General features: G+C 43.1%; 1 protein-coding gene and 2 long non-coding RNA genes across 6 annotated transcripts; 1 reads left to right on the forward strand and 2 right to left on the reverse strand.

Moving 5' to 3' along the window:
* Positions 1–305: 305 nt before the first annotated feature.
* On the reverse strand, positions 306–30,105 carry EGFL7 (EGF like domain multiple 7). 4 transcript variants are annotated; one of them, XM_072632927.1, is made up of 10 exons: positions 25,094–25,347; positions 21,631–21,697; positions 14,409–14,564; positions 13,706–13,828; positions 12,127–12,236; positions 10,972–11,067; positions 9,519–9,701; positions 8,160–8,224; positions 3,306–3,471; positions 306–2,279 (listed from the first exon to the last, which is right to left on the reverse strand). In XM_072632927.1, exons 3-10 carry the CDS (start codon positions 14,486–14,488, stop codon positions 2,257–2,259), a joined length of 846 nt encoding a protein of 281 aa, XP_072489028.1. In that variant the 5' UTR covers positions 14,489–14,564; positions 21,631–21,697; positions 25,094–25,347; the 3' UTR covers positions 306–2,256. The 4 variants fall into 4 exon arrangements, 3 of the variants coding, with proteins under 3 accessions (XP_072489028.1, XP_072489030.1, XP_072489029.1); XM_072632928.1 differs by lacking the exon at positions 25,094–25,347 and adding an exon at positions 29,988–30,105 and having other exon boundaries at positions 1,021–2,279; XR_011972256.1 differs by having other exon boundaries at positions 1,776–2,279; positions 3,306–3,538.
* Positions 30,106–48,472: 18,367 nt separating this feature from the next.
* Positions 48,473–79,280, reverse strand: LOC140519659 (uncharacterized). The gene is made up of 3 exons (XR_011972257.1): positions 76,254–79,280; positions 51,342–51,392; positions 48,473–50,516 (listed from the first exon to the last, which is right to left on the reverse strand). It is a non-coding gene; the product is annotated as an uncharacterized lncRNA (long non-coding RNA).
* Positions 79,281–87,270: 7,990 nt separating this feature from the next.
* On the forward strand, positions 87,271–100,414 carry LOC140519660 (uncharacterized). Its single transcript, XR_011972258.1, has 2 exons — positions 87,271–87,484; positions 99,632–100,414. It is a non-coding gene; the product is annotated as an uncharacterized lncRNA (long non-coding RNA).
* Positions 100,415–144,179: the final 43,765 nt, after the last annotated feature.

A 144,179-nucleotide genomic window follows, 5' to 3' on the forward strand; every position in this document is an offset into this window, starting at 1 on the left:
TAGCTAGTGCAGCGGTGCATGGCATGGAGTGACTTTTCTCTGTCTTTCCAGAGTCCAGCAGAGTAGAAATGGTCATGCTCCAAGGAGCCTGGGCTTGCTCCCTCTTCCCCTAGCCACAAAGTGACCTTGGTCCTAAAATAGCAATGGATGAGGAAGGCCACCCCACCACACAGACACACAGACACAGACACAGACACACACACACACACACACACACACACACACACACACACACACATGCACACTGCCCTGTCACCCAGTTCCAGCTGCAGGCTCCCTGTCATATTTACACTCTTATCACAATCTGATAACAGTTTGGTTTTTATTTTTACAAAGGTTAGACTAGACACAGCTTTAAACAAATACCAGTTGCCTCTGGATGAACAGGTCCCAGGAGGCAATGAGATACTACTGTACTATTTTACCCACTGGGCACTGCTGCCCTCTTAACTTCCCTGAGTTGGGGGTGGGGTGGGGTTAGGGAATGGGCCTCCCCTCCTCCTTCCTATCCTGGAGCTAGAAGCCAGACACCAGAATGGTAGCAGAAGGTCAGTGGGGAAGAGATCTCGTACCTTCGCCCCGGATGCCGTGGACGGCTTGCTCTTGGCTAGGTCCTGGATGACGAATGGGTGAGTCATCCCCTTGCTGGTGGGCTGAGCTGCCCTCACACACAAGCTTAGAATAGACTTTGGCATTGGTTGTACCAGAGGTGGGGGCTGCTGTCCAAGTCAGGAGCAGCTTTAAGAGGAAGAGGGAGGGAAGGACATCACTGGAGTTGGGTCCAATCAAGATTCAAGATGGAGCTCCCTACCCTTGGCTCAGGTCACAGTACAAATGGGGACAAGGTTGTGAGCTTGATTCCTAGATCAGATTCATGTGGGAGAAAAAAAAAAAGGAAAGACCAACTCCTTAGACACAGACTGCATGTTTGACTTGATGTCACACAGTTTTTGGTGGGCTGTTTGATAACATCAGGGAATAGGAAATATTGCATGACTTGGGCCAGCCCCTCCCCACTATGGATGAAACAAATAAGCACATGCCCTCTTGCCCGCAGCTCAGGGTGTGCTCCATCTTGGGGAGCACTTGAACTGGGTGATCCCTAAGGAAACTTCCAACTCCAGGGTATTGTGGGCATACATGTAGAGAATGACTCCAATAGTTATCATTTAGATGGCATTCCAAGGTTTATAAAGTATGTACATAATCTGCTTTCATCCTCACAACCCTATGAAGGAGGTCAACTTCAGGTAGCATCCCTATTTTACAGAAGGGAAAACTGAGGATCTTAGAGATTCAGTGGCATACACGTTAGAGGCAGGATCTGAACCCAGGTCTCCCCTGACTCCAGCATTTGTTATGTTCTATTACCTCAGAATTTAGGATTCTTCTTTCTTCCTTTTTTTTTTTTTGGAGGGGAGAAGGCAAGGCAGTTAGGGTTAAGTAACCTGCCCAAGATCACACAGCTAGTAAGCGTGTCAAGAGTCTCAGGCTGGATTAGAACTCAGGTCCTCCTGACTCCAAGGCCAGTGCTCTACACTCTATGCCACTTAGCTGCCCCTTTTCTTACTTCTTGTAGAGCTGAAGGATCAAAGGCTATAGAACAGGAAGAGACACTGGGGATCACTTAACCTGTCTCCCTTTTTTATAAATGAGAAAACTGATTAAGTGTCAGCCAAGACTACACAGTAAATAGCTGAAGGAGGATTTAAATCCAGGCACCCTACTCCAAACCCCTTCTTATTGTTGTTGAGAGGGGGGTTCCCCCCACTGTCTTTTGGTTGCCTTTCCCAAATTCTAACTGTTGCTTCTCCCAGACTTGTCCCTGACAGACTGGCTTCTGATCTGGCCTATGCCCTCTGACATTCTTGGTGCCAATGACGCCTATCTTCCTCAAGCTAGGGGGCATATGTAAACCCCACTGAGAAGGGGGGAGTTTTTTGTCTTTTCCCCAGAAAGAGGATGTGGGGGGAGCCATACCATCACTGAGGAAAAAGGAGGAATGGGGATTTGGTGAGGTTGGGTCATGGAAGAAGGATAAAAGTGTCTGGGTCTCAATTCCTCCTAGTATCACAAGCTATCCTGCAGCCTGCTGCTTGATCTGCTTGTGGGAAGGATCAGTGGTCTGTGGCTTGAGATTTATACTCATTACAAACATCTTTCAAAGGAAAAGATGTGGCAGGTTGCCTGTGGTCACATTCTGGGCTTGGCTCTACCCCCTGCCAGGTGAAGCCTCTGGACATAGCTGGACGTCTCTCACTGCTTATTCTTGCAGGAACCTAAACACCAGGAAGAAGCAGAGGAGAGACGGGTGTCAGTGGGGGCAAAGGAACTCAGAGGCTACATGACCCCACCGTTAAAAAGGAAACGGAGCCCTCAGAGCTCTGGCTTCCTCTCCAGGAACAGGAAGGAAAAACATATGTGGGCTTCGTTCTCCATCTGGGACCACAGCCCTGTGATCTCCACTACCTCTGGTCTCCAGTGCCCAGCACTAACAGATGAACCTGAAGTATGTTGGGTACCATATTTATTTTAGGAAGCTGGGGTGATAGAGCAGTGTAATAGTCTCCAAGGCAAGACCTATCATAAGCCCCTAAGGTGAAGAAATGATGATTTTGCTTTTTTGCCCTCCCTCAGCAGCTGGCTTGGCCCTGGGCACCAGCAGTTGCTCCATACTCATGGGTTTGGCCATTGATCTGCCAGGCATCCGTTGGTCTCTCTGAGTTCTAGGCAACTCCCATATTATGCTAGGCCTCCTAGCTGGAAAACACCACCTGTGTTAGAGTGCCTTGGGCCAGGGTAGGACTAGACTGAAACCTTCCTGAGAACTATAACGCCAGGTACCATTTTTGCAAGTCTAAAATCTATTTCCAAGCCAACATACACCAGGGCTGTTTCTTTGACTCAGAATACCTCCCCTTTCCCTCTCCCTACCTCTTTTTCTCTCACAATCTACTCATGCTTTAGGGATTCCAGCTAAAGTTCCAGTTCCTCTGGGCATCCTTCCTGGATCAACCCTAGGAACTCACAGGGATTTCTCTCTCTAAAATTTCCTAGGGCAGACTTATACTTGATAGAAAAATAGAGAAGAACACAACCAACCGGTCCTTGCCTCTAGGAACCTCCCTGTAAGGTGGAGGAAAAGGACTCCCTACATAAAAAGATAATGAGCCAGCAAAACAGACGAAGGCAGACTCAGAGGTCTTTTCAGTCTAGAAAGGTTTTACTTAGGAGCCTTACCACTTGAGGACAGGGGGAAGGAAAGGACAAATAGGTAGGAAGAGGCAAAGTTGTCGTCCACTTACAGGTCTCTAGCCGTTCCTCCAGGAACAGGATTTGTTCACTCAAGGAGTCAATCCGGTCCAGCTGCTGGAAAGAGTGGGACAGAAGGCTGATGTGGTCAGCAGACAGCCCATCCTCTGAGGCCTGAGGTGCGAGGCTATGGAAGGGAGCCAGCACCAGCTGCAGCTTCTAGAGGAGAATTGGTAAATCCAGCTATCATTAAGCACCTGCTGTGTACCAAACTCTGTGCTAAGTGCTGCGGATACAAGTACAAAAAATAAAAATCCCTATTTTAAGGGATTATATTCACTCACAAGGAGCTTGTATCCTAATGGGGATGGGGGAGACAAGTGTATTTAAATTTATAGCATAAAGTTAATGAATACATATTTGTATACATATATGTAATTTATTACATATGTGTATACATTATATAATATACATGTACTTTGTGTGTGTGTGTGTGTGTGTATGTATACATACATACAAAAAATAGTTAAATACAAGGTTGTTTTGTCGAGGAAACACCAAGAAGTGATTTCAAGTTATTGTGGGGGATGGGGGAAGAGATGTCAGAAAGCTGTTTCAAGTTTCCTGGGAGAGGCCAGACACAAATTCTAACAAAGCCTCCAGGCTGACCCTGACCAGGGTGACCAGCTCAGGGTGCTATGGAACTGTGCCTGGCCATCTCCTATCCCAAGAGCTTTAGAGAGGAAGTTGCTCAGTGACCTGGCCCCCCTGGGCAAAGGATAGACCAGCTCTGGGTAGGGCCTCCTGTCTCTACCACTTATAAAATAGGCCTTTTAGGGAGCAAGTTTTACTTGGTTAGTCATTGTCCAATCTCCCCAACCTCCTTTGACCTCAGCAAATAGTCATAGGTTTTCAAAGCATCTAATGATAGCAGGCCTAAATTCCCAAAGTCTCCTAAAAGGAAACTTTGCTATCTCATCCCAGGAGTGGGGAACCTGCAGCCTTGAGGCCACATGCGGCCCTCTAGATCCTCAAGGGTAGTCCTTTGACTGAATCTAAATTTTACAGAACAAACTTTTATTAAGGGGATTTGCTCTGTGAAATTTGGATTCGGTCAAAGGGCCGCCCTTGAGGACTGCAGGTTCCTTACCCCCATACCTATCCCATACCCAACTGTCCAACTGTTAACACTAATAACACCCTCTTATTTTTCTAATAGTATTTCTCTGTTAATTATATGATCTCATTAGCTTCCGTGATCTTTAAAGCCTTTTCAAGGTCTAAAATCTGACAACTCTGTAAAGGAAGTAGATTAGGAATTATTTTTTCCACTCAAAACAGGAAACAGAGGCCCAGGGACTTGCCCGGGGTTTCAAACTAATCAGTAGCCATACTGGGTCTATTGTGTGTGTACCATGCTGGGCACATGGGTTTTGGGGGGTGTCAGTATGGGTGAGTGCTTTGTATTGGTTAGACCTGTGATTTCATGAATTGGGGAAACCCCAATATGGAAATTCCCTTCACTATTGTAGATCAATGACTCATTTGTAACAAAGTCTGTGAGTCTTTGGGAGCACTGAGGGGGTTCAGCGACTTCCCTGGGTCATACAACCAATATACATCAGAGGGAGGATTAGAACCCAGCTCTTTCAGACTCCGAAGATGTCCTCCTCTGGACACTACACCACACCACTCCTCTTGTACACAGCAGACAACAAATGTTGTGGTTTTCTCACTGGTTAGTGGCAGAGTGCAACAAGTTAAATCGTACTTTTAAAAGTATTCTTCTAAGGTCCCTTGAGGCCAGACTGCCAGATTGTTGTCAGGGTTTGTGTGTGTTGGTGGAACCCACTGGGATTATTGTAATCTGATTTTTCTCTTGCTTTGGGAGAGCTAAGGGTTATTTATTAGCTACAGGCTTTTGGATTCAGTGCTATGTTCCTAACCTGCCAATCTCTTTTTTTACAATCTTTTAAAAAAATTTATTCAGTATTTTATTTTCCTCTAATTACATTTAAAAACAATTTTTAACATTCGTTTTTAAAACTTTTGAGTTCCTAATTCTATCCTGCTGATTTTGATAGCAGGATAATTTGCCTCCCATTCCCACCATGCCCTATGTTTCCAAATCTTTGGACTTGACTGACTAAACTGACTCACACTCTGAAGAAGCCACCATACCTTCTTCATCCAAATGCTAGCATGAACTTTTAGCAAGCTGATACTTGTTCCAGTTCGGGCTGCACCAGGTTGCCCAGAATGTGGGGGGAGTGGGTGGCATCCATCACCTTTCCTGCAAGGATGGTCAGGTAGGGGAGTTTTACAGGAAGAATGAAAGGAAGGATGCTTCTCCCATCAGTTAGGCACACCCTCAACATTTTGGACCTACCAATTATCTAAAAGTTTCAAAGTCATTCATAAGTCATGCTGGGTCCTGCAGGTGGAAAGGAGAAGGGGGGGCCCTATAGGATCCTGTAGGTGATAGGGAAGGTGTTAGGGTCCTCATCCTACTTGGTGTCTCCATCATTCTCCTTAACCTCCATCCATATTTCCTCAAAGCTTAGTGTAATTGACACACAGCTGAGTCCTGAGTATGTTTGAGTTTGAAGCAATCTTGCCCTTTGTTTAGCGTGTTAACGAATCCAGGTTCAAAGATTTACTTGAGTGGACAGAGAACCAGTTAGCTTTTTCCCAAAGAAAAAAATTCAATAATTAATTCCAGTCACTACAGTACTATGTGTTATTAACTGGAAATGGGAAATAGGTGGGGGAAGATGGGCAGACAAAGGCACTGGATTTGGGTTCTAATCGTAGCTCTCCTAATTTACTCATTTTGGGGAGGGAAGGAAGGAAATCAGGGTAAAGTGACTTGCCCAGGGTCACACAGCTAGTAAGTGTCTGAGGTCAAATTTGAACTCAGATCCTCCTGACTCCAGGGCTGGTGCTCAATATATCCATTGTGCCACCTAGATGCCCCTAGTTTCCTTATTTATACTATGAGGAAGACTAGGTGAAACTCAAAAAGTCTTGAGATAGGGGTCTATGAACTTTTGAAATATATATGTATATATACATATATGTATATAGATAGATAAGTATTTCAATATAATTGATTTCTTTTGTAATCTTATGTATTTTATTTTATTCACATATTGTTCTGAGGAGTTGATCAGCTTCACCAGATTGCTAAGAGGGCCAGGACACACACCAAAGGGAAGAATGACTGGACTAGATAGTCTCTAGTCTTCCTTCAGCTTTCAGCTCTAAGATTTTAGGATTGGGGGAATCTAAGAGAGGATGGATGACTTAGTGCAGCCAGTCCTTATTAGAGTCTACAAAGAGCCTTGATTTGTACAATAGGCACACTCCTTCTGTAAAGCTGCATTTCACTAAAAAAACATTATCAACTGAACTCTGTTCTAAATTCCCCCTAGGGAGTTCACCACCATGGATGCCTATGACTACAAAAATCTCAACTTGGAGAAAATCATTTTTAGCAGCAAAATCTTCCATGTTCACAAGAAAACAACAAGGAGAGATTTTTCTAACCAGGCTAGAAAATTAGAGACCACTTTGCTGAGGGGGGAAGTTGGATCATTTTCCAGGGAAAATTCATCATACAGGAATTTGAGGGTTCTAAAAGCTTGCAACCACAAGGTAGGATTTGAAGAACAGGAGTTACTTTATAATGTATATGACATCCTGTCAGTGTTTAAATGTTTCTTTTAGCCATAGCAGTATATATTTTTTAAGTGATTCTTGCTACTTTGGGTATGTCAATAAATTGAGACTGTGTTTGGACAACTGGGATTTTTCCTCCTCCCTCTTTCAGTGGTAGAGTGTGCATTGAGTTAAGAAATACTTGAAAAAAAATGTTCTTCCAAGGTCACTTGAAATGGGTGTGTATTGGGTAGAAGTTTTAGACTTGCAGCAATTTGATTTCTGGGTAGTTGTTGGAAGGTCAAGGATCTTTGAATACTTTGTAGGCTCCAGGACTGCGTATCCTGGGTCTAACCTGCACCTTCTGATTACTGATTAGCACATAAAAATTTCCTGAGGCTTATTTCACTGCTCTGAGTCCAAACTGGGAGCTGAGTGGAATGAAACCAGAATTTTGTCAATTACCAGAGGGTCCAGAGTCCACGCTCTGCCAGGTTCAGAGATATTTCCCTCTCTTCCCTCTCAGTGTAACCTTATCTAACCTTAACACTTATCCTGGATTTCCCTTCTCAGTGACCCTCCCCACTCATCCATTCCATGGTTTGTTCTTGGTAGGGTTGCCAAATGGATAGTATTTGACTCACCTAGATAACACTGTAATTTACGTATTGTGCAATGATCAACTTTTCAAAATTGTTCTGCCCAGACAAGTGACTCTGAAAGGGGTTGGAAGTAGAGGAGTAAGGGGAGAAATTAAGTAGCTTTTGCCTTCTGCCAAGTGGTTTATTGTCAAATTATAACTTCAAATGATACTGTGGATAGAATGCTAGCCAGAGTCAGGAATCCCCAAATTCACAATCCTGCCTTTGATGCTGGAGCTAAGGTGTGTGACCCTAGGCAAGTCAGTTCACTCCCCAAGTCTCAGGATGTTCTGGAGTTAGATCACCTGATTTGTGGGTAGGATGGTCTGCTAAGAGATGTCACAGTGGGCCTTGGTAATGATAAATTAATGATACTCTTGAAGAAACCTGGTCAGGGCAGCATTATATGGAGTAGCCTTTAGAGTACTGGGGTTACTTTTAAGTGAAACAGATGTGGGAGAACCTAGGAAGGGAGGGATTGGGAGAATATAGTGATCACAGAATCCTAGGGAGGTGCTCTCTGTAGATTTTTTTCTGGACAGAAGAATTCTATCGATGCCTCTACCTACGTCTCAGATCTGTTTTGAGAAAACTGCAGAAGCTCACCTCCTCCAACACATCCACTCGCCTCCTTAGCTTTTGCATTTCTTCTTTCATTTCATCAGAAGCCTCTAGCAGAGAATGGGAGGAAGAGACTGAGTCACAGAAAGTTAAAAAGACAGACTCAAAACACTCCAAGTATTGTTCCCCTCCTCACTCCCACCTCCAGTTAGGAATAGAAAGTGAACTCTGGATTCCTACAACTCTATAGATCATCAACCCACTGGGCCCCCCAAAATGTCTGTGGTGTCCTAGATCTGCCCCACTTTGTCAGAATCCTCCCTCTCATTCTCTGCATCCTCTCTGGTCAGAGATCAAGCATGGATGAAAGTTCTTAGCAAAATCTAAGGCTCTATAGAGATGCTAGTTATTGTGGGGCAGAGAAAAAAGCAAAGAATCTGGTGTCAGGCCTTGGTTGATTTATTCAACAATTCATTTGATATTAAAAGTGCCTACTATTTGTAAGGCCATATGCCAAGTGCTAGAGGTACAAAAATGAAAGAATACATAGTCCCTGTCTTCAAGAAGCTTATAATCTACTGGAGAGAGTAGAACTTAAATAAATACAAATAAATGTAATTCAAGGTAGAATATGATAGGGGCAAAGGAGAGATTCAAACAAAGTTCTATTTCTGCCTTGGACTATTTCTGCCAAGTGACCTCTGGCAAGCCATGCTACTTGGAGCCTCAGTTTCTCCATTTGTAATATGAGGAATCTGGCTATGATGATCTCTAAGGTCCCTTCTAGCTATAAGGTTTTATGGTCTGTGTTCTCTGATGTTCTTGGTGTCTTATATGCATAGCTATACCCCCAGCCACTATCCTATTCTCTCCTCAAACCTGGGAGACAGGGAGCATACAATCCATTGCTGAGATCCACGTCGTCTTTGTTGCTGCCCAGGCTGCCAATGGCGCATTATTACTCACGGTACGAGTTTGATGTGTCACAGCGCGTACCAAAAGTAATAATGACCCATTGTCAGCGGCCCACATGGAGAGGAGCAGGAAGACAAGGTTGCAGGACTGCTGGATGAGGAGCTGTATTGGAGCAGATATCTAGGATAGGATTCCTTAAGGCTGGAGAAATTCACACCCAGGAGGAAAGAAGACAAGGGAAGGGGCCACCTCTTCCCTTTAACCCTATTTGAACATCTCCCTCATCTCTTCATGGGCTCTGTTGTAACCCAGTCTTGTTGTGGTCCATTTCTTCAACTTTCTTACAAACTTCCTGAGTACTGGGACCAGATTTCCTACCCTTTGGATCTCCCCACAGTAACTAATACCTGGGACTTTACTATTTGGTACTGCCAAACGGACTTAGTTTTTGCCAGATCCACGGATCTGATGAGGCAGGCAGCATGTTACCTGGCTGAGGCTGCCCAGTAGGACAAAGAGTTGAGGTCACTCCTGGGGAACCACTCTGGGGCTGGCATAGTCTCCCATCCGAAGATAGCTCATATCCCTCCTGGCACTGGCAGTGGTAACTCCCAGGAATGTTGATGCATTTCTGGGGGCAGCCATGACCAGGCTGACTACACTCATCCACATCTGAAATAGATGAAGGGGGAGGGAAGAGGATCAGGATGGGGCTCTGAGTTTCCCCTTCCCTGTTTTGCCTACCCTATCCCCAGTAATGATGAGTTTTGAAGCCCTGGGACCATCATGGGAGAAATGTTTCCTGGGAATTGCCAGTGCTATGGACACCATATCCCTGGCTCACAAGAAGCTTGCATATAACCTGGTTGTTAGTTTCCATATTAAAGCAACAATGGGCACTGAGTGAGGCAGGGGAGTAAGGAGGTGGAGCTGTAGGAGACTTCTCCAGGTCACAAGACATGAGTAGGGAGGGGACTGCCTGTGGGCATGGGGGAGGGTCACAGGATTTACGTCCTAAACCTGTTACCCTCTAATCCATGGGCTAGCCCCCTGTCCCAGCTAGTTCTGGAGAAGGCACCTTTTCAATAGGTACTTTGCTAAGAATATGTAGCCAAAAAGCTCACATTCCCAGGGTCCAGAAGATGGTATGGTCTAGCACAGGGATGAACCTGCAGCCTCAAGGTCCCATGTGACCTTCTAGGTCTTGGGTGCGGTCTTTTGACAGAGTCCAAGTTTTACAGAACAAATCCTTTTATTAAGGAGATTTGTTCTGTGAAGTTTGGATTCAGTCAGCACTTAAGAACCTAGAGGGCCACCTGGGCAGGTTCCCCACCCCTAGTCTAGCACAAAGGGTCTGGGGTTAGTTATTAGGAGACCTGGGAATCTCAACTCTACTACTAAGTAACTGTGTGCCCTGAGATAATGCACTTAATTTTTATGGGTTTCAGCTTCCCCATCTAAGAAAGGGGGTAATGAAGCTTCACAAGGTTGTAAAGATATAGGGAGTAAAAGTACATTAGAAATCACAGAATGTTGGATGTCTATAAAGGGATCACTAATACAGAAGTCAGGCCTGGGCCCATCTTAGAAAGCACATCCTTCTTTTGAGGCAAAACGCCTTCCACATCCAGAGAAAGAACTATGGAACTGGATCGCAGAATGAAGCAGACCATTTTCTTTTGTGTTATGTTTTGTTTTGTTTTATGGTTTCTCCCATTCATTTTAATTCTTCTATTCAACATGACTATGGTGAAATTAAATTTAAAGGAATGTATGTGTAGAACCTATATAAGATTGCTAGCCATCTCAGGGAGGGAGTGGGGAGGGAGGGGGGAAGTAGGGGGAAACAGGGGAAAAAATCTGGGATGTATGGAAGTGATTGTAGAACACTGAAAACAAATAAAATAATTATTTAAAAAAAAAAAAGAAAGCACATCCTTACCTATTTGGCAAGTGTCACCTTGCCACCCTGCAGGGCATCTGCATCTACCAGGCCTGGCACAGCTTCCTCCGTTCTGACAAGGTGATTGGCATATTGCTGTATGAGGAAAGAAACAGAGGCACTGATGGTAGAGGAAATTAAGTTGTGGGAAAGACAAGAAGAATGGGCATTTCCTCAGGAATGAAAGGAGAAAATGCCCCGTTCACCAAACAGGGCACTGTGTCACTAGATTAAATTCTGGGCATTAAGAATTTACTAAATTACTAGGGTGATTTTTGTTATTAATATCACATATTATGTCATCTGGGATACTTTGGTGACTCCCAAGATGTTCCTAGTATTGACACTTCCTCCATCAGTGTAGATTGCAGCCCCTTGACACCGTCTCTTCCTGCGTATTTCTTGTCCACATTCTTTGGTGACTCCTCAATGGATACTGCACCCAGTGTGCTAAAGGCCTTCTAATTCTCTTACTTTGACATGAAGTCTAGCACTGGGGGGTCATCTCGATGGTAATCCTTCGTTCTTGCTCCATGGCCAGCCCACCTCCTTTTCTGGTCTTATACTCTATGATGTCAGTTCTCAGATGCAAAGCATCATGGGCAATAGGTTATAGCCTGATGGTTTTCTGTTGTTTGTGATTTTAATTTATCCCAGATCATGGTGTTACGTAACTGACAATTACTCAGAGGATACTGGAGTTAATGCTTCACTAAATACTAGGTATCATTTTACAAATGAGGAAACTAAAGGCTAGAAGAGTAAAGGGAATCATGATGTTATACAGGTAATTAGTAGCTGACCCATCTCTAACGGGGTTAATCATTTACTAATACCTCAGCATAAGACACTCCCTATCTTTGGCCAGTGATAGCCCAACAAAGATTTAGAGTGGTAGTCAGGAAACTTGGGTTCAATCCTGGTTCTACTATTTACAACTGTAGGACCTTGTGCAAGTTCCTTTTCCCTTTCTGGATCTCAGTTTTTCCATCTGTAAAATGAGGAGATTAGGCTAGATGATCACAAAATACCTTCCAACTAACATCTTCCTATCTTCCAGAAACAATGTTCTTCTCCTGCCCCATCTACTATAATTCCCAAGGACCCTTTTTTTTTTTTTTTTTATGGCTTGCTCAGTCCTCTAAGAGGTCTTACCTGTGCCACAACCAGGGAGCCCATTAGTTCTTCTCCAGCCTGGGCAGCAAGTATATTGTGGTGGGGAGATAGTCTGAGAAGTGTATCGGTAAGCAGTCTTATAGATGGTCCTGTGGAAAGGCGTCAGAGGAGGGTTCAAATGTGGCCCAGGGAATCTCAGATGATTGCTCACTTCCAAATGTCCCTGAACATAGTAGCCTCAATTGTCACTATATGCCAGACAAGCCTTGATTCTGTATTTCAGCAAAATTGTGGCTTTTTTGTAGAAAACTGGATTTGGAGGACAGAATCCCCAGGACATAGGACAAAACTTCTTGAGAAAGGATGCCTAGCTTATTCCCAAATATGTGTAGTGGAAAGTCTACTGGATGGAGTCGAGACTTGGGTTTTATTTTTCACTTTTCTATTCATCAGTTGTAGGATACTAGGCAAATCATTTCTCTCTTTCTGAGCCTCAATTTCCCCATCCCTAAAAGAGAGTGAATTAGATCATCTTTAAAGTCCTTTTCAGCTCTAAAATTCTCTGTTTTTGGATCCTATCCACACTATGGAGGCTAAACTTACTAAGGTGTACTGGTTGCCATTCACCTCTCTAGGGTTTCTCTGGACTAGATGACCAAGTGATACATTGAATACACACTGTACTTAGAGTCAGAAAGATCTGAATTCAAAACTTCCCTCATACACTTACTAGCTACGTGAACATCTCTCAGCCTGTTTCCTCATGTATAAAATGAGCACCCACTTTCCAGGGCTGTTGTGAGAATAAAATGAGATAGATAGCTTATGTCCAGCATTTTTCAAACCTTCCTTAAAGCACTATAGGAATGCTAGTTGAGTTTAGTAGTTGTGGTTGGTGATGATATTACTGTTAATCCTCTTGACTAAGCTAGCTCTCCCTAGAAAGAGCTTGGGCTTGAGTTGGGCAGGACAGATGAAGAGTTTGGATCTGAGTTAGAATTCCCAAAGGGTAGTGGAAAACTGGCCCATGCTATGTCCCTTATTTATTTCATTCCTACCCGTTCTTCAAAGCCCAATTCTTGTCTTTACACCTTCATGAAGTAGTCCTTGGCTATGGTCACAATAATTAGAACAAAGAATGTTAGAGCTCAAATTGATCTTAGGAACCATCTGGTCTGGTTCCCCAGTTTTATAAATGGATAAACTGAGACCAAAAGGAGTAAAATGCTTTGTTTAGGGTCTCATAACTAATAAGCAGCAAAGTCAAAATTAGAACTCAGATCCCTTTCTACTATACCACCATTCCTTTCCTTCCCTTGGGTCCTTAATTATTTTGTGTGTTGAGTCTCATCTCCCTACCCAGAGTGTGAATTTCTCAAAGATAGGGACAGTGTTTTTTCTGGCTCTCCTTTCAGCATACCCTGGCACAAGGCTGGGCACATAGGAAGATTATAGTCAATTATTTATTACTGGTTGGTCGATGGATGTGCCCAGTGTGGCAACTTTAGCCTGAATAAATGCTAGGGGCACAGAGGAGCCATGGTGGTTGGGAGAGCTGTACCTCTTTGGTGGCCTCTCGGGTGTAATCCTTAGGCTTTGCTGGGGCTGGTCAACTTACCGATAAGTGCTGCAAGCTCTATTGTCTTCACAAGTGGTGATATAGGGCTGGTAGACTCTCTGGATATAGGACTCTGTGACAGGGACAGTTTCCTTGGTAGCTTCTTTGGAGCATATCCTACGGCTAAGCAGAAAAAGTTAAGGGTGAAGCAGAAACAGTCAATGGGAGCACTGTAGGCTCCCCTCGGGCCTAGTTCAATGAAATGAGTTGGAAATACTACTAAGTGGAAAAAAACCAAGGAAATGGGTTGGAAAAGGAGGTTCTCAAGTAGTGGCCTAAACCAGAACTCAGAAGGGAATGAATCTGAATTCTCATGATGGGACTTTGGGTCACTATATTTATAGTGTCCAAAGGGACTGAGCTTCTCGTGTGATTTTTTAACCCTCTCCCAGATCTCCCAAATTGAGCCAACAGCCCTGTAGGCCAAAGGTTCTTATCCTAGACCTATTCGGCAGGGGTCTAGGACCCCTAGGTCTTTCAAAGTGATGGGTTTAAATCATAAAAGAGGATTACGAAGAAAACCCACAATATTAAAATCCAATTATCAAAGTAGTAAATAAAACAAGTTCATGGATTCCAGATTAAGAACCCTTGCGAGCGTAGGTATTTCAAACTATAAAATAGTATCCAGGCTGTCAGAATAAATTTGAAATGCTCTGTCCCCATTCCTTCTTCCCACTCCTGCTCCTTGACCATGACTTACCCTGGTCGGTAGAAATACTCTGTGCTGCCCACTCCCAAGATGAAAATCCAGGTCACCAGGAGGGTCCCAAGACTACACATTTCCTGTATCCTCTGTATAATGCTGTTCTTATTTCAGCTTCTACCACATTTGCATGGTTCCTGGGATGGCCAGAAACTGGAAAACATGATCCAGAAAGTTAACTCCCTGATGATCTCCCTTGACTAGATTTGGCTCCTCTGTAAGGAAGCAAGAGTTCCTCACTAGTTACCCTCCAGATTCCCTGCCACAAAAGTATTCTTGACTTTTTAACTTTACTGAGACTTTTGGAACACCCTGTATAATGCTCGCTATTATTATCAAGGGACACACTCCTTGGTATGAGGCAGTGGGTTGTGAGAGGAGGGGGATTGGTGGGAAGGAAATGTCTTAGATGGATACAGTACTGTATCAGAGGAAGACAACAGTTCAAATCTGACTAGACTGCGTGACTGTGGGCAGTTCACTTAACATCTCTGAGGCTCAGTTTCCTCAGCTGTAGAAGTGGCACGTAATAATAGTAGTGCCTACCTCCCTGGGTTCAGATGAGATGATGTATATAAGACAATTTGAAAACCTTAAAGCCTAATATAACTGTGTTATTTTATTATTATCATCTGCCCATCTAGAATGGGAGGTCCCCAAAGGCAGGAACCATGTCTCTTTCTTTGAATATTCCCTCTCCACAGTGCCAATGTAAGAGCGTACAAACAGGTGGCACTCAATTGTGAATGTGGTACCATCCCATTCTTTACCACCAACAGGATGTCTCCAGAAATTGACCTCTCTCTTCTCCTTCTGAACAAATCATCACTATGAGCCTCCCCAAGCAATGAGACACTGTATATTCACCATGATGCATTCAAATGGGCAAACATTTGCTCATCCTTTCTTTTTTAAAAAAAAAAAAAAGCAAATAGTATGATCTACTTTCAACACATGTTCTGATGAACTGAAAAAGTTGGAGGAAAGAATACCACAGGTATATGTTTGGGCTACTCCAAGAGGCACATCTCTATTAAACTGAACACATTTTGCAATCTAAAGTGCCCTGAAATTTCTCATCAGCCAGATGTTAAATTAAAAAGGCAGGGAAGACAGCATCAAGAACAAAGCATCTTGGTCAGGCCTGGAAGCATTTAGAATAATGATTAGCTCAGAGAGCACTGACTAAAGGCAGGAGAATCCACTGAGACACAGAAAGTTGAAACCAGACGTTCAAACAAAACTGAATACAGACAGGCCTTCCTGACTCAAGGGCCTACTTTTAAGAATAAAGGCAAGGAGATGGATTCTAATAAGTATGCTAGTTTTATGGCAATGTGTGCTTGTAAAATGCTGGAAACAAGTTTTGTTTGCCTCAGTAGATTAAACATTCCCCCAGCAACGTTTCCATAGGGACAGCATTTCCCCAAAGGGGTTGGCTCAGAGAACCTGCCCACCAGATGCATGGGAAGCCAGGATGTATTCCACAAAGGAATCTCCTGGTGGTTGCATTATTTAGATAGTAAAGAAATTTCTTATATGCTGACCATGGGCAAGATCCCCAAGTGTTTCTCACTAGGAGATAGTAGAATAAGAAACCTGGGCCACAGGTCCCAGTTCTACCATTTGATTTCAAAGAGGATTTTCAACCCGGAAACCCCACGATACCAAACCCCCAAATCCCATCTTTTCCTGCTTCAGTACTAACTTTACTAGATTATTCTCTCTTCTGAACTTCAAAGTCTTGCATGAACTGACCTCCTTACATTTACCCATCAACCTCATCTCCTATGGCTCTCCAACACCCACTTTCTATTTCAGGTGAGCTTTTCTCTCCCTTGTTACCCAGCATAGATCATACTCACCTCTGTCCCTTTGCACACCTCCCACCCCAAACCTGGAATTGCCTAACTGGCTGCTTTCTACATATTAAATACAAAGCCCATCTCCTCCGTAAAGCCTTCCTAACAACTCCAGCCTAGTCACCTCTTCCTTCTCTAAAGACTACTCCACTGCTGGAATTACTTGGTGTTAGTGGAACATTGTTCAACACAGAACTCTTCCACCTATCTCAGCTCCATCACTACAACTAACCTGTGAGGTTCTTAAGGGCAGGGACCAAAACAACTTCTGCCTTCTCCACACCTAGTATAGGGCTGAACACACAATCAGACACAGGAGAGAAAGCATGGTGGGCCCTGAATTAGGTTTCGGGATACCTGGAACTCAATGTGTGGCCCTAAACCAGTCGCTTGTCACTACTTTCTAGAACTCGGTTTCCTCTTCTGTAATATAAGGGAATAAGAATGAATGATCTCTACATCCCTCTTAGCATCCCTCTAACATTCTATGTTCTGAGGTTCCCTCTACTAGTCCATATTTTTCTGTATTGTTGATTCACAAATCCCACTCTTCGGGAGATACCCTATTAGCCTGGCCCTAGGAAGTAGAGTTGTTCCCTGCCCTTCTTTTCCCCTGGTGCACACCAGAGAGAGCCAATTGAGAAAACGCCAGATCAGTACAAAATATCAGAATATAAAATAATATAGTCAAATGTTACATATTGGCTAGGGTATTAGGAAAGGCTTCCTGAAAGAGGTGGGCTTTGAAGGTGAGATATGGAGAAGGGTATTTCAGGCAAGTTGAATATTTCAGACAAGACAGCAAGTCAGGAAACACCAAGGCATCTTGGGAATGTGAGGGGACTGACCCAGAAGGAGTTTAAGGCTCTTAATGGGGAGGAGCAAGAAATAAATCTAGAGAAGGACAATGGGGACAGGGAGAAGGGTCTCACATGCTGGGATGAAGAATCTGAGCCTTTTGTAGGCACAGGAAGCCAGCGAAGATATTTGAGCAGGAAAGTGAGGTAATTGGAGTTGTTCATTAGAAAAATTAATTTGGAATGTGATACTGGATGAATTGGAAAGAGAAGACTAAAGACAGGGAGTTCAGTGAGGCTCTTACAATAGAAAGGCAGGCAATAAATGTACTCTTCAAAACCCTCACCATCTTTCTCCCACTCCTGAAGATGCCCCACCTCTCAAAAAAAAAAAAAAACCTGAGAGGAAGTGTCTACAGCAATATCCTTGAAATCCAGTGATCCATTTAGCAACTGGGGGCCCCAAGGAACAATGTCAGGAAGGATCACTTTTCGACTCCCTTAAATATGAAATCAATAGCTTTTCTACCCACTTGCCCACATATGCAGGAGCTGCTGAGGTAGTCTGTGCACCCACAGAAACAGAAAGAAAGGGGGCGTGGAACCATCTCATTAGCTGTAACTCTTCATAATCTTTCCCCCTCTCCAGACCAGACCCTTCAACAAGGGAGGGGAGATTTCCTCTCTCTACGCACCCGGTGATTGATCTTAAACAAAATCACTCTCTTGTACGCAAGTTTGGAGGATTTGGCCATTGGGGGAGGTGGACGAGGCAGTGGATAGTATGGAAATGTATCTCCCAGGTTTTCAGAGGATTAGAAGCAGGATTTAAGTAGAAACTTTTATTTGTGGGTGGGAGCTATGGCTTGTTTATTTAGAGCTAGAAGGTATCTCAGAAGCCAGTTAGTCCAACCCCCTTCCTCTTACAGATGAGGAAACAGAAGGGCAGAGAAATTAAGTAATTTGTCCAAAATCACAAGGGTAATGTCTGACAAGAGACTTGAACCCAGAAGCTCTGACCTTAGAGCCAGTGTTCTTTCCACCTTCCCACATCACCACCTGATAAATCATACGGAATCAGAAGTGTGATTCTGTCCCAAGTCCTATAAGGGTCAGTGGACAACCCTCTGTACCATTTGGCTTCCTCCCTCCAAACTGTGAATGCTGTCTCTTAAAACACCTAAAGGATGTAGGGATTCCTTGGGCAGTAGCTCAACCTAAGCTGAAATCTAAACCTTCCCAGGAGGTGAGGGCATACATAAGACCCGCTCTACATAGTATCTGTTTTGCTTCTACTTTCCCTCCTTCAATTCCCTTGACCCCTAAAGCTGAGGATTCTCCCCTAGTGACCACCAGGTGGAGTATTTTCCAAAGGCTCAAACAGCCTCTGTGAAGAGTACCCTTGTACACCTCTGAACTCAACCAACCACCCCAGGCACCCCTGTGCCCCTTTGATTAGGTGACAGACCAGCCCAAATACCCCAATTCTTCCCCTCTGAGCTGCTTCCTCTCCACTTGGCCTGCAAATAGAGCCTGGAGATCAAAGAGAAGGGGGAGGAAAGGGTGGTGGTGTCTGTGACTCCCAGAACTGAAGAGATCCCAGATCCGGGAGTTCTCTGTCCAACGCAGAGCGTATTCAGCGCCTTGAGCTCTTTGCTACTGCCCGTTTCCCTTTGTTGGTATTTTTATGTTTTCTTCTCTCTCTCTCTCCTTCTTCCCTGCCTTTTTCTCTGTCTCCTCTTGCTCTACTATCTTCCCCTATCACTACTGCTTCTTCTCTGTGTGTCTCCTTATTCTATCACTTCTATTCTACCCACTTGATCGTCCTCTCTCCAAGCTCAGCCTCTCTCATGCTCTCCATCCTCTCTCACTCAGTCCTGCTCCCCACCCCCATTCCGTCTCCCAGGATCTTCCTCTCTCCCAACTTAGCCCTTTTTTCCTCTTTCTTAGTTCTCTCTCTCTCTCTCTCTCTCTCTCTCTCTCTCTCTCTCTCTCTCTCTCTCTCTCTCTCTCTCCTCTCTCCCCCTCTCCTTTCTAATCCCTTTTCACTCTTCCCCTCTTCTCCATCCTGCCCCCATTTCCTTCTGTCCACCCTGCCCCTCTCTGCTCTATCCCTCTCCGCAGCACTTTCGCTCTGTCCCTCCTCTCTGTGCCCTCCGCTTCCCGCCCCCTCAGCCCTTCCGTTAAGCTCCTTCTCTCTTTCTGTCCACTGACTGCCCCCGCCGTTCTCCTTCTCCGCCCCTGCTCTCTCCGTCCCCCCTCTTTTTCTACTCCGCCCCCTTCCTCCCGCTGTGCGGTCCTCCCCCGGCCCCCGCCGCTCTGTGGCTAGTTCCTCCTCTCGGTCCCATCTCTGTCCACTCTCTCCTCTCTCCTCCTAATCTCCAACTCCTCCTAGCCTGACGGCTGAGCCCGAGGCCCTTCCAAACCCCAAATTCGGTCCAACTCATGAGGAGAAAATGTGGACTTTTTGTCCTCAGTCTCGGTCCGGTGTCCCAGTTGTGTCCCCTCTAGGGGAGAGTCCCCACTCGGGCCGATCTCACCCTCTTACACCCCCCGCGCCCCGCGCCAGTCTGCACTCACCACGAGTAGGTCCTGGCGCGGAGCGCACGCTGAGCTGTAGGGGTACCCAGCTGCGGGGGGCGCCGCGAGGCCCCACAGAGTGGCTGTCCCTGACCGCCGCTGCCCCGCCCCTCGTTGCTACAGCCCCCTCCCCCGGAGGCGGGAGGGCTTCTACCGGGATAGGGATCCGGGCCACCCAGCATAGAGGGTAGTTGCAGGGGAGGGCAAGAGCGGGAGCCGCAGGGTCCCCGCCCCTCCCCGGCCCATCCCACCTCCCTGCCACAGGATTAAACCGCTGGCCCTGCCCGGCTGTCCCACGAGAGAGCCCTCTTCCCTACCCCCACTGAGGGAGGGTGCAGGATCCCCAGTGGTTAGCTCTGGACCTTCTTATGGTCGGAAAGCTTGATTTCCAGCTTTCAGAGACCCTATTTCTTGAGTATATGGGGGCTGATGGCTAGGAGAAGGGAGGTACATTTGGAAACTGTCCAGAAAAGTTTTTATACTTTAACTTCAGACATTCCAGCCTTTCCCATTATTCCTTATAAGATCATGTCTCTCCTGGGAAGGGGGACACTGAAGCCCGAGCTTCAGAACTCCCAAGACGAGACAGGAGTGTAATATCGGAGACAGTATTCTTTTGGAGATTAGAAGAGCGCTGGCCGGTAGGCATAAGAGGAAGGCCCCCAAAGTTAACAGCAATAACATTAGCTAGCGTTTATGCAGTCCTTTACAAACATGATCTCATTTTATCTTGACAACAACCCTGGGAGGTAAGTGCTATAATATTTTCTTCTTTGGGTTCAACTAGATTGGGACAATCAAAATCTCTCTCTCCTCACGTAGACCAAAATCCTATTCTGAGGGAGGTGTCCTGTAGAGAAATTAGTCCTCTACTCTCTAAAAGTTGAATCTGGAGAGTGAAAAATTAAGAAAAAAAAATGAAACCAGCCATTGTGGGAATTCAGAGTTGCATCTACCACCACCACCCTGTAAGGACTGATGTTTCTTTCTTGAGATCATTTCTATATATGCCCATTTTATCTCGTAGGGACTCTTCTGGGTTAAAGGGTTTGGGATATGGTAAGGGGTCAAAAAGTACTTCTCCATCTTCCCTCCACCTCCTTGTAGGTATCTGGGTTTGTAGCTGCATAAACTAACCAGCTGAGCTAAGAATGATGAGCCCTCAAAAAAGAAGATTTTAGGTAAATAAAAGTTTTCTACCCATGCCTAAAAGATTTCATTTACCTTTGGGAGACAATGGGGTGAAATATTGTCGGGAGAAAAGCACTGGATTGAGCATCAGAAGATTTAGATTCAAATCCTAACTCAGTTCCTTGCTGCCCATGTGGTCTTAGGTAACTCTTTTCACTGTTACAAACTTTAAGGTTTTTTTATATTAATTTTTTCATGTATAAAGGTTGGAAGAGATGACCTCCTAGGTGAATTTCATCTCTAAATCCTTCAGCTTTTGTAAAACTGATACTGGGAAAGGTTATGGTTGTTCAGCTGTTTTTTTCAGTCATGTCCAACTCTTCATGACTTTTGGGGGTGGTTTGCCATTTCCTTCTCTAGCTCATTTTACAAATGAGGAAGCTGAGGTATACAGAATTAAGTGATTTGCCCAGGGTTACACAGCCAGTAAGTGTCTGAGGTCAGATTTGAACTCAGTCTTCACGACTCCAGACTTTTCATTCTAGCCACCTGACTCACAGTGCCACTCCCTGTCTGTGTTGACTGTTATTGTTCTAGTGGCTTGACTCCCAGCCTGAATGTCCGGTGCTTTGAGAAGCATCCTGGTTTTTCTGGAGGGACGGATAGTGACCAAGGGGGGTTGGGGGTGGTGGAATATAGGAGGGTCCAGGATGATGGATAGTCAAATGGCTAACTTAAAGACAGGAAATGAGAAAACCCCTCTCTCTGCTGCAGTCCTGGATGTGTCAGTGTGAAAATCTACTGTGGAGTGGCCAGCCATGTTGTGTGCTTTCCTTTGTGGTTACTCACCTGGTCTTTGGGGTTCAGTCATTTGTCTGGATTCTTGGGATTCCTTCTAATCATTGCCTCTGGTTTGCTATTGGAAGAAAGGGAACAGGAAGATATAGTGGGTCACAGTCTTGACCAAAGACTTTTTTGCTTAATTTCAAAGTAAAACCTAGATTGATTAGAGCAAGGTAGAAATGAAGGTCAACATCACAATTCTCCATGGTGTAGTTAGTTTCATCCTATTCTGAGAACACAGCCTGACCCCCACTGCCTCCAGTTAACAAATTCTTTAATTGGGGTCTTGTTTGGACTTCTCTCTTCAACCCTAATCCTTTATTTAGACTGAAGATTCAGGACTGATTGATCCTTAAGCTCAGCAATCACAGACAATATGTTTGAATTGTCCCAAGTAGGTGTGAAAGTCTTAAACTTGGGTTGGGGACCTGAGCTTAGTCAATATTTACTCCAATTACCAAGGCTTGCTGTCAATGAATAATGAGCCTTTATCCTGGAAGTCTGAAGCAAAGCTTAGTCAGTGAGTTTGCCCCTTTCTTCCTTTCTGTTGGCATTAGTTGTTTTATACACATCTATATTCAGTAAGTATTCCTGCAACCCAAGCCCTGTTGGCTTTAATTAAGGAGGCATCTTAAAGCGAGGTAGCCAGTGACTAAACTTGCAGTGATGTTTTCAGAGCTAGTCCCTTATTCAATCATGTTGGGCAGGTAGGAAGGGGTGTTGGCTCTAGACACACATCCTCACTTTGTGGTCTCTTTAGAGGAAAATTAAAGAGTGCTGACACTCAGGCCTTCAAACCCTCACAGCCATTGGCACATTTGATGGGACAGCCTACTTGAATTGTTGGGGATATGAGCACAGGGGTGGAGTGCTGGGGCTCACTGAACTGGAGTCAGAGAACCTGGGTTCAAATCATAGTTCTGCTGTATATTAGCCATGGGACTGACCTTGGGATTTGGAACTAATATCCACCCTGGGTTATACATAGAATTCAGAGCTGGTACAGACCTTAGTAATCACCTAATTCAAGTCCTCCATTTTACGGATAAGAAAACTGAGGCCCAGAGAAAGAGAATGCCTGATCCAAGGTCAGGAAAATGATAAAAGAACAGAGTAGTATTCAAATAAAGGTCTTCTGACTCTAAATTCACCAGCTCTGGTTTTGTATTCTTGAACTATACTTGGTAAAGGGAGCAGGGGTCTCTGCCTTCAACTCCACCCCCCTCCCCCAGCTCTCCCTCTAGCCCTCCCCCTAGAACATCAGGAAAACCTTTTGCTTTAGAGATCTGCAGACTTTCACCAGCTAATGACAACTTACAGATGATACATTCACCACTTTCCTGTTGTGCAAAACTCCCTGGAATACTTCTCTCATGGAACACTTTGTCATTAGATATGGTTGTACTTCTAGTCTTAACACTTTTCTCCCCTTTCTTCCTCTGCCTCATTCCCACATTTCTCCCTTTCCCTTCCTTCTGACTTCACTTATAACCTACTTTTATACCTTTCAAAGTACCCCCTATCAATTTTCATGTTTGGTGTTCAAATCACTCCTGTAAGTAGGGAGTTATATTATATTATTATTATATTATATAATATATTATTATATTATTCACCTTTGACAAATAAACTGAAGACTGAGGAAGCTAAGTGACTTACCCAAGATAATGTAATTAATTTCCTGCTTCCTAGTACAGAGCTGTTTCCACTGCAGTCTTACCCAGCCAGGGGTACTCAGACATTCATTAGTTCTAGTCTGTTGGACTCCTTCAGGATTAAAAAGTTAGGTGACTGCGCCTTGGAGACCATGATCCTGGATTCATCCTTAACTTAAAAGGATAGTGTTACCAGGAACGCATTCCCAAGGCTGCAGAAGTATATAAGCTACCCTGAACAGATGAATAGTCCTTAGGAAAGAGAAGCATTTAGGGTCCCAGGACTGCCTAGTAAGGGCAGTAAGTATCCAACCAGCAACAGTATCCCAAAGCCAGAAATCACAGGACTCCTCCCTCTTTCCTACTACTTATTTGCAAATCCATTTTATTATCCCTTCCCGAACCCAAACCCATTAACCAGCTCCTTGGAGAGGCTGGGGAAACAAAGCCTCTTTCCAGTCCTCAATTCTTCGGGACCCCTTATCTGTGGATTGATGTCATTTAACCCTTGACCTTACATTATCTGTTTTCTGAACTTTAATTCTCTGGCTCTTTCAACTGTGGTCAAGTGGAAAGAGTTCCAGGCAGGGAGACAAGAGGTCTGGAGCCTCGACCCAGCTCTGCCACGGACTCACTGGATGGCTTTGAATCATTAGTTTTTGCTTTTTCTTTGAGCCTCACTTAATCTCTCTCTAAAATGGGGACAATTCTTTCTGCCCTGCCTTCCTTCTGGGAAGGTTGGAAGCTTTAAATAAGAAACCAGATATGAAAGAGCTTGGGGGTGGGGGGTGGGGGGTGGGACCAGAAGCTTTGTATCCAAATTGAGGGATTATTGTTAATGGTGCAAAGAGTCTGGACACAGCAGACAAGTTTGCAGGGCCCATTCTAGGAGAGCAAAAAAAAAAATCTTGAAGATTAGGCTTGACAAAGATGCCTGGCTTTTCTCAGATGACTTCTCCCTCCTTGACTCAAAGCATGTGTCCGATTCAGAAACAGAAATTATGAAATGAGCCGTCAAATCCCATAGATGTGACCTCAGCACTTCTCATTTTAGTTTTGCTTTTTTAAAAAAGGAAACGCTATTTGTGTTCCTTAATAATCACCAGGAGACCTGAGTTCTAGCCTTGGCTCTGCTTCTAATTCCCCTTGTGACTTTTGGGCAAGTCACTTCCCCAGTCTAGAATGCATTGTTCCCATCTAGAAAATTCATTTGGATTAAATTATTTCTAAGATTCCTCTCAGCTCTACATTTTATATTCCAAATTCTAAATTTCTTTCCAGCTTGGACATTTTATGCTCCATGACCTGGATAATGATACATAGGCTCCATCACTATACCACCTCAGGATGCATCAACTAACAAGCATCTACCAAAGATCTACTGTGTGTAAAACATTGTGCTAGGTGCTAAAAAGGGAGAGAGATAGAAGGATATAAGACAATTCTTTACTCAATGCATTGTAAATCATACTCTAGGAGATGATTCAAACTTACAGCAAAATGACTAATACAGGAATATGTACTGATAACAGTTTGGACAGGTTGTCAAATTCTAGTCCTAGCCCTGAACTAATTAGCTACGTGACTTAGGGTAAGTCCTTTTGGTCTCTGAACCTCAGTATTCTCCCCTCTACATTAAGGGAATTTGAATATAAGAGCCAGAAGAGATCTCAGGGATCATCCAGTCCACAGTTCTCTGGTCCTATATAGAAGACATTCAACAATACTGAACTATTGGGTTAACAAGTTCCCATTTCTCTGCCTTTCTGGGGCCCCTCTCCCCTACATGGACTCCATACCACACCAAACCATACCTGCTTTTGTAGTTGTTCCAAGACCCATGGCTTCTTCGCCTCCATCTCAGCCCTCAGAACTGATCTCCCTCCCCAACCTCGACCCTATCAGGGTCACTAGACACCTCTTCATCACTCTGTCCAGGCTACCCCCACCTCCTCTGGGGAGGCTTGGAGGCTGCCCTCTTACTCCCATCCCTGTTGCCTCTTCTTTTCTCATCTGTCCCGGTCAGGTTGTAGTGGTCAACTTCATGCAGAGATGGGAGGTCCCTCTCTCAAGGCAAGGAAGGGTGGCTTTTTATGCTTCCCTTCTCCAGTAAATCAGGATTGGGATGGACAATTCCAGGCCGGACTTCCTGTGTGTGTTACTCGCTGATAAAGAGAATTCTGTCAGCAGAACAAACAAGAGGCTGAGGGGATGGGGGGCAGGGGGATAGCAGGAGGAAAGGAGGTGGGGAGGAGAATCTAAAAGGAGCAGTAGCCCACATCTCAGGTCCCTCCTAAGCTTCTGGAGAGTGGGCATCAATCTACCTGGTCCCTAAAAATGTTCCTAAGAATCTGTAGTGTGATGGAAATAACTTTGGACTCTAGGAGACAAGTGATCTGGGTTCTAGTCCTTACCCTGGATCTAATTCTCTTAGTGATCTTGAGCCAGTTACTTCAAGCAGAAAAAGTCTGGGCCTCAGTATTTGTATCAGGAACATATCTGTCTTACCTTCCTTAGAATGCAGGTGAAAAAAGGGTAGGGGAAGGAACACTGAACGTGGCCTCAGAAGATCTGAAACCTGACAATTCCTAGTTGTGTAACCCTAAGGTTCAGCAAATCATGTTCCCTCTTGAAGCCTCAGGTTATTCATCTATAAAATGGGAGAAATGATACCTGTACTGCTAATCTTGAAGGGTTGGTTATTATGAGGAAAGTACTTTATAAACATTCAAGTGTCAGATAGACGTAAGTGGTTACTATTAGAGTTCCTTTTACATAATGGGTACTTAGGAAATGTTGAACTCAATTCCTCCATTACATTTTTCAATAAACACAAAATTAGAACCATGGAAAGAGTGCTGGATTTGGTGTTGGAGAATCTGGATTCAAATCCTGGTTCTGCCACTTGCTACTTCTGGGACCTTGGGCAAATCATTTAATGTTTCTGGGCCTTAGTTCCCTCAACTGTAAAAATGAGGAGGTTCCTAAGGTCTCTTTCATCTCCAAATCTATGATTCCAGGGTCCTAGAAGTGCTTATCAAGAATCTATATGAGGCCTGTACTTAAGGGTAACAGTACCTGATGCCAAAGTGTAGGACTTTGCTGAGGGCTGGCCACAGGACCTTTTCCCACCCCTCAAGGTTGAAGGCCTGAAGCTTCACCAAAATGTCTTCCCCAAAGTACAGTCTCCTCAGTCTGCAGGATGGGGGAAATCCCTACTGGGAAGAGTAGCACTGTGATTAAGAGACAACTGTAATTTAATTCAGAGGGCCTAGGTACTTCAAACTATGTACCTTAGGCAAATCAGCTAGGAGTTTCTGGGCCCCTGTTTCTTCATCTGTAAAATGAAGGGGTTGAATTGAATGACCCCTCTCTCCCTTCCAGCTTTCAGTCATGTGATCCTACGAAACTCCCCCAACACAGAGGTCTTGGAAAGGGATTTGGTCGCCAGCTTTTTGTGTCAAACACCCTCTCCTCCCTGGAGACTTGGGTCTGAAAACTTAAGTGGAATTCTTGGGGGTGGGGAGTTGGGGAGAGGCAGTTGGTAGAGAGATGGGAGAAATTCCAGAATCTTTCCAATTCTGGATGTTGAAATCCATCAAGTTGGGGACAGAACACCAGCTGTTGCTGGGAGAGGAACTCAGCTTTGATTTATTCCCTTCTCAAATGGGAATGACTCAGACAAAGAGACACTAAGCCTATAGACTGCTCGTAAAAGCCCCTCAGGGAAGGCAATAAGAGAAATAGGTGTTTCTGAGCCAAAAGACAGGGAGATATCATATCCTGTAGCCTGGTACAAATTCTTTAGCTTTATTACCCCAGTGGATAAACCTCTTTACACTCAAGCCAGTCCCCCAGGTAATCTAGTCTGTAAACTCCATTGAATCTAAGTACTTCACTGGAGAAATAGGTCCTGGAGAAGCGAGCTGATTTGTCCAAGGTCAGTTGGTTAGGATAAGGGACATAGAATTGTAGATTTAGAGCTGCAGTTCTAGTTCAACCCTCTCTCTCATTTTGCAGATGAGGAAGCTGAATCCAAGAGAGGTTACATGATTTGTGGAAGGCCACACAGTTATCAAGTAGCAGAACCAGGATTTGAACCAGGTCCTTTGACCACAAATCCAGCCCTCATTCCACTCCTCCAGTCCCCCAGTTCAGAGCTTTTTTCCCTGGACTACCCACATTCATTTAACTCACTCTTGAGACCCTCTACTACAATCTTCCTCTTTCCTGTCTCGTCATAGCATGGTAAAGGTGAGCCTGGATTCTCCAAGATTATAGCAGGAAAGCCCAACTCCTGGTAGGTTCTAACAAGTTGAAAAGGTTTCAAGTGTGGTCTCTGTAACAGATATTAGGTTCTTGGGCCAGAGGGCTGGAGAACTTTCCCTATTACCTCTCTGAGCCACGTGGTGATAAATGTTATGATCACAGCAACTCCTAAAGACAGTTGGGAAGGTTCTTGATATATACTGGTAGAGGGAGGAGTACTCACATGGACAGTCATGGGTCCCTAAAATATTCAACTTCGGTACAATTGAGTCCTGACTACGTACAAAAGCTCAAGCCTGTTGCTACACAGAGTAGGAGGGGCAGGAAATGTTACCCGCTTTGTTCTAGGAAAGTCAGGCAGGCTTCACTCCAGGGGCCCCCTTCCTCTAATTCTGCCCTCCTTTGAGACTGCCCAGCCCCAACCCTCTTGACCCTAAATTCTTTCTAGGGCTTGTTCCACCCCAGAGGAGGTGGGATGTTCTGATCTGATTTTAAGGAGTCCCGTTTAGAGCCAGCCCTTGCAAACTTGCAAGCTCAGTTCTTTGTGGTCAACACTCTGGCCCTTCCAGCTGAGGTGCCCTGTGGGTATAGGGTGTTCCTGGTCTGGCTGGTGTGGCATTATGAGCCCCCTCCCCAAACTCTAGCTTTCTCCAATGGGAACCAACTTCTTTCTTATTCTATCCATTCAAGGTCATGTTTTCTGACATAAATTCAGATCTAATCAGTTACTAGTGTCTTCCCTCCTCTCAAGTCCTCCAATTACTTTATATATGTGAGTACTGGGGTCTCCCATGATGGGATATAAGCTTCTTGATGGCAAGTACTATTTCATTTTTGCCTTTGTATCCCTAGCAACTTGCACAGTCTAATAGGTATTTCATAAATGCTTGTTGACTGACTGATGGGTTGAATCACGTTGTGTTCATGTGAGAGAACTAGAGACCTAATTCTGGGGCCCCATCTATGGATTTTGCCAGGGTCCTTCTATAGACCTTAAACCTGCCTCTATCCTGTAGCCTTATTCCTACTGTTCTCCCATGCCTAATATTTTCCTATCTCTTCTGATTCGTTGACTTGACTCAAGTCCTTTCCGATGCTTTGGGTGCTCAATGCCTGCATCCCTCCCACCCCTCCATCTATTGATATCTGGTGTATCCCCACCCCTAATTCCCTCATCCATCAGTGAATCTTTTTGTGAACTTTATTTTTTTGTCTTGGCTTGTGATTTTATTGGTGTGAGACAGAGATGTCAAGCACCAGCCTGCAGCGCTCTTGAGTGTGAGCCAAACTGAATTAAAATATAATTGGGAAATACTTTTAAAAATAAATAAAATGCAACAGAATGTAAATGATCCTAATGTGTGGTTTTCTAAGTCAACTCTCAGCCTGCTGGGATCCTTATATATGGTTTAGTGACCCTTGTTTCTGTTTGAGCTTGATACCACTCATATAGGGAACTCTCAGGGAAGAAATTCCATCCACTAATGCAGACACAGACCTCTTCTGAACTTTATCATCTTAGTAGCAACTTGTAGGCTAAGTGACTTGCCTGTGATCCAATAGCCTATATGTATCAGAAGCAAGAATTAAACTCAGACCTTCTAACTCCAACGATAGCCCTCTATTCACTTTCCTGTGCTGGCTCACATGAACCCCTGCAGCAATGGATTATATTTATTCATGTCCATGTATATTATCCCTCTTAATAGGCTATAAGCTTTCTGAAGGTAGTATCTAATTTATTTGTTTCCATTTTGGGGCAAAGCACTGTGCTGGGCACACAGACAATGTTTATTAGAATGAACGAACATTAGATCTTTGAATGTTAGAGTTAGAAAGAACCTCGGAGGGTGGCTAGTTCACTCTTGTTATTTACTAGAACCTTAATACAACTCAAATGGGAGTAGATTTCTTTTTTTACTTTTTAGAAAGTACTTCCTCACCCAGGGTAGAAATCTTGTCTACAGTAGCCCCCGAAGTCACCTTTAATAAGGTTGCTTTAAAATTTGCCATCCAAATCCCCTTCCAATCTTAATCCAGATGTTCATATTCTCAGTAAAATGTGAAACACTTTCATTTTTCTGAACTCAGTCTAGCTTCCCAGACAATAACATAAATTCTTTCTAGGTTCACTCCTTAAGAGAAAATAGCTGGCACTATGGAGTGGTAGATGAACCTGGAGTTTTAGGAGAAGACTCAATATGGCAAAGTGAAAAGAGCAGTGGACTGGGAGCCAGGAGACCTGTTAGAGTTCTGGTTTTCCCAGAATAACTTCCCAGGACAACCTTGGGCAGGACATTCCTTCTTCAGGCCTCAGTTTAAAGTGTGGGAGCTAGTCTAGGTTAACTCACTTATCCAGCGCTAAGATTTTATGGTTCTAAGTTTCTCCTAAAGATGACTTGGCTCCAGCCCTTCCCCTCAAGAAAATAAGTGAGTTACCTTTTTCTAGTTCTGCAGGCCAGATGCACGGCAAATTGGCTGAGAAATGCAGAGCCCCTGTCCTTGCCTGAGATGTCTTGCTGCCATGTTTCCCCCAGCTCCAGCTCAGCAGGAAAGGTCAGAACCCTTGACTAAGGCTGTACTGCACATCCCAAACCACCATGTGACATATGGGCACTGGTGACATCTCCATTTGAGCCAGAAGAGGTGGGAAGAGAAGAATGAACCTGTCGAGAAGAGGAGAAAAAATGCCATTTCCTGTTTTTCACACCATTGGAATCAGTTTGGTTGAGGCAGCAGCTGGCCGAGGCAGGCAGGATAGGGAATGGTGTTTTAAATAACAGGGGCAGGGTCCAGATTGCCAAAGAGGCTGTTGAGTATTTGTAGTGGAGGAGGATTGTGACTCAAAGGGTGGATTGACTACTGTCTCCTCATTTGGGAATGTAGGGGTATGGACAGGAAGAGAAAAATACCCATCATCTATGCTTGTCTCTATTTTACAGGATAACTGTAGTGAAGTCATTTTAAAGAGATGAGAGGATCAAGTAGGAAGGAGGAAGTTACATTCTTTAGGGTTGATGGACAATTTCTGGAAAATCCACAGGCTGGTCCAGACTTGGGGTCCTTCAAGAATTTCCTATGTGACCCTCTTCAAGAGACCCCCAAATTCTTTCCTCAGATATGGCTTGCCCAGGTCAGTGGGTCACAATGATTTCAGTGTTGTAACAATCTTGGAAAATATTGCCCTCAAAATAGGGAAATTCACAACTAAGCCCAGCTCCACTGCTCTCTCAGGTGAACCCTCTACTCTAGCCAAATTGGTCTTGTCAGTACTGTTCAGCTTTCCTTTCTCTATATCTTTCCTTGACCCAGTGCCTTATTTGGAATGCTCTCTGTCTTCTTTCTAATTATTTTATTTCTACTTATCCTTCAAGGCCCAACTTGAGTCCCAAAACTCTTTAGAGTTTTCTTTGACCTGTCCAGCTGACACATCTCTCCTTCCCTTCAATTCCTTATAAGCATTTACCATTTGTACCATTTCTTGGGCACTTCTCACAAACTCCCTAATTACCCCCTACCCTTACTTTTTAACATTAGCCTTGTCTTCCCAGCAAGCCTATAAGTTCCTGAAGGACAGGGACTATATCTGGAGGACAAATACTATATCTGGAGGAGAGTGAGATAAAGTTGGAGGGGTAGGGATATGACCAGGCTATGGTGAGCCTTGACTACAAGGCTGAGGAGTATGAATTTCTTCCTGGGGGAATGAAGATCCATGGAAAGTTTTGGGAAAGAGAAAGAATCATGGTGATAAGGAAACAAGGTAGGGCTTCTCTGAATTACTGCAGGGGTCATCAGTGCTGAGGAAGATTGATCTAGGCATCCTAAGCTTGGCAAGACCCTGATGGCCCAGCTAATTGTCTTGGGCAACAGAGGGATCCACATGGACTCACCCAGATAACCTGTACAAATTCTGCTTCTTGGGTCTGAGTTAAACTGAGTTAAAACCAGTTTTAATCTTCCCCTTATCTGGATAGCTTTTTATAGCTTAGTGGAAAGAGTGCTAGATATGAGGTTAGAAGAGTTAGGTCCAAATCTCAGTACTGCCATTTCTTGTGTGACATGAGATATGTCACTTAATCTTTTCTGGGCCTCAGTTTCCCCTTCACTAATATGAAGGGGTTGAACTAAATAGTCACTTGAGATTCCTTTCCAGTTCTAAATCTGTAACTTATCTATGACTCTCAGCCTTCTTCGTGATGTGTTGATTCTTTGAGTGTCTTCATCTCCTTTTCTCTTTAAAACAAAACCTATAAGACGGGGGGACCAGACTTAGAAATGAAAGCCCTAAAACTGCTAAAAATTAGAGCCTTTTATCAGAGTCAATGGAGTGGGAGAGACAAAGCTCATATGGCAGTACAAGGTTCTCTCGTTAGGGAACTGTCTAAATTATGCTACAGCCATTTTTATTAGTGATAAGAACAGATGGGCTCCTTGGCTCTGATCTTGCAAATGCTAGGGATTCCAAGAGGGAAGGGGGGGGGGGCAGTTTGAAAATGTTGATAATATAGGGCATTCCAAACTTACTGCTGGGAAACTCTAGGGTGAAAGCTGCTGTTGTTAGTCAGTAGTCTTATATCTTCATTTTCTTCCCTTACTCTCTGACAATCTTCTCACTCACAACCTTGGTGTCCTGGTGCCTTTTCAGAAGCACTATCTCAGGAAGGTCCTAGCTATATTTCTCTTCACTCCCTACTCTCCAGTCACCTCCTCCTTGCTTTGGTCCTACCTTCCCACGCCTTTTCTTCCCTTTCCTTTCTTTGTAAGTCTAGAATCATGCATGATGATGAAATCAACTTTGTCAAGATCCATGGATGGGTAGTACCAATCTACTCTGCTACAGCTCCACTTACTATGCATCCCTGTAACTTTCAGAATGAAGTTGCCCGACCCTAGTCACTCTTCTCCTTTGGATGCTGTCTCCCTCATTAGAATGGCAATTCCTTAAGGACAGGGACTGACTGCACTTGTTTCTATATTTATATCCCCATAAAAAGTGCTTTTTCATTCATTCATCTACCTCTCTCTAGTTTTGTTTTGGGGATTAAGTTGCAATGACAAAACCATCATCTCAACTTCTTAGAATTCCCAGCTTTCTTCAAGGATCAGCTTATGAACCTTTTCCTTGGAAACCTGCTGATCCCTCAGGTTTTTAGTGCTCTCTCCTTTCTCAAATAATCAGACTTAGCTGGCTCTAATGTTATCACTGGTGACTGACTTTCTTGGCCCACTATCTCAGGAGGACCACAGTCATGCTTTGCTTCACTCTCTATTCCCCAGGCATCTTCTGTATAGCTCTGCCAACCACTTTGACAAAGTATGGACAATCTACTACCTTTCCCCCTTCCAGCTCCTGGAACCATGACCAAGTCAACTCTGCCGTTGTCCCTAGATGGAGTGCTTCAATCTACTCCCCACTCACCATTCCTGTAACTTTTGGGATCAAGGTACCCTTCCTGGACCATCTGACTTGAACCTATTAGAATACTAGTTGAAGGCAAGAACTGTCTTTGCTTTTAACATTTGTAACCCTAGTGCTTGGCACATCATAAGCACTTGATAAATGCTTTTTCAGTCAGTCGGCAGTATTTATTAAGTGTACTAAACACCGTGCTTAGTGCTAGAGATAAAAACAACCCTTGCTTTCAAGAAGCTAACATTTTAATGGAGAGATAATAAATGATTGACATATGTAAGGTATTTACAGAGTAGATGGAAGGTAACCTCAGAAGGAAGGGGGTTAAAGGGTGGAACTGGGAAGATGAGATTTGTGCTGAGTTCTAAATTCATTCATCTGTTTTCATGTTATATTTCCCCAGTATAATATAAGCTTCATGAGAATGTATTCTGTTTTCCATTCTGTCTTCGTATCCTCTGAATATATAATGTAACATCTTAAGCTAAATGTTGAATTGCATTGAGCTGGACTTACTTTTACCATTGCTGATAAGAATGACATGCTCTTCGTTCTGAGTGTCCTGGAGAGAAGATAGATTACAGTAATCAGGCCCAGGAAGAGGTGAATAAAATGAACCCTTGGGCCCTATGTTTAGTGAAGGGAGTCATTATTTGCATATCTTCAGCCATTCAAGGAGATTCTCATATATTCCACAGGGTGAGTTCTTTAACTTGTGAGGAGTTGGGTCTCATTTCCACTGACAACAATTGTTACAAGTCAAGGGGAGGCTAGGATCATGAAAGCAAAAAAACCAAAACCCCCTCCCCCAAAAAAGAAATTTCCATAATTCCAATCCATTCAATTCAATAAATAGTCACTGAATACTTACAACGAGCCCAGCGCTGAATTCTTTAATGCTTACAGGAAGCAAAGATGTATATATAAGATGCATCCCTGAGGCCAGAGTTGGAGTATCTAAATTGAGAATTCTTGGGTTCTATGAACTTGTTTTTAAAAAAAAAATTGATAATCATAGGTTAATATGATTGGTTTCCTTTGTAATCCTCTGTATTTTATTTCATGCATTTAAGACTTTTTTTTAGATTGGGTCTCCATCTCTCACCCAGCATGGAAATGCAACAGCCATTCCCAATCACTGTTGATTAGCATGGAACCTTTGACTTGCTCATTTTCTGACCTGGACTGATTCTTCCTTTCCTAGACACCTTGGTGGCCCTCTGCTCTCAGAGGCCCACCATATTTGTTCTGGACTTAGTACAGATAACCAACAAATTTTAGCCACACTAAAGCTCAGAATTCCCAAACTCAAGTAATCTATAGGCCTTGGTATCCCTAGTATCAAGAATTATAGGTGTGTGTCACCACACTCATCATATAGACATTATTCTAAGAAAGGGTTCATAGCCTTCACCAGAATGTCGAATGGGTTCATGACATAGAATAAAGCTAAGAACTCCTGGTCTAGACTTATAAGTATGAATGTTAATTAACACTGGCACCATCTGAGGAAAACTTGGTTGGTTGGCCCAGGCAGCTATAACTCAAATCACTACTATTCTTCTGGAATTGTGAGGTGAGGACCTATAGGGGTGGAGAAGCATATCAGAGAGGTTAGTCTAACAAAGGTGAGCCTTAAAGAACATGGAGAATGTTCCAACAACACAAAGAGGAACTAAATTATGTGGGATAGATAAAAGTTCTGGACGTTCTAAGGGGAAGAAAGAGAGGTCACTGTTGCTTGAAATTGTCAGTTAAGACGAGTTTTCCGAAAATCTTGAACTTGAGCTGGGCATTTAAGAATGGGTGGGATTCATCTAGGGGGTTGCTTTAGTTAGGGGCAAGTAACAAAGGTGCTAGCATTGTTTTGGCCCCAAAGAGATCCAGCCTTATCAACCTTAAACTTTCTCAGGCATAGTGCCAGGAAACCTGCTCAAGGTAACCCCTTGGACTCTACTTTCCAACAATCAGAGGCTGAAATCTAGTTTTAGTAACTAGGACTTGTCCAAATATCAGTCTGGGACCCCAGTGTTCAATCAGAGAGAAATTTGTTATTAAAAAAAAATCTCAGATATTTCCTGTTATTTCCTCACATGACGATAAGGACTGGAACATCCCAACATCTGTCTTAGGACTTCAGTGTTCTTCTGTAAGGCCAGTGTAGCCTCCCCTCCTGATTTCCTGTTTCATTAGCTGAGTCCCACCCAGCACTGGCTGTGAAGGACCTCGTCTTGGGTTCTTTACACATTGTCCTCCTTTACCTATGTCTCTCTCTGAAAAAGAACCAGTTCTTTCAATGTGTGGCACAAAAGAACCAGTCTTACCCAAAGGTTAAAAATAAAGTATAATAGGAGCAGCTAGGTGGTGCAGTGAGTAGATCACTGGCCCTGGAGTCAGAAGGACTTGAGTTCAAACTCAAGAATTCAGACTCTTGACACTGCTGACCTTGGACCGTTTGACCTTGGACAAGTCACTTAACCCCAATTGCCTTGCCTCCCCTCCCTTGCCTCTCCAAAAAAAAAAGTTTAAAAAAATTAAGGTATAATAGAAAGGCCACTGGGTTTCTGTTTATGGAGCATGGATCTTTAGATCTTGACCATGTTCAGGTTAGAAGACCTGAGTTCCAGTCTGTGTGACCTTGGTCAGGAAGGCAACATAGTATCATGGAAAGGATGTTGGCTTTGGAATCACAAGATCTGGGTTCAAAATCCACTCCTGATGATTAGTACCTGTGTGACCCTGGGCAAGTCATTTTACCTTCCTGGTCCTCGGTTTCCCCATCTGTAAAATGAGGAGTTTGAACTTGATAGCCTCTAGGATCACTTTCAGGTAACTCTAGAGTTATGATTCTATGATTCTAATTCACTTCTATATGAGTTTCAGTTTCTTCTTGTATAAAATGAGGGGATTGGAATAGATGATCTACAGGTTCCCTTCCCAGTGCATGGATTCATAGTTGGAAGGAACCATGAGATCTTTAAAGACAGGAATGTGTCTTTTTTTTTAAAAATTACATAGCATAATCAATAACAGTTCTGGGCACCCAAGACATGTCCAATTGAATTTAACTGAATGAGATTATGGAAATCAGACATATTATTTTCATGAGCAGTGTCCTTCCTTCTCCTCTTGCCCCTTTCAAAACAGTCACCCCCCCATCCACACAATAGTCCTTCTCCTGGCAGCATGATATGTTAGACAGAGTGTTGGAATTGGAGTCAAAAGACTCAAACTTGAATCTTATTTCTTATTATGGATTTATATAAACTCTTAAAGCTGCAAGTCCCTTTCCCTTTAACTCAGTTTCCTACTTGTTAAATGAGGGAATTGGGGTGGATAGCCTCTAAAGTCTCTTCCAATTCTAACATTCTGTGTCCTAAAGCCCCATCTGCTTCTCATATTATAAGTTTTAAGTTCCCTTCCTGCTCTGATAATCTATGTCCCAGGTCCCAGTTAGTTAAGTCTAAGATTCCTTTTAAAGTTTGTACATTTCATATTCTAAGATCTCTTTCAATCCTAATGTTCTAGAATCATAGGTTCTTAACCTGGGGTTCAAGAATTTGGTTCAAGAATTTGATAACTCTGTTTCAGTATAGTTGGTTTCTTTTGTAATTTTGTGTATTTCAAAGTATTGTTGATTATTATAGGTTGTCCTCTATTCAAAAAGCACTTAATAATAATCCACTGTGTTTCTTAGTTTCAGAACCAGACAAGGTCTTGGAAGATAGAATATAAAACATGAGAGTAGAAGCCCATACATAGGCTTTACCAAACTGTCAAACATGACATTGAAAAGAAACCCTAAGAAACCGAGTTCTGTCTATATTTCCTTTATGCTCACAGGGTTATTATGAGGTTCTAATGAAGTAGTATTTAGAAAGTGCTTAGGGCAATGCCTAGCACATAAAAGGTACTTTAAAATATTTTTTTCCTTTCCTTCCTTCCTTTTAAGGTTATTGGTGCCCTAATATTCTATGTTCTAAGACTTCTTCCATCTCTGGCAAGCTCTGAGAATGGTACCCTTTCCCTTTCCAACTGACTCTGTCCTATGTGAAACTTGGCAGTCTGGTAAGGGCAAGAAGAAAATAAGAAAGATGCCCCTGTTCTCCTGTCCCATAGGTGTCCAGAGGCCAGAGGAAAGTGAGACTTCCCTAGGACTAGGGTAAACAGTGAGAAAGTTTAACCCACCAGTGAGGACTTGTCAGCCCCCAAAAATGCTAAAAATAAAGGTCCTATGTTTTGAAAGGGAAGAGAATGGACAAAGAACTGTAGATATGTTGCAAGGTATAAGTGGAAACTTTCCAAAATGACACCACTCATTAACATGCTGTGAAAATCCAACAATGATCGTGATGATAATGATGAACTGGACCATCATCCTGGACCAAATTGTTGCCCACACTCACCCAGACATCACATTGGTCCATAAAAACAAAAGAATAATGTTTTTCGTAGATAGCACCATACCAACGATTCATTGTCCTCAAGCCAAATGAAATGCTGAATTTTCAAAAATGCAAAGACCTCACAGAAGATAACAAATTCATTTGGGCAAAAAATTCAGTGCCCATCTCTGTTGTCCTGTTTGTTTCTGAAGTTTTTCCAAGAATGCTTCCAGAGAGTCCATGGAAAATGAACTTAAATCCTGATCCTTCCATTCTACAATAAAAAGCAGTGATTTTGTCCACCTGTGCAATAGTCTGTGGAACATTAAATATAATGGAATAATAACCAGCTAGTGACTTGGCTCAGGGTTATTTTTTTTTTTATCAGAACTCTATTAGAAAGATGAGACCAAGAAAACAATGATAACTTTTTTCTAAGAGCAAAAGGAAATTCCCAAGAATGGGTGGATATTGAGCAACTTTAAAGGTTCTCCAGTTTGGCTTGGTGCAGTTTGAATTTAGCTTTTGTCATGTGCTCCTATGGATACTCTACCAAGCTGGAGGTTTGGTTGGAAAAAGCTGGGAGTGACACCGGATTCTTTCCTCCACTTCTCAATTTCCCCTCTCCTCCACTCCAGTCTTAGTGTGGGTTCTCAAGACCTTGGTTCCACTCCTTTTTCTATGGAGAGATCCTTCTCTCCCTAGAAGGGACTTGGATTTGAATCTAGCTCTACCACTTACTAGCAGGTATATGCTGGAATATGAATATGGCTTTTGAGTTCTTTGGGGATAAAAATCACCTCGCCTCTTTGCACCTCAGTTCCCTCATCTGTAAAATGAAGGAGTTGGACTAGATAACCCCTAAGATTCCTTCCAATTTCAAAATCTGTGATTTGGAGACCAGGAGTTAGTTGCCTCTCCTCTCTGAACCTCAACTTCCCTCTTATGTCAAATGAGGAGTTTTAGAGTAGACAGTCTCTAAGGGCTCTTCTAGTTGTAACATTCTGTGTTCTATATTGTAGGATTCTGTATGCTAAGGCACTCCAGCTTCTATGACTTTAGGATTCAAAGCATTGAGCTATTTTTTTTTCCATAGCCTTAAAAAGAAAAAAAAAAAGAAAGAGTCATCTGCTTAGCCCGTCTAGAAATCTGTGTTTCCTCTAAGCCAGGAAACAGGAAGTGAGTGTGAGGGGGAGATTGGGAGTCAGCTCCAAAGAACAATAAAAACTTCTCTCCAGAGGGGAAAGGGAACTGCGTCAAGAGGAATTAGACATTTTTCAGAGGGTGAGGGGAAAGGCAAGGGAGAATGACCTCTCATTTAAGAACCTGAAAGAATAAAGGTCTGAACGTTGGGTGTTGAAGACATAAATTTAGTTCAGAGACTTTTCCTGATGAGAATTCAAATTCTCATTTAGCTGTGCTGTTCAGAGTCAAGGTGGGGAGGAGAAGGGGGAGAGAGGGTCGACCACGAGGTTACAGACATGGCATCATAGAATATTAAAGATAGAAGAAATCTTAGAGACCATCTAGTTTTACACTTTCATTCTACAGATGGGGAAACTGAGGCCCAGAGTGGTTAGATAAGTGGCAAGTAACCATAGTTACTCACAATAGCATGTGACTTGCCTAAATTAAAAGCTATTTTCATATTCTAGCATTCCCATTGTAGTTTAAAGGGACCCCAGCTTGGCTGACACATAAATTCTGCCACAAAATATCTGCATCCCCCCAAGACTTTCCTGATGGTGTTGTATTATGCCTATGGGTTGTATCATTCTCACCAAGTTGTATGCTCACCAAAGGCAGGGACTAACTCTTTCTTCTCATTTATCCCCCACATTTCCTCCAATTAAGAGCTATTTTAGGTGACTAAAAGTGTGGAAAGGGGTGTTACATAGGAGTGAAAGGGGAAGAAAAGGGAGTCTAGGGGCACAGTGAACTTTGTTAATTTCCCAGAAGGATGATCCTGGAAATGACAAACTAAGTCCCAGTAGGATCAACCTAGTACAGAGCTAGCCACAAGGGAGGATGTATTGTAACAGTCTAACGTGATTTTTGTAAGTGTGGCTGGACACCACCCCTAAACATTGCAGCTTTCATCAGTGGATGTGTGACTCTCATCCGCTCCACAATTTCAGAGAGCTTCACAAAAACAGAGAGCTGAATTGAGATCTCTTCTAGATGCCAACATGCCATCTTCTTTATGTCAACTGAAGTACTTTCATATGTGCTAAGGTTCTCCTTCTACTCTGATGTGCTATATTCTGTATTCTAAGATCCCCTCTAATTCTGAAGCTAAGAAATGCAATGGACTTTATGTCTTCTTTGAATAGAGGACAGTCTATAATCAAGTCCTCAGCTGTATATATATATAAAGCATTAAAATGCTTTAATATTTAGGAGAAAGGAGAGATGAGTGGAAGCAAGGGTAATAGGGCTTGCTTTACAGAGGAGGTAGGCTAGGCCTTAAAGAATGAGTAGGATTTAAAGAAGCAAAGAGAAATCGAGTTTTGTTCCATGCTGAATTATTCGAACTGGATTAGGAAATGCCTTCTGATCTTAGCTATGTAGGGTTTCGCATTAGACCTTTGTGTTTCCTTCAAAGAAGACATTCCCAAATGGGCATTGGGCACTGGCCAGCTCCAGCTATCATCACTGCCCGTTCCCACACAGTCTCAGCCACCCAAGGAAAGCACTGGCCTTCATCAACAGCAGGAGCTAGAGTAATGTCAAGTGGATGCAGAGCATTCCTCAAGACTAACCTTCCTGCAGCTGGCTTTCCGAAACATGCAACTGCCCTTGATGGAAAGTCTATTCTAAGCTAAAGATCCATTGCATTTGCAGCCCAAATGTAATCTATTTATGTCCTAACAAGTACAGCCAGGCATTGCAGGACTTCTTGGCTGCTGGAAACATTCCCTCATTGTTCAAGGAGATTGTGAACATTCTATTTAAGAATGTTTTTTCACCTCTGTGGAATTTCCCATTGTTTCTCATCATTAACTTTGGGTGCTGGGTATATGTAGACTGGCTAAGTTTGTTGGGTCCTAGGTTTGGGCAGTTTTCAGACCTTCAATGTAGACAAAGTCTAAAACTGGTCTCTTATGAGTTAGACAACTAGATAACTAGTGAGTTATTTTGCAGGGTAATCCTTCAGTTGGCAATACTTTGAAGTTGATGAAGTCTGTCCCTGGTGCCCCCAGTCCCTGTTTCCTGTCCCTCTCACATTTGCATGGCAACACTTTTCTCACTTTGGGTTACCAGGTACTTTTCCCCCTCCCTGTCAGGAAAGACTCTGAGATGAGGCATGACATAATTCCCTTTTTTTCTTCATGCCCCACAAAGGGGTCCTGCCTCCACTACCCGGGGTAAGCCCAGTCTTACTTGACTCTTGTCTGTTGTCTCAACATTCTTTGGATCAACAGGAACATGGATTTGAAGCAGAATGAGATTTCAGACCATGTAGTCCATTTTACAAATGAGGAAACTGAGGCCCAGAAAAGTTAGATGATTTGGTCAATGTCATATGGGAAGCCAAGCCAGTATTCAAAACTTCTTCCTCTGACGTCAAACCTGGTATATTTTCCATCACATGGCACTGTCTTTATCGCGACTTTACTGTGCATATGTCCTTCATCTAAAGCAGGGGTTCATACCCCCAAAAGAAGTTCACAAATAGATTTCAAGAGGTTCGTAAATTTTTAAAATGTGTTAATAATTATGCTTCAATATACTTGCTTTCCTTTATAACCCTATGTATTTTATTTTATGTTTTATCCACTGCCCCACCAGCTGCCTCGTTTAAGAGCCCCTGGACCAAAATTTTAACAAGTCTTGAGACTGAATGGTCCATTTGTCCCATTGGTGTGAGGCTTAGCTTTTAGTGTCAGTCTCTGATGGGCTGTATTGTAAGAAGGCTGGTGGAGTGAGACCTCAGTCTGTGGCTTGGATTGGAAAACTCATCTGTGGCCAGGATTAGGGACTTGAGTTTAGCCATAGCTAGGGGTCTGGGGGAGGAGGCTAAGCTTGTGGTCAATTAGGGAACAATAGGTACAGATAATATAAGATAGAGGAAGATAAAATACTTGTAAATTATGTGGGTAGAACAGAGAGTAAGTGCTATGAGAATTCAGAAAAGTAGATTTGATGAGGACTGGCTGGAAGAGTCAAGGCTTCATGAGACTTGAGCTGAGCCCTAAATGATAGGTGGGATCTCAGTAAATGGAAGACAGACAAGGGAGGGTATTGTAGGTAGGAGAAAAAACACCTGAGCTGTGAGTGCCACTATCCATAAACAAAGTGGCAGTTCAATGGTCAACTAAAAGAAAGAAGGGGAGGGGGAGAAGGGGATGAGAGTAGAGGAAAATCAGTAGAGGGAGGTTAAAAAAAACTAGAAATAATTTATTAAGAAATTTTATTAATAATATTTAGAATTAATTAAGAATTTTTTTAAGGTATTATGAGTCCTTGAAGAAGATATCACTTTGGAGGAAGAGTTCATCCTATTTGGCTTAAGACAGACGTTGTTGTCTAGCCAACCAAAGAGTCCAGGGACATCAAAGAGAATATAGAGTGCTATGATTCTTTTCTAAAAGACACCTCTAGCAGCCAGTGGTCCTGACAAACATCTCTATTCTCAGAGATGCAAGAACAAGGGCCGTTGGGATATAATATGACATGACTTCCCAACTCTGGAAACAAAAACGTTAAAGGTTAAGCAGGAATATCCTTAGACCTCCTCAGCTCTGACTGTGGTTCTAAGGAGAGAATGTAAAGTCTTAGCACAGAAAAATGATCAAACCCTCCATCCCCTTCTACCCCCTTTCATGTGTTTTGCTGTGTGGCCTTCCCTTCAGACACTTTCTAGGATGGACCAAGTTTCTAAGGAGGTGCTGCTGATCCCCAGAAGGACAGAGAATTAGAAGCTGTGTCTGCCCTAGCTACATGAAGACTGGGATCTGTTTTATCTAAACATTTTATCTACTCTAGACCTAATACACAACTTAATGAATGCTTGTTGAATGAATGACCACCAGCCTGAGGATGTGGTTATGACTTAGCCTTGGTCATTCAGTAGTACAGATTAACAATTATCAGGCCCATTTTCAGGGAGTTGGAGGGGAAATGGGGGCAGAAGAGAAAGTGGGGTGGGGGAAGGAAGACAGGCAGTTAGGGTGAGGATAAATGAGGAGTGGGAGCTATTACCCACTTGACCCCTCTTTCTGGTCCTTCCTAACTTCTCCTAAGCACAATCACTGATTATGTGCTATATAGAGATGTCTACCTATCTCTACCCATCTCTGGGAACCATTTGTAGCTAAGCTCCCAGATCAGAGAAGGAAAAATACCCCAGGCCTCTGCTCTACCCCTCAATGGGAATAATGACCCTATTCACCAATAGGGAATTGTCTACCAGATCTACTCCCAGAAAAAGAGGCAGTGACTTTTTAAAAGAAATTGTTTCTAGCCTGAAAAGTTAGTGTTTTTCTCCATTCCCCAACCTCAAAAAAAATCAGGTTGTCCATGGTGGGAGGAGAAGGAAGGACAAACTATGGGGCAGGTTTTGATTTTCAACAAGGTTTCCAGGCCAAAGAGCCAAACAGGATGTCCAGCCTCCAGTCATCTTCCTGCCCTCAGTGCAGGCCCTCCCCATAACCACTCACTCAGCATTTCCAGCTCCCTCCCCACCAACTTTCCTGGATGAGAAGATTATCAATGTGTGGGAAGGTTCCCAGCAGGGCTGCATTAAGGGTGTGGCTGTGAGTTGAACTAAGGGGGCAGAAAGGTAGTAGTCCCAGAAATAAGGGGCTTTATGGCATTTGGTCTGGTGGGGCTACACACAGAGTATCTGAAATCAGTGTTAAGAATCCTGATGACAGCTTTGGAGCCGGATTCTCCCTCTCTCCTTCTCCCCTTCCCCTTCTTTTTCACAGTTGCTGCAGGAAACAGATGCATTTCAGTGTTGTTTAAAATCCCCTGTCTTCCCAGCCGCTTCTCTGAAAGTTTGTGGGTTTGCCATATTTCAACTTGCCTTTCCCCATCCAACCGGTTAAGTTATAGAGGCTTTTAAAAAAATCTTATATTAATTTATTCCATTTTGAGTTCCAAGTTGGCTCCCTCTCTTCCTTCCAACCCCAAATTAGAGAAGATCAATTTATTTAGAGAGATATATGTGGAATCACACAACAACACATAACTTCCCTATCAGTTCTTTTTCTGGAGGTGCATAACATTTTCCTTCATAAGCCCTTCATAGTTGATTTGAATGTTCATATTATTCAGAATCGTTTAGTCATTTATAGTTATGATTATGGGGGCTTTTCATAAATTCATGATTTGAGCTGAGAAAGGATCATTCCTAGGGATTCATCCCAAATGTCATAGCTTACTCTGGGAGTTTCCCGACTTAAAAAAAAACTAACTCATGGGAAAACAAAGAAACAAAAAAGCCCAGTCCTTTCTGCGCTCCTTTCTCTTCAACAACAGTGTACTAGTTGTAGGACAGGTAAAAGATCAAACGATATCACATATCAGAATAGTAAACTTAAAGAAATAACTCTCCTCAAAGGGGCTATAGATAGATTTAGATACTCTAAATGACAGCTCCTTAACAAGTTCTAAAGGGAAGTTCAAGGTGTTTGGCAAGGTCTCTCACCTGTAAGGGAATGGCAAGGAAATGCAACGCCCCTGCCAGAGATAGGATGCAGGGAGGTGGCACTGACCCCATGGGACTTTACAACGTTAAGGAGAAGATGAAAAGACCCTAGGGTCATAGAGCAAGAGCTAGGAGGGACCTCAGAGGCTACTTCATCCAACTCTTTCATTTTACAAATAATTAAACTGAGGCCCAGGGAAGTTAGGTCACTTGTCTAAGGTCACTCACCTATAACCCTATATACTGGTGTTTAGTAGTGGGCACTGGACTGGGTTTCCTCTCAAGTTTCTTTGCAAATGGAATCAACCACCCGTATTTCCGAGACAGGATGACCTGCTTTTCAGAGCTTTTAAGATCCAATCCTATGATAGCTGACCCATGGCTCAGGATTATGGCTCCTCACTCCTCAATATCCTAAATAGGGTCCCTAGAGTTTCTTCTGGAAAAGAGACACACCCTTGGAGCAGTACTGGCCAAGGACCTAATAGCATAGAAATTCCCCTTTCCCAGTCCCACTGTCCTCTTTGACTCTGGGTAGACCACTAGCAACCCAAGGTCAAGGATCAACTGTATCTTTCAAGGACTGGGAGAATATGGAAATTTTGCACTCCTTTCTACCTCAGGCTATAGCCCTATTCTTCTTTATTGGAAGCTCTTAAGATCCAGGAAAATTCTAGATTCCTTCTTTGTTGCTTCCCTATGCCCAATCTCAGAAGCCTATGTGGGATTTGTTCAACCTGATAAACCTCTCACAAATATAAACGGGAGAAGAGGAATGGTGGTATGTGAGTCAGGTTCATTCCAGCATCTCTCCAGAGGGCTGAGTCCTCGGCTTGAGTCCCATGGTGTCTTCCTAGCTCTGGTTGTACTCAGCAGGGACTTAGTCTGGGTGTATGGGGGCAGAGAGGGCCAGGGCCAGGTAGGGGACTTAGTTTTGTTTCTCTCCCCCACCCCCCATTCCTCTCCCCTAAGCCCCTCGAGCAGAGCAAACCACAGCTTGAAGGTTAAGTCAAGACAGGAAAGAGCTTAGCGGAGATGAGAGTTTCCGGTTTTGCCAGAGAGAGAGAGAGAAAGGCAGGCGGTGTCCTTCTGTAGGCCGAGTGCAGAGTTGAGATAAATACACACATGCTCAGCATCACGTCCGTCTTTTGTCCTGGCTTTTTTTTTCCTCTTCAGTCCTTTCCTGAGCAGGAGGTGCTTCTAGGGTGAGAGGAATGTCGTTTCAGTTGGACAAGTAGGAGGTTCTCTCCCCTCCTTCGGTTCCCTCTCTGCTCCCTATGGCTTCTTGTTCCTTCTGAGTTTGCCCTGAAATCCTTACTTGTTAGAGGCAGAACTCACCATTGCTTAATATAAGTACAGAGTCTGGGAGCCTAAGGATTGCTGAAATCTGGGAGCCCTGGGACCCTGGAGGCTAAGGGTGGGGAGCAGCTTCCTGAGTACGGGTCCAGTATTGGCAAGGATGATGGGCTCCAAAAATCTAGACTTAGAACGTCTAGGTTAGTCTGCAAATCTCTTTACAGTAAGTTATCTCCAGAAGTAAGCAGCAAAGGCCATGTCTATACCATGAGGCCCTTTCCCTCCTCTGCGGTCCCACAGCCCTCTTTATATTTCTCTTATGACCTTTACCACACTCTGCCTTATGCTGTCAGTCATATGTGCGTCCATTCCTTCTCTCCTTTACTAGAGGACAAATTTTTGAAGGTCAGAGAGTGTGCCTTCTACCTCTTTTATCTCCCCAAAGCAAATAAGCCAGTACTTTGTATTTTAGTAGGCACTTCTTAAATGTTTATTGGAAGAATGAATGAATGACATCCATTCTCAGATAACTGAGAGTTGATCAGATTGAATTATTTTAGAGAGAGGAAATACTCACTATTTAGTCTTGGCTAGTCTAGATCTCCTTCCCCCATTTTGCAGATGGGAAAACGAGGCTTATCCCATAAGGATTAATTGAGCCCCAGACTATCAGAGGCAGTAAAATCATATAGGCAGTGGATTTTGTCATCAGTGACTATATTTTCTTACTATCTGACTTTGGGCAAATGACTGTCTATCTCTGGGGATCAGTTGTGTAACAAGAGGACTTCTAACTTTAAATCTATAGTCCTATGATCACATGACTGTGGGTCAGAGAAGCCTTCATGTACTAAGACTTCATCTAAGCTCCCAAAGATGACTAGGCTTTGGATGAACAAAAAGAAGAGGACAAATAATTCCCACCCAAAAGATAAATGCTTTGTACAAAGGCACCAAGGCAAGGACAAGCCTAGCTCCGACTGAAAACAGGAAAAAAATATAACTTCTTTTGTGAAGTCTGCCTTAATGGGAAGTGATCTTGGGATCATAAGATCTAATGCTAGACAAAATTTTATATAACAACAATAGTATTTCTGTAGTTCCTGTGGTTTACAAAGCCCTTCATGTAGTTTATTATTTCATTTGATCTTCATGACAATCCTGTGATGTAGGCGCTATTATTATTTCCATTTTACAGATATGGAAATAATTTAATTTAGATGAGGAAATAATTTAAATAATAAATAAAATATTATAAATATTATTAAATATTCTAAAATACAACACAAAACATTAATATTAATAAAATAAATATAATAAATAGAAAATGAGTATAAATATAAAATATAATCTAAATACAAACTAAATAAAATTTAAATAATTTGCTCAGGGTAAAACTGCTAATATCTGGGGTGCTATTTGAACTCAGGGCTTCCAGAATCCATGTCCTGCACTCTATGCCCTAGGCCAACGGCCTCTGGAGATCATCCAATCCGATCTCCTCATTTTGGAGGCCCAGAAATCTTGTATGAATGCTTCAAGGTCATCCGTTAATAATGATAGTGAGACTAACAGTAACAGTGAGGGTGAGGATAGCACTTTTATTCGCAAAGTTCTTCACAACACGTTATTGTCAGAAGTAAGTTCAGTTGTCTGACTACACCCAGGACTCTTTTCATAGCCAGTTTCATGGTGTTCTTCCTCTTCTGTGTTCCCATAATCCTTTGTTTGTACTTCTGTTTGGGCCTTTAGCATACATACTCTGCCCTATGTTCTTGGTCATATGTGTGCCCACACCTTCTCCTCTTTGTTGTTGTATGGGGTATTCAGGGAAAACAAGAACCTCTGGTATGAGGGCTTGCTCAGGCTTTTTCAGGGATGCTGAAAGGTGTCCTCCTTTCACCCAGCTCTTATCTGTGGCTCCAGAAAATTGTAGCATGCAAAGCGACCACACCCAGACAGGCTAAACTAGGTTAAGGAGAACCAACAGACCTCACTCCCATAGGTGAGTTAGGGGGATGTCTCCTCCCAGCATGTGAAGACCTCCCCTGGCAGAATAGATGGATGAGAACAATTTGTTCCAAATGCCATGAAGGCAGCTGAAGTAGGCACTATGGGGAGCTTAAAACTTGATCAGATGCCAAGGTCATCCACTGAATCCCAGACCATTGCCTTTCATCTTGACTTACTTGATCTGATTCACGTGCAAGTCAAGACATTGCCCTGTGATGTCATTGGTCCTCTTCTACAGCAAAGGAAGGCACATCAGTTGTTTCAGTCACATCTAACTCTTCGAGACCCCATTTGGGGCTTTCTTGACAAAGATACTGGAGTGGTTTTCCATTTCTTTCTCCAGCTCATCTTACAGGAAACTGAGGCAAACAGGATTAAGTGACTTGCCCAGGGTTACAGAGCTAGTAACTGTTTGAGGCTGGATTTGAACTCAGGAAGATGAGTCTTCCTGACTCCAGGCCCAGTTCTCTATCTGCTGCGCCACCTAGCTGCCTCGAAAGTCTTTTAGGGATACCTTGGCCACCAGGCAGAAAGTCTCTTACCAAATGAAGACTTGTGTTCAACTCTATCTAAGAAGCCAGAGCTCAAACTCCAGGTTTTGAGGTAGAGTTGTAACAAGACTGAGGCAAATAAAACACTTTCCTCAGGTACACAAAGTTAAAGGGCACAGAAAAACATAGAAAGGTGTATCTACTATCCCAAGCACCCCAAGTCATTAGAATTGAGACAGGGGGAGAGACAGAGAAAGGGAGATTTAATATTCTTGCTTCTGTCAAAATAATCTAGAAATGGTGCTGTTCTGAGGTATGGGAAATGTCTCAGTGGAGCCCAATTCTTCCTGTTTAAAAACAAAGAAAGGTTTCTAAATAAGGTCTTCATCCCCAAGGAGGTTCCTTCCTGCCAACATTTCACCACAATAAGGTTTGTAAGGGCAATCCAGTGCCTACAGACAGTTCCTGCATTGAAGGAATACATGGTGTGTGTCAAAAGGGCAGCTATGGGTAGAATGCCAGGTGTGGATTCAGGGATGCTCCTTCCTCTCATTCTTATCAGATGTGTGGTCATGGGAAAGTCAGCTCTCTGACTCTTAATTTCTTCACCTGTAAAACTGAAATAATAATACTTGTAATACTTCGCATGGTTGATGTGAAGCTCAAATGAGATATCTGTAAAACTTTTGTAAACATTAAAATGCTCTATAAATCTTAGCTGGGTATGTTGGCAGAGGTGAGGGAAGCAGTATTAAATTGTCTCTCTAGAGACAATTAGAGAGGTGGAATGAGGTGGGTCTATATTGAACCATCCACGCTCCTGTCTAACACTTCTTGGAATTAATGATTAAGCATTGTAAGATGAATAGATGTGTGTTTAGGGACTCAAAACTGTGGTTGAGGGTTTTTTAATTAAATTTTATTTTCAATGAACAAAAATGTATTTTTTCTCTCCCTCCTACTTTTTGGGAGGGGGAAAAAACAACAACCCTACAACACACATGTCAAATAGTCAAGAAAAACAAATTCCTTCATTAGTCATATCCAAAATTGATGAACACTGAGTCCATCAGCTCTTTGTCAGGTTAGTAGAATGTCTCATCATCACTTCTCTAGAATCATTATTTGTCATATTGTTAAGAGTCCTTAAGTCTTCCAAAGTTTGTCTTTACAATGTTGTTACTGCATAAATTGTCTTTCTGCTTGCTTCTCTCTGTATCAGTTCACATAAGTCTTCCCAGGTTTCTCAGAAACCATCCCTTTTGTCATTTGCATAGTATTCTACTACATTCATAGGCCTTCATTTTTTTAACCATTCTCCTGTTTACAGGACCCCTTTGGTTTCTAGTTCTTGGTATAGCTGAGCTTAAAGGCTCATTCGGGTCAGTCTATGTTGGAAATTAGGGATCAGTTGGTGGTCAGAGTTGAGATATGAGATAGCTGGGAGACAGAGCAAAACTGACCAATCCACGTATAATCAGACTTTGTCATCATTCATGCTATCCTCTAACCACTTAGGTAGGCTATTATGCCTTGTATAGAGGTTTTCTCACTTTTCAGGGTTCAGAGTTGGAAATAATCGAAAGTAAAGGGAATGGCTTGTATCTTTTCCCCAGAATGACCAAGACCTTCAACCCAGCAGCCATCCCAGATGGGTACCCCTTCAGGCCTGTGGAGGCAGGCCCTTCACTCCATCCATTGATATGTAGTTGAGAAGAGAAAGAGGACCCCTCCCCCATAGGGTCAGGGGCTCAAAAGGAAGAGGAAATAGGAACTCAGATCCTTCAGCTTTCCATGAGCAGTTCATGGAGGGAAGCAGGATAGAAAATAAACTGTTTTTAGAAGCAGGCATTTTTCAGTGAGCTATCCTAACTAAAGAAACCAATTTTTATTCTATGAATAAATCACAAGATGCTCCCCTAAAGTGCTTCCTTTACTTCTCCATGCAACCTACCTTTTGGAGAAGAAACACTGTTGTGTGAGAAAAAAAAATTAGTATGTGAGAGCTTTGAGAGAATGAAGCGATTCTCAGAAGTATAAGTCTGGATGAGGAGAAAATGAAGATAAAAGTGACCCTGAACCCCAGGCAAACATATGAGATTCTCAGGCTGGCATGCTGGGCCCCATTTGACCTGGCATGACCCTACCTCTCCAGTCTTATTTCCCACTGCTCCCTTTTACACACCCTACACTCCAACCAAAATGAGTTGTTGACCATTCCCAGAACACCCACACCCACCCACAAACACACACACAAACACACTTGCACCTTCCCCTTCATTTTCCTACCTCTAAGTCTTTCCTCTCAAGGTACCCTTCTGGAATAACTTCATTTCCACCTGCCAAAGTCCTAATTGTCAGGTGAGAGGTTTGAACAACATGATATCTAAGGACTCTTTCAGATATGAAATTCTGTATTTAACAGGCCAACTCTGACGTTCTATGTTCTTAGGCCCCTCCCAGCTCTGATATTCAGGATTCTAAGATCCCTCCCAAGACCCTTCTTAGTTTGATATTGTGATTCTGTGAGGTTGCTGAGTTATCTCCGCGGGCAGCGAAAGCTGGGCTGGAGCTGAGAAAACACAGGACAGGTGGCAAGGGTAGAAGCATTCCCCAGGAGCTCTTCTGTGAGATTTTAGGGCTGCAGGGAAAACTTCAGAACAACTCAGCATGGACTAGGAGTCACAGGAGCATAGTAGCATAGATTTAGAGCTGGAAAAAAGAAATATTAGAAGTCATCTGGTCCAACCCTTTCTTTTTACAGATGAGGAAACTGAGGCCCACAGAGGTTAGGTGACCTATCCAAGGACACACAGATAGTAAGTAGCAGAACTAACTCAGATTCTATGACTGATTTTAATACTGCAAGACTTGAATTTGAATTCCATCCCAGATACTTACCAGTTGTGTAACCCTGGGTAAATTAACTTCTTATTTGTAAAAATGAGGATAATGGCACCTTCCTGACAGGATTGTTGTGAGGATCAAGTAAGATAAAGTGTTGCCAGTCTTAAAGCATGATATAAATGTCAGCTATTAGTACCAGTATTTAGTGTGATTGGCATTGTCCCTGTCCTTCCTGCCCTACCACACTTGGCACCTCTTCCAATGGAAAAAAACCCAAAATCTTAATGAAATGATTCCGTGGTGAGAAAGTAACTTTCAGGGGTTGATTCTCCCGAGGGAGGGAGTACAAGGACTTACTGTGGGGTCAGTGATAGCTAACATTCACAGCGGAAAGAACACTAGACCTGAAGTTAGAAAGATCTGAGTTCAAATTCAACCTGAGACCCTTACTAGCTCTGGGACCCTGAGCAAGTCACTTAACCTGTGTTTTCCTCAGTTTCCTCAACAATAAAATGGGAATGATAATAGCACCTACCTTCCCAGGTTGTTGCGAAGATTAAATGAGATAATATTTGTAAAGTGCTTAACACAGTGCCTGGCCCAAGGTATAGAGGCTTGTTTCCCAACCACCCCTAGCACTTTCCTGAGGAACAGTACCCAGGGTGTCTAGGTCTGGGCATTTTGAAATACCTTTGTGGCTGGCGGGAGTGGGATCCTGGAGTGAATGGAGGTGGCCATAAACTGTAAAGATAAAGAGTAGGAGGAAGAGGTCTGTAAGATGCTTTGAACTCCCCACTAAGAATGGATGCTGTCCTTGCCTTGCCCCTCTTCCACCTTCCTCCCACCCCCAGCCCCCACCTTCCTCAGACTGGCCCAGATAACAGCTGGAATGCCACCTCCCCTAACACCTCCACCACAGCTGGCAAAAACAGGATGGAAACATGAAACTGGGACTGTCCAGCCTCCCACTCTCTTTACTGGATAAACACAGGCAGGGGAGGGGGACCGTTGCTGCAGAGGCCCCAGGGGGACCGAGCTCACAGATGTTTGAGTCCAGATAACCTGTGGCTACATTTTCAGCTGTTTGTCTAAGCATGGAGTATCAGGAGAATGAAAGGGAAGAGGGAAGGGTGGTTGAGGTATTTCTTTGAAAGTTCCTCTTCATCTAAGAGACGAAACCTCAAAGAGACTAGTATAGGGCTGAGCAACTTACTTCTCCCCACAAAGTTTCTCCAAATGGTCTCAGTCATTATATTGCTACATGAAATTCTTTTTCAACCACTAACTAAGATCAATATTTTGGCTTTATAACAAGTAGAACAGAAAAACCCTGTCATGCAAAAAATACACTACAAATGGTATTAAAATTTATATCATTTTGTTAAATACAATTTTTATTCATGTGCCATAGCTGAGGAAGGCTACTGGTCCCGATTTATTGGGTAATTGTTATGTATTGTTTAATAAATCGATTCCCTCAGAAGTTTGAACCTTTGTTTCCCCAAGTCTTCATCTCTCACTTGCCACATTCACGTATAGCCAAAATGCAAGCTTTGTTGGGCACTTGGCATGCATTGCTTAATCAATATGCTTAAGTTCAAATACTTGTTTTATATACTAATAGAAAACAAATCTATTAACTATTCTCATTCATATAGAATAATACCAAATGGTTTTTTTTCCTGTTTACTAATGGTCAATAAGTTCCTTAGCAGTTCATATTTAGAAATACATGTCTTTAAAATAAAATGAAAATAAATGCAGAAGATTGATCAATTAATTAGCAAGTTTTTACTTCTATTTTATTTACAGAGCAGGTGTTTTTGTAATTCTGGATCAGAGTATAAAGTTGAGGACCTCGCACCGATTTATTTAAAAGATTTAACTTTTTTTAAATCCAACAAATACACAAATTGCAGGAGGAACTTTTTGGTATAAAATTAATTTGATCTATGTTCATTATTATGCCTTAAAGTTAGAGTTTCTGTTTTTAATTCAAATACCATTTGAAATATTTTGGCACAAGAAGAGTATATTTCACAATGATATAGAAGTGTTCTATGTTCTGTCCCCCCATTCCTACGTAATCTGCAAAGTCTTCTTTTTAGTGGATTTGGATAAAGTTGATTACTTTTGCAACAACTTGAAAAACTGTATGTAGCATCTCACTCATGTTTCTTGATTTAATGACTCTCTGTGAATCATGTTTTGTATCTATATTGCATGAGGGGCCACATTTTAAACTACTGTTTCCATTTGTCCTGACTTGGATTGAATTCTATCAGTTACAGAGTCCAACACAGTCCTCCAAAGTAATATTGTTTTCATTTTTTTTGAAAATCAATCAATTATATTTTTTCAAACTACATACAAATTTATTTTTATAATATTTTTCCAATTACATATACAGACAATTTTTAGCATTCAGTTTTACAAAATTTTGAGTTCCAAATTTTTCTCCCTCCCTCCTCTCTTCCTAAAGTGATAGGCAATTTGATATAGGTTATATATGTACAATCATGTCACAGATTTCTATATTAGTCACAGTTGTGAAAAAAAAAAGAAACAGACCAAAAGGAAAAGAACCACACAAAATAATAAAGTGAAAATAGTATGCTTCAGTCTTCATTCAGAATTCATCAGTTCTTTATCTGGATGTGAACAATAGTTATATTTTAGAAAATTCTCTTGGCATGGTGTTGCCAATGATAGGTTTGCAGAAATTCACAATTGCAGTTGCAACAACATATCAGATAGATATGTTATGAAATGAGTATCTTTAGCTGAATCTGTTGTTGTATCCACTTATAGTAACAAATAAGAAAATTTTAGCCTTTCAATGAGCTAATTGCAAAGGTCTTCAAATATACAGAGAACTCTTTTCCACTGTATTATCTGCAAATTTGAGTAGCATTGTTTTGATCTTATCAGCAGCTATGGGTAGCAGTTTCTCTTTCTGAAAGAGGTTTTCTGTAAGTAGCCTTACATGGTGTGAGCTTTTCTTTTGATGTCGCTTATATGGTTTTTGAGAAAGTAGGTTGTTCCTGATTGAATGCATCTATTTTTTTCTGGACAAATTTACCTATCTTGCCAAAGTATTCTGCACATAAGTCTTCAAGATTTTAATTTACTAGGTTTTGTGCTAGCTGCAGCTAAAGCAGTTATGTAAAGAAAACAGCAGTCTTTCCTCTTCATAAATAAAGGTACTTATGAAATCCAATGATAAATCAAGTGGATTGTGTTTTCTCAGTTGGGGCTTTTTTACTTTGTGCTTTTCTGTAGTTCTGCTACTGCATTTCTCTTTTTTGTCATTTTTTTTTTACAATTTCAATGGCTCCAATGGATTTTCTCTTCAAACCAGTTATATGTGTATCTATCCTGAAGGGATATTATTTGCCTTTAAAAAAAAAATCAGAGACAATAAAATTGGCATTTAAGCTTGAATTTAATTTTTAAAAATAGCAAGTCACTATAGCTATTCTGTAATTATTTCAGTTTTTTAAAAGTTGAGGTGTTTTTTGGAAAAGTTTATTATATAGTAAACAAAAGCAAATGACAGTGAGAAACAGAATAGCTGTTATGAGACTTCCTTATAATTGTTTACCTTTACCTTTGTGTGATGACACAATTCATCTGTAGCATGAGCCTACACCAAATAATGTCAAACTATTCCTGAATTGAAATTCAGCATGCACCAAGATATTTTTATGAGTCCTGTATTCAATTGCTACTCCACTACATTCACGGTCAGCTATGTGCTTTGGACATCATGAAGCCCAACAGCATAGTCACTGCTCAGCTCCTTTCCACTGCTCTGAGCTGTGGTGCAAAAGTCTGGGGCAGGTCCAGCCTGGGTCCCCCTGGCTTGGGAGATGTTTGAGCTTTTCCCACACACACTGACCAGAGCCTACTGGGAGCAGAGTGAGAGAGCTGGGGAAGAGGAACAGGCAATGGCCAAGCTGTGCTTTCTCCCTTGTGGGCTGGGAGGCTGGTGAGCTGGCAATTCATGGCGGGGACTTATGTCAGTGCTCTGTAATCACTAGGAATGGCCATGGAGGGCTCTGTTGCTGCTCATCACGGTGAGACACTTTCCCCTTTCCTTCCCACCTTCCTCCAAAGGGACATGACTTCCTTATGGACTATTTGTAAGATCTGAAAAAAAGGGGTGTCAGTAAAGCCCAAGCTGGACCCTGGACCTCTCTTTGGTCTGAGCTAGAAAAAATAATTACATTTGGTCTCACTTCATTAGTTTTGGTTTGAACTTTGTTTTTATCCAAAAAAAAGTAGATTTATTTTTGAAGGAGTTGTACTTGAAAAAAAAATTAGTGTCTACCATTGTTGCTCTCTCTCTCTCTCTCTCTCTCTCTCTCTCTCTCTCTCTCTCTCTCTCTCTCTCTCTCTCTCTCCTCCCTCCCTCCCTCTCTCTCTCTCTCTCTCTCTCTCTCACACACACACACACACACACACACACACACACACACACACACACACATGCACATGCACACGCACACCTGCACACACATACAGTTTCATGCTTCATCATTGGGGATGCCAGGGGCACACCAAATCTATCTCTACAACATCTCTTACATCCATCCGTTTCTCTCCCATCACACTACAACCACACTAATTCTGACCTTCATCACTTCTCACCCAGACTGTTGCAGCAACATTCTAATTAGCACACCCAATCTCTCCCCTCTTCACACAGCTGCCAGATCAATAAACCTGAAGCACAGACCTGACTTTGTCACTCTCCTGCTCAAGAAACAACCATGGCTCCCTATTACCTTTAGGTCCTCCAAACAGTATTTAAAAACCTTCGTGATGTGGTTTTTCCATTTTTATTATACATTGCTTATATAGCCAATGCTCATTCTAGCCAAGCTGATGGCTTACTGCTCCATATATAAAACATACCAACACCTGTCACTATACCTTTGTACAAGCTGACCCCTCTGCCTGGAATATTCTTCCTCCTGTGTTCCTTGAACCCCTAGTTCTCTTCAAGGCTCTGTTCAAGCACGGCCTTCCACAGAAGGCCTTTCCTGCTTGCCCTTGAAATTGCTTTGTATTTAAAAGATATTTTGTCATTACTTATTTCTGTGCATGTGATTCCCCTGACCTCTTAGAGAGTAGGAAGTATTTATTGTCTTTTCCTTTTATCTCAGCACCTCGCACAGTCCCTGGCACAAAGTAGGTGTTTAATAAATAGTCATTCAGAGCTCTGCCCAAGTTTCCTTCTACAAGAGGCCTTTCTTGATTCTTTCTAGCTACTAGTGCCTTCCCTCCTCTCCCTCTGCCAATGAGCTTGAATTTATGAATCTATTTCCTACATAATTTGTAAATGAAGTGCAGCATGCGATGGTGGTTTGAGAGTCAGAAGTGTGTTCAAGTCCTGCCTCTGACCCACATTGGCTGAGTGACCCTGGGTAAGTCACAGCTTCTTGGTGCTCTTGGCAACTCTAGAAGACTGTAATTGCATTGGTGTGTGCGTGTACACATATACATACATGTGTATGTATGTCTATGCATATATATACACATGTATGTAATAGAAATACATAAGAAAAATATGAAATATATAATAAGAAAAACAATCTTTGTCCTATAGTGAGGGAATAGCTGAAATTCAAGTATTTCAATGTAATTGGAATTCAGTATTATCACACCATTAAAGTAATAAATATGAAGAATATAAATAAATATGGGAAAACCAATGAAATAATATAATGTGAAGAAGGTAGAATAGCATATGAAAACACTTTATGCAAATTGTAGGACAGGAATGTAATGGAATATTACTGTACCACAAGAAATGATGAATAGGATAGCTACAAGAGGCATGGAAAGAGCTATGAACTGATAAAGAGTAAAGTAAGCCATCAGGGCAGCTAGGTGGTGCAGTGGATAGAGCAGCTGGCCTAGAGTCTGGAAGATCTGAATTCAAATCCAGCCTTAGACACTAACTAACTATGTGACCCGGGGCAAATCACTGAACCCCTGTTTGCCTCAGTTTCCTCATCTGTAAAATGAGCTGGAGAAGGAAATAGCAAACCACTCCAGTATCCTATCTCTGCCCCAAATGGATCACAAAGAGTCGGTCACAACGGAGCAACAAAAGGAAGCAGAGCCAAGGAAACGATATACAAAATGACTCCAACAAAGTGAAAAGAAAGAACAACCAAAAGAAGAAAAAAATCAAAGCAGGATGTTACGAGATCACAAGAAGAGACAGGAGAAGATTCCTCCATTTCCTTGCAAAGGTGGGAGATCTACAAGTCTATGCACTTATACATTAAGTCTAATATGCACTGTGCATATTTTGAGACCTTTTTGATATATTAGCTAGTTATGCTGATTCTTATTCTCTTTTTCTTTTTTGTTGTTGTTTTTAAAAATATCTGTTATATGGCTTGGCTCTCTGAGAATGGGTAAATTATGGTGATATAAAAACAAACGACAACAATATAAATTTATTTTAAAATATTTTGTCTGTAGATAAGTAGATAAGGTTAGAAGAGGGCATAGAGTTGGTTTTACTATTAGTTTGCTCCAATATTTTTCTATTAACTTTTTGTTGTTCATCACACTTTTTTTTTGAAGATGCTGAGGCCACTACTCTTAGAGCTGGGCTGAAGACAAATCTGGGTTCAATTAACAAAGACTCCAGTCACGTGATGGAATCAGGACCTCTTTACAAACAAAGGGTTTGGGGGAGACTAGGAAAAGAAAATGCCACCTTGTTTCTTACTGCCCATTCTAGCCTTCTCTTGGCACCCCATGGTGCCTAGCCAGGGTTAAGCATGCAGAAGAAATTTCAAATGCATGGATGAATAGATAGGTAAACTAAGCCTTCCTTCCACCAGCAAAGGGGATCAACTATGCCTCAGTTTCTCAGTGCTTGAGGATTAGACTTTGAGAGACTCCTAAACTTGTTAATCACTGTTATGGAAAGCCCACCTCCTTTTCTTCCTACCTTAGTTTCCTCCAAAAGTTCAATGAGAACGTCACCATGAGGGACATGGAAGAAACAGAACAAACCATCTGGGTATTTTCTTTGTCTGTTTTTACAGCACTAGTGTCAGAGGCCCTACACACACGTGCTAAGTAACACAAATTTAGAGCTGAAAAGGATCTTAAAAGAGCAATCAGTGGAGTTAGAGCCTCCATTGGCCACTAGAGGGTAGTGCTACTCCAGGAATGAGAAAGACTTGGCTCTTGGGAACTAGGAGGTATTAGAGGATTGAAGGTTGGGATCCAGGCAGAGATGAATATTGTAACCAACTTGCCCACAGTCCAAAAAATTAGGTTGCGAAAATTGAAGTTTCTTGAAATTTCCATTGTTTGTCTTATACAAGAATCACATAAGCATAATCTATGATCAGTCTCCTGCACACTGTGCCTCCCCCGTAAACCTATTGTCTTTTCACATTTAAATATTTTCATAGTTTCTGGGTGTTTTTTAAAGTGGAAACACTTGTCAGGTGTAAGAACAGCATGGATAGAGTACATAAAGAAAAATTCATTCCATTTTCATAGGAATAATAGACTAAATTTAAATTTATCCTTATACGATTTATCATTTTTCTTTGATAACCATCAGCCAATAAACATTTATAAAGCACCAGGTACTATGCTAAGCCATGGAGATACAAAGAGGCAAAAGACAGATCCTGCCCTCAAAAAGCTGGTAATCTAATGGAGGGAGACAACAAACTAACAAATATGTACAAACAAGCTACGAAGAAGATAAACGGGAAATAATTAACAGAGGGAAGGGACTAGAATTAAGAGGGGTTGGAAAAGGCTTCCTTTAGAAGATGGGATTTTAGTTGGGAACAGAAAGAAGCCAGGAGGCAGAAATGAGGAGGAACAGCATTCCAGGGATGGGGGACAGCCAGAGAAACTGCCTAGAGCCAAGAGAGAAAGTGTCTTGTTCATGGAACAGCAAGAAGGCCAGTGTCACTGAATCAGAGTACCTGGCAGAGAGTAGGTGTAAGAAGGCAGAAAAAGTAGAAGACTAGATTATAAAGGATCTTGAAAGCCAAGCAGAGGATTTTGTATATGATCCTGGAGGCAATAGGGAGCCCCTAAGAGTTCATTGAATACAGGAGTGACATGGTTGGACCTTCACTTTAGGAAAATCACTCTAGTGGCCAAATGAATGTGTTGGAGTGGGGAGAGACTTGAGGCAGACAGATTCACCATCAGTCTACTACAATAGTCTAGGTGTGAGATGATGACGTATCAGAAGAGAGAAAGAGGGATATTTGAGATATGTTACAAAGATGAAATCAACAGGCTTTGGCATCAGATCATTATGGTGGGGTGAGAGGGAAGATAGTAAGCAGCTGAAGATGACTCCTAGGTTATGAACCTGAGGGACTGGGAGGATTGTAGGGTCCTGTATAGTAATAGAAAAGGTAGGAATGTGGGAGGGTTTGGGGGAAAAGATAATGTAATGAGTTCTGTTTTGTACATGTTGAGTTGTACATGGACATCCAGTTGGAGATGTCTGAAAGACAGTTGGAGATATGAAACTGGAGGTCAGTAGACACGTTAGGTCCAGATAGGTAGATTGGAGAATCATCAGCATAGAGATGGTTGATAAATCCATGAGAGCTGATAAGATCACAAGTGAAGTAGTATAGAGGGAGAAGAAGACTCAGGACAGAAGCCTATGGGACACTTTCTGGATGCCAGTGAACACCCAATTTGAAGGTGTGATCTGGATGGGGATCCAGCAAAAGAGACTGAGAAGGAGTCATCTGATAGGTAGGAGGAGAACCAGGAGAAACCTGGTGGGAAGAGATAGTCAGGAAGAAAAGAATGATCAACAATTGGTAAAGACTTCAGAGAGATCAAGCAGAAAGATGATTGAGAAAAGGCTGTTGGATTTGGTGATTAAAAGATTACTGGTAGCTTTGAAGAGAACAGCTTCAATGGAATGAGGAGGTAAGAAGCCAGGTTGTAAAGAGTTAGGAAGCGAGTGAGAGAAAGAATGTGGTGGTAGATGGCCTTTTCCAGTTTAGCTACAAAAGCAGAATAGATATAGGATGCTGGTTAGCCAGAGTGGGAGGATCAAATGAGGTGTTTTTGAGGTTGGGGAAGACATGGGCATGTTTGTAGGCAGTAGGGAAGGAGCCAGTAGAGAGGGAGAAGTTGAAGATAGTACTGTAGAGATGACAGAACAGGTCAATGTCTTGCAGTACCAGAATGAGAGTCAGTGAGAGGGGTGGGGGTTGGCCCAAACTTTCAGCAGACCTAGTACAGACCGTTCTGGGTCTCCATCTCCCCAAGTCTATAAAACAGTTCCTGGTATCTGGGGATCTCACAGGGCCACCAGGATTATGGAGCTCCGGGCTTAAGTCAATTAATTAATTAGATAAAGTTATAGCTACCTGAACTTCAGAGGGGCCAAGAATAGTCTATAGGAGATGGAGACTGATTTGGGGAACTGAATCAGGAGGGTGGGAGGCAAGACTAAGTCTAAGCTGAACTGAAAACATCCCTGTCGTTGTTTCTGTCCAATTGTGTCCAACTTTTTGTGACCACGTAAACCATAGCATGCCAGTGTCATCTCTTAACATTTTAATATTGTGCATGGGGTTTTCTTGATAAAGATACTGGAGTGGTTTGCCATTTCCTTCTCTAATGGATCATCTTTTATCACAACTTTGCACTATGATCTGTCCATCTTGGGACCCTGCTCATAGTTTCATTGAACTGTGAAAGTCTCTCCACCATGACAAGGCAGTGATCCAGGAGGGGGATTCCTTTTACTGAGCCTTTCTCACAGAAAACACCCAATCCCTGAACTCTTCACTGTGAGATCATGCCCTGTCTTAGCCCCTAAACCCTTAGATGAATTCATTTTGACTGAGTACCGATGCCCCTTGCTGAGCCTCTATTAGCTCACTGTCCCCATCCCCACAGAAAATCCCCAATCCCAAACTCCTCACTGTGAATCTGTGAACCCTTCACTGAGCCCCAGCATCTCAGTAAGCCCCCACTTCCCTAAATGAGCTTCACCTTCATTGAATGTCCATCCTCTTGGTGAGCCCCACATCTTCCAGAAGCCCCTATTCATTCTGAGGACTCATGTGGTCAGCATTCATCTCCCTCACTGAGCCTATCTTCCAATCACCAAGCCACCTTCCTCCTCAGTAGGACCCCCATTATCTCACTGAGCCTCTATTCCCTGATAGACCATATCCCAGCACCTTCATTTAGTCACCATCTGTCACAGAGCCTCTCACCCTAGAAAGCAGGAGAGCATTAAAAAATTCCAACTGGGGCTTAGATGAAGTCTCTGTTTGTGGATTAAGTTTCTCTCAAACTTAGTCCGTGCCTTTGGTCACATCAGTAACACACCTAACACAACTTTTTAGAGACTGGGGAAGGGTCAGAGGATGGAATGAACGATAGCCATGGTAGACAAGTCAGGCCCTTTGCAGTCCAGAGATAGCCCACATGATGGCGCTAGACACCTTGGTATTAATGGGGGTAGTGGTAACATGATGTCTGGAAGCAGGGCAGAAGCAGAGCATTGCCCATCAAAGCAGCCACCCAAATTAGACACCTCAGCCCATCCCCCAGTCTGTCCCCAACGATGTTCATAGGGCATAACTAATGATGATGGTGATGTTAAATGACATGCTCATAAGCCTTACAATTTGCAAAGCACTTTAAACACCTTATCTTTTTCATGGGGGATATCAAACCTGGCTCAGAAGGCTCCTGTTGGGCTGAGCATAGGACAGGCAAGCGAAGAGAGGGCATGATTCCATGGGGTCCCAGAGACGGGGAGCCCTTGTTGAGTAGCCCCTCTCCTTCCCTGTTTGTTTCCCTTCTGGGATGGGTGCTGAAAAGGAGACTAGAATGGAAAAGTGATATGGTCCCTGAAATACCCAGTCCTGGCCTCGGAGGGCTCAGCCGGGAAGATGGGAAATCCAAGGTACAGAGAGAACAAAGCAAAGGAGACAACAGTGGGTCCTTGGGGGCAAACAGAGGAAGGGGCCAGTGCCTGGGGAAGGAAAGAGTTGGAGAGGAGTAAGGAGGGACATAGGGGTACAGTGTGTGTCTGTGTGTACTGGGGAACGGAATAGAGGAAAGACTAGACAGTACTTCTGGGGATCAGTAGGACAGGACTCTGGAACTGTGTTTCTAGCAGTGGGGAGACTTGAGCTGACTGATCCATTCATCCTTTCTCACCTGATCTCCCTTGTGATGACTAGTAGGCTCATTGTGTTGGCCTGCCATCAGGCTGCACTTTGTTCTGTGGCCTAGGTTAAGGCTTGAGGGTCAGTCAGCAGCCAGAGTCAGGGCCCTATTGGTGGCTGTGGTTGAGAGTTCTGTCCATAGCTAGGGTTAGTAGTTAGTCTGTGGACTGTGCTTGGGGGTTAGTCCAGGATGAGACTCTAATTGCTCTGAGCCTAGACTATTTTCCTTAGAGATTTCCCCAGAAAACACATTCACTCCCTGAACTGACTCTGGAGCCCTATTTTCATTTCTGGTACCCTTTCCCTAAAGTCCTTCTTATCTATCCTAAATTCTCCTAGCTATAATTGAAACTCTGTTTGTTTGCCCTACTTATGATGCCAAAAGAGGCTCTTTCTTATCCTTATGATGGTCAGGGCACTGGTCAGACATAGAGGATAGAGGATGGGTGGAAAAAAGAGAATTTCTGCTGTTGCCAGGACAAAGTGACCTACAATCCATTACCCCTGGCACCCCACCTCCATTATGATGCCAGTTCAGCTTCTGGCTGCTTGTGGGCGTATCAGGTGCCATGCTGGACCCACACTCTATTAGATCTTATCAGTCATTCACCGAAAAGTTAGTTTCCAAGAGGAAAGCTCCTGAGATCAGGTTATGAAAGGAAAGGAGGAAAGAAAATTCCAGAGCAGGGAGCACTTTGGAGGATGGGTGGTTGGGAGGCAGAGGGGCCCTGAGTGATACCCAGAAAAGAGAGGAGTGCCAAAGGAAAGAGAACAGGAATCTGTGCTGATAAAAGAGGAGCTGACTGGAACTCTACCCTTCTAGGACCCGCCCTGGTGTTGGGTGACAGCCCAGCCTCCTTGTCCCAGGCAAATCAAAGCCCCAGCCTCACAGGCAGCATATGGCCAGCGCTAGGCTTTGTTTGCTGAGAAGAAAGGGCTGGGAAATTGGTCCTTGCTGTGTCCTCTGCAGGAACCTCCTGGGAGGCAGACTAGGGAAGCGACGCCTGGTCAGAGTCACCCACCTTGGGGCTGGTGCTTGTCCATCTGGGCTGGCGCTTGGAGCTGGGGGTGAGTGGGGCACTGAGCCAACTACTCTCTCTCATATCAGGAGAGATTATGGGATCATAGGATCTAAAGTTTGAAGGGGTCCTACAGATCATCTTGTCCAACTGCTTTAATTTTACAGACAAGGAAAAAACGAGAAGTAAAATAACGTGCAAAGTCTCCAAGGGAGTTAATGCCAGAGATGGGATTTGAACCAGGTCTCGATTCCAACTCCTGTGTTCTCTTCATTCCATGATGCCCCCTCCAAGACACAGAGAAACACATACAGACTGATACATATCCAGACATCCAGAAATACAAACACACACGACACATTGCCCAAACATAGACAAACCAGCAGACATACCCCAACTGAACCAGTTAGAATTTGCAGCCTGCTCCTCCTAAGCAGGCCTTGTCAATGTGAATTGTTAGGCACTCTTCTTCTCAGTTTCTAAACCCCATCCCACCCTTGCCTCTGTCCAAATCCCAAAATTGCCATTACAAATTACAAAATCAACAACTCCCCATCTCCCGAAGTGCAGGGTCTGCTTGGGCCTTGCGTAAAGGGTGTGGATGGGATTGGGGGAAAGGAAGTGCCAGCTTTATCCCAGACCCTGACTCTGACTCATTTTCCATTTCTTTTGGTCCTTTCCCCTGGCAGACCAGCGCCCCCTGGGGAATTAACCCTTCACAAAGTGAGTGACAGCTCAGCAGTCCAACAACCTCCCTCCACCCCCAACCTCAGTTTAGTGAGTTTAATTGCAAGAGAACATAGATACAATGTCTCTTGAGGACTCAGAGGCTCTGAGAACCCTCTGTCTGTGACCCTGGGTGGGCATCAACAGAATCTTAGGTTAGTGGTTCTGGGCTGGGGCTGCAGCCCCCAGATGGTGTCCTCTGGGTCTGTCTCTTGTGGCCCCTTTGGCCTGTGGTCTCTCCAGCCCTCCCAGAGGCTGCTTGGGCAATAGCTCTGCCAATAGATTACAAAGAATCTTTCCCTCTAGGTCCCTGAGGGCTCTTCTGTACTAGTGGGCAGGGACAGTGGTCTCTGTAGTAATGAATTGAGTAATGAATTTGGGTATCCAGGAGGAGCTGGGCTTACGTGGGAAAGCCAGAGAGAAACAGATGCTCCCTCTCCCCACTCCCAGGCCCAGCCTCAGCCTCAGCCTCAGATCAATCTGGCCTTCTGAAAATGAATGAGCTCTTCAAAGGGAAGACTTGGTGAACAACCCACAACCCAGACGGCCCTGCCTGCAGCAGTTTGTGAAATGCAAACACTGAGTCCAGAGCAGAAGGAAAGCTCCAGACATCATCCCCTCCTTCAGGCTTAGAGAACAGGAGTGCCCTGGGGAGGAGAGAGAGAGAGGAAGAATCAACTGCATCCTGAAGAACTAGGACATCATAGGCTGATAGGGGGTAGAGGAGGAAGAGGGGATCAAAGGCTACCTATGGGATGTTATTTGAGAAGTACCAGGTGAGGATTCCATATAAACTACCTCCCACCCCTGCCCATCCTTCAAGGAGTTCAGTCTTTTATAGGGGAGATAAGACATACATACACATATGTGTATATACATACATATATGTTTTGTGTGTACATATACATATATTTGTGTGTGTGTGTATGTGTGTGTATAGAGATAGCAGCTTAATGTAAAGGCCTACCGTAGTGGGGAACCTGCAGCCTTGAGGCCCATGTGGCCTTCTAGGTCCTCAGTTTCGGTCTTTTGACTGAGTCCAAGTTTTACAAAACAAATCCTTTATTAAGGGGATTTGTTCTGTGAAGTTTGAATTCAGAGAAAGGGTAACACTTGAGGACCTAGAGGGACACATGTGGCCCTGAGGCTGCAAGCTCTCCCCCCCACCCCAAGCCTAGGTCCCACCCCCAACTTTGCCACTATATGATCTCAGGCAAGTCATAGGATTTAGACCTTAAAGAGCACCTGGTCCCTCCTCATCCCTCATTTTACATTTGAAGAAACTGAGGCCCTTGGAGAATAAGCAGTTTGCCCAAGGTCACATGGATAATAAGTAGTGCAGCTGAAATTTGTCTACAAGTCCTTAGACTCTAAATATTATGTCTCCCTCTCTCCCAGCTGGAATCAATCAATAAGTATTTATGAAATGCCACTATGTGCCAGGTGCTGTGCTAGGTGCTGAAAATATGAATTCATATACCCTTAAGGTGCCTACATTCTAGTAGGGAGATTCACCATGTTCCCAGATCAATATACAAAGATTAATAAAAAATAAATAGACTGATTGGTAGTACTGATAACTAGAGGGAATAGGCAAGGCCTTAAATTGAGTTTTAAAAAGACGTAAGAGTTCTGAAAAGGGAGGATGAGAAGCTAAGGCCTTCCAGGCAGGGTAGACAGTTAGGGCACCACGCTCTGAGCTGCTTGTGTAAGAGAAACAACAGGCCTGACACTTGGGTTGGGGTGGAGCAGTAATATACATGAACTCTGAAAAGAGACTGAAGCCATATTATAAATGCCTTTAAATGTCCAGTGGTAGTTTGTATTTTATCCTAGAGGCAATAGGGAGCCACTATGGCTTTTGGAGAAGGGGAATTATATGGTCAGATTTGTGCTTTAAGAATATAAATTTGGCATTGGAACAGACTGGGGAGAGATTGAATGCAAGAGACTAATTAGGAGGCTATTGTAATAGTACAAGGGCAGCTAAGTGGTGAAGTGGATAGAGTACTGGGTCTGGAGTCAGGAAGACTCATCTTCCTGAGTTCAAATCTGGCCTCAGACACTTTCTAGTTGTGCGACCCTCAGAAAGTCACTTAACCCTGTTGACCTCAGTTTCCTTATCTGTAAAATGAGATGGAGAAGGAAATGGCAAACTACTGTAGTATCTTTGACAAAAAAACCCCAAAAGAGGCCACAAAGAGTCGGACGCAACTGAAACAACTGAACAGCGGTAATAGTAGCAGACTGAATAATAATGGGTGGGTGGTTATGAATGCCTGAATTACTAACATGAATAATTACTGAATTACTGGCATGAGTAAAGAACAGGACAGATTCAGGAGATGTTAAGGAGATAGAACTGACAAGATTTGGCTGCTGATTGAACATAAGGTTTCAGAGAGAGGGTGAAATGTCTTGAACCTCAGTGACTAGAAGGATGGTGTTGCCCTGAACCAAAATAAGAAAGTTAAAGTTTAGGAAAAAAGTTATGAATTCTGTCGAGGAGTTTAAGATACTTTGGAGGTAGGTTAAGATGCTTTGGAACATCCAGATGGAGATATTGGGCAGTAAAGACATAGAGGAGTGGAGTTCCTGAAAGAGAAGGGCTAGATGTGTAGATTTGATAAATTAATTCTTGGAAACTGACAAGATCACCAAGAAATAGAAGGCAAGGCAAGGGGAGGGAAAGCAAGGAAAGGGAGGGGAAGGGAAGGGGAAGAAGGCAGCAGAGGGACCCCCAGAATAGAGCTCAGGATCTACCCTCACTTAGGAATGGTTTATGGATAACAAACTTGTAAAAGAGACTGAAAATGATAGAGAAATGTCTTCTCCGTTCTGGGGAGATATAGTTTTCTTTTGTATCTTATCCCTCTAGAGTACACATTCCATGAAGGCAGGAACCATGTATTGTCTAAATTTTGTATGCCTAGCATAGTGCTGTGTACCAGTAGGTACATAAAAAATTTGTTAAAACAATCTGAATTAAATTGGATTTCTGTTGTCCCATTTCTAAATAGTGAGGGTTAGATTAAATGATCTCTCAGGTGCCTTCCAAATTTGACTTTCTATAGACTTTTTGCCTGTCCTTACTATTGAAAAACTTCCCATGAACGGTCCTATGTCAGCCATCCTCTCTAAAACAATTACCAGTGAACACGTTCCCACTGTGCCTCTGTGATTCTTCATTCCTTCAATCCCAGGAAATGTAACTTTCTTCCTTCTAGCTTCAATACAAATCAGTTTCCACAGTTGGCTACCCTTTCTAGACTCCAGAGTAGTTCCCAAGCATCCCCACTCCAAGGAAGCATCACTCCTGTTTTCCTTAACCTGTCTTTCCAGCTGGGACATGGATGATCAGTCCCTCCACCACCAGCCTATATACTCTGACTATTCCCAGTAAATGATTGTTCCACAGTGTGCCCTGTCTCTGAACTTGTATCTTGAGGTGGGTTTATGAGAGACAGAAAGGAACTTCCAAACATCTCTGTGGTGCTGAGGGTGTGGGATCAGAATTCTAATGCTACCCTAGTCCCAATAAGCTAGTCTGTCTTTCAGAACTGGAGCCCTCTGCCAGCTCCCCAACCTCACTGAGGGTGTGGGGGAGTATTTAACAAGCCGGCCAGTGAAGAAAGGGCTTTGAAGCAGCTGCCCCTGTAAACAGGCTAATGGTTATTATTAAACCCCCAATAAATCCAGAAAGGAGAAGGGCCTCCATCTCCAAGGGCTGTATAAGCAGGCTTGGAGCTGTGCCATCTGGAGAGGGCGTGGGAAAGAGGCATGGACAGACCTCTGACCAAGCAGCCCATGCCAAGGCTCAAGGGTCCAAAACTGGGGTTTCACCCCTTTTCATATACCTTTCCTTTTCATATACCCCCTTCACCCCTTTCCTTTTCATATACCTCCACCTCCCATCCCCCAGGCCTCTGACATAGTATTCTCAAGGTACTCAAAGGATTCTCTGGTAGCTCACCCCTAAATGGCCACAGGGATCCCTAATCTGAGACCATTGCTCCACTTTTATTGCCCTAATAGTCTGCCTGGTGAAAGGTCCAAAGGCGATGGAGGGTAAGTGGGAATCAGAACCAGAGCCAGGAAGATGGCCTTTTTGGTGTTGTCCTGGGGTTCAATGCATGTCATCCTGACCTTCACAGATGTCTAAGGAGGATAGATGAACTGAGAAAGTGGGGAGGGAGAAAACACTCTGGAAGACATCCTGCTAAAAACATGATCCTGAGCAAACAATTTTCTCTCTCTAGGTCTCAGTCTTCCCTTCTGTAAAATGGTGACAATAATAATTGCCATGCCTATCTTACTGACATAAAAGTTAAACAAGATAATCCAGGTGGGACTGCTTTGAGAAGTAGGAAGTTTTGTTTAAATTCAAGGACTTATTACAAAATTAGATGAGAATTGATAGGAAAATGGGCAGTCTCTAGAAGGGAAAAAAACTTCAGTGTTTTGATTACTCTAATTTAAGCACCATGATGTTCCCCCTCCAAAAAAAAAAACAAAAAAACAACCCATTATGAAACCAGATGGGCTAAAAAAAAAATTTAACTTATCTCATTTCTGTCCCAAGCCACAGGAATATTTTTGCCCCTTAAAGGCGTTGAGTCTGGCACCTGGGAGCTTGCCTGAGGATCCTGCCCTGATGAGCCCATTCAACTATCATTCAGTTCACCAGATATTAATGAAATGTTCAGCAGCATGGAGTAAAGGCTAGAGAACCAGTCAAAGCCAGGAAGATCTGGGTTTGAGTCCTGTCTCTGAAACATACTTGACTATGTGACTATGGTCAAGTCATCTTTGAGGGTCCTTATGAAATTCTCTGGGGCTATAAATTGCAGAAAAAGCTTTCAACCTTCATGAGTGGTCAGTGATTCCTTACCCAGGAGTTCCCTATATCAAAGAAATTGCAGATTTAGCCCATAGTCTTAATCCTAATAGATCACATTTAGATAGCCCTTTGAAGTTTCTAGAGCATTTCCCATATATTCTCTGATTTGATTCTCCCAGAAACCCTGTAGGTAAATGCTATGATTATTTCCATCTTAAGGGTGAGGAAACTGAGACTCAGAAAGGTTTAATGACTTGCCCACAGTCATGGAACTAGTCAGAGTCAGAGGTATAATTTGAACCCAGTTGTCTCCTGACTTCACCAGTTATGCTAAGCACTCTAAATACTGGAGGAAGTAGAAAGTTGAGACAAAACTCTATATAAGGTGGAGGAAAAAGAAAGAAAAGAATCAAGTTGTCTCCAGATTAGGTAGGATTGCAAGGTGTCTTAACAGGTTAGTTAAACTGATGATTGTTTAATTAGCAATTTTTTGTTCTGATTCTACAAAAAAGACAAATTAAACCCACATGCACTGTGAGATTTGGCTTATACATGAACTCGATTTAGATTGCTTCTTCCTACCTGTGTGATCTTAAGTAAGTCCTTCCAACTCTTTGGGTCTCAGTTTCCTCATTTGTAAAATGAGGGAGATGGATTAGATGGCCCCTAAGGTCCCTTTCAGCTCTACATCTATGACTCAACATCAACCTAGCACCTCCAGTCTAGCAGGTAAAGACAGTATAAGCAGATAATCATAATACGTGGCAATACCTAAAGTGCTCTACCAAGGGTCAAAGTGATATGTGATTGGATGGGTGGGAGAATGGGGAGAGAGGAGGTGTGTGCAAAGAAAGTTCTTCAATAAATTCTAAACTATTAAATTCTAAAACCTGATCACCTCTGCTATCCAGAGCCCTACTCAGCTCCTGGGTACCTTGGTCAAGTTAACAAAGAAGAGGTGTTCCAAGGCTCTTTCTCTGAAGGTATACCTAAATTGGATCTCTCCATATGAGTGATCCAGAGTTCTGTCCAAATGGGAATTACACAGTATCCAGGTGTGTACTGGGCAATGGAGAGGAAGGAGGGAGGGAGCCAGAAACGGAGGGGCTATCAGACCATCGCCCAACCATTTTATAGGATTTTCCTATGAGAAAAGGCTCTCTCCCGGCCACACCTTCTGTTTAGCCCCTATCAGAATGTCAACAATCTCTGTGGAATACCAGCTGGTATCTTGGTGCCCACGACCTAAGATGGGAGGTGGGGTGGGTGGACAATCAGAGTTTGGGCTCAAGGCCTAAGTTTTTATTGGGTGTGTAGGGAGGTAAAGTGGTGAGAAGAGCCTAGTGGTTTTTTATAACGGGCCGATAAATGAAGCAAATACTGCCTCCTTTCTCCAGCCTATATGTTTCCTACCTCCTCCCTATGTGTCTTCGAGGTCTGATTCTGTTTGAATTCTCCCTGTGCAAACAGCCAGCCTGATAAGGGGAAGAGATTAGGAACAGATTTTTAAACTCCAATGCAGGATAAACACGGCTTTCTTCCCCCTACAAAGTGAAGAATTCCCAGGGTCCTTCTCTGGGAAGGGAAGAGGCTGGTGGGGACCAAGCAAGGCTGGATTCCCATCATTAAAAACTCTGGCTTTGAGACAAATTTGCCCAGCAGTTACCTTGTTCCTTAGAAGTACCCAGTGCCAGTTCCTGGTCTCTACCTTACCAGAAAGGGTCCCAGATGGAGGCTTAACCATGGCAGTTACATGGTACAGTGCTGGATCTGGAGTTAGGAAACATGAGTTCAAATCCAGCCTCAGACACTTAACTAGCTGCATAACCCTGGGCAAGTCTCATAATTTCTGTTTGCCTCATTTTCTCAACTGTAAAATGAGTATGATAATCACACCTACCTGCCAGTGTTGTTGTGAGGATCAAATAAGATATATTTGTAAATAGTACTTAGCACAATAGGTGTTATATAAATGTTTATTCCCTTCCCCTACCTGTAGTAGAATAATTCACAAATTCCAGGACTGGACTCACTTCTCATTTCAGCTGAGTTCTTATCCTCAAAATTATACCTGTCATGCCTGGCTTGGCGATCAATTAAGTATGGCAATGACATGTTTTTGACCCATCACCAACAGGACCTGAGTTCTAGGTCATTAACAGTGATGATGGAGTTCTCTGAGCCATCTATCTTCTCACCTAGTCCCCATGAGACCAAGAGCATCTGTATCTACTTGGAGTCATACTGTGATCAAGACCTGTGCTCGTCTGTGGTCAGATTATACTCTGGGCCACTGCCCTCAAAGTCTTCCCGAGTATTGCAAGCAGTGACCTTTTACTTCTTTTTACTTGTGTGCAACCCCAGTGCCTAGCTGCTGGCACATAATAGGCACTTCATAAATGCTTGTTGATTGATTGATGGAAAGAAGGAAGGGTCTACAGTATTTGCCCAAAGGCCTGAGTTTCTAGCTCAGTAGTGAACAAAGGATAGAGTTTTGGCTCCTCTGACTGGGTGGTGACAGTAGCTGGGGCCTGCTCTCTGCCCCTCCCTCTTGCTGGGGGGCAGGCTCTGTGGCCCAGCATTTCTGTCACTCCATGCTCCAGTGCAGGATGGGCCTCTGCTATTCTGCCTGCTGAACTTTACTTCCTCTACGGATCACAAAGTGTTCTTGGCCAGAGCCCAACAGCCAATTCCCCGGGGGAAAGGGTCCATTTCCCGCCAGCCACGTTCCCACGACAGCCTGGGTGATTTGCTGGGGTCAGCCTGGTCCATGGCAGTCTCAGGTAGTGCCCTACAAGGGACTGGGTTATTCTGTCTGTCTCTATCCCTGAATATTTTCTCTCCCCCAGCTTTTTTTTTTAACTTTATGTTAAAAATAAATTATTTATATCTTTTGGTTTTAATCACTTAAATTTCTTCCTATATCCCTCCCTTTTTCCTCTTCTAGGAAGATTTTTTCAATTAAAAATGTTTTTTTAGAAAAAAACATTTTTAAAAGGGAACAAAAATAAAAAAATCAACAAAACCAATCAATAAGTTGGAAAACTCTGACATTCTACGCAAGCAATGCACCCCCACTTCTACAAAAGAATAGGTTCTCTTCCCCCACCTCTTTTGATGATAATCACAGGTTTTTCTACAATACTTTTAACTTGTTTTAGTGCGTATTTATTTTTTAGCCTGAGATCATTCACAGACATCACTTTATTTTTATCCTCAAAACAGCTCTGGAAGTGCTATTTTCATTTTATAGAGGCAAAGCAGGAATTATCCTTGTTTTATAGCTGGGGAAGCCGAAGTCACTTTGGAAGTGACTTGTCCAATGTCATGCAATTTGGCTTGGTCTCTCAGCATATAATCTTAGGTTAGTCTGCCCTTTTAAGTACTTCTTTAATAGCAATTTACACCATTTTCAATCCCCTCCCTTTTTTATAAAGCCAGATCTGTAATTTGATCTAAGTAGGGAGTTCTCTGAGAAACTCCATCTACCTTAGCCAGTCAGTACCTCTTCTGTAACTGAGAGCCTTAGACAGTTACCTAGAGAGCCTGACTGACTTCTCTAGGGTCACACAGGCTGTGTTTGTGGATCAGAGTCTAGAAAGGGATCCAAGGCAGTTCTCTATCCATGAGGCCAGGCTGTCTCTCCTAATCTGCATCATTTTAGGAAAGCAATCTCTAAGACCTTGGGAAAGTCACCTCTCCTTTCTAAGCCTATGTTTCTCTGTCTCAAAAATGAGGAGATTGAACTAAAGAAAACTAAATGCCCTTTTAGATACGATTTGACATTCTTGGGTTCCTTGGCTTTTTAATTTTCAAAGCTCAATGACACTAAGATTCTGTGACTGCAAAATTCTGGGATTCTAAGATTTTGTACTTCCAAGAATCTGTGATTTTGTTGTAGTCAGTGTTACACCGCAGTCCCCTCTCCTGCTCTCCTCCTGGGCTTAGGGGTTGGGAGAGATGGGGAGGAAGGACATTCCAGGGACTCTGATGGAATGGGAGTAGCCAAGTTCTGCTGGGAGAAAAGGGCTGGAATCTGCAGCCAGAGTTTTCTTCTGACTTTGGGGGAAGGCTGATGAGGAGAGGGAATTTCTGTGAGGGTTCATAGCCTGTCTTTAGGGAAAACAAAAAACCAAAAAACCAGGCTGCTGACAGTTGCCCCCAATTGATTTCCTTTTCTCCCCTCCTTTCTGCTCTGATCCCCTTGATCTTGCTTTCAAGACTAGAATGGGAAAATCATTAAGATAGAAGTTACTAGGAGAGGGGGATTCTTGCCTCTTTCTCTCTCTAGGCCTTAGTTTCTCCATCTGTAGAATGAGAGGGTTGGGCTGGATAATAACAGCTTGTATTTGGAAACCACTTTCACATACATTATCCCATTTGATTCTTGAAGCAACCCTGGAAGGTAGGCAGGGCAGGTATTATTATCCTCATTTTACAGATGAGGAAAGAAAGACTCCAGGAGTCAGAAGGGATCTACTTACCATCCCAGTAAATGCTGGAGCCAAGAGTAGAACCAGGCTTTGGTAACTTCCACTCCAGGGCTCTTTGCACATAAACACACCACACACACCACCTTCTTGGGAGAGCTCCACCTCTAAGGTCTAAGGCACGTATGGAAAGCCTTTGGCCTACAGGCCACATGTGGCCCTCTAGGTCTTCAAGTGCAACTCTTTGACTGAATCCAGTTTGGCCTCAAGGCCACAGATTTCCCATCCTTGGTCTAAGGTCTCCTCCAGATTTAAAAGTCAGTATAGCATAGGAAAGCACATTGCTTCTAGAATCAGTTCTGAGCTCAAATCTCACCTCAGATATTTACTACCTGTGTGACTTTAGTCAAGTCCCTTAACCTTGATGGGCCTCCCTTTCCTCACCTATAGAAGGGCAGGGAGGGGGAAAAGGAGGGGAGGTACTTCTCTAATACAGGAGGACCTTCCTAGCTAGAAAATCCTACAACTCCAAGAGTTTATTGATAACAGACTCAGATGAAATGAAGTAAAGTTCACCTCCTCTTAGCCATTAGCATTCTTTTGGCCTGGCCAAGAGTGGTAACCAAGGTGGGATGGAATGGGTAGGGCAACCATAGGCCAATCCCTGAATCCAGTAGAGCTGGGATGGCAAAGATGGAAAGAAGCAGTCTCCAAACTGATTTGCTCAGCAAGGCAAAGCTATTTGTTTAATTTTAAAGTTATTGGTCAATCGGTTTAAAGTGGAGAAGGGGAGGGGAGGAGAGACATGTCAGCACGAAAGAGGCTTGGGGTGTGGAAGAGGAAGAAGGAAGGAAGAGAGGGAAAGATTAGGTCAGGTTAGAATTTAGGGCTTTGTCAAGAGTGGATCAAAGCCTCAATCTCAGATGGAGGGAATCATCTGAGAGTCCCTATAGGATGCCTCCATCTGTACTACTAACCCCTCCAGTCACGACTAGGATGTTCAAGGGGAGAATCCCCAGGACCTGATGACCCTTACAAGTCAAACTGAGTAAAATCCCATAATGTTGTGGTTTATTCAGTGGTAGGGAATGGTTCATGAAAAGTACAATAACGTGTGTCACCCTGGGTCACTGGGCAAATGTCCTCTGAGGGGGAGACTCCCCTCCCCCCAGCTATCCCCAAATCCTTCTCATGGTAGAACAAGGTAAGAGAACATTGACAGCATTCCATTGGACAAACCCAGATTTCAAGGATCCTTGCTCTTGACCTCTAAAGAAGGCAACATGAAGCCTACAAGGTCCAACCAATATGAATGTTGTCCATTTCCAAGTCCTGTAAAGGCACTATAAGGGGAGGGTCTCCTACATGGAGGTAGGGAATGGTGATTTGGGCTCTGGCTTGGAGAAGATGACTTTGACTTGGCATGACTGGACAGGATGCCCTACGTGGGCAGCTGTTCAACCAGTGTTGCAACCCTCCCCCCCTCCACCTCCCCTACCACCTCTACCTTACAGATCCTGCCAGTCAGCTAAGGGGACTCTGTCTGTACTTGTAGTGTTCCCTGCCCTCGGGGCTCGAAAGGAAAACCAGGTTCACTTTGCCGGGACCAGGGCGACAAGTCCCAACAGCAATGCCTGGCCCGTGGTGCCAGCTCTGAGCGTGAGAAAATCCTGAGCTGAGGAGGAAGGAGAGGCCGGTGAGGATGTCTGCATCTGATCTGAAGTTTTTGATAGTGGCTTTGTTCCCTTCTCTCCCCACCCCACTCCCCTTTCTCTGGATCTCAGCCCTAGAGCTCTGTGGCTAAGGTCCAAGGCAGAAAGGGCCTGGGTCCCAGCTTTATAAATTCATGTTACCTTTTTTCAACTGCTCTCATCCCCATTCATTTTGGGGACTTGGTTGGAGAAAGGCCTGGGGAGGGAGTGAATTCTGCCTGAACTGGCCTATCTCCCCCACTCCCACCCCCACCCCCAGCCCCATCCCCCATTCCCATCACTAAGTCTCTTCCTTGTAGTCTGGTCTCTCCTCTGACTACTTGACCAATAAGGCTCTGCAGAAAGTATAACCAACATGGACTAAGAAAGACATTTCTTCATAGATTAATGATAATTCATTGCCTGAAGAACCTTTGGGTAACTGGGGTCCAGAGAGGGGAAATTACTTCCTTGGTACTTCCATTGGCTGAAGGAACCACAGGAAAGGAGTAGTGATTGCCTAGATGTTGGTCAATATGGTGAAGATGATGGATTAATGAAAGCTCTGAGTGAAATGTGCATCTCTCATCTTCCTCCACCAGGAAGCCCTCCAAGGTTGTGTAGAATAGTAGGCTTATTAAGATTTGACATCAGCAAAATACCTAGGACAGCTCTCTTGCCCTCCTTGCCTGGTGGTCTGACAACTACCAGCTGACTACTTAGATGGGGATGGGGAGAAAATGGCCCACTGGGGGGGAGATAATTCTTCTCTGCTTTATTGTTGAGTCATTTTCAGTTGTGGCCAACTCCTTGTGACCCCATTTGGGGTTTTCTTGGCAAAGATACTGGAGTGGTTTGCCGTTTCCTTCTCCAGCTTATCTTACAGATAAGGAAACTGAGGCAAACAGGGTTAAGTAACTTGCCCAGGGTCACACAGCTAGTAAGTGTCTGAGGTCAGATTTGAATTCAGGTCTTCCTGACTCCAGGTTTGGTACCCTATCCACTGTGCCACCTAGATGCCTCTCTTGCTCAATACAGTGCTCTAAATATCCTCCCCTCTTCCCCACAGGTCACCAGGGCTCTGGAGAATAGGATGTGGCCTTGTATCCCTCCCTTATGTGGCAGAGAGAGTGCCAGGCCTGAAGTCAGGAAGAGCCAGACATGACAGAACAGCAGCAACCATAACAAACCCCTCCTTAGCCAAATCTGCTTCTTCTGAAAGTTCCAAAGGCTCATAGAATCATAGACTTAGAACCTAAAGAGCCCTTAATGGCCAGTGAGTCCAGTTCTCCCTCACTCATTTTGCAGTTGAGGAAACTAAGGCCCAGAGAGTTTTGATGGCTTGTCCCAGGTCACATAGGCAGTAGGAGGCAGAGCTGGAATGTGAGCCCAGGTCCTCTGATTCCAAACCTAGGGCTCTTTCTACTCACTGCCTGCATTTTGGGGGCAACCCATAGTCATTCCTCCAACCTACCCAGGTTTGCCCCCAAATCTTTGATGTGCACACACCAGAGAACAGTTGGAAGAGATGAGGATATCTCCGGATCAAGGACATCCCTAGACACCTCTATATTCCCCCTTGATCCCCTATAGGTCTGTCACCCATGGATTTATCCAAATGTCAGGAATATTTTTTTTTCTAGCCTGCCGCTCCTTTGACTATGAACTCACCAAGCTTATTTTGCACCGGGTGAAGTCAGCTGTGGCTCATGGTGGTTCCTTCAGGTTCTCTAGTGCCTGGGGTTTGAGAAATCGACGTTTCCCTTTCTGCCTCCCCCTCACTCACATCTTCTTCATTATTTCACAGAATTGGACATGTGTTTGTTGAATCAAATCAAATTTGTGTTTTCTCAGCATTCCTCTTTTCTGCTTCCTAAGGAGAAGAGGGTAAAACATGGGAGGTTTTTATAGGGGAGTGAGAGTGGGGGGTGCACAAGATATGGCCCCTCTACTGATAGCTTGACCCTCACTAATCCCTTCCCTCCAGGAAAAGTGGGGGAAAGCCTATGGGAAGGAGGGCATGGAGATCTCCAAGAGCTCTGAGAACAAGGAACAGGATATGCCAGGGCATGTACCCTAGCTCAATATCCATGCTGGCACCTCTTTGTGAATAGGACTAAGACCAGCCTAAGGACCCCAGATAAATCCCAGAGAGTAAACCCAGCCTAGTTAGATTCTGAGAGAAACCTCAAGGTCTTTGATAGTCTTTGAGAACTGGTCAGTGTCCCAGCTCTCCAGCCAGGACGTGGCCTTGATTCAAGTGTGATGCATGCTTTGCCTAATGCTCTCCAGGCTTTCCAAGGCTCCTCCCTAACCCTATATACACATACACATAGCCCTCACACAGCACTGTCATCCCTGGGCTGCCCTCAGGACACTCAGGCAAATCCCCTCCTTCCCTTCCCTGCTCTCTCCCATTAAAACTTAACTTGGATAAGAGGACATTACAGATCATATAATCCTAGGACTTCATTTTAGAGATAAGGAAACTAAGGTCCAAAAAAGAGAAAGTAATTTGCCCAAGGTCACATAGCTGGTCAGCAGTAGAACTAGAATTTGACCACCTCTGATCGTAATACCGGTATGTTAACAAGCAAGCCATTTAGTCTCCCTGGAATTCATTTTCTTCACCTGTGAAATGAGGAATTTGGACTAGATGGTCTCTGAAGTTCCTTCCAGTTTTAGACCTACAAGTATGATCTTGTAATTCTGTGGACAGGGGTCTGTAGCTCTTTCACCACACTCTTCTCTGGTGACCAGGGAGGAAATTGTCAGGGACCTAAAATGTGTCTCCCTCGTTGGTAATGATGTTAATAATTAATATTAAAAATGATTCCAAACTCCATTTCTTTGAATTAAATGTTGCCTGCTCCAGACTCCCTTTTTGAAATGTAAGTCCTCTTGGGAAGGGTCACGTATTCAATCAGGAACACTTAAACATAATTATCCCACTCTCTACCCTCACACCTTCCAAGATGGCCCCTCCTCCCCAGACCTCACTTAGGATTTTTTCTTTTTGCACCTTTCAAATGCATTTATCATGAAAAGTTGGTGTTGTAATTCTCTCCATTGGTATTCATATATATCCTATGATATATTATTCCCCCCACCCCCACTAGATTTTAAACTCTTTGGATGCAGGGATGCAGTCTTATCTAAGTTTTGCATCTCTCCTCCCTCCTCCCACCCACAGGAAGTACTTAATAAATACGCTGAATGAATGAATGAGTTAATCAGACTTCCTTTCAAAACTGGGACCTTGATGAGGGTTGAGACTTGGGACCCAGCAGGAATTGGGGCTGATAGTGGAAGACAAATTTCCCCAACTTCAAAGTTTTGCTTCTCTCATGGTAGTGTATTGGTTTCCTCTTTATAAACTCTGAAAGCTGGGAACCCTTGAGTTCCATCGCCCCAAGGCAAGAGCAAGGATTCATCCATCTCTCATGCCCCTTTCTACTGGATGATAGGTGATAGGACACCTGGCTCTTCCCTTTTTTTTCTGGAGTGTCCAACTCTGCAGAAGAGGCTTCTTGTTTTTATGGGGAAACAACCTCCTTGGCTTCCAGCCAGAAGCTGTTCATCAACATGGGACTAGACCAGACTAATTCCTTCTGTGTGACACCACAATAGCTTACCTGCACCTCCAACAAACAACTCCCAGGCAGGGGCAGTTTTTTTTACTGGCCTTTCATAAGATGGACCAAAGAATTATGATTCTGGACTAGCTCCCTTTTACCAAGAGTGCAAAGAAGGTCCCAGAGAGGGAAAGGGACTTGCTGAAGGTCACCTAACAGGTTTGAGTACCAGATCCAAGGTTTCTAAAGCTTCTTATTGAAGAGAGTGCTTCTGGTATCCGTGGCTTCTTGGGCAGGGATCTTTAGGCTAAACCTAAGCTCAGATCAATAGGTCTGTGTTGGCCAAATAATCATTGGACTGGGGCTACCTCTTTCCTCCTGGTAACCAACCCCGTATCCCTCCCAAAAGGTTACAAGCCATCTTCTCTCTAACAGGATTCATAGAAAAAGAGGAAAATGCATAACTCTCTCAGAGACCTTTATCAAGGAACTTAGAGTCAGAAGGAAACTTAAAAATCACCTCCCCACTTATTTTACTGATGAGGAAACATTAGCCACCAAAGAAAAGTTAAACTGCCTCAAATCCCATAGATAGCAAGTGCAAAGCTTGGGTTTGAACCTGTACCCTCTGATTTCAAATCATAACTACATTGGATTCCCTTCAGACCAGGCATCCTCTGCCCAGGCTTTAGAGTTAACCCAAGCTGAGTCATTTACCCTATGGTTAGCCCAGCTCAATTAACAATATCATGTTTCTAAAACACTTACTGTGTGCCTATTTTTTGATGAGAAAAATCTATATAAAATAAGATACAACCCCTGTCCTCAAGGAGCTTAAATCTATGTTAACTACTTAGCAAACACTGAATTTTCTACCCTGAAGTTACTGGTCCAGTGGTTTGGGGAGTCATTTAATTATAACCCTGCTATCTGTATGACCTTTATCCACTTAATGTTAAGTCAAATATTACGTTTATTTAAGCTATCTGGGCCTAGGGTTTGCCATCTGTAAAATGAAGAGGTTGGAAGCTAGATCTTTTCCCCATACCTCACTCTTCAATCTTGACTAGGCACATGCTCTTTCCCTCTGTCCCCCTTGTGGCTGAAATCTATTAACTCTTTGGCTCCCTGATCCCCCCCATCCCCATCCCCCCACTAGGGCTTGGACTGAAAAAGAAGAGGTTAGGGGCCACTACATGCCAATGACTCTAGCAAAGTGGTCTGTGGGTTGAGTGCCATTGAGTCTGACAAGAGAGCTCACCTCCTCCACTCCAGTTGGGCTAAGGTTACCTCAGACTCAAAGTGGTGGACTAGCTCTAATTCCAACTGCCCAGTACAGATGCTCCCTTTCCTTCTTGCTGAACTATGAGAAAGAGACAGTAAGAGGTATAGTGCAAAGAGTATAGGATGACATCTTGGGGAAGGGGGAGGGAAAGGGAAGGAAGGAGAAAAAAATTTGAAACTCAAAATCTTTTAAAAGTGAATGTTGAAAACTATTTTTACATGTAATTGGAAAAAATAAAATGCTTTTAAGTGGGTGAGGATGGGGAAGAAAGAGTATTAGACTAGAAGTTAAGAGATTGGGGGAAGGGGATAGAGTTTCTGGTCTTGACTGTGCCACTGATTGAATGTATGACTTTGGACTACCCACTTCAATCAATCAAGCAATCGATCAATTAGTGGTCATTTCTTAAGCTCCTAACTACATGGAGGCACAGTACTTAGGTGCTAGGAATACAAATGTAAGACAGTCCCTGCCATCATCTTCATCTCATCTCTCTGGGCCTCAGTGTCCTTCTCAGTTCACAGGAGAGCTATGGGAATACAAGGTAATGTTTGTAAGAACAGATTGAAGAGCAGGAAGCACTTCAGCATTAAAAATGTGAAAATCAAAGGGAGAGAAGGAAGGAATAAGGATCGAAGGAAGGGCTAGAAAGGTATTCTGGGAAAGCCTGATGCTTCTGAGCATGGCTCCTCCCAGATGCTTTAGAAACCTGGTTGGACGATTGGTATCTGACTGGTCCGAGTGAGTCGTGCAGGTCTGGGTGAAGGACATACACTCTAGGGCAAAGAGGGTCCCTGGTAGCAGCAGGTCCTCCATCTGGAGTTGAATGTCCCCTATACAGCAGGCTCTGGTGGGCTGCTCAGTTCACTGATACCTCCTTTAGGGGCTTCTTGTTATCGTTATTTATGTTGTCATGTTTCTCTCCCTCAGTGCTATCTCCTCTCCCATGAGTTGTATCCTTCCCCCTTGTCAAAACATGGATCCAAACTCCCTACACCCTTCTAGGGTCACCCCACTGAACACGGCTTCCTTCCTTGCTCTGTCTGCTGGATAGCAGAGAGTATCCTGAGTCAACTCTTTACCCTGTGGCCAATCTTAAGAACCCATCTGGTTGCTCTGGGAAGGGTCTTAAACTGATGCTTCCCTCTCTGCTGACCTCTAAACTCCACCTTTTAGAACCACTCTGGTTTTGCTGGGCAGGGTGTGGGCTCAGTGAATTGGGGAGGAGGCTGACAGGAGCTTGTTTATTCCTGAATAGGGACTGAGTGTCACTGACCGCTCCTTCACCATCTGCTAGTGAGGAAGGAAGGTCTGAGTTGGGGGCCCCACCTGCCTGCCATTGCTGGGAAAAGAAAGTGTTTGGACACCTAACTAATGACCTGGGCAAGGTCCACACCCTGGAAAGCCTTCTCCCAGAGGTCTCTGAGGCTCAAGGGTGCTCCTGTGAAGAAACCAGAGAACTGAGAAGGAAGACAGTGGCCTGGCAATAAGTAATATTAGTGATAATATTTATAATTATGAGGATAATAAACTTCTCTGGACAGAACTTTGTTGTGTTACTATGGATTTAATCACTCAGCCTGAGACTGACCATCAGCTATCCCTTGAAATCAAACCACACCAGGTTGTTAGAGAATTGAGCTGGGGGCATTTTCTGGGGTCTCTAGGCTAGTGGAAATCCTATATGCAAAGAGGTATTAACAGGGATGCTGGGCTGAGGAACATGCCCTGGCATATCCTTGTGCTTGTTCCCAGAGTTTCATATATCCACTATCCACCCCACCCTCCCACTTCACCCGCAGCAGCCTCTCTCTCTCTCTCTCTCTCTCTCTCTCTCTCTCTCTCTCTCTCTCTCTCTCTCTCTCTCTCTCTCTCTCTCTCTCTCTCTCTCTCTCTCTTACCTGGAGTTAGGGCTAGGGGAGGACTGGGGAAGGTCAGCCTGCCAGCAGATGTGCTCCCCATGGCCACCAGGCCACATTCTCCTCAACCACCAAAACGTCCTTTCCCCCACCATGCTCCCCCATTTGTCCCCCTCTGCTCCTCAGAACACAGGAAAGGATCACCAATCGCAGGGTTGCAGTGTTTGAGCTGGAAGAGACTCCAGAGGTTATCTACGCCCGAGATGTAAAACACCTTGTAGCCAGCAACACTCCACAGTACTGGCCAAACTGGATAAAACTGTCCTTGGGAAATATTTAACAAAATAAATAAATATACAATAAAACACAGATAATGTTAATATGTGGTTTTCTAAGTCAATATGTGGCTGGCAGGGGCCTCCCTTTTGTTTGTACTTGAGTTTAACATCACTGGTCTGATACAACCTCTTCATTTTATAGGCAAGAAAACTGATGACTGAATATTAGAGACCGTTCTGCCTTTGCATCCATCCCCATTGCTTTTCAAATTACTCGGTGCATAGTAGGAGCTTAATAAATGCTAGTCGGAAAAACAATGCTAGATGATTGATTGGTTGATTAAGTGACACACCCTGAGGGTGGGGGGCGGGAAAGTAGGGAATTAAATGATAGAGATGGGAATTGAACCCTGGGCCTCAGAGTCCAAAACCAATTGCCCTTTGGTTCAAAATCCAGGTTTAAGAAAGAAATCCTATACAGGGGCTATTATATACTCTGAAGGCACTTGGTTGGACTCAGTCCTGAAATTCTGGGCACCCCTTGGAGCCTGAAGGTGTCAATTGGAAGACCAGTCGCCGGACAGTTGATTTCCTCTACCAGGCAGTCAATTTAAGGAACTTGTCCTGGAGATACTGGACAGCTTAGGACATTATAAACAGGATCCAGGCAGTTTAGGTAAGTCCCTGACTGGACAGGGGTATCCATGTCTGGTCCCTCAGAGAAGCTGGAGTCTTTTGGAGACATCCTTAACTTGTAAGGAGTACCCCAAATCTCCTCTAAACTGCCCCCCAACTCTGTGCCTATCAGAGCTAAAAAGCCAAGCTCTGAGGATGGGATCGGGTGGCATAGGATTGATGAGGAATTGGGTGGGGGACAGCTGGTGTTCACTAGGGAGTGGAGGAATGAAAAGGTTGGAAGGAGAGACCCAGCCCCCAGCCTACACAACTTCTCATTCCCTTAGGCCTCCCTCCACCCAAGCCCTGGGCAGCAGAAGCCACTTTTCCCAGGGAGCTAGACAGGTGCAAGGCAGCTCCTTATGAATCAGCCAGGCATGTCCTTGCAGGGTCTATTGACTCTGATTTTTTTTTCCTGATGGGTAAAAAAATACTCGTGAGACCGAGAACTCAGCACGTTGAGGCCTGAAGCAAAACTTTTGGGCTTAACCCTCCAAAGGGGAGGGGGTGTTGCAAGAGGTAATCGTTAAGCCTGGATAATTCACTCCCTCTGCTATCACTGGAGGTGGGGGGAGTTTGTGTAAATATATGTTTCCCCCATAAAAGGAATAGATGTGTGGGAAGAAGTGGGTTTTGGAGATCCTATGAAGTCTCTGTGCAGGATCCTGCCCATCCCAACTCCCCAGTCACATAATGGAATCCTCCAGGCCAAGAAAAATCCCAAACCTGTCTGTATCTCATCATCCAGCTTGTGCCAGGGCCCTGAGCACAGGGTGGGACAGTCCCAGAGTCAGCTCTCCATCAAATCTCCATCTCCCAAGGGCAGAGTCCCAAGTACTGCCCCCAGCCTGAGACATCCTCCTAGGTACCAGCCATCTGCTGGAAGAAGGTGTTCTGGGACATGAGTGAAGTAGCCACGGGACTCATGGAACCACAGATTGGCACAACTGGAAGTGACCCTAGAGATCATCTAGTCACATCCTTTTATTTTAGAATGGAGGAAAATGAGACCTGAGGGGAGGAGTGATTTTCCCAAAGTCACACTGTGGTCAAAAAAGAACAGTCTTTAGGCTTCCAACCCAGTGTCTTCCCACTATACCATAACGTACCTTGACTTTCCTGCATTTGTCAAAATGTTTATGTTTTCAGTCAAAATTCAGTGATGCTTCAGTTACTTCCTCCTTCTAGAGAGTGAGATATCCCAAAGCCAGGTTTGGACCTGAGCAGGGTCTGTTTGGTGAAAAATTAATGAACTAAATCAATATATATCCAAACAAACCACCCCAAAGCCAGAGGCGCCAAGCAGCTTCTCACTCAGTGCAGATAAAGCCCTGGCCTTCAGACCTGAGCATTTCAATCTCGCCAGGAGGACCTTCCCCCTGCCCTCCCTCCCCATTCCCTGCATTTCCAGCTGCCTGTCTCCAAATCTGGGGAAGTTATCTCCTCTAAAGCTAAGCAGGAACCTGAAGATAGTGGCCAATATGGGGGCAGTCTGGGAATATACCTCACTTTTCCTCCCAGCCCCAGCACCCCAATCTCTGATGGATCCAGGGCAGAGCATCACTTAATCCCCTTCAGAAACTCCAGAATGGGGCCCTGGGCATGAGGTCATGTTCCATCCCCACGGAATCTCGGTAGTCCTTCAGCCCTACCACAATGGGGTGGTGATAACCCTGGGGCCAGTTGGGGAGGGAGAGCCCTCTGGTCTCTGTATCCCACAGCTCTGTCAGGGAAGAGATAACCTTGGAAAGTATCCAGTGTATGAAATCCTCAGCCAGCTCTAGTGATAGCAGCCAAACAGTACTGTTGGCCTAAAGGAAGGAGGCAGCGTTTGGGCAGGAGTTAACTTGGGAAATCTCTCTCTCTCTCTCTCTGTCTCTCTGTCTCTCTGTTTCTCTCTGTCTCTCTCTCTCTCTCCATCTCTGTCTCTGTGTCTCTCTGTGTTTCTCATTCTGTGTGTGTGTGTGTGTGTGTGTGTGTGTGTGTGTGTGTCTTCCTTACAATATTCTTGAAGTCCATCTCTGTATAAAGTTCATCAAAGAAACTGATGGATTGAAATTTGCCTCCCTCTGGCAAGGTTTTTGCAAACATTTTCAAATTATCACGTGTGTATGTGTTCTTTCTTCCCAACCAGTCCCCGAGGGCAGGAATCTCATCTTCTTCCTCAGTTCTCCCCACAAAGAGCCTAGTCTAGGGCTCTGAATACAACTAAATTCAACAAACATTTGTTAGGTGCCTACTACGTGCAAGACTTTGGACTAGGCACTGGAAATAAAAGCAAAAAAAAAAAAAAAGAAAAAACCCAGCTCTTCTAACCTCAAGCATTTTACATTTTACTGGGGGAATACTATTAGTCTACTAATAAGTAAATACAGAGTATTACAAAGCAATTTTAAGAAGTAGAGATCAGTAACCATTGGAAAGGTCTGTTAGAAGAGGTGGCCCTGGAACATTGCTTTGGAGGAAGCAAGAGGTTCTATGAGTTGGAGGTGAGGAGGGAGTGCATAACAGACCAGGGAATAGTCTGAGCTAAGGTAGGACGTGGAATCTTGTATGGGGAGAACAGTTGGTAGACCAGCTAAATTGGAACAGAATGTGGAAGAGAGTATGTGAAAGAGTCTACTATGCAATTAGACAGCCAAGGTAGATGGGAGACAGATTGGATTGTGGAGGGCTCTAAATGCCACCCTGAAGAAGCCCAGTGCAGGGTGTTGACTAATTTAGGTTTATCCAAAATTAAGTTGCTGAAGCAGTTTACCGGAAAGCCTCCTAGTCCACCGAGCTGTGGTTTGTGGTTTCTAATATCCTCCATGGCCCACACCAACCCAAACTTTTTAGTTGCAGAATGTGACATAGCTCTAATTAACTATATTCTTGTATATGCAGTCAGGCTGTTTTGTTTCAAGACTCCAGTGTTAATCCACACCCTTTAAACTTGGTCCCTAAGAGAAAAAGTGAAGATTGTGAGTGGGTGAGAGGCTAAAGGTGGGGGAGAGGTAATAACTGAACAAGAAAGTTAAATTATTAGATGAGGTGTGAGCCAACGATGTAGAAGAATGGGTGTGACATTAATGATTCTTTATTTATGGGTAAGGCTAGAGGGACTAGATTCAGAGTCAGGAAAACCTTGGTTCACATCCCACCTTTGATACTAGGTATGTGTCCATGGCCAAACCCCCAACTCCCTGAAATTCATGTAGCTCTTTGATATTATTAAGTTATAAGTGGTAGTATTGCATGGTTAATGTAATGGGTGTGGGCTTTTTTCTTTTGTTTTATTTGTAAATAGCATTTTATTTTTTTCCAATTGCATGTAAAGATAGTTTTCAACATTCACTTTTATGAGATTTGAGTTCCAAATTTTTCTCTCTTCCTTCCTCCCTCCCTCCCTCTCCTCTCCCTGCCCAAGACAGCAAGCAATCTGATAGAGACTATACATTTGTCATCATGGAAACATTTCCACATTAGTCATGTTGTGAAAGAAGAAACAGAACAAAAGAGGAAAGCCACAAAAAAACAAACAAACAAACAAAAAAGTGAAAACAATGTGCTTCAATCTACATTCAGACTCCATAGTCTGTGGACAGCATTTTCCATCATGAGACTTTTGGAATTGTCTTGGATCATTGTGTTGCAGAGAAGAGCTAAGTCTATCACGGTTGATCATCACACAGTGTTACTGTAATGGGATATTTTTTTTAAATACAGAAAATGTGGTTTCAGTTTGACAGGGAAGAGGGGGACATATCAGAAGGAGAATAAGACTGAGAGACAGGACATCGAGAACCACATCCCAGCTCTATAATTTGCTGGTCCCAGAACAAGTCACTTCTCCTGTATGGCTCTTTGGTATTCTTATTTATGAAGTGAGGGCAAAACTTCTAGCCTTGCTTGCCACAGGGTTGAAGGGACCATTTCTTCCCCCATCTTTGCATCACTTGTTTCTGTATTGTTGTCCCACAAGATGGATTAGGACAAAAGGGCAAGAAGATAATTTTTACACACGGCCTTTGGCCCAAAGCATTTAAGGTTTAACTAATGTTATCTGCCTTGCAGATCTCATAAGTAAGGAAGTTACGAAGATGGTATGAGATAACATATGAAGTTAAAGACTCTAAGAATGACAGGTGTGAAGCTCTTTTCCTAGCACCTGGTTTGAAATCTGCCCCATTGAAAACTAGATTTAGAGACAGAGATCCTGGAATTAAACCCCAGCTTCACCCACCATTTGACTTTCTGCAAATCATCTTACTTCTCTGAGACTCAGTTTCCTTGTTTATAAAATGAAGGGGTTGAACTAGATGATTTCTAAGGCCCCTTCCTTCTCAAGTCCTCTGGTTCCATCACTGTGCATTGTCCCTATGGATACCCCAGGTACCACCTCAGTTTAGTCCTATCTATCTAATAGCATCTCAGAACTCTTAAAGTGATTGTCCAGTTTAACCCTCAGCCCTCATTTATAATGGAGGAAGCTGAAATGGGTAGAGAGGAAGTGACTTACCCAAGGTCACGCAGTGATTTAGAATTCAGGCTTCCTGACCCCTATCAGGAATGCTCCATTGTGCCACAGTGTCTCCTTAATCCCAATGTGGGATTATTTTTCTTCCTCTCCCTTCACAACCTAGGGTCAGAATTAGTACCTTCCTTGTTCTTCTTGAAGCTCCCCCCTCTTCTCCCCCCCTCCTTCCTCCTTCCTCCCGACATTAATCAAGGTCCAAGGAAAGGGTAGAATAAATACCTTTATGTGTTTGCTTGGTCCCTGCCAGATTCCCGTGAGACTCAGAATAAAGAACCAAGGCATCAAGCACACACACTACACCTTCAGGCCCCCAGGGCATAATTCTGGGAGAAAATAGTATGGAAGAGAAGAAGATGTTTTCTCTCACTTCTACGTCTTCCCAAACACTGGCAGGTGGTGGAGCTTTCTCTGGTGATGGGGGGGTGGGGTTGATTTTTCTAACTGCCTCCTCCCCCAACTGAATTGTTCCCCAGTTCTCTGTGCGTCTGATTGCCTAGGGAACAATGGCCAGTGCTGTGAGAGATTTGTTGTGTGTATATGTCCATGAAGCAATGGTGCCCTGGAGAGCTGGGAATGCTGGAGAAGGTCTGGACCAGAGGGGAAGGAGTGCATGTGTGGGGGGTGTAAGTCTCGGAGCCAGCAGGCCCCTGATCGTGCTTCAGATTGTGCCATGGGAACCATAGGCACCAGGCAACACCTGGGAGAACAAAGGTATTTCTGAGGGGCTGGATTTGGCACACATTATGGATAGATTCTCCTTCAGAACTTTTAGCAAGAGAGATGAATATTTAAAAATACCATCCTTTACATGTGAAGACAATGTTCCCAAATGACCCTCCATAAGTGATGGGTTATGAACTGTGAATTGAACCTTGGGGATGGCTGCACTGAGCCATCCATACTCTTTCACTCAGTCCTTGCAGCCGACAACCTGTGTGGGACAGCTTGAAAAGAATGGGTTTTGCATCAGGTCAATCTAGGTGGCACAGTGGATATAGAGCACCAGCTAGGAGTCAGGAAGACCTGAATTCAAAATTGGCCTCAGGCACTTAGCTGTGTGACCCTGGGCAAGTCAACCCCTATTGCCTCTCAAAAACAAAACAAAACAAAACAAAATGTTGGAGTTGGGTTCATCTGTGACTGAGGTTAGGGTTCAGTTTATGGCCTTGATTGAGGGTAAGTTTCTGCCTGCGATTAGAATCAGAGAATCTTATATTTAGAACTGGAAGGGATCTTAGAGGCAATTGAGTCCAAATCCCTCATTTTACAGATGTAGAAACTGAGGCAACAAGAGGTTGTGACTAGCCTAGTGTGGAGGGAAAAAGATTGGAAAAATAGGGGGGAGCCAGATTTAAGAGTACTCCCTGGTGTTGACTATTTGGCTATACCCGAAATTAAGTTACAAAAACAGCTTTTAAAGTGTTGGGATTTGTGCTTTCAAACATCTTCAGTGGCCTACACCAACCCATACTCTTTGGTTATATAGCTATTAAGCACCGGGAAGAGAATCTGAGACCAGGTCTTCCTGATTCCAAGTCCAATGCCTCATCTACTACACTGTTGTATCAATGCATTAGGGTCAAGGAATGAGGCCCATATCCATGATATCCTGCTTAGCAGTATGCTGTACCCACAAAGTATTCAGTGTAGGAAGAGGAATCTCCTGTACAGTCTTCTTTGCTGGATCCTCCTTCAGATCACATTCTCTAACCTCACACAGAGGTCCCTCAGGGTTATATTGTACACCCTCTTCTCTTCTCCTTCTATATTACTTCTCTTGGTGATCTCATCATCTCCCATGGTTTAATACCATCTCTATGCTGTTGATTCTCAAATCTTCCTATCTTGCCCCTATCTCTCTGCTGACCTCCAATCTTGCATCTCCCACTGCTTTGCAGACGTCTAGAACTGCATGTCTGTAGACATCTTAACTCAACATGTCTAAAACTAAACTCATTATCTTTTCCCCTAAATTCTCTGTCCCTCTCTGTCTGTCTCTCTCTGTCTCTCTCTCTCACACACACACACTCTCTCCCTCCTCTTCTCTCTCTCCGTCTCTCTCTCTGTCTCTCACACTCTCTCTTTCTCTCTCACACACACACTTTCTCTCCCTCCCCTTCTTCTTCTCTCTCTCTCTCACATTCTCTCTCTCCCTCCCCTTCTTCTCTCTCTCTCTGTCTCTCCCTCCCCTTCTTCTCTCTCTCACACACACTCTCTCTCTCTCACACACACACAATCTCTCTCTCTCTCTCACACATACACACTCTCTCCCTCCCCTTCTTCTCTCTCTCTCTCTCTCTCTCTCTCTCTCTCATTCTCTGTCTCTCACACTCTCTCTGTCTCTCACATTCTCTCACACATACACTCTCTCTCACACATTCTCTCTCACACACACACACTCTCTCTCTCTCACACACACACACACACACACACACACACACACATATCCCTGTTACCGTCAAGAGCAACACCCCCTCCCACTCCTTCCAACATAGATATCATCTCTATTCTTCATTATCTGTCACTTCCATATCCAATCTGCTGCCAACGCCTGTGGATTTTCCCTTTGCAACATCTCTTGAATATGCCTGCTGGTGGGTCTGCCTGCCTCAAGGCTATTCCCTACTCCAATCTATCCTTTATTCAACGACCAAAGTGATATTTCTAATACTCAGTTCCAAACATGTCACTTCCACCATCATCCCTATTCAATAAACTCCAGTGGCTCCCTGTCATCTTCAGGATCAAATACAAAATCCTCTCTTTGGTATTCAAAGCCCTTCATAAGCTAGCTCTCTCCAAACCCCTATCCAGTCTTCTTATATCTTACTCCTCACCAGGTACTTTTCCATTCATAGACACTGGCCTCCTGGGGTTCCAAGAACAAGACACTTTATCCCAGGCATTTTCTCTGGCTGTCACCCGTGCCTGGAATGTTGTCCCTCATCTCTGCCTCCTGGCGTCCCTGACTTACTTTAAATCACAACTAAAATTCCACCTTGCACAGGAAGCCTTCTCCAACTCCTCTTAATTCTAGTGCCTTCCTTCTGTAAAGTATTTCTTATTTCTGTCGTATACAATTTGTATATGTTTGGTTGTTTCTTGTCTCCTCCATTAGATTGTGAACCCCGTAAGGGCAGGAACTATCTTTTGCCTCTTTTTATATCTCTAGTGCTTAGCACAATGCCTGGAACACAGTGGGTACCTCGTAAATGTTAGTTGATTGATTGATTACACCAGTCCAGAAGTCTGTGAGGGAACTGAAGCCTGACTAAAGCAATTGCCTTCGTTAAGGCTGACCATCAGGCTCCCCTCCTCTGGCTGTTTGTTTCTCACAGACAACTCAGAGATTGTGCAAAGTAACCAGGGAGCTTGTTTATAAGGACTACAGAAGGACACTTACAACATCTACTTCATTTTTCTTTCATTTCCTCTTTGTTCTGTTTCTATAGATATGGAGTAGCTGCCTAGAAAACAGATTTCTCTCTCTCTCTCTCTCTCTGTCTCTCTCTCTTTCTCTCTCTGTCTCTCTCTCTTTCTCTCTCTGTCTCTCTCTCTGTCTCTGTCTGTCTTTGTCTGTCTCTGTTTCTCTCTGTCTCTGTCTCTGTCTCTGTCTGTCTTTGTCTCTGTCTCTGTCTGTCTCTGTCTTTCTCTGTCTCTCTCTGTCTCTCTCTCTGTCGCTCTGTCGCTCTGTCTCTCTCCGTGTCGCTCTGTCTCTCTCTCTCTCTCTGTCTCTCTCTCTCATCCAGGGATGAGCAAGCATTTGACCTGCCCTCACAGCCACAGCACAGCCTCAGGGGAGTCATACTTCACAGAGAACTTTCATTTGATCTTCACTAGCAACAGTCCGTGAGGCAGGTGTTATTATCTCCAGATTTACAAATAAGCAAAGTGAGGTCCAAAGAGGGGAAGTCACAGAATCTCAGTGTTGTAAGGGACCTCAAAGGTCATCTAGCCAACTCAGACCTGACCAGGCACCCTCTCTACAACATTTTCTACAGGAACTCGTCCATCCTTACCTTAAGGTCTCCAGTGGTAGAAAGCCCCCATCCACTGAGCAGTCACTTTAGAACAGCTCACTTAGCAAATTTTCCTTCTACTTTGCTTTGCTGCTGTTCACTTGTTTTCCAGTTGCACTTTATCCCCTGCATCACTTAGCTGCCCCTTTCCTTATAAATAAACCAATAAATCTGCCATACCCTTCCCATCAGTGTCCCCTAGTAACTTCCACCCAGTGCTCAAAGTTCTACCCTCTGGAGTTAAACAAAATAAACCTTAATCTAGAAGAAGTGTGGTCTGGTGGGCAGAGGGCTGGGATTGGAATCAGGAAAGTCTGCTTTCAAATCCTACCTTAGATATCTGGCTTTACCTATGACAGGCACTAAATAAATATTGAATTTAAGTGAATTTCATCTATTAGTCAATCAACAACCATTTATTAAGACCTTACTATGTGCCAGCCACTGTACTAAGGCAAAATCACTGTCCCTATAGCCATTATAACAGCAGAGACAATATTCAAACAATTGTGTACATTCAAGATATGTGAAGTAATAAGGAAGCAGGGGAGGGAAGATCAGGAAATGTTCCTACAGAGGAGAGAATTCCTGGTAAGGGACACAGCCAATGCCAATGCATGGAGATAGGAGATGGAGTGTCATGGGTGAGGAACATCAAGTGGGCCAAGTGTAGCTGGATCCTGGAGTATATGGAAAGAAGTAAAATATAAAAAGGCCAGAGAGACCCCAGGAAGGGGCCAGGTTGTAAAGTGCTTTAAATGCCAAACAAAAACCTTTATATTTGATCCTAGTAGAGATAATAGAGGGCAGCTAGGTGGCATAGTGGATAGAGTGCTGGGCCTGGAGTCAGGAAGACCAGAGTTCAAACGTGATCTTGGACTCTTATTAGCTATGTGACCTTGGGCAATCACTTAACTGTTTTGCTCAGTTTCCTCATCAGTAAAATGAGCTGGGGAAAAAAATGGCAAACCACTGCAAGTATCTTTGCCAAGAAAATCCTGAACAGGGTCATAAAGAGTCAAACATGATGGAAATGACTGAACAACAAGACGTCACACATGAAAACTGACCAGATCTATTAGATCCAGAGGGTAAAGTAAAAATAGAAAGAATCTACCTGTAACCTCCTAAGAGTGCAACAGACTGGAAAACAACTGAACAGAGAGAGGTAATAGAGAAACATTAGAATTGGTTGAATGTGGAGGAATGGGGATAGGGAGAAGAGAGGGTGACAGTCAGACCTTCACTTTAGGAAAATCACTGACAGCTGAGTGGAGGATGGATTGGAGTGTGGAGAGGCTTGAGGGAAGGAGAGAAATTAGGAGATTATTGCAATAGTCTAGTCAAGAAGTGATGTGGGCCTGTGCTAGGGCTATGGAGAATGTAGAGAAGGGGATATATACGACAGATCCAGGAGCTTACTCCTTCGACTAACAACTGCCCCTTAATAAGCAGTTTCATCATGTGTTATCCCCAGCCCCACAATTCGATATTCTGGCGATCATTCTCCCCAAATTTATCTAGGCTTCCCCATTGCTGGGAAAGAGGTGGAAGGAACTAGTTTGGAGTTAGAAGGACCTGTGTTCAAATCCTGATTCTGCTACTTCCTACCTGTATGTCCTTAGACAAGTCACTTAAGCTCTCAACTTCAGTTTTCTTTAACTGTAAATTGAGGGGATTGGACTAGATGACCTCAAAATTCCCTTTCATCTCTAAGTATATAATACTATGATCCTAAATTTTTCTAACCTGTTAGGATATTTCAGAGTTTGCACTCCATTGTCCAAGCCTTTGAGAACTCAAGATGTCTTTTGAGCCAAGATATAGCATCAGAGAGGACTTTATTAGGGGCCCCTCTGTAGCATTCCTAAGGACAAAGGACTTATCCTTCTTTGTAATAAAAGTTTATTTCTTTTTTTTAATGTATAATTTAGGTTCATCACTAATTCAGATGGGCCTCTCCCCCAATTAGTTTGGATTAGGGAGGTTTGACTATAATTACCCAGAGACACTACAATTACCTTCTGCACCTTAGGAAGAACTTATTTCTCTGTTTAGAGTAGGGATAAAACCTACTATTTCCTTATTCCTCAAGTAGAATCAAAATGAGTATAAATCATCCCGTTTTCCCTCAAGCCTCAGAGTTTTGCCTCTTTTCTTTCCAGAAGGAGAGTCCAGGGGAGTCCCTAAGGAATTGCCCAGTTCTTCGCTATAAATCTGGAGAAGGTTGGGCAGAGTGGGAGGACCTTGGCTCTAATTGGAATAATAATAACTTAAGGAATACCTCACTGGAGTACTGAGGCCTCAAGTCTTTGGTCCTGGGGTTATGTCACTCAGTCTTCTCTCATCTCATTTCTCCCAATTTCATAGGGGTAGGGGCGGGGGTGGAGGGTAAAGAGGATGTTATTGCCCTGAAACAGTTTCTATAAATAAACCTGCTGCTTTCTTCTCTATAGAGCATGATTGGGCATGACGTTGTATGAGGGTATCTATGTGGGAATGGCACACCTGTCCTAAGGGGATGGCCTCAGCCATGTCTCTGGCTATGTTTTCTCATTTTAGAAGAAAATACCCACATGTACAAAAATATTTAAAGCAGCTCTTTTTTTGTGGTGGCCAAGAACTGGAAATCGAGGGGATGCCCATCAATTAGGGAATGACTGAACAAGTTGCGGCATATGAATGTAATGGAATATTATTGTGCTATAAGAAATAGTGAACAGGCAGATTTCAGAAAAACATGGAAAGACTTATAGGAACGGATGCTGAGTGAGGGGAGCAGAACCAGGAGAACATTGTACACAGTAACAGCCACGGTGTGTGATAACTGATTTTGATAGACTTAGCCCTTCTCAACAATGCAAGCACCTAAACCAATTCCAAAAGACTCATGATGGAAAATGCCATCCCCATCCAGAGAAAGAACTATGGAGTCTGAATGCAGAGCAAAGCAGATTATTTTCTTTTGTGTGTGTTTTGTTTTGCTCTGCTTTGTTTTTCATGGTTCCTCTCATTCATTCTAATTCTTCTATTCAACAAGACTAATGTGAAAATATGTTTAATAGGAATACATATGTAGAGCCTATATCAAATTGGGGAGGGGGGAGGGGAATAATTCAAAACTTATGGAAATGAATGTTGAAAACTAAAAATAAATGAATTAACTTATTTTAAAAAAAGAAGAAAATACCACCTCCATCTATCCTACTTCAGATACAATCTGGTCCAGTTCTTCAAGGTCCAGTCTGAATCCTACCTTCTTTTTCTCCTTAATCACAGTCACCTATAGGGATCTCTCCCTCTCTTAGTTCCTAGTTGGTTGGGGGTGTTGTTACTCGTCCTTCCTTCTCAAAGATGACCAATGATATCATGAAGGTGAGGTCTTGACTTGCTGGCAAATTGCTTTTAAGTGAGGTCGATAAACAGCCTAGTAATGTTATTTATCTTTGAGTGTGTGTGTGTGTGTGTGTGTGTGTGTGTGTGTGTGTATGTGCTTTGTATGCTCCCTAGTCTCAGTCCTGGCCATTGTGCTAAGTCTTGTGCCTCAGACTGACTGACTGCCATGATGCAGCTCCCCTAACCTGTGCTTTGTATTTCTGAAATAGCCTTTTTCATCAGGCCTACAGAACGGCTATATGGCAGACGAGTCTGTGGTGAAGGACTCTAGGCTCTTCTCCCAGATCATGCTCAACTCCTTTTGTGATCTTAGCCTATGGACTCTTACATGACTTTTTTTGACTGCACCTTTGAAAAAGGATGGCACTTCCTGTCCCCAAGTTATGACATGCTCAAAGCATTTTCTTTTATACTTTTCTAATGAAATTATCTTCTTTTGATTTCCCCATCATGGTTTCGATATGTTGCTAGTTGACATAAGAAATTAAATGAGAATTTGGGGGAACTTTGCAGAAGCTTCAGACAACATAGAGCTTATGACCAAATAACCCAAATTTTACAATAAAATACTGTAAGCACCTTATAAAAAAGAAAAAATTCAGATCTTCTCTGGCCAAAAGATTTTACATGGATTTTCCAGATCACAGGGGCACTACACTCCTAAACCCTGGTGATGTAGAAGGGATGGCTGTATTTGTCATATCTCCCCACTAGACAGTGAGCTCCCCAAAGGCAAAGGGACTTATTCTTATATCTTCCCTAGTGCCTAGCAGAGTGCTCTGGACACAGTAGGTTGTTTAATAAATATTAGATTTAGATGAATTGGATGACGGAGAAGGGGGTGATTTGTGACAAGGGTAAGGAAGAGTGTGTGTACAATCACGTCCTAAAGTCATCACTTTTGCTTGAAATTCCAACATTAGAGCTTCATTCTTTTGAGTTAAGTAATTCCCTATCCAGACTCATCTCCATAAGCTGAATCTTCTCCCCTTCCTTTCCCTTTTCCTGTTCACCTAGTGAAAGATGGTCTAGAGAGAAAAAGGAGCTGACCTAGCAGCCAGAAGGCCTAGATTCTAGCCATAGATCTGCCTCTGATGTGCTGTGTAACTCTGGGCAAACCATTTCCCCTCTCCGGGCCTCAATTTCCCTGTCTGTGAAATGTAAATCTTAGGGGTTAGACTAGATGATCTCTAGCTCTGATATCCTAGGGTTCTATGAACAGGCCCTTTCCTCTGAAACAGGAGGGGCTGGGGGTGATCTGAGAGAAAGAAAGGACATTTAGAGTCACATGGGAGGATATAAACACTGGTGGCATCAAAGCTGTGCCAAGGGCAAGGCATGCCTATGTATCCCTCCCCATCATTCCCACATTGTGCAGGAGAAGAGGATAGAATTGGTTTATAGAAAGTTTAGTCAATCAGCTTCCTTCCCTATTTCTGTCTCTTTCTTTTCCTTCCAGCACTACAACGTGGAGTGTGTTTAGACAGCTGGATGGATGGAGCAGAGCTCTGGACTCCAGCAACCAGTGGGATTTTATCTTTAATTGTCCTTTCTCAGGGGGAACCTCAGGGAGGCCAAATCAGAGAAAAACAAATAGATTTGGGAAAGACAACTGAGCCCTCCAGGTGTTGGAGAAATTGACTAAAAAGTAGTGTGAGGATATGGGGGGGAGAGACTAATTCTTTGCAACTGTTTGGGTTTTACAGTCGCCATTACAAGCTCTAGTTAGTTTGCAAATAAGCTGGTCGGAAACCCTGAAAGAAAGAGGATATGAGCAAAACATTCATCTCCCCTGTACCCAACCCCTTTGGGGAGAAGAACTGAGAGCGGACAGATTTTAAGATGATAAGACTCTTCACAATGATCCAGTTCATCGTGACTGGGGCTGTTACATTCAGTCAGACTGATAATCAGTCTATCAGTTAGAAACATTAACTGAGCCACCCCAATATATAGACACTGTAGGAAATTTGGGGAGTTGTTGGAAAAAACAATCAGTTAACAGGTGGAAGAAAAGAGATCAAGCACTAATAGAGTACCTACTGTGTGCTGAGTGAGGGAGCTGATTCCTCAGTAGATAGAGCACCAGGCCTGGTGTTAAGAAGACCTGAGTTCAAATCGAGCCTCAGACATTTACTAACTGTATGACCTTGGGCAAGTCACTTAACCCTGTATGCCTCAATTTCCTCACCTGTAAAATGAACTGGAAAAGGAAATGGCAAATTACTCTAGTATCTTTGCCAGGAAAACCCCAAATGGGGTCACAGAGAGTCAGACAGGACTGAACAACAACATGTTAGGCACTCTGCCAAGGGCTTATTATAAATATCTCATTTTATCCTCTTGAAAACCCCACAAAGTTGATGATGTTCTATCTATTTTCCAGTTGAGGAAACTGGGGCAAACAAAAGTTAAGTGACTTGCCCAGGGTCACACAGCTAGAATCTAAGGTTGGATTTAAACTCAGGTCTTTGGGGTGCAGTACTATCCACTGTGTCATTAGCTCCTTCTAATAACAAACCTTTATTAAGTACCTACTGTGTGCCAGGAACTACCTAAGTGCTGAGGCAAGACACAAACAAGTAAAACAGTCCCTGACCTCAAGGAACTTACATTCTATCAGAGGAGAAAGTGTGTAAATATATAAGCACATACATAGTGGATATAAGGTAATTTGGAGGGAGGTAATATGAGGGAGATGGAAGAAATCAGGCAATCTTGGATGCTCTGTGCACAGTTTTTCTAAAGTGACCAGCCCTCTGAGCCATCTTCATGTCCTTTTGAGTATGATTTACACAGACTATACATATTTAAGAGATGGCTGGCCTAAGGTTAGGAGTCCATCTGTAACTGGAGTTAGGAAGTGAGAAGTCTGAGGTTCAGTCTGGAACTTTAGAAATGGTTTCCAGACCCATTTTGTTCTTCCTTCCCCTGCAGACACACCCCACTACAACCTGTTTCCCTAATTCACACTCGGGTAAAGCTAGAAGGTAGAGGGAAGGAAGAAAGATTTGAGGGGAGTAAGCATAGAGTGTATATGAGAGAAGAAGGGGTCGTACAAAAAGGAACATCAGGCCTCAGGCCCTGGACGTAGCGCAGAGTCTGGCCCCTTTGGGCCTACCTCTTGTCCTGGAGACGGAAGGAAAGAGAGGGGAAGCTGTTTTCATCACAGGTAGCGAAGCCTTCTTCCTCACCCTTTCCTTCCTTTTTAAAGGTGGTTTTTAGCAGAAGCTCAGACATAGTTTCTAAGTTCAAATTATTCATCCTCCCCCGTATTACTTGTGGTCACCCCTTTATATACAAGCTGTTCCTACATACTTCACCTGTTGGAAGGAAACACCCCATTTCCCATATAGTCTTCATTCTCCCCAGTATTCCTGGTAGGAGCAGGTGTGACTCTTATCATCCTCTCAGGGAAATGGAGACTTGTCAAGCTAGTGGAAAGAGAGGTCCGTTAGCTTACTGAATTTGGTCCTGGGAAAAGTCAGCCAAGACTACTTATCTGCTTCTCAGTCCAAAAGGAAGAGCTGGACTCTGACTAGTGGGCAGCACCTCCTCCCTACCCAGGTTTTAGGCACTGTTTGGTTACTTGGTTCAGTAGTGAACAGGCTCTACTGGTTCCTGACATTTCTAACCTGAGCCCAGCAGAAAGCCTTTTTCTCAATAGCTGACCTCAGAAAGGAGTGAGAAAGCTGAACCAGAGGTGGAAGGGGTGTGGGAAACCACTTCTTTTTCACTGGTTCAGCCCCAATGAAGTCTGCAGGACCAACCTTGCCAGTCATCCAGGGAGTTCAAACAGTTTGGTCTCTGAATCAACATGCAGCCAAAGAAGAATCACCTTCTAATTTATTGACTTAGTCTAAGGAAAGACAGACCACGCCTTCTTTTCTTTTTCTTTTTAATATAGGTAATGAGGCTCTGAGTCTCAGACAACTGCTAGAGAGGTGGAGAAAAGGCCTTGCTGATTGCATGTTCCCTGGGGCCATTTCCCAGATGGGACTGAGCCCACCCTGAAACGTCTACCTGTAGGGAACAGGTTTCTCTGAGTGAAGAGATGTAGCTATTAGCAGGAGGTCTGGGGAGAGGCAAACCCCGCCAGGGCTTGGGGCCTGAAACTAGAGCCTCAGACTTTCCTGTCTCCACCATGCCTAATAAAACCTCAGACTTGAAACCAAGATCAAATGCTTCCTAGCAGATAGGTCACCAAAAACACCAAGACAAAAACTCTGCAGCTTCCGGAGCTTTCTGTCTGCTCTACTGCCACACAGTAGAGAGCATGCTGCAGTAATACTCCGCAGACCTGACTCCACCATCCATTAGCCACATGATCTTGGTCAAATCTCTAAAGTGCTTCAGGTTCCTCATCTGTCAAATGGGGATATAACACTTGACCTGCTAACCTCACAGCCACGTTGAGCCTACATGAAATGGTGATGGTCAGGAAAGCACTTTGAAATATAAAAGTTTACCATTATGAAAAAAAAAAAAAACAGTCTTTTGGTTTGGAGAAAATCAGTAAAGTATCAGGAGAAGAAGAAAAAGGAGATAGGATAATGTCTGGAGCCTGCATGAACTCCTCAGTCACAGATTTGTTGTTTAGTTGTTACGGTCGTGTCTGACTCGTCATGACCCCATTTGGGGTTTTCTTGGCAAAGATACTGGAGAGCTGTGTCATTTCCTTCTCCAATTCATTCTACTGATGAGGAAACTAAGGCAAACAGGGTAAAGTAACTTGCCCAGGGTCACACAGCTAGAAAGTGTCTGAGGTCATCCTGAGTCCAGGCCCAGAACTCTATCCACTTGTCACAGATGGAGGAGTTCAAAAAAGGGACAATGAGCCAGACATAGAAGGCAAAGATATCTAGCTTCCCCAGGTAGCCTTTTCCTAATCCCTTAATTCTCAGTGTTCTCCCTTCTCAAATTATCATCTATAGATTTGACTCATATGTTCTAACATCATCCTCCTGAACTTGACATTGCATCGTCTCCAGCCTCCTGAATTCCCACAATCCAGCCTTCATTGCCTAAAATGTGTGACCTCCTCATCTCTCCTTCGAATCTTCATCTTCCTTTTCTTCTGGTGCCACCTTTTCTGTGAAGCCTTCCCCAATCACCTCTTCTTCTGACCCTCTGATGTCCCAACTTTTTGATGCTCTCCCCAGTCATGTACATGAACCAGCTTCTAATGACTCTCTAGGATGGTCCTTAACTTTTCAGCATGAATAGTTACACCTCAGACATCAGTGAAAGGCTACAAGTAAGGGCTTGATTTGTGGTTTTGTAGACTTGGAAAAATAAAGTAGAAATTGTTAATAATACAGGTTAAGCTTAAAAGCCTGTTGTGTATATAGTTTCATTTTTTTGAGAACTAATTGTTAAAGATTTATCAGCACATCCTTAGCTCTCTCCCTCCTCAAATTATCTTTCCTTGATTACATTTCAGTCCAGGATCCATCCCCCACCCTGCAGGCAGGAGCTGTTTCTCATTTTAGTCTTTGGGGACCTAGAATAGTGCCTTTCAAACAGTCAGCATTTAATAAATGTTACTGGATGGAAATGAATCATACAACTCATCTCACAAGAGGTCTTCTGTAAGAGCATGAGTATCTGTTGAGTGGTAAGAGGTCAACAAATGGCTCCTTAAAGATTCACGTCAAACTGGGAGGTAAGTTCCATTTCTAACTAATGGTCTACTTGGGGCGGGACAGAGTTTGGTGTGTAGGGGACGCCCAAAGAACATCAAAAGGTCTCTTACTATAATGGAATTAAAAATCTGTATATTTAAGCAGGAAAGACTCTCAGAAACTATTTTTTAAAAAAACACTTCACATATTTTAATTAATTTTTTTATTTAAAAAAATCTATTTTTTCTCCCTTCCCCCCGCATTGGAAAACAAAAACAGAAACTTTATAACAAATAGGTATTGTCAAGCAAAATAAATTCCCACCTTATGTATGTCTGAAAAGGATGTCTCAATCTGCACCCTGAGTACAAAATTTCTCATATTTCATATTATTTCATATTTAGGATAATGTCTGGAGCCTGCATGAACTCCTCAGCCACAGATTTGTTGTTTAGTTGTTTTGGTCGTGTCTGACTCGTCATGACCCCATTTGGGGTTTTCTTGGCAAAGATACTGGAGTACTTTGTCATTTCCTTCTCCAGTTCATAGCATATTTCATCTTAGCTGGTCATTGCATTGATTAAAGTTCTTAATTCTTCAAAGTTTTGTGTCTTTAGCATTATTTTATAAATCATTGTCCTGGTTCTACCCGCTTTGCTTTGCATCAGTTCATATGTCTTCCCAGGTTTCTCAGAAATTGTCTCTTTCATCATTGCCTTGAATGCAACCCCTTCAGTTTATAGATGAAGATAGTGAGACCTCCAGAAATTAAAGTAACTTCCCTAAGGTAGTCAACATCAGAGGTAGGATTTGAATCCAGATCCTGACACCAAAGACAGTGCTCCTTCCACTGTCCAAAGCTATTTCCATGAGAGGGGGTTGAGGATTAAAAGGACTTTGTTATGTACCAAGTATAGTTTTTAATGTAAGTTATCAAAGGTAGACAATATCTCTTTGAGTCTGGTGCATGAGAAATGAAAGAGTTAATAATCAGGACATAGGGTCATAGATTTAGAGCTGGAGGGAGCCTGAGAAGTCATTTAGTCCAACTCCCTCATTTTGTAGATGAAGAAACAAAAATGACTTTCCTAAGGTCACACAGGTAATAAATAATAGACTGGAATTTGAACCCAGATTCACTGACTCCAAATCCAGCATTCTTTTCTGTACCCTCCACTAGCACTTTAAAATGAAGGGTCATTCAAGAGAACTTAGGGCTTGTCTTTTACCCTTTTCCTCTCTGAAAATGCTCTTTGCTGTCCTGGACAAAAAGCGTGGTCTTGAATTCAGACCTTTGTTTGGGTTCAGGTGATGTTACTCATTTAGCAAACGCTAGAAAAACCCAAGAGACGGATAGGTTGTCAATGTGGGTGTTTTTTTCAGATTCAAGACAGCCACATGATAATCTGGGGCAGTAGGTTGTTATTAGTCATCGCGGGGAGACTTGGAAGAAAAAGAAGACACTCCGGTAAGTCATGCGATAGCATTTACCAAATGGTGTAGAATCACCAAATGTTAGAGATGGAAAGGACCAGACAATTAAATAATGAGTGCTCATTCTACTGTGCTACATGACCTTCCTATAATAGAAAATCAAAAATTGTTGAGTTCACTTAGAGATGTTCAGTCCTCATCTGGGTAAGGAGAGACTGACCTTTGTAAAGTCAATTATCATATCTCATTCTCTTCTCTGCTTTTCCCCCTTCAACTTGTGACCTCTGGTAGTGTGTGAGGTTAGTCTTACCTTGCTGAGAAAGGGTGATGCTGACCAGTAAATAAACCGAAGGGTTGCAGCATCTGACTTCTCCTTCCTCTTTTAGGGGTCAACATTAAGTTCCTTAACTTGCCTTTTGCAGCTATGGCTATTGTGAACATTATTGTTTTTCCTTTAAAACCATTAACAGGAGCCCTCATCTTGAGGCAAATCCTAACTGCCAGACATTACTGAGGACCAGAATGGAGGCAGTGTGGTTGAGTGAAAGACACCAGCATTGGGAGTCAGGAGATTTGGCTTCAAGGTCTAGCTCTGTACCTAACAGGATATACACATTCCTGAAATGACTTAAGAAAACATACACTGTCAGAGGTTGGTGACTAATTATTTTTCTGTATCATAAGGGAAAGTTCATTATGGAATATAGAGGAGGAACTGGTTTTTTCCTCCCCCATGAATGATAGTTTTATAAAAACAAAAGGTATCAAGAAAATATTTTTTTTAAAAGAAAACTTTTATAAACTACATAGGACCACAGGATACTAGAGGTAGAAAAAGGCTCCTATATGAGACACACATCCCCTCCATAGTATGAATGAATGAATGAATGAATGAATGAATGAATGAATGAATGAATGACTAGGAAGTAATATGCCAGACACTGTGATGAGTACTGGAGATACATACAAAAAAAAAATAGTCCCTTCCCTCAAGGGTCTGACATTCTAAAAGAAGACAACGTACATAAGGGAGTCAGTGCCAGAGAGGAGTGATTTGGCTTTTGGAGTCACCGGGATGTAAGTGCAGTCATAGTACAATTGACTGACAGTCCTCTCAAAGAATAGTAGAGGTGATTGAATTATTATTCCCAGGGCTAGAAGTGGAAAGGAAAGGGGAGGGGTGCTGACAAATAAGCATGACAGGAGGATGGTCATAGAGCAGTGTGATGGGTCTGGGTGTGGAGCAAGTTAGATATAGTGAACTCTCATCAGTTAGAAGTCTGAACTCCCAGGACAGGAGTTGAGATGCTGGGTCCAGGTTGAGGCAGAGGGTAGAGTAGCCAGAGATTGCTTATAGTATATGACATTCCATCCCCTATTTCCCTCAGTACCTTTGGTTAACAAGCTGTACCCCATGACTAGAACATACTCTGTCCTCACTTCAGACACTTAGAATTCCTAGTTTCTTTGAAAGCTCAGGTTAGATACCACCTCCTACACTAGACCTTTCCTATTTTCCCAACTATTAGTCTTTTCCTCCCTAAGTTGCCTTGTATTAATTAAATTGTCTAGTGTTAGCCTAGACCAGGAGTGGGGAACCTGTGGCCTCAAAGGCCACATGTGGTCCTCTAGGTCCTCAAGTGTGGCCCTTTGACAGAATCTAAACAGAACTGTGAAGTTTAGATTTGGTCAAGGGGCCACACTTGAGGACCTAGAGGGCCACATGTGGCCTGGAGGTGGCAGGTTCCTTAAATATCCCACACTACTTAAAGTAAATGAGAACACCCCAGTAGTATGTGTTTACTAGGTATGAAGAAGAATGCCCCACTGAATAAATCAATCAATCATAGGTTTTAGACTAATTACAAAAATCAGTTGATCAATTTAGATATCTTTGAAAGCCATTGGAAGAATTCGAATGATATTACACAGGAAGTCTATTTGGATTAGCTGAGGGACTTGGTCACACCCTGTGAGGTTTGTGTAAGACAAATGAGCTAGTTGTAATCAAGAAATTTGAGCATCTAGCAGCTTAATGGGAAGCCAGGTCCCTATAAAAGCATAAATAGTGGTGCGGAGGATGGGGAGAGCACCTCAGCTTTGATCTCAGGGGGGTGCTGGTAAATGTTTAACAACCAGCTCTTTTTAAAAATGTGTATATATGACAGACTTTTAAGTTTAATTTGCATTATTGGCATTTTCCTTATCACTTCATTAAGTCTAGAAACAACCAACAGAATAATCAAGCCCCAGTCTGTGGCATTCGCCAATTTCCTAGTTGAAAATGCTCAGAATGAAAATTTAACATGCTCTTTTAAAATTTTTAATATTTTATTTTTCCCCAATTACACGTAAAAAGAATTTTTAGCATTCTTTTTTCAAAGCTTGAGTTCCATATTCTCTCCCTACCTCTCCTCCCTTCTTTCCCTTGAGAAAGCAAGCAGTTTGACATAGGTTATACATGTGCAGTCATTTCCATAACATGCTCTTTCAAGTCAGCTCCAGCACACCCCTCCTCAGTCTCCTCCTCTATCCCTTTGACTGGAGGAAGACCAGAAGATTTGGACTTTTCATTGTATCCAGGATAGTAGCAAATGGCTTCAACTTCTGCATCTGAAGCCCAGGACCAATTGCCTACAAGGAAAGCTATACCATGCCCAAGGGAACTTCAGAAATATTTCACAAAGGGAAGAAAATGACTTCTAGCAACCAAGAGCTGTGTCGACCCTGGGTCACATATGCTTTAAACTTGAGCCCACTTTCATCTAGACTTATGGGAAAATATGTCAGACTTTTTGAGGGGTTGTTTTTACCAAATGTTCTTCTTAAACAACTTTAGTAAACACTTCTTCTTAAAAGCTAATTGTGTCTGGCTGACTAATTGAAAACAATTGATAATCAGAGTAAAGACACACCAGTGGGGGCTCATGAGCTATAAAATTAGAAAAGACACATTGCAACCTCTTAGGGCTACTACTACAACTGAGGGGGAGATGTAGCATCTGAGCTCTGGGGACCCAACCTGCCAGTGAGAACTCAGGTCTAGGAGAATACCTCCAAAGCCCATATTTATTTTGTATATGCTTATATACATATATATATGTATATATATATATATGTATATACATATATATATATATACATATATACGTATAATCTCTATAAAACATAAGCTAAGGGCAAGGAGTGTTTCATTTTTGTCTTTTTATTCTTAGAATCTACAGCAGTGTCTGGAGGATAATAACTACCTAATAAATGCTTATTAATTAATTGCTTAGTTAAAGCTTATTTAGTATTTGGTTGGTTGATAGTAAGTGCTGAGTAAATATTTGCCAAAATGACTTAGCTCTCAACTTGACCACTTCTTCAAAGAGAGCAATGGGTCTAGTCCTGGCTCTGAAATTAATTAGCTCATTATGTGACCATAAACAAGTTATTTTCCCTCTTTTAGTCTTAGTTTCACCATTTATAAAATTCATTACAAAATTATAAACAGACTATATAATATCAACAATCCATTTCAGTTTTAAAGTTATATGGTTTTTGGACTCTGAGAATATTCAAAGCTTAGATAAAGAAATGAGTAATTATTTCAATTCATTGAATATTTATTAAATTCCTACAACGTGCAAGATACTGTGCTGGGCCCTGGGGATACAAAAACAAAAATGCAAAGGGCAATCTCAACCCTTAAAGAACTTACAGTCATCTGAAGAGAGAATGATGTAGATCATTAAGATAGATATATTGATATAGATGTAAATATGTATGTATATATGTGCACATATATACATATATCCACATGCACACACAGACATATATGTGTATATATATACATATAATACACACACACATACATACACATACACACACACACACAAATAATTTTAGGAAGTCAAGGAAGCAACAATTACCCAGACAACCCCTCTGGGTAGGAAGTAATGCTTGCCCTGGGCCTTGAAGGAGACTAGGGATTCCCAGGGAGAAGTGAGGATGGAGAACATTCCAGATACGGAGCAGCAGCTGTGTAGCACAAGCTGAAGGGAGATAGAGTGGGGATCAGCAAGTTGGGTAGTCCACCTGGAATATGGAGTTCATGAGGGGAAGGAATATGAAACCAATCTGGAGAAGTAGATTGGAGCCAGATTACAAAGATTTTTTTAGTGCCAAACAAAAGATTTATATTTTAAAATACAGACAATAGGGAGTCATTAGAACTTCATGAGCAGAGAAGCGACGTGATCAGACCAGTGCTTTAAGAATATCAATTAGGTAGTTTATTGGAGGACAGGTAGGTGGTGCAGTGGATATAGAGTGCCAGGTCTGGAATCAGGAAGATTTATCTTCCTCAGTTCAAATCCAGCCTGACATTTACTAGCTGTGTAACCCTGGGTAAGTCACTTAACGCTGTTTGCCTCTGTTTCTTCATCTGTAAAATGAGCTGGAGAAGGAAATGGTAAACCACTCCAGGATCTTGGCCAAGAAAACTCCAAATGGGGTCATGAAGAGTGGTAGGAGTGCGAAATGATTCAACAACAACAGCAAATTTAGTGAAAATGAGTTGGAAAGGTAGAGATTAGAAGCAGGGAGTCTATTGCAGTAGTCCAGGATAAAGCTGATACTGACCTGAAAAAGGCTGGTTGCCTATAAGCAGAGAAATAGATGATAGATAGATAGATAAGAAATATTGTAAGAATGAGTCAACAAGACTTAGAAACTGACTGGATATGGAGGGACAAGGAGAGACAAGTGGGTAAAAAGTTGAAGATGATTTCTATGCTGTAAATTTGGATGACTGGGAAAATGTAGTTTCAATAAAAATAAGAAGTGAATGAAGAGGGGAGATATTTAGTGGGAAATATAATGAGTTCTATTTTGGACTTGGTGAGTTTGGGATAACTATGGGACATCCAGGTGGAGATGTCCAGCAGACCGATGAAGTTATGAGATCAGAGCTCAGGAGATGGAGGAGGGCTTGGATATGTAGGATTTGGAGTTACGGAATCAGAGATTATATTTGAACCTATTGGTTCTCCCTGAGAGAGTGTATAAAAAAAGAAGATAAGAAAGCCAGGACAGAGCCTTTGCGTAGACTGACATAGGCTGCCGGGAAAGGCTTCATGGATGTTGTGGGCTAGACTTGACTCAGGTCAGTCCCCTGATAGTTTAGATATAATATAGAAATTTTTATTATTATTATTTTATTTGTTTTCAGTATTCTACAATCACTTCCATCTATCTTAAATTTTTTTCCCCTCCCTCCCCTCCTTCCCCCCTACCTTCCCACTCCCTCCCTGAAATGGCAGTTTTACATAGGTTCTACACATATATTCCTATTAAATACATTTTCACCTTAGTCATGTTGCATAGAAGAATTAAAACTAATGGGAGAAATCATAAAACAAATCAAAACACAATACAAAACAAAATGATCTGCTTCATTCTGCAATAGAATTCCATAGTTCTTTCCTTGGATGTGGGAGGCATTTTGCCTTAAGAGACCATTGGGAATTATTTAAGTCTTTGCTTTGCAGTGAAGTACTGTCTACCGGAAAAATTCCTCATACACTGTGGTTGTTGCTGTGTACAAAGGTCTCCTGGTTCTGCTCCTTTCACTCAGCTTCAGTTAGTATAAGTCCTTCCAGGCCTCTCTGAAGTCTTCCTGTTCATCATTTCTTAAAGCACAATAGTATTCCATTGCATTCATATGTCACAGTTTATTCAGCCATTTCCCAATTGATGGTCATCCCCTTGATTTTCAGTTTTTGATCACCACAAAGAGGGCTGCTATAAATATTTTTGTACATGTGGGACCCTTTCCTATGTTTACGATCTCTTTGGGACAGAGTCCCAGAAGCGATATTGCTGAGTCAAAGGGTATGCACATTTTTGTAGCTTGGGCCTAGTTCCAAATTACTCTCCAGAATGGTTGGATCAGCTTACAGCTCCACCAACAATGAATTAGTGTTCCAACTCTCCTACATCTTCTCCAACATTTATCATCTTCCTGTTTTATCATGTTAGCCAATCTGATAGGTGTGATGTGGTATCTCAGAGTTATTTTGATTTGCATCTCTCTAATCAATAGTGTTTTAGAGCATTTTTTCATATGACTATAGATACCTTTAATTTCTTCCTCTGAAAACTGCCTGTTCATATCCTTTGACCATTTATCAATTGGGGAATGACTTGTATTCTTGTACATTTGACTCAATTCTCTACATATTTTAGAAATGAGGCCTTTATCACAGACACTAGTTGCAAAAACTCTTTCCCAGTTTTCTACTTCCCTCCTAATCTTAGTTGCATTGGGTTTGGTTGTGCAAAATCTTTTCAGTTTAATGTAATCAAATTATCGATATAATACAGAAATTAAGTGACACTCATAGGTCATTCAACAATCAACAAAATAAAATTTACTTAGACATAGGGAAAAGATGTTGAACAAGGATATGCAGCAAGGATACCATGTGTTTAATCTGCTGAATGTCACCCTGCCTCTGAGTTGTCCAGCGTGGTCCACTAGCCAAGCATCAGAGATGGAGCTACTTGTGCCTTTTAGTACTCATCAAACTAAGAAGTGACATCAATGAACCTTTAATCCCCTGAGACAAATAAGTTTTGAGGATGGTTCTAATACCTTTTAAGCCTAGCTTCTATGGTGGGTGACTAGTAGATATTCTTCCTACCAGAGTGGAAGAAGAGTTTGAAACTTGGTCCTGAAGATGGACAGAATTTGGAGAGATGATGGACGAGTAATTCAATTGGGAGTAGTGGAGAGGTCTTCAGGAAGGGTCTAAATGATCCCTTTGAGAAGACGTTGTAAAAGGGATTTCTGTTCAGATATATGTTGGGTGTTTGGACTTGATAAGGGAAGTTGCCAAGCCTAGAGGCCTGTATTGGGCTACCCAAGTCTTTCTTACCTGTCCCAGGTCTTTGGTTGGCCAAACCGGATAAACGTATGAGAGAAAGGACGTTCCAGAGTCGAACAGGGGTTGAGCTTTATTTCAGGGTCTGGGTTACAAGTGCAGGGGGGTCTTCCTTAGGAGGAAGAGGGGGAGATTTCCTAAGGAGGCTAAGCTTAAGGGATTGGAAGTAGAAGTACAAGCGGGGAGAGAGGGGGAGGGGAGAGAGGAAGAAAAGAAGCGGAGCCTACTGTCCTCTTGGCTCCACACTGCTAAGAGAGAGCTTTCAGGCTTCCTCAATCCTACTTAACCTTCAGCCGCACAGTTTGCATCTCAATACCGTGCTGTTAGGTAACTAGGTGTGCTCCAATCCAGGATGACCTCGAGGGCAGGGAGACTCCACCCATCACGTATCTCCCGGGGAGAGGCGGAAATACCCGAGCTAGCCGAGCTAGCTCAGTCTGACCTTCTCGAACCCCCGCTGTTCATGGAGGGCCTCGTAAGACTCTAAGATTTAGAAGTCCCACTTTTACCCGCCCGAGACCATCCACACGGATTTGAGCTTCCAATCCCAACAGGAAGTCATCTGCTCAAGACCCTTGAAAGGAGAAAAAGCACCATGAGGTCGCTGTAAACTCTAAGCTCTGTGAGATCACTTGAAACTCTAAGCTCTCTGGAGTTTCATGGAAGAGATATGAATTCATCAGGGCTTTGAAGCTTGATTAAGAGCTGAGTAGGCAAAGAGGAGGGAGACAAGAGACTAGATACAGAAAGAGAGCAAAGGGGACTGAAACCCTACCACAACCTGAGAATAAGTTTTTAATTGCTAGTGACATGTTAAATCTTGAAGTTTCCTCTAATCATCATCAGAGACTCGCCAAGTCAGCAAACCACATCCCTGCTGAAATCACCTGTTCAGCTGATGGAGCACCAGATGAGTTTCTTTGCCCATGAACAGGCTCTAAGGCAGGATAGGTGAGAGTCACAGAGGAAGCATTGAGTTTGGCAGACTACATGTTAAAGGAAAGATTCACAGAGGACGTGGCACCTGATATGAATTTTGAAGTTTGGATAAGTCTGAGATAGGCAGAGAGGATCAGATAGGAATCTGTTCTCTTCAGACCCATGACTAGCCAGGACCCAGAAGAGGTAAGGTGAGCCTGTTTGTGCAGTACTGAAGAAACCAAGGGTATAGTGGCAAATATTTAACAACTAGCTCTGTGTATGGGACAGATTTTTTCATTTAATCTGCATTAACATTTTCTCTATCACTTTCTTAAATCTAGACAATCAACAAAACAATAAATCAAGGCCAAGTTTGTAGTGTTTACAGATTTTCAGTTCATAGATATTCAGATTTAACATTTGGCTCTGGAGCTATCAGAGAAGGCTCCAGTCTTCTGGAGGAAACTCACCTAACTAAAGGAGACTGCATGGAGATAAATGGAATATGTGATTGTGAAGGGCCTTCAGTGACAGGCAGAAGAGTCCTGTGGGTAAAAAATAGAAATCTTAGACTTTAGAGGTGGAAGGGAATTTAGGGATTATATAACCCAATCCTCTTTGAGGAAACTGATGACAGAGAAGGTAAGGCAAATTACACAAGGTCACTTAGTGCCCAGGCCTGGATTCAAATGCAAGTCCTCTGACTCTAAACCCAGTACACTGGGGAAGGTAGGTGGTACAATGGATGGAGTACTGGAGCCAATAAGATCTGAGTTCAGATTTGACATCAGATACTTACCAGCTGCATGACCCTGGGTCAGTCACTTAACCCACAGTTGCCTCAACAACAAAAACAAGAACCCAGTACCTTTCTACTATGCTATGCAGCTTCCCTGTAGGCAGTGGGTACCCCATAAATATTCTCAACCAGGGGAGTAGCAGATGCAAATTGCCCACTTGGCTCTCTGGGGAAGTCTACCCTAGAGACTAGTTCTGGGCTCAGGGCTCAGCTCTTCCTAAGGTTCTTAAGGGTGTGTGACTGCAGTCTGTATCTCAACTTTTCATAGAAAATCCATAAAAACCAATGTTGAGAAGCAGATAGCAAAGGGCTCTCTACTGCCCAGGTTTGGCTATTAAGCTCCTGGCTCTAAGTTTTAAAATGAGTAGAAAAGACACTGCCTCAGCCCTGCTCTAAGGTGAAATAGCAGTTTCAGGATCTTCATGTATGAACTTCAATCTTAGGAAACCTCGTCTATTATCTTGTTTCTTTATTTCCTAGTTTTGAGTGGAAATAACTAACCGCTGAGGTATCAGAAGCACAGAGAGTTTAAGCCACTACCCAAATTCACACCATTTATAAAGAGTAGAACAGGGACAAGAAAAATCTTCCTCCTGATTCCAATCCCAGTCACTCTTTAGTCAATGAACATGTTCAGAGAGGACTAACACCTCCTGTGTGAGGGCTGCTGAGACCTTTCCAGGGCTGCTCATCTACCTTTAGTGTTCACCTGTCACCCACCTCTCACCTGTGGTTCCAAGAAGCTGTAGTATGTGCAGTAGCCACACCTCAGTAAAGCCATCTCAGTAAATGGGCTGAACTAGGCTGAAGGCAACCTATAGGCTTCAAACCTGTTAGTGAGTTAGGGGGATGTCTACCCCAAGCATGTGAAGACTTCCCCTGGCAGAATGAGAAGATGAGAAGAATTTGTTCCAATGGCCATGAAGGCAGCTGAAGCAGGAACAGTGGGGCACTTGGCACTTGGACAGAAATCGAAGATGCCAAGGTTATTCATCCACTATAACCCCGGGCCATCATCAGTCATTCTGACTTTTGTCCTGTCACTGACTCTGGAAGAGAGAGTGAGGCTGATGACTTTGTGCAACTCTGCCTTGAAATCCAGTTCAAGTCAGAACATCACCCAAGATGTCATGGGTCCTCTTCAAAAGATGAACAATAATGGATTGAGCAACTCCCATGGGAGCTCAGCCCAGACCTGAACCAAGGAAGGGTACTAGGGGAAAAGGACACAATGCATGCCCTGGAGGAACCAATTAGTCAACAAAGGTTTAAGTGGTTTAAATGCTTACTACATGCTCACACCTATTAAGGCTGAGCAAAGGCAAAAACAGGGACCCTGCCCTCAAGGAGCGCAATTTCTAATAGAGGGGTCAAATGCTAATAATTATGGGCTTACAAGATACATACAGTGAGAAGGCACTGAGAGGGGGAGGAGGAACCTAGGAAAACCTACTGCAGAGGATGGAATTTGTTGGAGGTGGTGGTTCTTTCTTTTCAAAGAGGATCAATGACATCATGGAGTGATGTCTTGACTTGCAGTCAATTGGATTTAAGTGAGGGAGAATTGCACAAGGTCCTCAGCCTCACTCTCTCTTCCAGAGTCATTCAAGTCCAGCGGCAGGACAAAAGTCAGGACGACTGGAGATGGCCTGTGATGCAGTGGATGATCTTGGTGGCTTTGATGTCTGACTATGCTCTCAGTGCTCCACAGCACCTATTTCAGCCATCTTTGTGGCAGTTGGAACAAATTGTTCTCATCTACCCATTGCAGGGGGGAAGGGTAGAGAAAGTGGGGAATTGAGCTAAATCCTGAAGGAAGTCAGGGAAGCTAGTTGCCAGAAAGTATAGAAGGAGAGCATTACAGGGATGGAGGACAGCCAGTACAAATGTACAGATATAGTCAATGGAGTATCTTTTGTGAACAATAGTGAATTGACCAGTGTAGTGAGGTCATTGAGTTCATGAAGGGAAATAAATGTAAGAAAACTAGAAAGGAAGGAAAAGGTCAAGTTGTAGAAGAGCTTTAAATGGCATAACTTACTACTCTAAGTGACAGAAGGGCTACAGTTTATTGAGTAGGAGAGGAGAGCAGGGTGACACAAACCAGAGATTTAGAAAAATCACTTTGGCAGCTAAGTGGAAAATGGATTGGCATGGGGAGAAAGGAGTCAGGGAGATCAGTTAGAAGGCTATTTAAGGAGGCAAAATATGCAGATGCATGAAACAAAGAAAATAATCTCTCTAATAATCTCTAGCAAATGACATGGTACAGTCTCTAGTGGCTCGAGGAGCTCAGAGTAAAGAGAGATCAGCATTGGTTGGAGTGCCAAAGAAGATTTCCTGTGGGAAGTGGAACTTGAGTTTGCATGATAGGTAGAATTTTTTGTTATGTTCTATTGATTCTATTCTCCCCATGTTGCCATCATTTGCTAATATCCACCTTTCCTTATACTAACAGAACTCAACACATAAAAGAAGTAGAGGTAACTAAAACAGACATGTTTGACCATGTCTAACTGATAGAAGCATCCATTTCTTTCCCCACCTGTTGTCTACCACCTCTTTACTGAGAGGATAGAGCAATGTTAATTTTCAGTCTTCCAGAGTCTAGATTTGTTGAATTAATCTGACTTCTGATGTCTTTTAGTGTGGTTTTTCTTTACGTTATTTTGGTCATTTTATATATCGTTTCCTTGGATCTGCTTATTTTGCTCTGGTTCACACAAGTCTTCACAAGTTTCTTGGAACTCTTCATATTCCTTTCTTACAATGCAATAATATGCTAATACATCCATCTACCACTGTGGGTTCAGCTATTTCCCAATCAATGGGCACCCAAGTTGTTTCTTGGTTTTTTCACCCTTAAAGAGTGTTGCTATGAATATTTTATACATGGGACCTTTCTTTGGGCATATGACCTCCTTAGGGCATATAGCCAGTAGTGGGGTCCCTAGATCAAAGGGTATGAATAATTCATTGACTTTGCTGTGAGAGTTCCAAATTTTTTCTTAGCACAGTTGGACTAATCATAGTTGTACCAACAAAGGAATATCAATGAGTCTAACTTCCCACAAAGGAGGATGAGTATAATTTTAATAATAGCTAGCATAGCTATAGAGCTTTAAGGTTTAAAAAGTACTTGTTGATGTTGAGTTGTGTCTGACTCTTTGTGACCTCCATGGACCACAGCACACCAGACCCTTCTATCCTCCATTATTTCTAGAACTCTGTTCAAGTTCACTTTCATTGCTTCCATGATACTATCTATTCATCTCATCCTCTGCAGACCCCTTTTCCTTTTGACTTCAATCTTTCCCAATATCAGTCTTTTCCTATGAGTCCCATCTTCTCATTATGTGGCAAAGTGTTTAACCTTCAGCTTCAGTATTTGACCTTCTAGTGAATAGCCTGAATTAATTTCTTTAAGTTATTGACTAATTTGATCTCCTTGCTGTCCAAGGGACTCTCTTTTGATTTTGTTTTATTGTTAACTTCTAACTGGATACATACACATATGTCAGAGACAAGTGAGCCAGATGATTTGGGACTTCCATTTCTGAGAACTGGCCATATTTTGTTGTGATCCACACAGTCAAAGTCTTTATTGTAGTCAATGAAGTAGAAGTAGGTGGGTCTTTTTTTCTGGAACTCTCTTGCTTTCTCCATAATCCAGCAAATGTTACAATTTGGTCTTTCGTTCCTCAGCCTCTTTGAAAACCATCCTGCTCTTCTGGTAATTCTCAGTTCACATAATGCTGAAACCTAGCTTGTGGAATCTTAAGTGTAACCTGGCTGGAATGTGAAATGAGAACAATTGTTCAGTAATTTGAACATTCCTTGGCATTACCCTTCTTTAGAATTAGGATGTAAACTGATCTTTTCCAATCCAGTGGCCCCTACTGAGTTTTCTAAATTTGCTGGCATATTGACAGCAATACTTTAACAGCATCATCTTTTAAGATTTTAAATAGCTTAGCTGTAATTCCAAAGCTCCACTAGCTTTATTGTTAGCGATCCTTCCTAATGTCTGGCTCAAGATCAATAACCACACCATGGTGGTTGTGGGTGATGTTAACATCTTTCTTGTATAGTCCTTTTGTATATTCTTTCCACCTCTTCTTAATCTTTTCTTCTGTTAAGTCCCTACCACTTTCGCACAAAACATTCCCTTGATATCTCTAATTTTCTTGAAGAAGTTTACTGTGGCTCAGATCATGAGCTTCTTATTGCAAAATTTAGACTTAAATTGAAGAAGGTAGGGAAAACCAAAAGATCACATAAGTATGACCTAAATAACATCTCTTATGAATATGATGTGGAAATGAAGACTAGATTTAAGGAATTAGATCTGGTAGATAGAGTACCTAAAGAACTATAGACAGAGGTTTGCAATATTGGGTAGGAGGGAACAAGAACACAAAAATTTCAAAAAGAAAGAAGAGCAAAAAAGCAAAATTTGAGCAGGCTTTAAAGTAGCTGAGGAAAGAAGGAAAGCAAAAAGGGAAGGAGAAAGGAGAAGGTATATCCAACACAATGAAGAATTCCAGAGAACAGCAAGGAAAGAAGGTTTTCTTAAATGAATAATGTACAAAATTAAAACATTAAAATAGAAAAGAGATCTCTTAAAGAAAATTAGAGCTATCAAGAGAATGTTTCATGCAAAACTTTGGCATGATAAAAGTCAAAGCACTTTACATATGTAAATTCATTTGATTCTCTCTACCATCTGGTGAGGAAGGTGTAATGATTACCCCTATTTTAGAGATGAGGAAACTGAGGCCTAGAGAGGTTAAGTAACTTGCCCAGCACCACAAAGGCTCTGATTAAACAGAAAATTGGAGGTAGGATTTTCTGAGTAGTTACTGAGGTATCAGCATGAGGAAAGGCAGAGAGATAAGAATGGGTAGAGCATAGTCAAGGAACAGCAAGAAGATTGCCTGGATGGTATCAAAGGTACATGGAAGGGAGTGGTGAGAGAATATTCTGGAAGGATTCTCTAGATTATGGAGAGCTTTGGATGCCAGGCTAGGAAATATGGGCTTAATCCTATACTCAGTGAGAATCACTAAAGCTTGTTGATTAGGCTAATGGCAAGAACATTGGTGGTGGTTATTGTGTTGGTCCTTCATTCTGGAAAAGGACCATGACCTCAAGATGATGACATGACTTGCTGAGGGATAACCGGATGTTTAACCTATTGATCAGCCTCCCCTAGATCATTATCAGCTGAGATTGCTATCACATCCCCTGCTGAAAGTGAGACTCAAATGAGACAATGTAAGGGAAGGTGCTTTGTGAAATGTAAAACAGCTGGTTCGACAAGCTAAGGTGGTGTCACCATCATAACGATTCACTTCACGATTTCCCAGAATGTCCCAGCTATACTTGCAGAAGAGAAAATCCCAGAGCAAGAGTGATAATCAAAGTGCAGCTTGGAAATATGGTTATAATTAAGAGACTAGAGAAAGGGAGGTAAGCTCCAGAGAGAAAGAAAAAAAATAAATCCATTGATAGGACTCCTTTCCAAGTTCCTGAGAAGAACATGCCCCTCATTTCCTGGTGGACACAGTTGAGCAGCACAACATACAGTTTCTTTGAAAAGGACTTGGGAAAAGCCCATATTAAAAAATGTTGTCTGTCTCTGTGGCTTGATGGACAGAGCATGTAATTACCTTCCACTGGGAGTTCCACATCTGTTAGAGTTCAATCACCTTCCCTCTCTCGGGGAGCAGGGTATAGTTTCCGAATGGAGAGCCAAGTCAGGCCGCACAGCCTGTTCCCACCAGTCTCTCTCTGTTGCGGAGGAAGCAAGACAGTTAGAAATGAGGGATACAGGCCATCCTGTCCCCTCCTGGGGTTGGAGCAAAATGCCATTCATTCAGCAAGTCCCCTGCAGTAAACATCCCTTTTGGAAGTGGGGATGGGATGGGGAGGGTGTGTGTGTTTCGGGATGAGGGAGCAAGGCTAGTGGACTGCTGAATAAACAATCTATTCTACCAAAGAAAACAGACATAAGTCACTGCTGTCCTCTGTGAAGGCCATTTGGCTCAGCAGCTGCTCCGCCCACTCACTACAGGACAGTGGTTTTTCCTCGAGCAATGAAAACATTGCAGATTTTAAAAAAAGTCCATCCCACGAATTTCTCAAAAGAACACAAGCCTGGGGAATCAGGAAACATGAATTCTCATCCTTTCTCTGTCACTCATTCGTTGTGCCAATGTGAGCACTTTGTCTCCCTTCTCTGAACCTCAGTTTTTTTCATCTGTAAAATGAGAGCATTGGACAAAATGGTCCCCAAGAGGCCTTCCTTTTCCATATTTCTGTGCCTCTACTATTCTCTCTCCCTCTAGGTTCTGTGTTGACCCACACTAAAATGCACTGACAATTAAAGTGTAGAACCATGTTGAAAGTCACCACAACAAAAGTCTGAGGTTTCTTGGGGCCTTTCACAGAGATGTTGGGGAACTCTGCCCTTCTTAGCCATTGTCTCGCCTCTCCCATCCCAAAGAATTCTCTGATCCCTTAGAATAAGCCCTACTAATCTCCTACCTTCCCTACCACTCCTAAGCATCAGGAAACTGCTTCCTCTGCAATTGTTCTCTCTTGCTCTCTGAGTCTGATTCCTAGTGATGCTGGATTTTTTATGAGAAGAGAGGTGAAGGAATGCCCAGGCAACAGCCCAACACTGGCTTGGTTCTTTCTGCCGCTTCCTCTTAGTAACTGTTCATCCTGTGCAAATCTTCCTCACCATTCTCAGTAGTTTCACACCCAGAGTTTTCTGGACAGCCTCCACCTCATCCTGTCCTTTGTGGAAACCTCAGGGCTCCAGAGCTACAGACCACAATCCTTACCCGATGCCGTCTGATGACAAAATATCCTTTCTGTGGCTCAAGAGAGAGTTTTTCCTCTGACACCCACCCTGCTCCTTGGGCTGAGTTAAAGTTTCTCAACTCTCAAAAAGGTCCCCAAATTGTTTATCTCAGCTTCAGTGGGAGAATTGTATGTGTATGTGTATCTGCACATGTATATGTGTGGGCATATGTGTTATTGCTCTTCACTTACTTTAGTCATTACCAGGCAGCTAAGTACTGAAGTGGACAGAGCTCCCAGCCTGGAGTCAAGAGGACCTGAGCTCAAATCTGGCCTCAGACATTTTTTAGCTGTGTGACTCTGGGCAAGTCACTTAACCCTGTTTGCCTCAGCGTTCTCATCTGTAAAATGAGCTGGAGAAGGAAATGGCAAACCACTCCAAGTATCTTTGCCAAGGAAAACTTTGAAATGGGGTCATGAAAAGTCAGACATGACTGAAAACGTGACTAAACAACAGCTTCCTGACTCTAGGTCCAACATTCTAGCCATTGATATTTGCAACCTAGTTGCATATATATGGATATGGATATGGACAGAAGAGAGGGAGAGAGACAGAGAGAGAGATGAGGTAACTAGGTGGCAAAGCAGAGAGTACTGGGCCTGGAGTCAGGACCATAAGACTTAAATTTGGCCTCAGACACATAATAGCTGTATTATCTGGGGCAAGTCACTTAACTCTGCTTGCCCCAATTTCCTCGTAAAACGGGAATCATAACAGCACCTACCTCCTGGCATTGTTGTGAGGATCAAATTATAAAGCACTTATCACGGTACCTGACACATGGTAGGCACTTTATATAAATGTGAACTATTTTATATATATTGATATATAAAATTGATATAATTTATAATTGACATATTTTAAATTTACACACACACAAATATATATGGGTATATATGTATATATATATATATGTAAATGTAAAACATCTTCTCTCTCTCCCCCTCCCTTATCAGTTCAGTTCCTTGAGGTAACAAATAATTTTATTTTTAAACTCCATCTACTCTTGTCTGGAGTGCTCAAGGGATAAGGTTAAACACATGACAATTCTGCCAGGCCCCAGGCAGTAAATACAGTGCCTTGAGCTGAGTGGGGGCTTCATAAATACATATTTGTTGAAATACTGGACCTGCTGCTTCCTGTCTCAGCCTCCCTCCAGTCTCTCTACTCTCCATCCCTCCCCCTTCTTCCAGGGAATTTCAAGTCAAAATGCTAGGGATAGGGGTGGGGTGGGGGATGGGGAAACAGGTTGACATACTGCAGAGAGCCTAGGACCAGGGGTCAGGAGATCTGGAATCTAGTTCCAGCTCTGCCCTTGACTGAGTTTCAGTTTCCCCATCTATATATAAAATTAGAGGTTAGACTAGATCATGGATTTTTAAGCTTTTTTGTGTCATAGACTGCTTTGAGAGTCTGGTGAAGCTTGCGGATTCCTCGGAATAGTGTTTTAAAATGCATAAAATAAAATATACAGGAATACAAAGGAAACCAATTATATATTTATGTTTATGCATATACAGTTTATATATAATTATAATTATACATATATAACATTTCACAAAACAAGTTCACAGATTTCAAGTTAAGAACCACTGGATAAATTGATTGCCAGGGTCCCTCCCAGCTCTGACGTTGTCTGACTCTAAATTGGGAAGTACACTGAGAATTTTCTGTTCTTTGAGACCTTCCACCAAAAGGGACAACAAGTGGTAGTCTGAGCGCCCAGGCATTGCTCAGTGGCCTGGAATGTGTCCTCCCGAATTCATGGAGTTCATTGAACTGCCTAGCAGGGGGAGTCCTAGGGAACCCCAGAGTCCCTCAGCCCTCCCTTCGTGGCTTCCAGCCTCTGCCAGCATAGGATATGAGAAAAGGGGCTGGTAAGGTTAAAGATACAAAAGCAATTCATGAATCATTGTGCTGGTGGAGTGAAGTTTGATTCAATCAGGGACAGTCTGGGACTGGGAGACTCGAGTTTCTTCACTGCCTCGCTCTGTCCCATCTGATGTTTCATGGGACACTGACGCCCTTATTAATGAGTATGGGAAACTAGAGGCCCATTTCTCCTTGGCTGACTGTATTAACCCAGGCCTGCTGAGAGGAGCTCAGACCACTCCATTTTCCTTGCTGACCATGAACTTCTTGAAGAGCGAGTAAGAGAGCCTCTACTAGTTGTGGGAAGGAAATGATTTTAAAGTCCTGGGACAAGAGGAAGGGAAAAGAGCACTGGCCTGGGGGTCAGGAAACCTGATTTTGAGCCCCAGCTCTGCCACTGATATGTTTATGTGATCCTGAGCAAGTCACAACATTTCTCCTTTTCCCCATCTGCAAAATGAGGAGAGTGGGTTAGACCAGAGGACATGTAAGGTTACTTCCAGCTCTAATATTCTATGGTTCTATGAAATTTTGTGTGCCTTCCCACAGATCCTGTAAGTAAACTTAGAAACCTTTAGGGAAAATAAGATTTGCTGTGAAAGTGAGAAAATTACTTGGTTGGGGTCTTGGCAAACCTGGCCAGGAGGAAGGTAAAAGGCTCATTTTGTTGTGGGTGTCAGGAAATTGGTACCCACTTCAAGAGCTGACTCCCTGGAGGGTTGGGGGTGGGGAGGGAGAGAAGCCATCAAGAGTCAAAAGCTAGGACCCAGCCGCCTCCCCTCTTAGAAACAATAGCCAGGCTGGGCTTGAAGCTGATGAATTATGGACACCCTCCTCACCCGCTGGGCAGAGAGTTCCGCTTGAGTTCAGCAGCTGCGGCTGCTTCTGGGAGACTCCCCTAGGACCAAGGGGAAAGGAGAATGGAAAATGGGGTGAGGAGTCCAGAACAAGCAGCTTCTCCCTCCTTTAGCCACCTTCTCAACTTCCATGTGAATCAGACTGTGTAAGGCTGCAGTCTCCTGGTTGCAGTGCACAGTCTGGACCAGAAGGCTGGAGGGATGGGAATAGACAGTCATACATGGGAGTTTTGGAGGTAATGCTGTGTGTGGGAAAGAATTTTGAATTTGGAGTCAAAGGACCTGAGTCTCCACTCCCATACTTACTATTTTTATGGTCTTAGACAAATCACTCATCTCTCTGGCCACAGTTTCTTCAACTGAAAAATGAAAGCATTAGACTAGATGTCATACAGAAGAAGAATTAGACTTGTTCTGCTTGGCCCCTGGGGGTAAAGCAGGACACAGGATTTGAGGCAGATGAGCTCAAAGTAAAGTAAATCTTTATTTTTGGAGTGGGGAGGAGCAGCAGTTGGAGTCAAGAGACTTGACCAAGGTCATATAGCTAGTAAATGCCTGAGGTCATATTTGAACTCAGGTCCTACTGACTCTGACTTCTGGATAGAAGTTCTATCTACTGAGCCATCTAGTTGCCCTTTATTAGTGGGTGTCAGTCACCTATTACAATCTGATTGGTAAGATGGGATTCCATGAGGCCTTGCCATCTGCCCTGCCACTCTGACTTCCAAGCACTGCCAGAACCCCTAAATCTTGCCACCCACCTAGAGCCTTAGGAACCAACCCCTTCCCTCTGCCCAACAGCTAAACTTCCCTATACGTGCTGTTTCCCTCAGAGTGTGAGTTCCTTGAGAGCAGGAACTGTCTGGGGTTTTTCTCTTTATATCCCCAGCACTTACCACAGTGCCTTGCATATAGTAAGCACTTAATAAATGCTTTTTAAATCATTCATCCATTTATCTCTCAGTTACTTTCCTAATCCAGTGATCCTATAATCCCCCACAGTAACTGCCACACCACAGGGCATGCATTATCCTGTCACTAAATATACTTTAAATTGTTCAGTTCATTCAAGCTTTGGTGAAACCCACTACCCCCAACCCAATTCTGAGATGTCTCAAAATGTGTCTCCAAAGGATTGGCTATTGTGCCAATAAGGAAGCCCCATTCCTGCCAAGATACACAGGCCCTCTGTGCCCCCTGCTCACAGATAGCTAGCACAGTTGGAGTGTTAATAAACACCAAGCTGATAACAAACCCAAAGGCGGTCTGTGAGAACTTTTACAACACCTGTCTCTCCTCCCCTCTTCTGGCCAGCATGTGGTTGAGAAGGGAAATATCCACCTTGTAAAACTTTATGGCCCCCATCTGAAGAAATCAGTTCAGGGGGAATGTTAGTCAGATACCTGAAGTGGCCTGTCCCAGAAGAGGGGGAGGAAGAAGGTGGCTCAGCTCTTCACCCCCCACCTACCTTTTTTTCTTACAAATTCTGCTAACCAGCACAGAAGACTTCTGTAAATGAACCAGACCGAAATATATGGGAATTCTTAGGACCCTGGGGAAATGTATTGAGGGACTCAATTGGGATCCCCACTCATACATGCCAATGGCAGTTTCTTGAGTAGCCCCATCCCTGAGTGAACTGAATGCCTGTGTTCTAGAGAGGATGTAGGGACCACTAGAATCATCATCCACACTAGTTAGAGGGGTGTGGAATATTCAAAACCAGTAGATAATCCAACTCAGCTTCTGGTACGCACAGGCCTCACCCAACTGTGACAAAGGCCTACAAATGCCTCTTTGAAAGCAGGATCAAATGCTTGGAAGTCTTATTTGAACAAGGGATGAGACAGCAGGCTCTGTGGCTTCAATGTTGAACTGTTTAAAGGGGTGGAAGCAGTCACAGAGTGTGCAGATGCCACCCAAGTCCAGGACAATAGCATCAATGAGACTCTCCAGTGGACCCACTTCAAAGGTCACACCGATGTCAAGGGACACACCTGAAAAGTACTTTGGGCAGAGAGTCTACTTCTCTTTTGGTTAGGGCAATAGAAATAAGCGACCCAACGTTGCTTCACATGGGTGCTGGAACATCAGAACATCTTGAACAAGGGAGAACAATGCTCCTCTGCTGGATTTAAAACAGTTAAATATGTGGACACTTGATTGGTGCACAGGAGGGTGGGAGTGGGGGTGGGGGTGCAGTTTAAAGGCCTTTACTGACTCTTAGGAGAAAATAAAATATCGACTACAAAATCATATTTAGGGAAAATGGAAATGTTATCCTCATAAGCACAGTGCCCTGGGCCAACTGACCTCTGAGATCCCTCTGGTCCTAGGATCATACATTTCATGACAGAAAAGACTTTAGGTGTCATGTCGTCTAACACTCCACCTCTCCATTTTTCTTTAGTACCTTGGGCAAGGTTACATGAGTAGCAGAGCTAGGTTTTGAGCCCTGTGTAGTGTACTCAAATACAGATTTCGCTACTTTGGCTAGGTCTTTCTCCAACACTGCATTTTTTCTATCTTGAGTGAGACTAAAGGAAGCAGTGAGGTGAGGCGCTAAGGAATGCCACCCTGACATAGTCTGGTAGAGAAAAAAACAAGAGGCCTAGATTGGGAATTGGGGTACCTTTGCCACTACTTGCATGACCTTAGGTGAGTCATAATCCATTTCTGGGCCTCATTTTCCTCATCTGTCAAGAAGGGGATTGAATTAAGTAGTCTCTAGAGTGGCTTCTAGCTCTGCCATTCTGTATTTTAACATTTTACATTCTAAGGTTCTCTACAGCACCAAGATCCTGGAATTCTAGGATCCATTGGCCTTTTGGGCACAGTTCTAGTGATCGGTACTAATGGAGTCTGGTAGACAGATGGCATGCCCCAAGAAATGCCTCAGCTGGGCAAAGATTCTTGCTGGAGGGAGTCCAGGGCAGGATTGCAAAATGAACTGATGCAGCCAGAGGGAAGGAGTCCCAGGGCCTGGTATTGTCCAATAACCCCTGCAGTGTCCTGGAAAACCAGTACACAGTTGCAGTATCCATGACCAGCAAATATGAGATTAGGCATCAAAGTGCCAAGGCTGGCAGCACCTTCTGTACCTTTATCTCTTCATTATCCCCTTGACCTTCTGGAAGATAGTGTCTGTAGTTCTGCAAACAACCTATTCAGGCAGTGGGTAGAGCCCCCTTTGGCTCAACAGAACTAAAGCTTCTCCTGTCTCTGAGGTTAGACAAGTCATAACACCCATCTGATTGTCCCACAGGGCAGTCACATTGCCTGGGCCCCTGGAAGGAAAACAAGAGAGCTGCCTATGTATGTTGAAGGAACTGATGGGGTAACCCAGATTTGAGGAGAGAGCCAGTCCATTCCAGACAAACCAGAATTCTAAGAATGCTCCAGTAGAGATACAGGAGTCAGAAGAGAAAGACAGACTTTTTAAACCTGAAAGCATTCTAGACTTATAGTCAGGAGACCTGAGTCTGAAAACCTTCCTTGACCCTTCCTTGAACCTGGGCAAGTCATATTACTTCTTTAATGAGAGATTAGACAACAGGGGTATAGTTCTCAAGAGCATGCCAATCCCCCATGTCACTTCTATGGACCTCAGTTTCCTTATGGGAAAATAGGGGTAAAATGGGAATGACGTTTATATTACCTTCCTCTAGGGCTATTGGGTAGAAAGTACTTTGTGAACCTTGTAGGGCCTTTGCACTGGTCATCCTTCAGGCCCAGAACATCCTCCCTCACTTCTGCCCGGTAGAGTCTCTTTCTTCCTTTTAGATACACCTCAAGCACCATCTTCTGCGTGAAGCCGTGCCCTCCCTGTGAAACTACTTTGTCTCTATTTGTATGGTATATTCACTTATACTGTATGTATTTGTTCTCCCTCATTCTTTATACTTGTATCCCCAGCAGCCAATATGTAGTAGGTGCTTATTGATTGACTAAAGTCCTACTTGTTTGTTATTATTATAGCCCAACTGTTGAACTCAGGAAGGGACTGGCCTCTGAAAAGAAATTCTAAAGGAAGGACAAAATTTGTACAGACATTCAGGGAGGGAGAATATTATTAGGGAACGCGTGGGATTGGAAAAGAATGTGACATGGGGATAGATAGAAGACTCAAGAAAAGAAAAGCAATAATTCTTTGACTACAAAATCTATTCTATTTTTCAGTGAATGAAGGTCCTCTGGTAAGGGCTGCTCACAAAGGAGTCATCCCTGAAACAAGAGAGGGATGGCAGAGTGTCATCTAGGAAAACCTAGCTTCCTAGTATTTGGGGGAGATGAGAGACATGGGGAATGACAGGCAGGTTGGGGACGAGGAAGAAGACTATATCTTCAAGACCAAATCTCCTGGCTCCAGATCAGGCCTTAGACCAACAAAACAAATACACAGCTTCCATTACATTTGACCGAGCTCTGGCTGATGTATTTACAGTCAAGGATGAAGGATAAACAGATCCCAAAATGAACTTTTATGCTCTAAAAGTCGCGGCTGTGACCCTGTTGCCTAATCTCAGAATGGTCACCCTTTGACATTGGCTTCATAAAGCCCCAATACCCAGCCCACAGTCTCAGGCTTTATTCTCTCATATCCACAGGTTCTTATTCCCCATCATGGCCCTGGAACTAACCTCAATTCACAAAAGAATTCTTTGCCATCCCAAACTTTCCTAGAGAACTTTTTCTGGGTCTCTCCTTCGTTCTGATTAAATTACCCTCTTCCTTATAACATACTTTTTATCTATGTATATAAGGTATCGCTCATGTTAGATTACAGCATCCTTGAAGGCAGGAAGTATGTCATTTTTCATCTTATGTATCCCCGGGGCTGACTCTAGTGTACATGGTAAAAAGTTAGTAAATATTTTGATTGAATTGTGAAGAAATACTGCCCCATGTCTGGTTACAGCTTCCAGTAATCCAAAAATTCTTCCCCAAAGAATTTATTCTTTTTAACCCATCACCATCCTCATCAACCACAACTCAGGGAGTTCTGCAGATTCCCCTGATTCTGGGTCCATTCTCCTTCCCTTAATTCAGCAAAAACTGATGTGAGTTTAAAAAAAATTTTAAAAAGCTTTACCAAGAAATCAGGATAGGGGAAAGGGAATAAAGCATAATAATTTACTCATAGTAAGGTTTGTCAAGTTCAAAAAGGCCTCGAGGTCTTTGGCTAACCCTGGCTGGCCCTGCTTTAGTTTAATTAAGGGCTTTTTAACACATAGACTGGAGCCAATGAGTTAAGAAGGAATATCAGTATTCCCAGGAGGGCTTGGTTCCGTTGGAGGCAGCAAGGGACAGAGAAAAGATTGCCTGTTTAGGTGAAAGGGGCTTCAGGGCTTGGGTTGTAAAGGTGTTCCCAGCCTTTCCTGTGGGAACTTCTCTGCAATAGTGGGTCCTGAGTGAAGGACATTTCTGTGCTGGGGAAGGGACTGTAGCCTTGGGTGTGACTGGGTCACACCCCTTTTCTAACTGGGAAAGTCAAGCTGCCCAGTGCTGTCACTGTTTGAAAAACAGATGGCCTCTCCTTGCTTTCATTTGTTCTGCTCTGTAATTAAACAGAGCTGGATTCCAATGCCTTTGATCTCAGGCTGAGAGTTTACCCCAGAGTCCCTTCCCCCTGGGACTGGAGCTTGGGCCCTCCCCTATAGACAGAGGTTCTGGGTGGCCAGAGACTCCCCTGTCAGGCTGTTCTGCAAGCTGGATGCCAGGTACAATGGGCTTCCTAGCCTCCAAGGACAGAAGCCAACACCTTTCAGGTGGTTGAAGGCATTTGGTTCTTCTTCAGCTTTCTAGAGACTGTGGGAATCTCATACTTAGTTCTAACTTTCTCTGTGTCTTTAGTTCGGTATGATGCCCAATCCTCCTATAGCTGTCAGGAGACTCCATAACCTGTGGGCCTTCACTCCAGTTGAGATCACACTAATCTCACCTCTTATTCTGTCTTGATCAGGCCTCTCTCTTCTGGCAAAACTTGCCCATTCTCTATCACCCTTGAACATGATTTAATTTTTCCTGTACCAGCATTATCTCTACAAAGCCAAGCCTTACCTTTGACCACAGCTAGCTCAAAATTCATCCCTTCCAAGAAGCTTTCTGCAAGGACTCCCACCCTCTTTTGAGGCCTTCTTTACCAAAAGGACCCATTAGCACAGACAGACTTAGTTTATAGGATCATAAATCACGACCTAGAAAGGACCTCAGGAATCATCTAGTCCAAACTTAATTTTGCACATGTGGAAACATATCCAGAAAAATTAAGGGACTTGGCCCAAGGTGAGTGATAAGGCAGGATTCAAACTCAGGTCCTCAGGCCCCAATTACAGTCCCCTTTTCACTGGAGCAGGCTGCCTTATATTTGATGTTATTTGGTGCTCTGGACTCCACTTGCTGCAACTGTCTCCAAGCCTGACTCATATGCATAGATCTAGTCTTTCTTTAAGAATGCAGCAATGTCAGTTTTAAAATATAGTGTCACAGATAGCAAAGGACCTTTAGGGATCATCTAGGTCAACTTCCTCATCTTACAAATGGGGAAACTGAAACTCAGGGAGAGGAAATGACTGTCCTCAAGTCACAGAACAAGTCTGCCCGAGAATTTAAGTCTCTGATTCCTGACCTAAACCTCCCTTTAGGTTTTTCACTGTCACATTGCCCCTTAGATTACAAGTGTGTGAAGAGCAGGGTGCATGTCTTCTGCTTATTTATATTCTATCCCTCCCCCATTTGCCAGATTCCTGCTACAGGGCTCTTGATACATTAGGAATGCTTATGGATGGCTGTGCATTAAGGCCACTGATCTACCTGCTGGCACTCTGCTGTACTATTGGGATTCATTCTTTTGGGTTAAACACTACTTTCTTCAAGTTTCTTTTTAAAAATGCAACCCTGTTCTGGGAAGAGGACATATTCAGTCCTAAAAAGCTTAGTGTAACTTTAAGAGCTGGCCTTTCCTTCCTGACAGAGAGGAACCAGGGTCAGCCAAGGTACTTCAAAGCCTTCACAGTTTTGAGGAGCGTTGGCTCTTGTTCTGACATCAAAAGGCACCCCAGGTGCTGTAGTCTCTATGCTCTCAGGAGGGAGGGCAGGACAGGACAGTACTCCCAGGGAAAGACACTGGGGCTGAGGGGGGATCCTTCTCTGTTGGACTACTGGGCGATGAGGGGGAGACACAAAGTGAGAAGTAGGAATCTGAGCTTCTGGATATTGTCCCCATTTCCTAAATGAGCCCTGGGGGTTCCTTCTGCTTCTAAATCTATGATCTAATCCTGGTCTCCTGGGGAATAGAAGCAAGGACAGACAGACATAGCTTTGGAGGGAAACTAAACAGAACCAAAGGGGTTATGTAGAGAAGGATTTTGTAGACATGAAAGGGATAGAAGTTCCTGAAAGGAGAAGAAAGTAAATTTGTTCAGTATTTGTAAATGCTGAAAGGTTGTCACAGAAATACAGGTGGGAGGTGGGCTGATGCTAGGAAGCTTTAGAGATCAAATTTTTTTAAAAAGGAGATCATAGATTGAGAGCTAAAAGAGACCTTAGAGTCTCTTTCCCTTCATTTTACAGATGAGAAAACTGAGGCCCCGAAAGATTAAGTGACTTGCTGAAGACCACACAGGTTTTCAGTAGAGCTAAGATATGAACATAAATTTTCTGACCCAAAATTCAGTGGCGTTTTTTGTTTGTTTGTTTTTTATTGTACCACACTGGGAGAGTTGAACTCCTCAGGGCCCAGCTCTGAGCTCTTGGCTTTTCTCGATTTTCCTCCCAAGCCCAATGGCCCAAGGCTCTGAAACTTTCTCTCTGGGCTTATGAGACACTGAGCCTTTGATGTGGGGAAAGTTGGGGAGGACTGGATGATGACATGGGCTGGGGGTGTAATTAGTCAAGCAAGCATGTACACACATGGATGCACCCACAGCCTTGTAGCTCCCCCACATATGCCTCTTTCCCCAAGGAAAATACATTCTTTCCAAGCAGAGCAGAGAGCAAGAGATTGGGGGGCCCATAAAGAGAGATAATCTAAATCCCACTCCCCTTTTTAAAGTTGATTTTGCTTTCAATATCTACATCTCATCCCCTCTTCTCCAATTTCCAGTGCCACCTCCATCATCTCCAAACCTTGCCCCCTATGAAATCTCTCCTGAACTCTCTTCCAGAGTGATCATTCATCTTAATGAATATGTCTGATCACATCATTCTGTTTCCCAGCCCTAGCTCCCCATAGCCTATAAACAAATATTAGAGATAGTTAACACATTGGATGACAGAGTGAAGACCCTAAAGAATCTTTACATCATTTTTCAGCATTATGCTGAAGCTAATCATACAAAATTCAAAGGAGATACATACAGTCTTGCACATCAGAATAAAAAATCAACTTCCTCAGAAGGGTTGGACAGCAGTTGTGTTAAAAAAAGATCTGTGAGTTTTTGTGGATCCTAAGCTGAATCATCAGGGTGATGCAAGAGACAAGAAAGTTAATGTGATCTTGGGCTGCAGGAAGAGGGGATGTAGCTTCCAGCAACAGAGAGATGATCATGTCACCATGGGTACTCTGCCCTCCTTAGAGCTCATCTGGAGTACTGTATACATTTCTGGGCATTACAGTTTAAGGAAAACATGGAAAGCTGAACAGTATCCATGGCGAAGGGCCTTGAACCCATGTCATATGAGAAGTGGCTACAGTGCTGGGGTAGATGTATCCTAGAGGAAGGGAGACTTAAGAGAGGGGGCTATAATAGTGGTTTCTTTGTATCCCCATCACTCAGGATGGTGCCTGACACATAATAAGAACTCAATAAATGCTTTTTGATTGATTGATTGAAGTATTTGAAGGGTTGTCATGTGGAAAAAGGATGAGACTTGTTCTATTTGTCCCCAGAGAGCAGAACTCGGAGAAATGAGGGAGGCAAAGTTGCAAAGAGGCAAACCGAGTCTTGATATCGAGAAAAGCTCCTTAACAGTTAGAACTACTGGGCCCAATGTAGGCCCAATGGGTGGCTCTGAGAGGTGGCACATTCCTCTTTTTCAGAAGGCTTCACAAGATGCTGCACAGCAATCTCTTGTCAAATATAGTATGGTGGAGATCCCCTTCATGGATGAACTGGACTAAATGCCTATTGAGATCCTTTCCAACTCTCAAATTTTGTGATTCTGTGATTCCTCAGCCTGTTATTCAAGGTTCCCCCTTAACCTGGCATCTACCTACCTTCCTAGGTGTATGGGGTATTCAGGGAGGACTCTGGTGTGAGGACTTGCTGAGCTCTTTTCAGGGCTTCTCATCCACCTTTGGTGACCACTCAATTCTAACCTGTGGCTCCAAGAAGCTGGAGCATGTGCAGCAGCCACACCCTGGTAAACCACCTCAGCAGTTGGGCCAGGTTGAGGGTCACTGACAGGTCTCGAATCCTTCAATGAGTGAGAGGGATGTCTACGCCAAGCATGTGAAGACTTCCCCATTGGAATGAGTGGATAAGAGCAATTTGTTCCAATAGCCATGAAGGAGGCTGAAGCAGGCATAGTAGAGTGCTCAGAACTTGGTCAGACAACAAGGTCATACCCTGCACCCCTGCATACCCTGCAGGATAGCCAAGTATCCTGACTTTTGTCCTGCCACTGGACAAGGCTGAGGCTGATGACTTTATGCACCTCTGCCTCATTTGGATCCAAGTGAAACAAAGATCAAGACCGCCCCATGATGTCATTCATTTTCTTCAGGAACTGAAGGATGAACCACAACCAACAGTACCTTCCCAGCCTTTTCTCCTACTACCCCCTTAATGGACTCGATGCCCCAGGCAAACGGGGTACCCTTCCTTCCCAGATATCTCTTGTATTATCGTTTCCATTCCTTTGCTCTCACCATTTCCTATGTCTAAAATACCTGCCCCCTGAGGGGTCTGAGGGAGGAAATGGAGACCTCCACCTCTGCTTGTCTGTGCTCTAACAGTCCCCAAAATACTCCCCCACAGATATAGATAAATTTACAGAGAGAGAGAGAGAGAGAGAGAGAGAGAGAGAGAGAGAGAGAGAGAGAGAATCTAACACAATACATATACAAGACAGATATAACACATACATACAAGAGATACACAGGACAGCAGAAATGATACACAATATACATTCACAATGGATACAACATATACTAACTATAAAATAACACACATATACAATAGATAAGTACACACACAAAACACTCACACAGGCTTTCCTCATTAGAGGTCCATCTGACCCTTTTCAGATGAATTGGGTTGCCTAAGGGACCCGGGGTCTTCCTAGATAAACATAACCTATTCTCTTAATAAACAGTAATTTTCCATCTCTACCAAAGGCCATAGCAGATCTAGGTCACTTCCTGACATGGGCCAGATGTCTCTGTGTCCCTCTGAACGATCCCAGTATCTCCAGGGACCCAACCAACCAGCTGGGACTTCTTCCCATGTCTCATTTTCTTAAGGAGAGGAGGAAAGACAGGAATCAGGGAGCTAGCTGAGCATGCAAGGAGGAAATTCCTTCTCCAATTTTGGCAGCTCAGGCTACATAGACAGAGATACATGTCCTTTTCCCAGAATGAGTTAAGTGAGGAATAAGTTCCACTCAAGGAGGGAAGTGTGGGTTCAAATCCGAACATTGCAGCTTACAATGAACTACTGAGGTAACCTTGATTCCATTGCTTTCCTTTGCTGGGCTTTGTTTTACCCATCTACAAAATGGGAAAATTGGTCTAATGACCTCTAAGCTCTAATCCTGTGGGAAAGATTGATCCAACAAAGGAAAGAACTTAACCTTAATCTATTTCTTTAAGACTTGAATCTCTTGGTCTCAAGAGTTAAATCCACATTACTTCCAATATTCCTAAAACCCAGATCTAACCATGACACTTCCTCCCCCTCTTCCCCCTAAAACTTCAATGGTTCTGAACACCATCTTCTTCCGTTAGTCATTTACTTCCATTTGGGACAGCTAGGTGGTGCAGTAGATAGAGCACCAGTACAGGAGTCAGGCGGACCTGAGTTCAAATTTCACCTCAGACACTTGATACTCACTACCTGTGTGACCTTGGGCAAATCATTTAACCCCAATTGCCTCATCCTGGGTCATCTCCAGTCATCCTCATGAAATCTGGTCACTGGATCTAGATGGCTCTGGAGGGGAAGCAAGGCCGGTGACCTACACAGCCCTCCCTCACTCAAAAAACAAAGTCAAGTGCAAGTCATGTCATCATTTCTCTGATGGCATGGTCTTCTTTGGCAACAAAGGACGAACACACACACACACACACACACTCCTCCATTTAGAAGTGTGACAGGAAAAGTAGGACAGCAAAATCAGGTTCTTCATACATAAGCTCAATTGCAGAATAAATGCCTATGTTCTTTGGAGAGTAGAATTCTCTGGCATTCATAATTTGTCTTTTTCAACAACCAACCACAATTCCAGAGGACTCAAAATGAAACGTCACCCACTCCCTGATACAAAAGTGATAGACTCTCAGAGCATGAACTGAGGCATAATTTTCCCCAGATATGGCCAATGTCTACTTTGTTTCGCTTGAGTATATGTGTTTGTAATAGGGATTTTGTTTTTCTTTCTTTCTCACATGGGGAGTGGGTGGGGGAGAGAGAAGGCAGCTTTGAAAATAAAATTTAATTTAAAAAATTAATACAATCAGGTTTAAAAATGTGTCTTCACAGAATCACTGAATCTCAGAGCTGGAAGTCACCTCAAAGGTCATCTAGATCAGTCCACACAAGAATACATCCCTTCTCTGACATCCCTAACAAATGTTCTTTCACCTTCTACTTGAAAACCTCCAGGTCAAAAAATAAACCTACTGCTTTCCAGGGCAGTTCACTCCACTCTGTTGTTGCTCAACTAGCCAGAAACCTTTTCATTACAGCTAAGTGAAACCTGTCTCTCTGTAGTTTCCAGATGTTGCTCCAACTTCTGACTTCTGTGGCCAATCAGAATAAATCTAATCCTTTTTCCCCTAAGACAGCACTTCAAATAGCTAACATTATTTATATAGTGCTTACAATGTTCCAGGCACTGCACTAAGTGCTATGCAATTATCATCTCATTTGATCCTTACAACAGCTCTGGGAGGTAGGTGCTATTATTATTCCCATTAAACAGATGAGGAAATGGGCAAACAGGTTAAGTGACTTGCCCAAGGTCACACAATTAATTGTCTGAGGCTAGATTTGAACTCAGTTTTTTCTGACTTCAGGCCCAGCCCTCCACCCGCTGCACCTCCCAAAGTCCACTTTTCTCCAGGCTAAACATTCCTAGGCATTTCAACAAATCCATATGACATCATCTATAATCCCTTCACTATCCTGATTACACTCCTCTGGAGAGACTCCAGTTTATCAGCCTTCTCCCTAAAACGTTCAGAACTTACCACAATTATTTCAAATGTGCTCTGACAAGGACAAAGTATGGCTAGATTAAAGACCTTCTCCATTAGAATGTACGCTCTTCCATGAAATTGTTTTGCATTTGTAACCTCACCATCTAACATAGTACCTGGCACATAACAAGCTTAATCAGTGCCTATAGATTCATGAATTGAACGATTGATTGACCATCACCCCATTCTGGATATTCTAACTTTCTTAATGTGGCCTAAGGCTACATTAGCATTTTTTTTGGTTGCCGTGTCTCATTTTTGCCTTATCTTGAGTTCAGGATCTTTTAAGCCTCCAAGATCCTTTATTAACATATGTATTTTCTGTCTCCTCTGACAGATTGTAAGCTTCTTGAGATCAGGTACTATTTCATTTTTGCCTATGCATCCCTAAGATCTAGGTCAATTCCTGGCATATAGTAAGCATGATAAGTACTTGTCGATTGAATGACTGATTGTGTCATTGAACTCAGATGTAGGACTTTACATTTATCCCTATTAAATTCCATCTCCTTAGATTTATCTCAGGGTTCTGTCCAGCTTGTTGAGATCTTTTTGGTCTTTTTGATAAAAAAGAGAGGGGGAGGGGGAATGTTGTGATTTTTCTCATTGTGTCCCCTTTATCTAGTGCCCTGGGGCACCTGTCTACCTTGCTTATTTTTAGCTATTCTTGACCATGCTTCTCACTCCTTAATGACTAAAATCCAGACTCTTTAGCTCAACATTCAAGACCCTATACTATTTGGCCTCACCATAGGGATTCCATCCCTAGCTCCTGCTGTGTTGTACAATGTAAAAAGATTGGCCTGGGATCACAGGATCTGAGTGCAAATCCTACCTCTGGCACATCTGTGTAATCATGGGCACATCCCTTAATCTCTTTAGATGCCAGTGTAGTCAGCTATAAAATGAGGAGGTTAGATTGGGTGGTCTCTGAGGCCCCTTCCAGCTCTAAAGCTAGGATCTTATGACGTCTCTGCCAGAAGGTAGACAGAATACTTCTTCTCCTCTACCTCCCATTCTTCTCATTTGATTCTTTGTGGGTTCTAGACTTACTCTGAGCTTCCCTAGCTCCATACTCCTTTTCCAAGGTATCCCTTCTACCTATCCAATTTTACCCATTCTTCAGGGCCTGCTTCAAATCCTACCTTCTCCTCCCTCAAATCTTGCCAATGAAAGTGATGGCTTTCTCATCTTGCTTCCATGGACTCTGGCAGGACCTTTCTTATGAATGGCCTTTAGTACTCTCTGCTACATATAGTGGTATCTCTTCCCATCTTATCTTCTCTACTAGACTATAGTCTCTTCAGGGCAAGGATATATTACTCATATTTATCTCACCCTCCTCATGATACACAGGGCTTTGCACATAGTAGGCACTATTCTTTGAGTGATTGAGTGAATGGATGAATTAACCCCTTCACAGCCTGGCCATAATCTGACACACATCCTAGTCCATAGCCTGAGCCCTAACCTCAACTACAGACTAAGCCCTGATCTTTTCCTATCATTTCAGTCAGTCAACAAACATTTATTAAATACTTATTAAAGGCTAGGCACTATGCTAAGTACTAGAGATAAAAGAAAGGCATTATCCCTACCTTCACAGAACTCATATTCTAATAGGGGAGGCAGGATGAAAAAAACTAGGTACAACAATAATAGTAACATTATTCAATGATCAACTATGAATGACTTAGCTATTCTTAGCAATATACTGATCCAAGACAATTCCAAAGAACTCATGATGGAAAATGCTGTCCACATCCAGAGAAAGAACTGATAGAGTCTGACAGTCTTTCATGCTCTTTTTTTCTTTTGGTCTGTTTCTTCTTTCACAACATGACTAATATGGAAATATGTTTTACATAATTGCACACACATAATCTATATCAAATTGCTTACTGTTTTGGGGGGGAGAAGGATAGGAGGGAGGGAGAAAAATTTGGAACTTAAAAAATTTTTTAAATGAACTTTTAAAATTGTCTTTATATGTAATTGGAAAAAGTAAAACTTTTTTTTTAAAAGAAAAAGAACCATACAAAAAAAACCTAAGTACATAGAAGTACACGCAGAATAGATGGAAGGTCATCTCAGGGAAGGCACTGGCAGCTAGGAAGGAGGGGTGATGAGAGGATGGGCAGGACCAGGAAAGGATTCTTGCTGAAGGACTTGAGCTTTCTTAAAGGAAAGTAGGAAGCAGAGGTGAGGAAGGTATGAGGAATAGCTAATGCAAAGGCTTAGAGGTTGGAGATTGGAGTTTTATGATCTAGGAGTCTCATGTAAATCAGTGTAGCTGGATGGCTGAGTTTATAGAAGGGAGAGTAGAAGGAGGAGGAGGAAGACTTTTAACTGTCCTAACCAAAACTAATACTCTGAGCAGGGACATGAAGGAACTGGGCCAAGAGCCCTGACCCATATTTCTAAGTGTAGCTATCACCAAAGCAGCCCCTACAAGTCATGATGACCCATAAAAGTCAATTCCAAGAGTATTGGTCATGTACTATATACCCAGTTCTAGACTAGATGCTGTAAGGGAGGTAAGAGAAGAGGAGGATAAGGAGAAGATAAAGAAAAAGAAGTTGAATCTGTTGAAGGCTGTTGAATCTACATGAGAGATCTTATATTCAGATGATAAGGGTCTATATCAGGGTGGTAGCTATATGAGTAGAGAGGAAGGGACTTACAGGAGAGATGTAAAGGTAAGAAGAGCAAGCTCTTTCAGTGGATTGTATATATAAGGTGAGTGAGAGTGGGGAGTTGAGAGTGATTCTAAGGTTGTGAGCCTAGGAGACTGGGAGAGTGGTGGCACCCTAAACAGTAACAGGGAAGTTTCCAAGAGGGGGAGAGCTTATAAATAAACAAACAAGTGAATAAATATTAAACAAACAAATGAATGAATGAATGAATGAATAGACAAATAGATGAACAAACAAATAAATAAATAGGGGAGAGTCTGGAGAAAGAAGTTAATGAATTCCATTTTAGATATGTTGAGCATGCAATGCCTATGAGATATCCAGTTTTAGAAGTCCTGAAGGCAGTTAGTGATGAGGGACTGCAGCTCAGGAAAAGAGGGTTGGTGGGATATATAGATCTAGGAATCATCTGCACAGAGATGATGATTTCACAAATTCATGCTCTTTATTGCAAGGTCTGGGTGAAAGAACGTTTACAGGGCTTGCCCACTGCTGGAGACACGACTCAGAGCCCTCTCCGAGGTGAGGGTGGGTCTTCTTCATGTCACAATTCATTCCTCAACCCCAACTTACTCCTTCAGTTTCTAACCTAACTTCTTATTTATTTTCTTCTGGCTTTCCTTCATTCAATTCAGCTACTGCTTATGAGAAAAAGGGAGGCTCTGGATTCTTGAATACCCAACCAAGGAGTAGGGAGGTATGGCTTTAAGAGAGGAAGTGTGATGTATAATGCAGTGATATCATTTCCCCCTTCACTCCCTCCACCCCCAATCAGGAAACACATAATAGTCTAAAGAGGGGAGCTGAGGGAGGAAGGGGAGGAGGAAGGAACATAGTGGGCTTAGCCAGCCAGTCCTCTCCCCCTAAGCTGATCAGTACTCTTAACTGTCCTACCCAAAACTCATACCTTGAGCAGGGACATGAAGGAACTGGGCCAACAGCCCTGGCCCACATTTATAAGTGTAGTTATCACCAAAGCAGCCCCTACAAGTCATGATGACCCATAAAATCAATTCCAGGAGTATTGGTCATGTACTATATGCCCAGTTCTAGGCTAGATGCTGTGGGGGAGGTAAGAGAAAATTTTCATAATAGGTTTCATGATATATTACATCTGTATAGCATTTACTATTTGCAAAGTGCTTTCCTGAAATTATCTCATATAAATGTCACAAAAACACTGTAAGGGAGACAGGGCATATATAGCAATGCCCATTTAACAGGTGAGGATACTGCAGCTCAGACAGAAGAAAACATTAGCCCAGGTCACACTGCCAGTAAGTGTGAGATACTGGATATAAGGTACCTTGGCCAACTGCTCACAGTGAATTAGTAGACCAGAACCCAGGGGCCCTGCCTCCCAGTGCATTCTGTATGCTGCCTCCAAACCTTTGGCCACAGTCTCTTTATCCAACTACAGAATGTCCTCTAGCCACAGCTAGCCTTCTCATAGACATGTGTCACTGATTCCAATGGGGCCAGAGAAGAAAGTATGGATGGGTCAATGCATTCTTTCCTTGCTGCTGGAGGCATAGTTCAGGGCTCATGTCAATCTGCCACTGTTAGTAGAATCACTGGATAGTCAGGACAGAGAGTTCTTTTCAAACAGCTGCCTTGTTCCCACAAAGCTTTGCTTCTGGTTGCCAAAGCTTGACTGTGCATGTCCTCTATGTCCACCCAGTGTATCTCTAGGGGATATCTTTGCAAACTATTCTTTTAGGTTATTAGAGTCTCTTGCCCTTGACAAGATGCAAGTAAATCCAGCCTCCCAGATTTAAGGCCCCCAGAGGCACCCTTTCTCACTCAGCAGGTGTCGGGTAAACATCTACGTCTGAAGTTCTTCGTGTCCTCCTCCCTTCTCTCTGCCTGAGTGGGAACCTCCCCATCTCCACCAGTCCCCTGCCTCCCTGCCTGGAGACAGGCCACTTCCGAAAAGGCTGCAGCATGTAGGTCAGCCAAAGCTCATTTCCCGAAGCTCTGCTTTTAGCCTGGCTTCTGGGAAGGATGTGTAAGCTGTGGCCTTCCCCGCTGTGGGTGTCGGTGTGCCAATCAAAATGTCCTTCATCTATGCTATTACCGAATTTCTCTGAGATGACAACTTCCATTCTTTCACTGAACACCCACCCAACGTACTAAACAACTCCTAGTGCTAGGCACAAGATGGCTTAATTGACTTTTAATGAAGTGTGAGAAATAATCAAGCTGTGTCTTATATGTTAATTAGAACAATTTGCCGTCAGCAGAGTTGAATACTAAAAACATCTTGCATTTACAAAGAACCTTCTAACTCTTCCATCTTTCCTTTCCATTTCATTTTCCCAATAGCCACAGGGAATAGATAAGGATTAACTGTCTTCCTTTGACAGTTGAGGAAACTGAGGCTGATAGAAATGAAATGATTTGCTCAAGGCCACTTTAGCTTGGATTAGAATCAGGCTCTAAAATTATCTCTATTGTACCAAGATTTATTCAGAATGAGGGCACTCAGTTTAAAATCCTACTTCTGCAACTTATTCCCCTGGGAAAGTCACAGCCTCTCTGCGCCTCAGTTACTTCAATGGTCAAATGAGGTAATTGGACTCTATGGTCTCTGAGGTCACTACTTTCCACTTCTTAAAGTCCACGATCATACCATCCCTCCAGCCATACCCATAATCAAGATTGACTCCATACCACTCACAAGTTGGGAGAATGGAAAGGTCCCTTCCATGAAAAGTCCCAGGAAAATTATCTTTATATTCTCCTGAGTTCCCCTGATGATGGACCAGATTCCATAGCCATTAGTAACTTGCAGCCTGTTCCAGCCCCCACACCTCCCGAGAACGGTCTGCTCTGTCCAGGTCCACTAATCTTGCAGTGACAATGGCATTCCAGGGGTGCTCCCCACCCCAGAACATAGCATGAGCTCACTGGGGATGCTAAGTCATAGAAAGTAATGCCCCAATTATATGAAGTGAACCAGCCAGTCAGGGTAGGGTGGGGCTGAAGGGGAAAGAGCTCTCCTCTTCTCTGTATAGCTACCCACAGCTCACATAAACTTTCTATTTCTCAAGGCAAGTGACTCCATATCCTGTTTCCCATTCCCCCAGTAGCTGCTCCCTTGGACAAAAGGACAAACAGCTGATAAGCGGAGGGTTTCTCCTGTGTTCTGATTTGCACCCATTCTCCACTGCCATTGGCTTTTTTTTTCACCAATAAGGTCAGTGCTTCCAGAGAACTGACCTCCAACAGACTAAGGAACTAATCATAACCCAGCATGTTTCCCCATACCAGGTTTAGAGGAGTTCACTGCAGTGGGGACTGGATATAAATGCACTGTTTCCTGTAACCTCAGAGACTTTTTTTCTATCAATGGTTGTGAGAGATTTGACAAAGTCCTGGGGGACCCTTATACTTGCAGGCGCCTGAGTCCCACTGGAAATACCTGAGGTTGGGGGAGGGAAGGGTCTTGTAGCCTCTAAATTGTATGGGAAAGTCAGTGACTTTTCAGGTCAGGGACTCCTTTTCTGTAGCAGCTGCTTCAATAGTGACAGCCTTGCTATTCCTAAGAACATGGCCCACTCCAGCAGGGAGATCTAGGAAGAAAGTGATAGGCCCATCAGCCGTGCCAGGAATGTGGGGCCTAGGGTTCTGAACCACAGCGGGTAAGTCAAAGCTGTGAGGCAACAGAGATCAGAGGAATCTTGTGGCCACAGCCCTCAGGCCAGTCTAGGAAAAGTCATGACAGGGATCAAGGAGGGGACAGCTCTTCTTACTCTCTCTGGCAGGATAGGGAGCCATATGGCATGCCAGGTATCTCAGGAATTGAGACTGGAGACCCAGGCTCCAGGCAGCCCAAGGCAGGGCCAGGACAGCTGGGAGATACTTATATATTCAGAAAGGGTGGGATTGACTGCTGTTCTAGAGTAAGAGAGCCTGGTCCAGCGGAGAAGAGGTCTGGAAGGAGAATCAGGGGATCTGGGTTCCAGTCCTAATTTTTGCCACTGACTAGCTAAGTCATTTCCTTCTCTTTGGGCCTCAGTTTCCTCATTTATTAAATGGGGAAAATAACACCTAATTTGACAATCAAATTAGAGTTACAGAAGGTAAATGTTATAGAAATCTTCAGAAGGAGGAAGATTTCTGTTGGTTGGAGTGGTCAGAGAAGGGTTCTTGAAAGTGGAATGTGAACCCAGTCTTGAAGAATGGGTAGATATAGGTAGGTGGGCAGTGAGACAAGGGTGTTCAGAGAGGAAAGATAGTGGGAACAGTGCAAAGTATGTTTGGAAAGAGAGGGGGAAATGAGATCCATTTGAAGGGGTGAGGTGTATCATTGGAAATGTAGAGTTATAGCATCAAAGAATTTTAGAACTAGAAGACAACTTGGGAAGTCATGTAGTGAAATGGGGAAAGTGCTGGATTTAGAGTCAGAGAGCACAGGTTCAAATCCTGACTCTACCACTTGCTTTCTGTAACTTTGGACAAGTTACCTAACCTCTGGGCCTCAGTTTCTTATATATGCAAAATGAGGTGGGAGGAGAAAGTAGAGAAGATGACCTTCAAGGTCATTTCTAGTTCTGAATCTATGGTACTAGGATAGTATGATCCTTAGGGGAGGGTCAAATTGTGGAGAGCCATGAATGCCAAACTGAGGACTTGGGACTTTTTCCTGCAAATCATGAGGAGCCATGGAACATTGTTAAGGAAGGCAGTAACATGATGGAAGACTACTTAAGAAGATTTATCTCCTTCCTTAGAGTCCCTGCAGTGTCACAGACATCAGACTTTCCTGCTCCTCCCAGACTCCCCTGCCTTGGAAATTATGCCCTTTCCATTCCCCAGAGGCCATTTGGGGCGTCTCCAGCAGGGTTGGTGATAGGGACCAGGCCCTTCTCTGTGGCTATCTGCCCCAGCTGTGAAACAGATTTCCTGCCCAGGGAACTCTCAACCCCAATCTGGAACTTGGTCACTGATGAAGCTATAGGATAGCCAGATCCCCTGGGGAAACCCCAAGCTAGAGTGCCAAGATCAGTGTCCACAGAGGCAGCAAAGATAAATGCCTTGGAACTATAGTCAAGTCCCAGTGCTGTCTACCAATTGGACCTACAAGGGGATTTTCCAAAATGGTTATTCTCAAATGACAACAGTAGTGACATTATGCTTGCTATCAGTCAAGCCCATTACTCATGGAATTATTATTTCCATTTTGCAAATGAGGAAACTGAGACCTAGAGAAGGGAAATAAGAGATTTACCCAAAGATATTGAATGGTGAAGATAGAACTGAAACTTTAGAATTATAGACTGTCAGAGCTGTAAGAGACCTTTGATACCATCCAACACAGTACCCTCATTTCCTAGAAGTATAGATTTAGATTTGGAAAAGATTTAAAAAGTCACCTGACTCAACCCCCTAATTTTACAAATGAGAAAACTAGAGAAGTAAGGTGCTTTGATCAAAGTCCCACAGAAAGTGCTAGAGCCAAGATCTAACTCAGAATCTAGGGTTCTTTCTACTGTATTAAGCCACTTCTCCAGTGGGGAAACTGAGGCTTATGGAAGGAAAGTGACTTGTCTAGGATCACATTGTAAAGGAGTGAGGACTGGAAACCAAATTTCCTTAGTGCTAGTCCAGTGTTCATTCCAGGGACCCATGGATCATGGAAGGTGAGTGGGGTCGGGCAAGGAGAGAGAACCAACCTGCTCTTCTTTCCTTAGGCCTAATGACCAAAGGGTATATATTTGTTTATCAGAGAAAAATTGCCACATGGATCCCTCCTTTTCCCTCATCACATCCTCCCTGGTATCACATTTATCTGTGCAGTCACCTCTACCAAACTGAAAGCTTCTTGAGGGTAGGGACTCTTTTTTCCTGTTTATATATCCAACATAGATACCAGGGCATTAGGCATAGTAGTTACCTAACAAGTGTTGTTTGTTTTTTTTTAATGGACTTTCTTCATTCCTCCTGATCATTGCCAACTTTGCAGCTCTCACACTGCCCCTCTCCCTAGGAACCTCCTATGCAGATTGGATCAAGTGGAGGAATTATAAGGTGCTGATGCATCCAGCCAGGGACCTGGGGTGGCTTTGGGTCCCCTTCCTCCTGTATACACTCAACTTCTTTAGCTTCCACGCTGCTGCTCTCTACTGGCTTTTCTCCTACCCGACCATTCCTTATCCTCCTTTTCCATCCATCTCCTATTCTCCATCATCTGTCTCCTATCTCCTAAGTATAGGGGTCCTGCTTTGGGCCCTCTTATCTTTCTACACTCTCTCTTTGGAAAATTTCAACTATGACCATGGATTCAATTATCATCTTGAAGCACATGACCCCAAATCTATATATCTAGTTCTAACTACTCTCCTGAACTGCAGTTCCATATCACTGGCTCCCTCTGGGTTATTTCCATGTGGACCTTCCACCTCACTAGGCTTGGAGTCAGGAGGATCTGGATTCTAATCCTGCCTCAGATGCTTAACAGTCATGTTATTGTGGGCACTTAATCAATCTGTGCCTCAGTTTCCCTTCTCTATAAAATAGGGGTGTTGATCTCAACAGCCTGTCTACATTCCTACTCTAATCTGAATATGTGATCCTGTGATCTCCCTCTCTATCTAACGCCTCTTCCATATTTCCTGATTTCATCCTTGTCACCTGGATTCATAACCAGGTTGTGATTATTGGGTTATAGATCCAGAGCTGGAATGGACTTCAGAAGCCCTGTTGTTCAATTTGTTCATTTTACAGATTAGGAACTAAGGCCTAAGGGAATCAAGTGGCTTACTAAGTCACACAAGCAGGATGTACCAAACGTGGGATACGAAACCAGGTTTTCTGTACTTCTGAACCCAGAGCCAATGTCCTTTCCACTGCATCATACCAGATACTCCAAGTGGTCTTATATTGGAAAGTTCCACTGCTTTCAGTCAAAAACCCCTTAAGCCTGTGTTACCATGGGAACTGGTGTACATATTACATCATGGCCCACCTCCAATCCCATTCCTTTCCCCCAGTCCCAGGAGTTCCTTGCCTTCCTTCTCCCTTCTGCCATGTACCCTTGTACTGGGGCTGGCAGCGCATTTTGTTTGGGTTTTAGTCTCTTTGACCTCCATACGCTAAGTTGCAGGATCTATGCAGGGTCCCCAGCAGTCCCAGGAGAAGGGACACCTACCCAGCCAACACAAGCAACCTAGCAACCTCCTCCCTGAGAGGCCCAGCGAGGCCCAAACTAATAAAATAGAATGTCTCACAACTAGAGCTGTCCACCAATGGAACAGGCTGCATCAGGAGAAAAGGAAGAAGGCAGAGGGCTAACACTGCCACTGCAAGTGCTCCAATTGAGGTCATGTCAGAGTATGATGGAATTTAGAATTGGAAGGGACCTCAGATATCATCTGGACTGAGGCTTCTTAATCTTTTTTGTGTCATGGACCCTGCCAGCAGTGTGGTGAAGCCTCTTCTGCAAATCAAGTTTTTAAATAATTGAAGAAAATGTTAAATTTCAGTTAGAAGCTAGTGAAAATGATGTAAATTTTTTTCCATCCAAGTTTATGGGCTCCTTAAAACCTATTGATAGAATTAGACATAAGAACTCTAATCTATACATATAATAATACTTTCTGATGATGAAATCTCAGTGACATGCTTGTAGTGCTAGTAATGAGAATGTGTGTATATATATGTATATATACACATATACATACATACATGTGTATATGTGTATAGATGTATGTGTACATACACACATACATATATACATATATACACACGTAGCAGGCTACATTGTTTTCCATCTTTAAAATATCTTTGATATCTATATAGTACTATAACAGCCAGTGCTCATATAACAAGGTTTTGCTAACCAGGCTTTGTCTATATGTATAGAGGCTTTATAGTAAAGATCATTTTCCAAGAATATTCTGAAATAAAATGAGGTTATAATTGTTTGAATATAGAGAAGAATAAAATAATACCTGCTCTAGTTTATAGATCACAGAACTGAGTGTCAGAGAGAGGAAGCAATTTTGTGTATGGTCACATAGCAAGTAAATGAAAGTCAGAATGTGAATCCATGTCTTTTAACTTCAAATTCAGGGTCCTTTCTGCTCTACCATGTCCCTTTAGGGCACTGGAGAGGACATTCTTGCATTAGAGGGAGGTGGGACAAGCCAGATCCCCCCAAGACCTCTTTCAGCTCTAACTTCTATGACCTTATGACTTATGACTGTTCCTTATGGTACTATAACTCTCAAATACAGAATCAAACTGGAAATTACCCACAATCCTGAGATTTTCAGTTTTCCAAGTCCCCTGTAAAGGTGTACTCTTATTCCCCACCCCCATGTTCTCACTCCTCTCACTTTCACCTTTCTCATCAGAGAAAACACAACTCTGACCCAGGAAATAAAATGCTTAACAGAGCATCAAGAGCAAGATACTTTCTCCTTGAGCTCTTGGCTTGACTGAGCCTCCCCATTCCTTAGCTAATATCCATAACTAACTACCTTGGGGGAAAGATTCAGCCCAAGACTTTATAACATCAGCTTGGTTGGCTAGAGAAGCAGAAGGGATTGAGGCCACATGGAATTGTAGGGACCTCATCATATCCTTCAGTGTCATCCGTTGGGCTGGGCAGACTTATTAAGTGCTTGTGAAAAGAAATACATCATATACAAAAATATACACATTATCTCTTTTGTGGTGGTAAAGAATTGGAAATTAAAGGAGTATTCATCAGTTGAGAAATGGATGTACAAATTACGGTATATGAATTAAATGGAATGTTATTGTGTTGTAAGAAATTTTGAAAGGGGTAGTTTTAGAGAAACTTTGTAAGACTTTGTGAAATGATGCAGAGTGAAGTGAGAACAGGAGAACAGTTTATATATTGATAAAAATATTATAAAGACCAACAACTTTGAAAGATTTGGGAACACTGATTAGAATAATGAGCAACTACAATTGCACAAGAATCATGATGAAGCATGCTGCCCACCTCCTGACTGAGAGGTGCAGAAGAAGGCATATTTTTTTTGACACAACCAATGGGGAAATTTCTTTTGTTTGACTTATTTGTTATAAGAGTTTTATTTTTCTTTATTTTTTAGTTGTATTGGGTAAAGGTGAGAGGAAAACAGATTTCTCTTCATTGAAAAAAATTTTTTTTTAAAGGAAATATCTTTTCTACTGCTCCACCAATGAGTGTAGAGAAGTTGATTTCAGGACTGAGAATAAAGAAGACCCCCCACCTTCCACCCCAGGTAGGGCAGTTTCCTAGAGATTAATCTAAAGTTAATTATAAGGACTAAACTCTAGAGGAAGGAAGGAAGGAAGGAAGGAAGGAAGGAAGGAAGGAAGGAAGGAAGGAAGGAAGGAAGGAAGGAAGGAAGGGAGGGAGGGAGGGAGGGAGGAAGGAAGAATAGATGGATGGACAGACTCTTATCAGCTCTGGAGAGATGAGGGCAAGTATAGAGAGTAAAAATGTAAGGTTCATACTGGTTAGAAAAAGCTCCAGCTCCAGCCCTAATAGGCTGAGTGACTTCAGGCCAGTTTCTTAAAGTCTTTGCATTGCTATTTCCTCATCTA

This window comes from Notamacropus eugenii, chromosome 1, assembly GCF_028372415.1.
Source record: "Notamacropus eugenii isolate mMacEug1 chromosome 1, mMacEug1.pri_v2, whole genome shotgun sequence".
In the NCBI taxonomy this organism is placed as follows: Eukaryota; Metazoa; Chordata; class Mammalia; order Diprotodontia; family Macropodidae; genus Notamacropus; species Notamacropus eugenii.

What these genes read in the sequence shown, in the direction of transcription:
- EGFL7 (XM_072632927.1), bottom strand. Translation starts at nt 14,488, where the DNA reads ATGTGTAGTCTTGGGACCCTCCTGGTGACCTGGATTTTCATCTTGGGA. An exon ending in AGAGCTTGCAGCACTTATCG is followed by an intron (nt 12,237 to 13,705) that starts GTAAGTTGACCA and finishes GCCTTTCCACAG; the next exon opens with GACCATCTATAAGACTGCTT. An exon ending in GAGTGGATGTGTTGGAGGAG is followed by an intron (nt 3,472 to 8,159) that starts GTGAGCTTCTGC and finishes ATTCTCCTCTAG; the next exon opens with AAGCTGCAGCTGGTGCTGGC.